We start from the raw sequence: 144,179 nt of genomic DNA on the forward strand, positions 1-144,179 counted from the left end.
TAATTAAATTAATCAATAATTATATTAAATATTCATACAAATTCACAATTCACAATTTTAAAACATTTTTAAAATAATAATCAAATATTATTAAAATATATATAATTTTTATTAAATTGTTTCTAACATCCTCTCAAATGCAATTTAATTTAATTTTTTTAAATCAATTTTAATTAAATTGATATTATTAAATTTTATCAATTATAAAATTTAAATAAAACAAATTCTTAATAAAAAATATAATACTTTATGTGTGTGTGTGTGTGTGTGTGTGTGTGTGTGTGTGTGTATTTGAAAACTTTTTCAATTTTAGTCTGATAGGAAAAATACAATTAATCAATTGAATTTCTAATTTTTTAATTTTTATTTATTTATTTCAAACCCTTCCAGAATCAAATTCTAATTTCTTTAATCTATTAAATGAGGGTCTTTGATTACTTTTCTAATCTCCACATGTACAGAAGGTATTGAGATGCACTCAATAATTACACTATTGAAATGTTCAAAGATTTACCACAAAGAAATTCAAATTCACAATCCACAGTTACAAAGAAGATAGGAAAGGAAATTTTGTAATTAAACTATGTGAATAATCACAAGCATCTAGCTGGGCACTAATGCTAATTGCTATGCCCAAGAGAGTTGAAGAGAAATCTCTCCTCACAGAACCTTCCCTTTTCGAAAACTCCTTCCTCTTCCAAAATTTCACTCTCCATATTCACTTCCCAAAATTTGCATCCAAAATTCGTCTCCCAAAATCCTCCTCCAAAAATTAACTCTTTAATTTGATAAACAGTTCTCTCCTTAAATAGGGGCACTAATTGTGCGTTCACTCGGGAGAACTCCTTGCTCACAACCCTTAACTCGATATTAACTTTTATTTATCTTTCATTTATCTTGCATTAATTTTTTTTATGCACATTAAAAGAATTATTAAATTTTCACTTGACTTCTTTTTAATTTAATTTATTGAATTTAATCCCATGCGCACTTTATGCAATTAGAATATCTTTATTAAATTCACATGTTTTATCTTTTTATTAATCTCTTATATTTTAACCTCATGCATACATCATGCGAACTTGAAACTTTTTAATAATTTAATATCTTTTCACTTTTTAATTTATTTTCAAAACTTAATTGATAAAATGTCTTAACTTAAATAACAATAATATTTAGCATTTATTTAAAAATGAACTCTAAATATATTATTATTAAATGAAATAAATATTATCACGTTCTAAAATTTAAACTTATAACTTTTATCTTCAAATTTAATTCTTTTATTTAATTAATTTCTCAATTAATTAAATATATTTAAATATTAAAATGTCACAATAATTTTCCATTAAATTAAATCATTAATTTAATCTTTTAATTAAACTTAATTAATAGAAAATTCGCCAAGGACTCATAAAACAACATATGAAAACCCATCATAGCAAAACACATACAAAATCAAACTAAAGGGTTATAATCATGAATTAATATCATTCGACGCATTCAGAGGGTACTCAACTCGGATACCTGTCCTAATCTTCAGTTAGGACTAATGGCTTAAAGGGTTGGGATTTGGACTTAAAAATTTATCTCCCCTTTCTTACCATTGAGATAATGCGATAGGGTATGCTCATCCTAGAAATTTAGGGAAGTCGATACCTGATACCTACAACCTACATAAAATCCATGCATGTACAAACACATATTCTAAGCAAAACAAGAAATGGTAGGAAGTGGTGCATCATGTAGATCCTGACTAGTATGTGACTATGACTCCCTTCCTTAACCACATCAGAAACACCATGCATAAAGAAAACAAACATGCACAGCATACACATGCAGTATGGGGTAAGTATCCATAAGAAAACACATATAATAAACAATCTAACTAATCATCATCAATAACTAAAAGCACTAAATAATTGTCATGCATACATGAAATATTGAGTACTAAGTAATATCATCCTATAATAAATGAATGTAAAACAATATCTGATAATCTCAAAAAAATAGTACTAATCATCAAACATAAAACTTGCCTAGAAGAGTTCGGTAATGATAACAGAAATGTGAACTAGGGGCAGGCACTACAATGTCCAAGTTCTATACAAATAAAACATCTCTTTGTAGTATCTCTTTTCCTGATGTGATGTTTCACACAATTTTCTTCAATGTTCCTAAACTCACCATAGTGGTGACATCTACACCATGTTTTGTGATCCCATCCAAATATTGCTTTCACAATTTGTTCTGCTAGGTTCAATTTCTTGGTTTTGCACTCTAAAGATTTGTGTCCTTGTTTCTTGTAATTGTGACATTTTCCTTCAAAATTAGGTTTCTCTATTCATTGACTTGCTTTATGACCATGCTTTTTGCAATTGTAACACTTTCCATTGAATTTCTCTTTACCATTGCTCCAACATTTGTTTGAAGTATGACCTATCTTATGACAATGGTTGCAAGTAGGCCTTTTTTTTCTTTTTAACTCTTTGTTGAGATGATTCACGTTCTTCCATGTATCCTAATCCAACTTTTCCTTTGTGTCTATATTGACTTTTCTCATTTAATAGATTCATGCTTTCCTAAGATTTCATCATTCTTGCATTGGTTATCTTTTAAATGATAATATCATTTTGTAGTCTTTCATTCTTTGGTCTTAGATTCATGAGTTTTATTGGCCTAGTCTTTCATGTATTACAAAATTTTAAAATATTTTAGTTAAAAATTAGTTTACCTTTAGAAATTAGGGTTATGTTCTTTTTAATCATTGTTAGTCCTAGAAAAATCCCTAATTTGGTGTCTTTTTTCCAATATTTAGTTTTTCTCTAAAATCCCTAAGCTAGGTTTACATGGTTTGCATAGAAAAATGTGGGAATTTCCAGAAAGCCTTTTAAAAACTTCTATTTTATAAATTTTCATGTGTGTGTTTCAATTTTGTGTACATTACCTTAGTTTACCCTAGGTCCTATTTGGAAATCATAGCCCAAGCTTTCATGATAAACCTTTAGCCTTACTAGGGTTACATTTTTTGTGCAAAAAAATTACCAAGTCATGATAGCCCTTGATCTTCCTTAAGATCAAGGGTCATCGCTATGTCACCTTAGAAAGTTACAAGGTTTTTATCCTTGAAAAAATAGCAATGAAGTGACATCTATCTATGGGACCTAGTAAATGGCAAGCTTTCAAAATAGGATCATCACCATAGATTAGATGATAGATCAATAAATGTCACTTTGTCACCGAAGAAAGTTGCTCATTCTTTATCCTTGGTGACATAGCAACATGAAGACACATGGAATGTGGTGGGACCAAATCTCATAGGAAGTTTCCATAGGTTTCAGTCATAAATAATTTCTAGCTATTAGAATTTCATTCACCATAGAGAGAAACCTTATGAAGAAAAGGTGTTTTGTCAAGACCATCAAATCCTTTCAAGATCGACAGATGTCACTTTTTCACAAGGAAAGTTGCATGGTTTTTATTCTTTGTGACATAGTGACAATATGGCACATATCTAATGGGCCCATCTTAGTTATAATATGTTTTCTTTGTTCCTATCATCAAATTGAAAGTTAATCAATAGATGTTTCTATCTCATTGTCTAGAGTTGCAAGGTCTTTACTCTTGGCAACATAGTGAAAAGGTGACATGTAGAATGGTGGCCCAATTTCAAAAGAGTTTTGATGTATCATCCTTGATCATTAGATGCATGAAAGATCAAAGGGTATTGTTATTGTTGCTAATGAAAAGAGTTTGACCTTTATCCATAATGACATAGTGATAGATTGATACATGTCCAGTGACATATATGAGTAATACACAAATTGCCAATGAGGTGGAGAAAGATATACATGTCAAGTTTCAATTGGGTTGCCTACCAAGTTAGAAGGTTGAAGCTGAGTCAAATTGCATTTTATTTCCTGATCATCAAATTTTTATGAATTTGAAGCCCATTTTCAAACTCAAAGGGGAATGCCACTCTATTTTTCTATGCAACCCATTTATGGGGATTAAAAGCTTCTTGTGCAAGTTGATACAAGGAATGTAGTTAAGAAGATCAAGAATTTTATTTTGCAAATAAGTTTTCTAAAATCCTATAGCTTGGTACTCATCTAAGAGATCATTTCGCCTTGATGATTCGTGAATTTTTTTATATCAACCATCCATTGTAGCAATCAAAGGAGTGAAAAGGCCAAGTAATTATCTTCCTCTACATATAAATAAGAATTCTAGTATTTTCTCATTGTCATTCATTATACCTCCAAAGAAGGCTTTTTTGGGAAGGTTTATTATGCTAGTAGAAATATTCATGATGATTTCTTAGAATAATTTAATGAATCTAATAATGAGTTTGCCCAAAAAATTAAATGAATCTACTAATGTGTTTGTCCAAATAAAGAAAATAGTCCTCGTAAACCCTAGGTTACAAGTTGTAGACAATTTATATGACAAAGGGAATTGGACTTGGGCTGTGGTGACATCTAAAACTAGATTACAGTTATTCAAAAAGTGGTTTTCAAATAGAATGCTATTCTCCTCCTAGGGATATATTTCAAATTTTAACCTAGGAAAATTGGTAGTTTACAAAATTTTCTTGGATTCAGACCTCCTTACTACTATATCTCAAAATTATGATCCAATAGCTAGGATGGTGAGAGGGATAAATGGAGAATGTTTGGTGAAGATTACTAGTGATGAAATCTAGGATTTTTTTGGGATGGATCGTGTTTTAGAATATGACAAGGTAATCAATTTTTTCAGGGTTTGGAAAAGGAATATCTATCTCGCAAAGATCAGATTAGGCAAGGGGCATTGAGAGGACATTTATCCACAATTGGAAATGTAACATTTGTCACATCCTCAATCAAGGAACCTTTTAAGAAACAATTTTTCAATTCCATATCTATAGACATATGCATCACTTTGTGTAAGGTTTTTGGTGATGATGGGTGGGAGTTTATGCCCATAACATTCATGTATATGATGATACAAATCTCATCCTATAGGGTTGATATTGCTTTTTTCTTTTCTTCATTAATAGTTGAAGAAATTCATATTGGTCTGATAGGGATTGCAAAAGAGAAAATTAAGAAGACCTTTGGTTTTTACTCTTTGTTGATGCACATGTTTTTGTATAAGGGAGTTACATATTTTGAGAGAGAAATAAAGAGAGCATGATTGAGAGTCTCTACTAGTCCAATTATGGAGTGCAGAAATGACTTAGGATGTAGAGGAGGCAATTTTTGTAAGATTTGATAGGTATTTTACATCTAGGTTGAGAAGCCTATTATTGAATGATAATCCTAGGATACCTAAACCATTGTTGGATTTCATTAGGCCTATAGAAAACACTAGAAATCTAGAGGTTTCACACAATTGGGTAGATATTATACCATATCCAATGTCAATAGTCTCTAGGGTGTGTGGATTTCAAGCAACTCAACATGTGCTCCCCTACCAAGTACCTCTTAAGGTAGGGCTAGCTGAGATGTTATGGTAGATAGGTAGTTTAGAGGAGACATAATTAACTGCTAGGTCAAGGGGCTCTATTTTTCCATACTATATTCTGGCTCATCAATTTATAATTATAAAGAGTGGCTAGTTATTCTTGTAAAAAATTTTAAACCCATACAAAATGATAGTCTCCCATTCTAGATTTAATGATAGTGAGGGATTTTTTGAAATATTCAAATAGAGGGCTAGGACTAGTGCTCGAAAGCATCAATTATATTTCCCTAAGGATGTAATAAGGAATGAATTTTCCCTCCAAGAACAAGAAATAAAGAAAGAAAAGTGGAGAGTCTATTCTAGTGTTTTGGAATTCATTAATTATTTTGAGAAGGATTATAGTCCATTACTAGATGCAAAGACATTAGTAGACAGAGTGAAAAAATTAATTATGACCTTCTTAGGGATCATGCATGCAATGAATAAAAAGAAGTCTCTTCTTATTAATAATTATCTTCATAAAGAAAGGGAGGTAATGAAGAGGTTGTCTTTCATTCATATAGGAGGATGAGGATAATTATTTATGCACAAGAAGTTTGGTTATAACATAATCAAGAATAGAGAGAATGCAACTCACAAAGGAAAATAGGTGGTTGGGTCAACCAGTACTACTTTGTCAAGGGGATTCCAATTGGAAGAAAAAATTGAAGAGCCAAGGCCTAAGAGGCAAGAGATAGAAGAGAAGAAGGTGTCACAAATAGAAGATTACACACCTTCTCAATCTCTTTTGCATATACGAGAAGAACAACTCACTAGAGAGAAAATTGGGTCTTAAGGGAGAGTATTCATTACTCATGCTAAGTTAGAAGAAGGGAATCCCCAAGAGCCTCCTATGCCAAACTTTGAATTGACTAAGGAAGATTTCAAAGGAAGAGAGTTAGATCCTATGGTAGAATAGGCTAGCCATGAATTTCTATCATATGATAAATTTGTGAAATCAAGGGTTTTCTATCGATTTTTTTGGAGGACAAATATGCAAGATTTTTAAGAAAGATGTAATAAAAGAAAGATAAAATGATGCAAGAATTCAAAAGTTTGACTCTTGAAGAAGGAAGAAGGATGATCAAATCATATGGAGTTCTACTTTTCCAAATCAAGATATTGCAGATGCAATGGTTTTTAACACTATAACCAAGAAATTGAATGTTGAGGAGAAATAAAAAGGACTCAAAGGTGCCAAGTTTAGTAAAGATCATGTTGCTCTAGGAATCTAGTCTCTAAAAAGAGGATCTAGAGCCAAATTTTCTCAATTTGATGATACTGAATTAAGGGACAACTTGATTGTCAAAAGAGTAGAAGTGACTCCACATGATGAAGCAACATAATTTAATCTTGAAACAACCACCCTTACTTTAGCCAATACCAAGAAAGAGAAAAGACATATGCTAGAATTGCAAGAGAAATATGAGTAGGTCCTAGAGGCTTATAATAGGGAAGTCTAGAAGAGGGTTGAACATGAGAATAAAATGGTAGGACACCAAGGATAGACAAGTAAACCTAAGATTACTTATCCTCCTCATCCTCCAATTGCACCTTTCAATACAACTCACCTTATAGAAATGCCAACTACCCCACAAGAACCCCAATTGTATACAGTTGAAGAGTTTGAGGAAGAAAAGAACAAATTATGGGCCATGTGTATGGAATTGGATGTTTAGTATGAAGATAATATATTAAATATAATTGTATATCTGGTAGACAGGATAGGTTGGCTTGAATTTTATGCACAATTATCAAAACTAATGGATATATGGAATGAGCTGAAAAGTAATGAGGCCACTTTGAAGGAAATTGTGAAAAAATGGAACAACAAGGATAATGATGTCACTATTTTATGGTGTTCAGTCATTAGTCTTTCTTGTGAGCAAGTAGAGAAAACTTTTGATATGACTAATGGCCTCTTTTCTTTTGATAATAAGAGAATTGCGCTCCAGAGAAGAATTATAATTATTTTTCAAAATATCTTGGTGAAAGTTTGGGCTCTTTCCTCATGCACTTAAGGTTGTAGATAAATTGAAAGATAAAGAAGAATGTGCCAAAGAATTGGATGACTTCATATGCATCTGACTAAATAAGGTCATAAATGAAAAGGATCACATATGCTTTGCTAGACAATTGAGGAAATTGTGAATGTAAAAATATTCTTTGATTCTCTTTAAAAGGATTTTTCTAAAATTGAAAAGTTAGGAGAACAAATCCTAAATAAGAAACATAAAGTTTTGAACTTTAATTGGCCAGATGATTCGATTTTCAACAAGTGGATTGCAGATCTTGCTCAAGCCAATCAATTAATATATGAGGGGACTAATGAAGATGGTGTGGACCCTAATTAATTGAAGATAATTGATGCACCAACTCAAATAGAAGAAAGGAAAGAAGAGAAATGAACTGTAGTAACAAATATGGAAGTTCAAACTAGCGACTTAAAGAAAGAGAAACCATTTGTAACTGTTGATTTGGTATTTCAATATGATGGTCTACAGGGATAGCCACAAGTTATGATAAATTTTCATATATTAGAACATGACTTACCACATGTGAATCAAATGGTTCTACAGTCAGAGGAACAAAAATTACATCTAGACCAATCATCAAGTGAAACTCCTTAGCAACAAGAAGCTACAAAAGAAATGGCCCCACAATAAGAAGATTCATGATAGAGACATTTTGTTGCAATAAAGAAAGGGACCACAAAAAAAATTCTTATTATGATAACAACCTTTTTGAAAAATCTTTTTCTCTTAAGAACAATTGTCTTTCTTCTCTAAGCCTGAAGCTTGTTGCATTGCATTCTATATAAATGAGATCCCAAGGCTAGAGAAGGAATTTGAATTCTATATAATTTAAGTCTTAGGATATTTTTGGAGCTAGTCTAGTACTTTACATTTGAATTCTATGATGTATTAACCTTTGCATATCTGAGAATGATTAGAACATGGAAGGATTAGGTATTTAATCTTGAGTTATTTTAAACTTGATGCCAATAATGTATTAATTTCAAGGAAAATAAATACAAAGGAAGGTTCTACAAACATCTATGTCTTTGAATTTTGTCTCCTATTTCATATATTTGAAAATTTGAGAATGAATGAATAACGTTCTTTCATTTTAATATAGCTTGGATGGGTTGTATGTTTGTTCATTGATTTCTCCTAATTCAAGCAATTAAATAAATGCTTTCATTGAATTGATAGGTCTTCTAGGTGTATGGGTAGGATTTTCATAAGAAGAAAATTTAGAGTTAATTGCTGATAGTTTTAGTTGTAAGGCAATTGAACAGATCAAGTTTTATTGGTGTGATTTTCTTTGTACCAATGGATAAGGCACTGATCATTTCTTAGAATGCAAACTATTGAGTTCATGGGATTACATAGAGCACAAATATAAATCAAATGAATCTTTACTTTTTTGTATGAAGAGTTAAATTTCTCGTCAGGACTTATTCACAATAATATCTTGTATGTCATTTTTAGCTATTATTTTTAGGGATTATTTCTAAAGTATAGAAGAATTGTGACCATTTTTTGTTGAAAGGCATACTACTAAAGTAAAAAGATGATGTTAATAAGAATACATTGAATTCAAGAATCATAAAACATTTATATGTCCATATATCCTTAAGGGGCGCCCACCTTAGTTTTATAGAACCTAAAGAGTAGAGAGTCCATGTGATTCTGTTGAATTTGGATTTAGATATGAAGATTTGTTAGTTGAATATAGGATTTTTCTAACCCTTAGACCAAGTTTTATTTTCAAAATCATGGTATCAAGTATTTTTTTGCTTGGTAGTTTTGAAACACCAACAAGTTCTTTATTTGCACCAGTGAGATGATCAATAAAGTATATTTACTAAAGGGATAGTTGTTGAATTCCATTATCCTTTTCTTCTATCACTTCTTTGGCTTTGTATTTTTCTTCCACGACTTCACATAATCTGACTGATTGAATTTCTTTCTCTCTTTTTAGTTTTCTATCTTTTTGAAGATTGGAATTCTTTTCTAATAAGTCTTTGATTGTTGCATCAACTTCATATGAATTTCTTTCTAACTATAGGTATTCAATTCTATTTCCAATGTAGATATTGTCATCCATTTGTATTGCAAGATCATTCCTTCTTTCCAATGATTGAGAGATTTTATACTTTTCTTTCTTCAGTTGACCAATGGCCAGTTCCATATCCAAATTTGTATTTTCAATAGCCTTATCTAGCCTGTATACCTCCATTTGATGTGAGAAGCAAGAGCTCTGATACCAATTTTTGGAAATATAAGGGGGTAAAAGAAAAAACCTGTGTCACCCTTTTGTAAAGGAAAAGGCTAACAAAAGTATAATTGTTCACCATCAATGACATAAAATTGGTATTATTAATTTGAATTTGAAAATGAAGTAAACTAATGAAATGTGTAAAAATGGATGAAGTTTAGGATTATAATTTTTAAAAATTATTTGGAATAAGAATTGATATATTTTCCTAATTTTTATAGAAAAATTTTTAGATGTTGAAAAATGTTGAAAATTAGGGATCTAGTTCCCACCACAAAACTATATAGATATAAACTTATTTCCCTTTGATCTTAGACTATGTTATAGATAACATATATAGCTAGAACAATCAAAAATAAAAATTGGATTTAGACCTATATTTTCTCTTTTATAACGATTCAAATTTCAACTCACCTGAAATCAATAGTTTTCATCTCCCAACACATTTTCCAAAACAAATGTATTATAACAATTAGAAAAATTATACATTTTAGAAGATGAATCTCTCTCTAAAACATCATATAAATTATAAATTTTTTTGATATGATTTAATTATTTTTTTCTTTCTCAAAACTGACATCTTTTTGAGTGTTAAAATACGCGCTTGTAGAATTTTTTAATTACAATACACTATATTTAATGAAAAACACTATAAATTATAAATGAGAATATTCTTGACTCTGAGATTTACAAAATGGTGCTTATGAGTTATTAAAAAAATATCATAAAAAATAATAAGAGTTATTGAAACATCACTTTTTCTAATTTGTTTGCATTTCTTTAGTAATCAGATGCAAACTAGTATAAAACACACATTTAATAGACATTTCCAATTGAAAAAGTGTGAGACCATATATAACTTAGCTAGAATGAATTTATCTAGCTCATATGTTTTTAAAAAAATGATTTTTAGATAAAAATACTCAAATTTGGTCATTTTGATAAGTTATCCTGAAAGATGACACAATTATATACTTTTACCCAAGGTAGGCTAGGTTTCTAAGACGAGAGGGGTTAATCAAGAACCAATAAAACTTTATCTTATTTCACCAATTAATCCTTCATATAATATTCTGATATAATTGCATGCATGAAAGAATGAAAGCAATAAAACATTTACAATACTTTGACACAAGACATGTTGACCCTGAAACCTTGGGATGAAACCCACAACCTTTAACCTTTAGTATTACAATATAAAGTCAACATATTAAGGCTTGCAATTGACCACTTTTGATGATCTACCCTATTAGGAGCAATAAGGACTATGAGGTCCACCTTGTTAAAGTATTTGCAAGCATACAATGAAGTATGCACTCAGTTAAGAGATTTAGCAAAAGACTATTAAGTCTACCCTATTAAAGGATTTGACTGATGTGCCTCTTATGATGAAGTAGTGGTTGATCTTTGATCTATGACTCTGATTTAGTGGTTGAGATTCCTTGTATTTCAATGATCACTTAATTGTGATAGATAAATCTTTGTTGTCCCTTATTTTGGAAAAACAATAGGGAAAGTAAACTCTCAAAGGGTTGGGGGTGAATCAGTCCTTCAAAAATTTAATCATAAAATCATGCAGTAGACATCCATCTCACAATTTTCATATAAACTAAAATAACATGCTAAACATATTCATCCATAGCATGAAAGAAAATAACATTCAACACATATATGGCATACCCTCCAATGAGAAGGTAAAACTAGGGTGGGGATGACACCCACAAATCTTCACTAATGTAGTAATAAAGTGTATCCAATGAAGGCTATAATGTTTGATCAAAAACTACAATCTTGATTGTGAAAGATTTTCCCTGTTAAAGGCTTACAAGATTGTTAGATCTTACCTTGTTAAATGCTTTCAACACCCTATTAGAAGTGTTCCTAATTAAAGGACTTAAAACTTACGATGAAGTAAGTAGCTTGTAAAATAATTTACAACATCTTATTAGGACTACTTTGTTAAGAGATTTAACTAATTCACCTACTAGAATGTCTTAGTAATGATCCCTTGGCTAGCATTCTGCTGCTAGATAACAGATCACCTCTTTCCCAATTTGTACTTAGTCCTCTTTGATCAGATGCATCACTTATGTCCTCTAACTCCTTTCCTCTTTTATCTTCTAATTAATTCTACAATGTATCTCAATTCACAACTCCTTAGCCACCATGAATCCTTAGTTTGTGCATGCAGACCACTCTCTTCTCAAATTCCACACTTACATATTTGAGGTTTTGTCCTCCTTATGAAGACTTAGGTGACTTAGGGTTAGGTATGAATCAACGATTGTAATTCATCAATTTTTTTCCTAAAACATCCATTCAACTTATTGGTTGCATGCACTACATAGGGATCCTCAATATAGATTTGTCCTTATCATCTAGAATTGCAAAACAATCCTTAAGATGGCTAAAAAGTAGTTTACATAGAATTTTTTGCCATTACAAACAACTATGTCCAAAACCTTTTACTTGGAACTTGAAGTGTCTGATGCTGAACATCCACTGCACCTTCAATGTTGTAACTCAACCTCTGAATGACTCAAAATCCATTGATCACTCAGCATCTCAATAACTCAACATATACTATCTGATTGACACTTGAGTGACTCAACACTTACTTGTTACTCAACACATACTGTATATATGGCATCTTATTCTCAACATACATTACTTGTTCAACATGAACTAAGAAAATGACTTAAGTGTATTGTCACTTGTATGTTAAAACTAATATGAGATTAACAATATTCCCCTTTGACATGACTGGGAAAACAATTGGTCATGCATGAATAACCTTAGCCCTTGTGCATAACTCAGTTAATATCTATCCTTTATTGCATAGATACAAAATTTGAGAAATTCAAAATTTCACAAAACTTGTCACTTATCAGTCATACCTCAAAATTTTATAACTCCCCTTGGATTGATTGTTCTATTCTACTTCTAAAACTAAATAATCCTACTAAGTAGATCTTATTTTCTGACTCTATTCTTTAAAGCTTTGTTCTTTAGTCTCCCTCTATGTTTGGTCTCCCCCAAAACTTATGCTCTCCTTTAGTTCATTCTCCCTCTTTCTCATTCTCTCCCCCTTTCCTTTTTTTTTCATTTTCTCCCCATTTTGACACTTATATCATGGGTGGTACATGGATTATGTGTTTTTCCAAGAATGGTTTATGTACCTCCATTATAATTTTCAATACTGCATCCTAGTTGTCACACACTACCTCTAAAGATTTGACCTAAATATCTAACTCGACAGCAAGGGTGAGTAGGCCTTCACGAGTAGAAAGATTGGGATCCTTCTTCATCAATTTCTTTCCATAGGCTAGTTCCTTGTGTAAAAATTCCATGTCAGGGGTTAACATGGACTAGATGTTGATCTGTATAGCCCTAATGTTTGCATCTTGAACTTGTAAAGCTACTAACCAACCTTGTGCTAATAAAAAATTACTGAAATGAGATTGACCTTTACCAGGAGATTGCTATAGAATGTTACCTATTTTCATCAAATCTCCCTCTAAATGGTCAATGTGTCTCTACACTTCTTCTATGAATAGGGGAACATCACATAGCTTGGTGTAAAACTCAATTTTGGTTTCTAACTCAACCTAGTGTAGTACAATAGCACTTGATATCTGTTCATTCATCTTTCTTTAAAATTTATTTTCAAACCACTCCATTAATTTAACATTCTAGTATCTAGGTCTTTGTAATTGATCTTTTCCACAATATTTACCAACTTCTTAATAATTATCTTGGCTTCATTAGGTGTAGGTAGGCTGAAGCATGAAGAAATATGTCCTTGATGTCATGAAGTGCTTGTTTCTACCTATGAGTAGTTCTTGGTGATTCTTCCTAGCCAGAGCATCCTGCAATATGCTCATTTTATCTATTGTGATTAATGTAAGGTAAAAAAAAATTTAATTCAATCCCCTCATCTAAGTTTATATCACCATAGGATGTCACCTCATCAATCTTGGATGTGCTAAGACTATTCTGTGATGCTTGTAATGGTGTGACTTCTTTATTTAGCCTATGAAGTGCTTGACTAGGAGCAGGAGTAGCCAATTGGTAAGGTAACAAATATTTGAATAGTTATTACTTCCTCTAGTTTCATAGTCAAGATTGAATCCTCAACCCTATCCTTCTCCTTTGCTATAGTTTTTTCTTCACCTTGTGCTTATGTTGTAGGTGCAAGACTGGCTTCTTGATCTATTTGGACTGATGTCCTTTCTTTCTCATTTATTATAATTTCTAGTACCGAAACATTTTGTACCTTGGTGCTAATATGTGAGGTCATTATATCCTTCCTTTGGTATACTACAATAGACATTGTAGGTTGCACCTCTATAAATTGGGGGGGGGGGGGGGGGGGGGGCAATGGATAATTCTTGTGTTTTCTCCCTTGCAGATGCTAATTCTACTTTTTCAATCTCAATCAAACTCACCAAAATAGGATGACTACATAATTTTTCCTTTGTGGTGGAATTAGTCAATATTTTCAAAATATCCTCCTCTATTGGGGGATTGATTTTCCAAATGGTGATATCATAGACATCCTTAATCATTACTATATCTGCTAGTGGACTAGCACTTGACATTTGTACTTCTGGTATACTCTAGTCTTGTTGTTGCTCTTCCTTAGTTGTTGCCTTTGCAATGCCTTCCACATGTACTTCCTTTATAGATTTTCCATTAGCTACTTCAACTACCTCTTGTCTTCTTTGTCTTCACCTACTTCCATAGGTGCCTGCTTAATAGCCTTTTGTGTTGTTAGCCCATAGATCACCTTCCATATTTGTGTGCTTTGTTGAACAACAACTTCAATCTTATTCTATAAAATATTAAAGGCTTGGTAATTTGGAGTAAATATCCCATTATACTTGTTAATAGCCTTTGTCATCTTAGATTTGTCCAAATTTGGCATCACTCTAGCAAGTGTAGTCTCTCTAATGTTTCTCTCTGTTGTGAGACTATATTTCCACCTTTGTTCAACTCTATCATATAGGCTCTTGGGTAAAGTGTTAGAAATCTCAATTGGAGTCATCTAAAAAGTTACCATCATGGCATATATAGACTCTTCTACTTTACCCATTTCTAACTTCCCAAGTTTATCAAACTCAATATGTGTAAATCCACTTAAATCAACATTACTCTTGATATTTTCAAACAATTTGTTCAAATTAGAAGAGGGACTATGTCTTACCACTTTAAATTGGATTTTATCATCTAACTCATTCCTCTCCCCATCTGATTCAGCTGGGGCAATATATTTCCTTCTTTTTTTTTTCTCAGGTTTATCTTCTTTTTATATTTGTGTTAGCTCTCTTTCCTTTAGGCTTATGAACTTCTTGAGTCTTTTTGGTAGTATCTCTTGTGCTAGTCTTGGTAACAAGTACTGTGGGATTTTGTTGTGAAGGTTACACAACCTTTTAGGGTTTTCTAGCAATTGGCTTCTTTTCTTTCCTCTTCTTTTCTTCTGTAGAAAAAGGTCCTTCATTGGCTTCTTCTCCCTCAGCCCCTTCATCAACTTTTTCTTCTCCTCCTTGATCCTCACCTTCACCTTGTGTAAGAGCTAGTGGTTCTTGGGTAGGTGTATCTTCATCATCTTCACTATCCTCTTCTTCTTCATCTCCTTCTTTTTCTGAATAAAATTTTTCCTTGAGTTTCTTCACAATCTTATTCTTCTTCCTCGGTATAGAAGCTATCTTTAAATCCATTGTGATCTTTGAATTTTCTACATCATAATTTCTAAAAGTGGTAGAATCATTATCTTCTTCCTCTGCCAATAAAGTAGTGATGATTATAGATGGTTCATCAACATTAATCTCATAAGGAAATAGTCTAAGCCATCTCACCCTTGGAACAACAACTTGTACATATGTGAGATCAACATCATCTATAAAAAAAACATCATCGAAATGGTTCTCTACTAGTGATAGTTGAATCCTCTATCTTTGTTTCATTGACTTCTTAAAGTCTTCAAAATAGTTAGTCATGACAGACTCAAAATTATCCCCAAGTTTCTCTATAAATTCACCAATCTACATTGCAACTAACCTGTTGGTCTTCCAAGATACTTTTCCACATGTGGTAAAAGTGTTCTACACATAGAAAAATATACAAAAAAGTATTTAACTAAATTTGTATTGTGCAGTTTTTGTCTTTCTTATGGCTTCCAAGTTTTTAGATAACTGTTGGAGTTGTAACTTGACATGGTCATAAGAATGGTCTTTTCTTACTATCTTGTAACCCAAATCCACAACCATACATGGTACATTATTCAAACTTCTTGATTGAAAGAATTTATGTGCAACATCTCTCACTACAAATGCAATTAGGGGATCAGTAATTATATCTATGGTCATCCCTCTCTTGTACCATAGTGCCTATGTATTCTTCTCAATCGCCTCTTTTGCATCACTCCTCATAGTATTTGGTTTGTCTAGGTTTGGATACCCTATCACTCTATGAATAATCCTCTTTTTGATTTTGATAGGGCCATCCTCAAACCATATAAAATTGTCATGTATTCTACTAAATACAATCTTAATCCACTCTATCTTGAATATGTTCCAAAAATCTAGGGCACAGGTTAACACTTTTTTCTCCACAACCTTGTTTTCCTCTTTTAATACTCCTTTTTGACACAATTTTCCATATAACTCTCTTATTTCCATGTCTCCAATGCTTCAAAGATTACAAGTGTAGCAACACCTTAAATATTGTATCATTAAAACTTGTGGTGGTATCATAGACAACACACTAGATGGGTCTCCTTTATAAGCAATATCATGAATATCTCTAAAATATGGCTATTTGATCTCATTACTTATCCATTGAACATTCAAAACTTCATTTCCTTCATTTACCATGGCATTAGAAGAGCTAGATTCCATAACTTTACCATATCAATAGAAGAGCTAGATGCCTTAAAAATTAACCGGGGTTTGCATAAATTCAAATAGTGTAGCTCGACACACAATAAATACCTTGAAAAATATGATGTATGGTGTCAAGTAGAAGTTGAATTCAGTTTACAAATGGTTAAATTTATTTATTCAATTTTCCTTCAGCTCTTCGTGCTCTCTTTAATCTCAAATAATTGCAAATGAGTCAAAAATTGACTATATAGCCCTTGAAACTTTGCAGAAATGCTCAATGCTTACATAGTTGTAAGTTTGGGTCCAATAGTAATTTTGAGTCATTTGGCTTCCATGTCATTCCTACTACACTCCCCAACCACAATGAGCTCGACCAAAACTATCACCTTTGATAGCTCAAAAATCACTAATTTTTTGCTTGATAGCAATAGTGAAACTTTTCATGCTTGGCAGCAACATGAAAAATTATAGATTTCTTCTAAATTTCTAACCAATACTTTGCATCTTAATTCATGCATATCTGATCTTTTCATAACTAAATCATTGGAATTGAAGTAATTGAACTTTGAAATATCAGTCCCACACATACCTCTTTATTGCCTAATTGGGGTTGGTGTGATCACTTGATCAATTAGATGAAATGATCCCATTTGAACTTGATGTACTAAAATATTCTTTTTTATTCCATGTCTAGTACATTTGCACTCTGACTTCTTCAACATCAACCTTTCCTTTTCCTTTATTAAATTCACTACTAAGTTCTTTTGAACTTGTTGAACAATTTCTACTTATGTGACTAGTCTTCAAATAGCTAAAACATGTAGTTTGACTCAACTATCTACTGTAGTCACTTCTGAAATGTTTTCTAATGCAACTTTCAGGAACATGTCCATACTCTTGATAATAGTGACAACTATACCTTGTATTATAATCCCAATTGTAGGATCTGTTAGTATGGTTTACCTTGTCTTTCTTGTTTGATGACCAATTAGGCTTTGATCTAAACTCATATGCTCTATGTCCAAACTTCTTAGATTTGTAGTAGTATCCTTAAAAAATTTGTGTGCTTGATGTCTTGCTCTTTCATTCATGTGCCTAATGTCCTTGATTGTTGCACTTATGATAGTTATCCATGAATATCTTCTTAGGGTTCTAATTTGCATTGTTTCTCCTACAAAAATTTGTTGTTTGACCTATATTTCCACAATTATGACAAGTGGTTTTGTAGTTCTTAAATTTGATTCTTCTTTATTCACCAATTTTAGATGATTCTCCTTCTTCAATACTGGTATAGACCAATCCAATAGTATCAATGTTAGATTTAGGAGATCTCATCAATTGCTCAAAATACTTAATGGCTTAACTAGGTCTATTGAAACTTTAAGAAAAATATTTTTCTCTTTTCAAACCATTTCTCAACTGCTCATTCTTCAACTTTAGTGTCATGATCTCAATATTCCTTCCATTCAATTCATGATTGGAAATCATCATTTGATACAATGTTTCCAGTTGTATGTGAGCAATTCTATTCACTTCTGATGTCTTCTCTTCTAGTCTATTGGTCAGTATCTTTTTGTCATCTTCAATCATGAATTTTTCTTCTTCAATTTTTTTTCTTCTCAGTCAAATCACATACCAATACTGACTGGACTTCTTATTTTATCTTAAGATTTCTGACTTGTTTAGTTAGGGCACCATTCTTTTCTATCAAATCTGCAATTGTTGCATCAAACTCACCTAACTTTCCATCTACAAGAAATTTAGTAGTTTCAATCTCTTGGTAATGTCTATCATTCTCTTCAGTAGCTATCTCCTTACTTCTCTTCAATGAGTGCTTCAAGTCATCTCTTGCTTCATTTAGTTGATTTAGAGAAAGCTAGATTTCAATCATGCAATTATCAATAACCTTTCCCAACTTGTAGAATTCCATATTTAAGATCTTTCCTCAAAGTTGCAAAGCTTTCCTTTTTTGGAGAACCAACACTCTAATACCAATTTTTGAAAATACTATAGGGAAAGTAAATGATGAGCAGGGTGGGGTGGGGGAGAGGGGGGGTGGGAGCATGGTGGGGGGGTGTTGAATCAATCCTTCAAAAATTTAACCACAAAATCATTCACCAAACATCCATATCACAATTTATATATAAATTAAAATAGCTAGCTAAATATATTCATCCATAGCATGAAAGAATATAACATTCAACACATATATGACACAAGATATTTGGTTACCTAGAAACCCTCCAATGAGAAGGTAAAACTAGGGTTGGGATGACACCCACAAATATTTACTACTATAGTAATAAAGTGTATCCAATGAAGGCCCTAATGTTTGATCATAAACTATGATCTACCCTATGAAAGGTCTTCCTTATTAAAGGCTTACAAGATTTTTAGATCTTATGCTATTAAAGGATTTCAACACCCTATTAGAAATGTGACTAATTATAAGACTTAAAACTCACAATGGAGTAAGCATCCTATAAAAGGATTTATAACAACCTTCTAGGACTACTTTGTTAAGAGATTTAACTGATTCACCTACTAGAATGTCTCAACAATGATCCTACGGTTAGCACTCTCCCACTAGATAATAGATCACCTCTTTCCCAATGTGTACTTGATCCTCTCTGATCAGATGTATCACTTCTATCCTCAAACTCCTTTCCTCCATTCTCCTCTAACTAATTTTGCAATGTATCTCAATTCACAACTTTTTAGCCACCATGAATGATTTGTTTGTGCATATAGACCTCTCTCTTCTCGCATTCCACACTTACTTCTTTTAGGGTTTTTCCTACTTATGAAGACTTAGGTGACTTAGGGTTAGGTATCAATCAATAATTGTGATTCACCCATTTTTCCTCTTAAAACATCTCTTCAACTGATTGGTTGCATGTACTACATAGGGATCCTCAGTATAGATTCATCCTTATCATCTAGAATCATAAAAAATTCCTTAAGTGAGCTCAAAAATGGTTTACATAGAAGTTTGTGCCATTACAAACAACTATGTCAAAAAATGTTTACTCGACACTTGAAGTGTCTAATGCTCGACATTCATTGTATCTTCAATGTTGTAACTCAACCTTTGAATGACTCAACATCCATTGATCACTCAACATCTAAACAACTCAATATTTACTATCTTCTCGGCACTTGAGTGACTAAACACTTACTAGTTACTTGACACATGTTGTATATTCAACATCTTATGCTTAACAGACATTACTTGTTCAACATGAACTAAGAAAATGACTTAAGTGTATTGTCACTCATATGTCAAAACTAATATGAGATTAACACCTTATACTTCTTTTAGCCTTCTTTAATTTGAATTCATGTACATCATAATATTCTTCGATGATATAATTGGATATGATACGATGCATTACATATATAGCAATCAAAAAAATAAATTACTAGAGTCGACTACAATACCAATTTCATGATAATTCACAAAGTTGTCCCAACTATTGTAACTCGGGTTTAAAAGACAAAATCTATGATGTTTTGATAAAAGGAAAATACTGTCAATACTTGAAAATGTTTGGCACTTGGTTGAACTTGAAGCTCAATCTATACTAATCACTTCCAAGTAGCTCAAACTCAGTCAACATTGTGTGACTTGGTGAACAAAAACAATTGGTAGCTATTAAATCACTCAGTTGATACTACATGACTCGGTCAACACTAGATTCACATCATTAACACTATGAACTCGATAGATATAGTAGAACTTGGGTAACATACCAAAGCTTGGTTAACACTACGATCTTCTTCATTTCCACTGAATAGCTAAATAGCCTCAATTATTCTTTGTTTGCACTATACATAGTCTTTGAAGCTTGGTAAACACTATGAAGCTTGGAAAATACTGTAAACCAACTTAGGTGCTTGGTAGACACTGCATTCTAAATACTTGGCTCAAGAGCATATGAAACACTTGGTTGACACTATTGAGTGAATGATAAGCTCAGTAGAAATTATAGAGCTTGGTAGTAATGTAACAATTTGACTAAATATTGAGTCATTGATAGAAAAATTGACCTTAATGTTAACATATAGAACCATTCAAACCTCTTCCAACTTCTAAAACTCCCCTTAACTACCCAAAACCAATAAATGCAAAAATTTAGCATCAATAATTTTACAATTTTTGGGCAACATTTTCCCATTTTGATATTTTTGTCAATCTACTAACCCCAATTGATTGCATTGCATAAATTTACATTGAATGTGACTTAAAATTCCCAATTCCATCCTTGGGTTTACAATTTTGACCATTTATTCAAATTTGATAGTATTTTGTAATATGACAACTTTTTAAGAGTAATGAACTTAGTGACTTATTTAACTGACTAGTTGGATTTCAATAGACTCATTACATTATATTTTATCATTTTATACCTTATTTACATTCATCGATAATCAAAATAAAACTATTTTGTTTTTGACATCCTAGAGGACCTTGGAGCAATAAGGTGCTCATGCACAAAGTCGTGTCATCTTTTAGGTTAATTTGTAAATGATTGAATTTGAGTATTTCTAACTAAAATTCAATTATGGTCAAAAATATGATCTAGCTAGATTCATTCTAGCAATTTTATATATGTAAATATGTATTAAATACATGTTTTATATTAATTTGTGGCTTATTATTAAAGAACTAAATAATTTCAAAAAAAGTGATGTTTGATTAATTCTTACTCTTTTTTATGATATTTTCTAATAATATAAAGACATCATTTTATAGACCTCAGAGTGAAGAATATGCTCATATAGAATTTATAGTTTTTTAATTAGGCATAATGTATTGTAATTGAAAAATAGTAAAAGGACATATTTTAATACATAAGAAGTTTTTGATTTTGAAAAAGAAAAAATAGTAAATTATGATGTTGGAAAAAAATTAAAAATATTTAGTGTTCTCGAGGAGAGAGTCCTCTTCCAAAATGTATAATTATTGTTTTGGTTGGAATAGATTTGTTATTAGTAATATGGTGGCAGATGAAAAGTGTCAATTTCAGGGGAGTTGGAATTGGAATTGTTATAAAAGAGAAAATATAGATTAAAAACCAAATTTTATTTTATATTTTACTATCTACACATGTCATCTATAATATAGTTTTATATCAAAGGGAAAAAGAAATATTTTAATATTGTTATTTGACCAGAACTAGACCCCTAATTTTCAACATTTTCTAGATGTTAAAAAAACATCATTTAAAATTAGAGATAGATATTAATTCTTATTGCAAATGATCATTAAAATAATTGTCCTAAACATTACCCATTTCTTAATATTTCATTAGTTTACTTCATTTTAAAATTCTAAATAATAATGCCACTTTAATGTCATTGAAGTTGAACAATTTTACTTTTGTTAGCTTTTTCCTTTATAAAAAGGTGATAGAGGTTTGTGATTTTGTATTCCATCTCTACCTATAAACACCTATACACCTTTATTATAAGAAGAAGAAAAAAATATGATGGTGTACTAGTAGGCCAAGAATATTTATATGAAGATCTTGTTTGTGGTAGTTGCACTAAAAGCTTCTCCTTCACTTGTTGATTCATTATTTCCTGTACTTGAACTTGTCCATGTGTATTAACCTACACTAGATGAAACATTATTTTCCCAACCATTACCCCTTCATTTACAACATTATCTTCATCCTTGTCTTTCCTAGGCTTGGCTACAACCTCCTCCTTGATGTTCTTGGAAGTCTACTAGAAAAGTAAAATATTGACGGGGGGGTGTGAATCAAGATGTGTGTAGAAGCAAGAAGTTGAGTCTCAATTCTATGGAAGTTTGTGAATTGAGAGAATTCTCTTTTAGAAATGGGCACTTGTTTTAAAAAGATGGGCACCCATATCAGGCTTGGGTGGCTGACCCTAAATATAAAAATAGGGTACACATTTTTTTAAAAATCGGGTGCCTTTTTTTATTTTCAAAAAATGAGTACCTATATTTGAAAAAATAAAAAAAATGATTTTTTTTAGAATTGGGTACCCAATTTCTACTTTAAAAAAATAGGTACCCATTTCAAAACAATTCAAATTTTTTTTTTGGGGGGGGCTTTTAAATGCATTTTAAATGTCGATTTTAATTTTTTTAAATGGGCACCTATTTCTTGAATTTCAAATAATGGGTGACTATTTCTTACAACATGGGGCAGGATTTTTTTTCCTACCTCTGATTTTTGTTTGGGATAGGCTTGGTCAAACCAAGCCTATGCCTTGACCTCTCAAGATTTGGCTAAGGCATTGAATTAGCAAATTTATACCTTGCCATAATTTTTACGTCTTCTTGATCAATTTTTTTTACAAAACAAAAACCAATTAGAGCTCTCACTATCCTAATTTGAAAAATGTAAATTTTATAGTGTGATGATTTTATTTACTATTTTTGCAATTTTTTTAATCAAAGGTGATACTTAAATGTAAAATAGCGAGGTTCACTAAAACTTTAATAACTTTTTTATTTTATGAGTTTTCTTTAATTGATTTATGTCATCAATTTACATACTGTTCTTTTGAAGATTAAAAAAGAACATTTCAAAAAAGTGAATTTTTGATCAAATTATGTTGTCCGTACATGAGAGGTTTTAAAATATACCATTATATCCAATTAAAAATTAATAATATATTTTTTTGAATGAAAATTAAGGAAAAATACTATCATCAATCTTTGGTGTGTTAGGTAACTTCATTTAAAAGACTTTTTAAAAAATCATTTACTTGTGTCAAATTATGGCATCCGTACACGAGTGTAGTATGGTCCTAAAACAACTTTTTTGAAAAAGTGGATTTTAAAGATCCATACCAAAAAAAAATGTTGTATGGGCACACAAATAAATTACATATTCAAAAACAAGATTCTGAACACTAAATTTTTTATTTTTGATGTTTTTTTATATTCAATCTCTAAATGCATCAAATTTTGACATCAATTGAGAAAAAAATTCAAAAATAGAAAACACACTTCCACAGTTTTCCCAAAAGTGAGACCCAACTTCTTGCACTTACCCATTTATAAAAATTTTGTCCTTTAATTATAAAACTAACACACTAACCCTTGTCTCAACAATATCGTACATCAAATAAGCTAGTACTACAATGATATTTTAGATATAATATATTGATCATAATGATAATCTTGAAATTAAATCATGAACACAAAACAAAAAATATTTGGTTACCCAGAAACCCTTCAAGGTAAAGGTAAAATTGGGGTGGGGATGACACTCACAAATTTTCACTACTGCAGCAATAAAGTGAGCCTATTAAGGCTACAATGTTGAATCTCTTCAGATGATCTACCATATGAGGGGTTCTCCCTACTAAGAGCTAACATGACTTATTTAGTCTACTTTGATTAAAGGATTTAAAATTACAAAAAATTAAGCACTCAATTAAGATATTTGTAGAGGCCTATTAAGACATCTCTATTAAGAGAATTACCCTGATTAACTTTCTAGAATGTATCAGTTCTCGATCCTTTCGTTAGCACACTGATGCTAGATTACATACCTCCTCTTTCCAATTCTTGATCCTCTCTTTGATCTAATAAAATATGTTCCACACTTCACTACTAGGTTTCTCTACCTAATCTTTTCTTATAACATGCAAATATAGCATTTTTTCACATACACATTTCTCTTGTTCACTCACACTTGATTTAGGGTTTGAATCCTCTATAAATAAGAAATTGCTGAAGATTCTAGATAAATATAAATGATGTATATTCAACACTTTTTCCATTTATGTAGTCCCTATTTCTAAATGGTGGCATGTCTTTCCTAGGAATGATAAAGAAAAATGCTTAATTATCTCCTTAAATTACTCCTTGATTGTTAAATCATACATATAAGTCAGCCAAAATGGTTTACCTAAGTTTACTCAACATAAACATTCCTATTGCTTTGCCATAATTGTTATCCATATATTGTCCATTGAGATTCACACTAATCTGTACAAACTATCACTCTGTATACTTGCTTAGCTTGGCACATACTGGAGTGCTTGACAACCATTGATTTTCTTAGTAGTAACTACTACTTGGCCCATATATTATAGTCACACATTTTAAATAGATTTCTTGGCCTTAATAGAATGGCTCAGTTGTAGTGACAACTGACCAACTGTACCTTAAGAATGATTAAGTGTTGGACACTAATTGGAACCACAACTTGGAGATCAACAATCTTCCCCTTTCACATTAGTGTCAAAAATACTTTTTCATGGCTTTAACATCACATTCAAATTATAAAATAGTGCTACCCCTTTGACTATGACGCTGTCTATATAAAGACTTCACAATATACAACATATATACATTAATTTTGATATACTTTGGAGTTATAAATGGAAATTACATTCAAAATTAGGAAAACATTATGGCATGCCTTGTTGATTATCTATTATTCCCCCTTGTTTTTTTCACTCATGGCTACTGGGGTGCTAGGGATCAAATTGTATATTTCGAAAAAGGTTTTGTGAATCTATAGAAGCATGGCTAATGCTATTGACATTATGGTCAAGTTTTCTTATTAGTGACACACACTTAGTCAAATGGGTAGTAGGTATTGAGCTTATCTTGTAGTTTATAGTGTTAACTAAGTAATTTAGGTTCTACTGAATTCTACAGTTGCTACTGAGTTCCAGAATTAGTATTCAATTCACATTGAGTAGTATCTACTGAGTTGATAAGTAATAGTGAAAACTGAGCTTCATAGTATTAATTGAGTTGTAGAGTGTCAATGATGGTCTCTAGTGTCTACCAAGTTTTTAGTGTTAGTGTTGTGAATCTCATGTTGACCAAGCCATAAAGTATCAACCAAGTGAATTAATTTATATGTTGAGTTTCACAGTGTTCAGCAAATCACCATTGGTAACCAAGTTTAGAATACTTGGAATTGATTAGTATAAGTTATGCTTCTATGTCTATCAAGTGCATAACAATGACGAGTATTTACAATGGTTTCTAAGTATCAGATCCTCACTGAGTTTTTCCTTCAAACACAAATGGAAGCAATTGAGCTGACTTTGAGTATTTTGGTGAAACTTGCATTGTAGCCAACTTTGTTAAGTTGTAGTTTGGATTGATATATGTAATGCATTCTATCACATCCAAACAACAAGAAGAAGAAATAATGAAGAGAAGAAGTACCAATTAAGAAGGCTACAAGAATTATAAGAAGTAGCAAAGATTTATCTATCACAACAAGGTGATGGTTACACTTCAAAGGAATCTCAACCAAAAAAGCAGAGTTATAGATCAAAAATCACCCACTAGTTCATCCTAATAGGTGTATTAGTTAAATCCTTTCACAAGGTAGACTTAATAGTATTTTTCAAATCTCTTTCCAAGTGCATACTTCATTTTATGTTTTTTAAATCCTTTATCAAGGTAGACCTAGCAGTCCTTATTGTTTCTAATAGGGTAGATCATCAGAAGTGATCAATTGTAAGCCTTAACCAACAAAATTTATACTGCACTACTAAAGCTTGATGCTATCATCCCCACCCCAATTTTACTTTCTATTTGGAAGGTTTTTGGGTCACCATATCTTGTGTTAAGGTGTTATGAATGTTTTAATTTTTTCAATCTTTCGTGCATGTAATTAGATCAAAATGTATATGATGGATTAGTTGGTGAAATAAGATCAAGTTTTATTGGTTCCTGATTCACCCCTCCCCTCTTAGCAACCTAGCCTATCTATGTTCCAACAATTGGTATCAGACCTTTTTGTTTTTTAGAGAAGAAGTTTAACAACTTGAGTAAAGAGAAAAGGCAATGGAGATATATAGGCTAGATAAGGCTATTGGCAATGAAAAGTTGGATTTGGAATTGGCTATTGGGAAACTAAAGAAAGCAAAGGAGCAACTCTCTTTATCCTTGAAAAAAAGAAAATATCTTATAGTACAAATGAATGAAGATCTCTACACTAAAGAAATAATTGAAGATACCTGTCTAGAAAGAAGCTCAGATGAAGCTGATAAGGCAATCAAAGACCTATTGGAAAATAATTGCAATCTTCAAGAAGATCTAGAAAGCTGAAAATAGAACAAGAAGTTTAGCTAGTAAGATTATGTGAATTCATGGAAGAAAAAAGATGAAACCAAAGAAGAGGTAGAAGTAAAGAACAATAAAATCAACATCTATCCCTTTAGCAAATAGACATAATTGATCCACTTACTAATGAAAATAAAGAATTCATGAATCTAAGATCAGAGAATGAAAGATTAAAAAATGATTTAAACAATGAAAAGAAAACCAATGACAGAAAGTTAAATTAGTTGAATGAGTAAAGTCAACACAGACAGAAAGGAAAAGCAGGAATAGGATATATAGAACAAGGTGAATCATCTGAGCAAGGAGCTCAAAACAATCAAAGGCATACTTGCAATCATTATGCTAAGCTAGGTCACACATCAAAAAAATGTTGGAGAAATGCAAAGAAAAATTCAATAAAAAGTGTTACAATTGCAATAAACATGGTCATAGAGCAAGTGAATGCAAAGAGAAACCTAAATTTGAAGGAAAATGTCACAAGTGCAAGAAGCATGGAAAAAAATCTTCTAAATGCAAAACCAAGATATTAAACCTAGTAGAACAAATTGTGAAAGCTATATTTGATTGGGACTACAACACATGGTGTAGATGCCACTACTATGGAGAATTTGGGCACATTGGAGAAAATTGTGTCAAACATCACATGAGGAAAAGAGACACCACTAGAAGATGTTCTATTCATATAGAACTTAGACATCTTGCCAAAAACTATATGAACACTAGAAGGATTGAAGATGAAAAGAAAGCTAAAGATGACAATATCAAAAAGAAGATGAGGCAGTAACAGATTCTTAAATATTTTGAGAATGCAAGTTCGAGTCATGAAGCACATGCCACTCAAGAATTGGGTGACTCAAGCATTTCAACTTGATCTCCCACAAGAATGATTGGAACTATAACTCTAAAGGAGACATCTTACATCAATTTCATCCAGCTAGAAGGAAAGATCCATATCACCATTCAAGATGCAAAGGGATCACTAAGTGACTAAGGAAAATCAAGACCTTACCAAGCTAGGTTAGGTTGCAAGACCTTGTTGAGCAAGGCCAGGATACACTAAAACATTGTGTAGATATTGAGCTATGAAAGACTCCATTGAGCATTAAGGTTGAACTGAGTGCAAGATAGTTTTTCACTAAATGAGTGATCATACCAAGCATTTATGTCAATAAACAATTATTAAAAGGAAGGAAATCAAATTCATTTATCATAATGAATTTTCAAAGAGCTATTTGCAAAGGGCAATTTCTGTGCTTCCAAGTGATCTATGTGTTTATTGTTGAAGATTTTTGTGTTTACATAAACCCTACTTACCATGGTGTCATCCAACAATAAAACCAAGAAAGGATCTGAGATATTGGTTCATGGAATTGAATGGAAGCCACTAGACTTCAAGTTGAGTCTAGCAATTGTAGAAATTCTTGACCCAACTGGAGCTCAATCACAAATTCCACCCAAGATATTACTTGTTAACGATATTCATTTACATTTTTGTTGTTTGATAAAAGAAATTAGAACCCAAGAGATGGATGAGACTTTGAAAAAATTAAATGTGAATGGTGCATTGAAACCTAAGCATCAACATTTGGAGACCAAGGGTTTGACACACATTCTACATATTCCCCGAGACTTTAAATAAAATAGATAAGGTTTATTCTTAGCCATGTACACAATGGGAAACTATGGTTGGAGCATCCTATTCAAATAAAAAAGAAAATGAATCATTGAATCATACGGCTCCTAATGTTGAACAAAGAAAAGACTACCAAAACCCTAAGTTGGTAGAACTGGAAAGAGAAAATCTTGCCAAGTGGGATGGAAGAGGTATGAAGGTCAGCAATGTGACTAACATAGAGCTGAAATTTTGAATTCATGTGATAGCTCATAAGATCATAGCTTTAATTGTCTCAAGAGTGTGTTGTGTGAGGTAGTTGATCTAGCTCTCAAGGTAGTGAAGAACAAGATGTCCTTTGACCTTGTCGAGCTAATGTTGAATCAATTCAACAAGAACATGGAGAGCATCAAAACTTCAAAGAATAATCTATGTAAGTTCAGTTCACTCTTGACTTATTTATTCTTCTTTATGCAATTTTTTTTCCCTTCAAAAGGTCCAGTCATATGGAGAAAAGATGTACTAGTACTATATCATATTAATGAATAAATAGCTAAGACGGTTGAGAACATTGTCAATATCATGGAAAATTATTTTGATTCATTCAAGGAAAAGATGAATAAAAAATATAGAATTCCAAAGAAACTTGTAGAATATTACAAGGAAGTTATTTTTTTCATGGTGGACTATGAAAAAGTGTACATTCAAGCAATCAAAGCTAGAGTAGTGTGGGTTAAGCTTCTAAGGTATCAGGTTAACATTAATGACACCAAGGAAATTATTGAGGGACTATTGAATGAACTTCTGGATCCCAAGGCCACATATTTTGTACTTTTGATGAAGCTAAAGCTAGAAATAGAACTTGAAATCAAGATTCATCAAGCAGTTAGTAAAGGAAAGAAGAGGATAGGAAAACTAAGGCAAGAAAGTTCTACTCTCCTATTGACAGAAAGAAAAGGAGATGATGCAAAAGAAGAAGAAGAAACAAAGTTTGAAGAGGAACAACCTATAAGGAAGAAGGGTAAGGTTATCATTATCTAACCCACCAAGTCATCTACTACAATATTCACAAGAAGATCATCTAGATCAAGAAAGACATTGAAATTAGGTGAGAAAGATGTTGAGGAAATTATTTTCAAGTAAACTCCACCTAGATTTCAGGAAAAATTAAAGGAAATTGAAGGAGGATCTGGAATGGAAAACTTTAAGTCTCTCAAATATGAGACCAGGAATATAGAGGAGAAGAAGCAAGTTGAAGACATGATGATGTCAAAACTAGGTAAATGGAAATACTCACCTGATTAACTTGTACAAAAAATTCCCAATGAGCTTATGCAAGCAATCAAGACAAGATGGGAAAATGCTAAGAAAAATGCAAAAGATATATTTGAACAAACTCTAAATAAGGTCATGTTGGAAATACAATAAGAAAGGTAAAATTTGGTGGGGAGGGGGGGGGGGGGGGGGGGGTTGAATCAGTGCTTCAAAATTTTACCTATAAAAACATTCACCATACATCCATCTCACAAATTAACAAGTAAATTGAGATACCATATAAAATATATATATCTAAAGTATGCAAACAAGTAAGCACTCACACACGTACGACACAAGATATGATTACCCAAAAACCTTGCAATGAGAAGGTAAAACTGGAGTGGTGATGACACCCACAAATATTTACTACTATAGTAATAAAGTGTATCCAATGAAGGTTACAATATTTGATCATGAAACATGATCTACCCTATGAAAGGTTTTCCCTGTTAAAAGCTTACAAAAAAGACTCAGCACATGAGTGGCTTAGCACTCACTATTTACTCAACATGCTCTAACTTAAATGTTGCACTCAACATATGTTACTTTTTTGGCATGAACTAAATAAATGACTTAAGTGTAGATACTCACTTGTCAAAACCAATTTGAGATTAACAATCTCCCCCTTTGTGTTGAGTGTCAAAAACACTTGGTCATGCATTAATGATCTTATCCTTATGAGCATAATATAGATATCTATTTGGCATCTATAAAAGGTTTTAGAATATCAAAATTTTGCAATACATGTCTTATACCTCAAAATTCCATAACTCCCCCTGAGTTGATAATTATGTTTTGCACTCTCTATCTAACTCAATATTTTCTCCTACTCAATAGATTTGCATAAATTGGTACACTTTATCTGAACTAATTTTTGCATTATGTTCTTATGTTCTCTTACTCCCCCTCTATTCTTCTTCTCTCTCTCCCCTTTTGATTTAAATATCTCTTTTCTCTACTTTCTTTCTCCCCCATTACTCTTACTCCCCCTTTTTGGCACTTATGTCAATAGGTTATACACTAATAGTGTATTTGTCCAAAAATTATTTATGAACCTCAAGTATATTCTTTAGAGGTGCATCCCAATTATCACAAGCTACCTCCAAAGACATGATTTGGATGGCCAACTTGACAACAAGGTGTACTAAGCCATCCAGTGTAGAAATATTAGGGTCTTTCTTCATAAGATTTTTTGTATAGCCTACTTCTTTGTGTAATATCTCTATGTGAGGAGTCAATCTTGACTAGATTTTGATCATTTTAGTCCTAATGTTGGCTTCATCTACTTGTAATGATGCTAACTGACTCTAGGATTGCAAGAGTTATCTGAAATGTTTCTCACTTTGAGCTGGAGACTTGGGCAAAGTAGCATTGGATGACTATATATGGTTCTCCAAACTCAAGATGTGATTTGTTACTTCTTGTGTGAAGAGTGTAGGATTACATAATTTGGTGTACAAAGAGAAAAATTTCTCTAGTTCCTTCTTTACACTCTCTATCTTGGTTTCTAGGTCAACCTGTGTTAGTGTAATAGCACTTGATATCTTCTCATTCACTTTATTTTGAAACTTCCTATTAGGCTATTCTAGTAGTTTTACATTAGTATCCAAGTTTGAGTAACTAACCCTTTCCACTATATTGGTTAGTTTTTTAATGATGGGCTTGTTTTCATATAGAGTTTGCAAACTAAATGCATCTAAGAAAATTTCTTTGATGTCAATCAAAGCTCGCTTCTTCCTATGCTCCCTTCTAAGAAGTTCTTGATTTTTCTTCCTTGCTAGGGCCTCTTGTAATATACCTATTTTCTCAATTTTAATTGTTGCCAAATCAAATTTAGGAAATACAATATCTTCATCTAGGATAACATCACCATAAGTAGTTAAATCTTCTTCCTTAGTTGAGCTAGGACTCAGACTTGAGAATTGCACTGGTGTAGAATCCATGCTCGGCCTCTAAAGAGCTTGACTAGAAGGAATACTAGATTCTAGTAATGTCACTCATATATTTATAGCTAGTAGCTCCTTCGGCTTAGATGTCAAACTTGACTCTTTAATTTTATTCTTTTCTCCATCTACAGTTCCAGTTGCACCTTGATCTTGTGCTAGAGGTGTAGGTGTATCTACCTGACTTGTTTGGCCTTGAGTACCTTCATTCTCTAGTGTCTCTACCTTGTCTTCTCCAAATATCTAAACCTTTTTATTTTTTCAATTTTTTGCACATTCACTAAGATTGGAGTTTCTTGCATAAGTGTACTAATAGTGAAACTTGTTGTCTCCTTCCTTTGGTATACCACTATAGGTTGTAAAGGTTATACACTTGTGAATTGAGGAATGAGTATAGATATGTTTGGTGTTTTCACTTCCTCCCCAGTGGTTATCATTTTTGTCTTCTAAATTTCATCTGCACTCACCAGCATATGGTTGTCACATAGTTTGGCCTATAGAGTGGTCTTGATAAGTATCCTTTTCAAATAATCCTCTATAAGGGGATTGATGTTATGAGTAATAGTCTGGGAAACATCCTTTACTTTGACAATTTCAATATTCGCACTTATCTCCTATGGAGGGCTAGCACTCAGCATTTGTGTATCTTGTACACTCTATTTTGTTTGCTACTCTTCTTCAGCTAATGCCTAGGTGTCAATATTCATATATGTGCCTCCTTCAACTGTTCCTTGTTTAGTGTCATCTTCTTCATCCTCACCTACCTCAATAGGCGTCTTCTGGTTTTCCTAGATGTTGATAGTCCATAAGTTATCTTCCATATTTTCTTGGACTTCTATACAATTTCCTCTATGTTTTTTTGTAATATGTTGAATGCCCTAGATTTTGGCACAAATTTTATAGCATACTTCTTAATGACTTTAGACATGTCATCCTTACTAAGTTCTAGCATAACTTGACCAAGGGCTATCTTCCTAATTTGTTTTTTAGTTTCTAAACAATAATGCCATTTTTTCTCAAATCTATGATATAAAATTCTAGGTATGGAGTTGGTAATTTCTAGAGGATTTTTTTTTAATATAACCATCACGGCATATACTACCTCTTCAAATTCATTATTTTCAATATTCCCAAGATTGTCAAACTCAATGTGAAAGAATCCTGATAAATCAACATTGTTGCTAATATTGTCACATAAATTGTCTAAATCTGAAGAGGAACTATGACTTACCACTTGAAATTGGTTCTTATCATCCAACTTAGTCTTCTCTTCATCAGATTCAACTTGAGCAACACACTTCCTCCTTGGTCTCTTGTATGTTTTAGCTTTCTTCTCCTTAGGCTTGGCTACTTCTTTAGCCTTTTGTTTAGTGACTCTAGTGCTAGCCCTTGTGGTAGGTTATATAGGTTTGGGCTAATTAGGTTTATCATCCTTCTTTGGTTTATTCACTACTTGTGCCTTTACTTTCCTCTTTTTCTCAGTAGTTGTAGGTGCTTCATTGGCTTCTTCTTCCTTGACACCTTTTGCAATTTCTACTTCCTCTTCTTGTTGGTTTTCTCCTTGACCTTGTGTCAATGCCAATGGTTCTTAAGCTTGTGTTTCCTCTTCTTCTTCTTCATCTTCCTCTTCTTGTTTCTCGGCTCCTTCACCAAATCTTTCTTTCAATTTCCTTACCAATTTTTTTTTTTCTTGATCACTGAAGTAGTCTTCAATTCCAATGTAATCTTTTATTTGGCCAAGTCATAATTTCCAAATGTTGTAGTTTCTTTATCCGCTTCTTCTATAAGTAATGTTTTGATTATTGTAGAGGCCTCATCAACATTTATTTCATATCCTAATGACCTTAGCCATCTCGAACTAGAAATTTCTACCTATACATATGTGAAATCAATATCAACTAGGAAGAAAACATCATCAAAATGTTTGTCCACTAGTGAGACTAGTATCCCCAACCTTTCGTTCATAAATTGTTTGAATTCTTCAAAATAACTTGACATGATAGATTCAAAGTTATCACCTAGTTTCTCAATAAATTAATCTATTTGAACTATGATAGGTCTGTTCACCTTCCACGTGACCTTACCAAATGTAGAAAGTGTATTCTACACATAAAAGAAAATACACACAAGAATAGATCTGAATTTACATTGTGCACATTTGGTCTTCCTTATAGCTCCCAAATTCTCAATCAATTGTTGCAACTACAACTCAGCAAGATCATAAGTATGATCCTTCTTCACTATTTTATAACCCATATCAATTGTAATGTAAGGTACAATATTTAATCTACTAGATTGATAAAACATCTATGTTATAACCCTCACTACAAAAGCTATAAGGGGATCTGTACTAGTATCAATTTTCATTCCTCTTTTATTCCAAACAACCCCTATATTCTTTATAATTATTTCCTTAGGTTCATTTCTCATTATCTTGGGTCGATCTAGGGTTGCATTGTCATGTCCCCTTTTCAAATAATTAAAAATAATAATCTTTACTAAGGAAGGCAGGCCCAAAAAGGTGAAGTTTCAGAAAAATGAGATAATCTTTGGAAGCTAATGGACTAATAAATGAAAATTATTATTAAAATATGTTTTATTAAACCCTCTTGGAAGTGAGTTAGGGTTATGCCCTCTTTTAAGGGGTTTGGAGGCATTTTGGGCTCATTCCAGAACTTGATTTTTGCTCATTTCTTTGTTATTCTTCAGAGGCTACCAAACCTATGGAGAATGAGACCCAAGAACGAGAGTTTGTAGGTTTCCAGGGAGACCCAAGAATGGGATTTTTCAGGTTTCCAGGAAGGCTAAGGATGGGAGTTTGAAGCCATTCCATTTGCATGCTCATGCACAGTTTTCCTTTGTGCCGAACAGTGCAGATTTGTGGGTTTTCGGGTGTATATTTTGTAAGAGTTTGGTGTTTCGAATTGAATATTTCATATCAGTTTGGGTTGCTGCTGTATATCAGACTTTTAAATGTTAAAATAGAGCTGAAAATATGTATTTGGATATTATTATACTTCTGTGATAGATTATTAAGTTTTTGTGGTGATTCCTAGCTATTTTGTGTTATTTTTGGGAGCCCGATGAGCATTGTTTTTGTCCTCCGTTTGGGAGCTATTGTGTGCATGTTATAAAGATCTGGAAATGTCATTTTATAGGCTGTTATGCTGCTCAAATTTCTTTAAAAATATCCACTTTCAGATTTATTAATAATAGATGAAGCTGTGAAGCTTTTGGCACTATTTCTGGCATACCCGATTCGGGGTTTATTGAGAAATTGGTGGATCTTTGAAATATTGGTTGTTTGATCTTAAAGATCTGATTAGAGGTTGGAAATATCATAAAAAACTAGTAAAGGGAAAGTTCAGTGGTATTAGAACCATGATCTTGCCAGCCTGAGGGTTTGTAGAAGTTTGCATGTCAGTTTTGACAATTACCCAGATCTTGCATGTCAGTTTTGACAACTACCCAGATCTTGCATGTTAGTTTTGACAATTACCCAAATCTTGCATGTCAGTTTTGACAACTACCCAAATCTTGCATGTCATAATTTATGGTTGCATGTTGCTTCTAATCAGTTTCATGTCAAAATCTATGGTTGCATGCTACTTCTAATCATTTGCATGTTAGTTCTTGGTGAATTTGGTGGTTGCATGTTGCTTCCAATCAGCTGCATGTCAAAATCTATGGTTGCATGCTACTTCTAATCAATTGCATGTTAGTTCTTGGTGTTTGAAGAAGTTATAACCTATTGAGGTTACACTCTACTTTGTCCAGAATGAACAGGTATAGTACAGAGTCTCAGAGGAAATGATCTTAAACAATTGATATCCAGAGTCAGAACAGTAGAAAGGATGGTTATTTAGACATTTGAGATAAACTTAGGAAAATAATCCATAACATGTCTAAATAGTTGGTTGAGCACCACCGTATAATGAATGACATGTTGTCTGACCTAGCTAAGGTGGATAAGTTGACTGGATTTCTATTTGGCAAATTTTCTCACAAGGCAAATGACACAATTACCAAGAACTTGCATGAGGAGTTTGAGAAACTAGCTTGTAGCCAAGCTGAGGTCTTAGATTATACTCCACCACGGGAGGTAGTGAGAAAGGATATTACATAGATTGATAGTAATGGTCAACTTGATACTCAAATTGAGACAATTGTATACAGGTCATCAAAGGATGATGTCTCAGGTATTCAGGATGGTATAGTTACAATAGGTAGTGACTACAGCGTAGTGGGTTTAGATGATGATTATGAGAATGTTGTTGTTCATGATGGTGAAATACTTGGTAGAGATGAGCAGACATTGAGCATTCATGACTTTGCTGAGAAAGAGTACCAAGCATAGTTACATGCTTCAACACATGAGGTTGAGTTTGGTAGTACTTCACATGATTTGTCCAGTCGGCTGAAAGTGGACAAAGATAGTATTGTGACTTTATTATCTCATCATGACAGGTATATGGAGTTAGTTGGTATTGGTCATATTACTTAGGTGAGGATTTTTCTTGAGTTACCAGCTGATTCTAGTTTACAGATATGGACTCGAGATTGTTATATTGGTGTTTGGGATTTAGTTGACTGGAGATCTTTAACACTTTTTGGTAGCAGTGTTTGTTTGGGTGCTATCATGGATTTGATTAGCAGATTGCAAGGTGTTGTCTTTTCTTGTCCCTGTAGCTTGTCTGATGCTAGTATTAGTTTTTATACAACAGTGTTGGGTTTTGTTCATATATCCAATCGACCATACTTGCTAGAATGTGTTGATGATCTTTAATATTTGGCAATGTGTACAGATGAGTCCCAGGATCATATTGGCATTGATGACATCCAAGAGGATGCAGTGGGTAGTTTTGAAGACTTAGTTTACTTGGCAGTTTCTTTTGGTACAGAGGAGTTAGACATCAGTGCTATAGTTTTTGATACTCCATATGTTGATATGAGCTTTGGAGTTGATTCACAGGATATGGATGGTAATACTCTAGAGACTAGTAACTTTGAAGATACTCCTTTAGACAGTGCATCAGAGGAGGTTTGTAGGAGACAGTCTAGCTAGTGCCATCATGTATCTAATCAGTTGAGAGTTAGTGAGCAAGACATTGCTATTGCTTGCCAGCATTTTGATGTTGCTCGTCAGTTGTTAGCAGTTTATGGATGGGGTTCTCCTACTAGTGATGAGCAGGGAGGTAGTTATCTTTCCTTGACAGAGTTCCACTCTTTATGGGAGTCTATCCGGATTCTGAGATAGGATTATATGCAGTTGGTAGCTGATAGAGATTATCTTATGGAGTGGGGCAGTATAGCATACAATGCATTGTTGGCCAAGTAAGATGAGGTGAGTGAGCTTACTCAGCAGCTTGAGGTGACTTCTGAGATTCTTGAGAGTACATAGTTGCCTTTCAAGGAGTCACAATTTCATTTGGCTAAGGTGACCATGGAGTTAGAGCAACTACAGTCTTTACCAGATTCTATACAGTCACAAGCTATGGTGTCTGGTGATTCGAGGATGCCCATGGTCAAGATTGTCAAAGACAGTAGAGATGGGGATGCATCGATCCTTGATACTAACATTGGCATATCAGGTTTGTCCGCACTAGAGTCGTTTTCAATTGAGTTGGGTGCTACAAAAGATTTTTGTAGTATGCCTAACATGGTGGTGACCTCTAGTACTAATGGTACAAAGACTAGAGATGATGTATCAAAGACCATGTGTGATGTTGGTGAGCAGATAGTTGGCATGGTTCCTACTAGTAATACTACTCCCTTGGTGATGTCTTCGGAGGTAGTAGTCAGTACCAACTTGGTTAATGATCAATTGCAATTAGTTACATTTGGATTGTAGTCTGAGCCACTGATTGAGATTGGTGCATTCTATTGACATTACACTGTGAGGTATGCTCATCAATTCACCTTTGATGACCATGTTGATGAGATGATGATACAGAGATGTACTTTGGTTCCTAGTGCTTATCATTAGTTATGGGATAGTTTGATGCCTTGAGATGAGAGTTGTGATGGGCATGACATGGTGATAGGTCCTGCAGTTGACAGCTTGATAATACATGACATAGAGCAGGAGTTTTGGAGTGATGCTTCAATGGGTGTTGTTATTGATTCTACTCCTTTGGCTATGACATCTCCTGACTTAGATGGTGATCAGTCATAGTGGGTTGTATCACTTGTTCATGGTGAGTTGTTGACTAAGGTTGGGTTTTTTTATCAACATTATTTGTAGGGTATGTACATCAGTTAGCATTTGATCCTTGTGCTAAGGAGTTGATGGCAGACAAACTTGGTTTGGGTTCCATTTCTTGCTATTTATCTTGTGATGGCTTTTCACCATCAGGGGTGCATGGGAGTTATGGTTATGAGATAGTGGCCGATGATCTGTAGAGTTGTGTTGATTTCAGGAGTTTTACAGTGTGTGGATTCTCCATACTTGGTACAGTTTCATTCGAGATCATTCACCATTGTTGCAGAGTTGGATTGTACATTCCATATAGGCCAGTGGGATGTGTTGATGGTATTTACTATGTTGGCAATTTGATTTGTCCACTTTACTTGATTTTTGATGTTTTAAGAGTTTGTGTCTCGTGGGTTTCTGACTGTGGAATTTGTGACTTTGGAGTTTGGTTGAGCAGTAATTGTCAGTTTGATTATGGATTCCTCGTGGTTATATTGCAGAGGATATTGCAGGAGCCTGTGTTAATTGACAATAGTATAGTTCATGACTACATTTGGGATCCAGGTGGATTGATTGGTCTATTGTTCAACCATTGCTTGAGGACAAGCAATATTTGGAAGGGGAGGACTTGTCATGTCCCCTTTTCAAATAATTAAAAATAATAATCTTTTCTAAGGTAGGCAGGCCCAAAAAAGTGAAGTTTCAAAAAAAGGGGATAATCTTTGGAAGCTAATGGACTAATAAATGAAAATTATTATTAAAATATGTTTTATTAACCCCTCTTGGACGTGAGTTAGGGTTATTCCCTCTTTTAATGGGTTTGAAGGCATTTTGGGCTCATTCCAGAACTTGATTTTTGCTCATTTCTTTGTTATTCTTCAGAGGCTGCCAAACCTGTGGAGAAGGAGACCCAAGAACGAGAGTTTGAAGGTTTCCAGGGAGACCCAAGAATGGGAGTTTTAGGTTTCTAGGAAGGCTAAGGATAGTAGTTTGAAGCCATTCCATGTGCATGCTCATGTAGAGTTTGCCTTTGTGCTGAACAGTGCAAATTTGTGGGTTTTCGGGTGTATATTTTGTAAGAGTTTGGTGTTTCCAGTTGAGTATTTCATATCAGGTTGGGTTGTGTTGTATATCAGACTTTTAAATTTTAAAATAGAGCTAAAAATATGTATTTGGATATGATTATACTTCTATGATATATTATTAAGTTTTTGCGGTGATTCTAGGCTATTTTGTGCTATTTTTGAGAGCTCGATGAGCATTGTTTTTGTCCTCCGTTTGGGAGCTATTGTGTGCATGTTATAAAGATCTAAAAATTTAATTTTATAGGATGTTATGCTGCTAAAATTTCTATAAAAAATTCCACTTTCAGATTTATTAATAATAGGTGAAGCTATGAAGCTTTTGGCACTATTTTTGGCATACCCGATTTGGGGTTTATTGAGAAATTGGTGGATCTTTGAAATATTGGTTTTTTGATCTTAAAGATCTGATGAGAGGTTGGAAATATCATACAAAACCAGTAAAGGGAAATTTCATGCATACCCTGTCACTCTATGAACAATCTTCTTAGTGATTTTTATTGGCCCATTTTCTAACCATACACAGTTGTTATAAATTCTACTCAAAACATTTTTTATCCACTATGTCTCAAATATGTTAGGGAAACTTAGGGAATGAGTTAACCCTTTCTTCTAAACAATTTTAAAATATTCCTTCAACTCTTTGTTCTCATATAGTTTCCCATATGTTTCCCTAATTTCCATATAACCTATACTTCTAATTTTGTATGTGTAACATTTTTTGACATCTTGAATCATAAAAACTTGCACTGGTATCATGGATAACACACCAGAGGTATCTTGTTTGTAACCTAAAAGTAGGTTGTTTGATTTAATTACTTATTAATTGCACATTTAAAACCTCTTTACCCTCTACACCTTTGGCTACCAAAGAACTAGACACCATTACATGAAACTAGGGTTTGCAAAATTTCAAATTCTGTAGCTTGACACATGATAAATACCTTGTAAGTCATACTGGAATGGTGTCAAGCAACCTTTTAAATATCCTGCAAACACTTAGGGTCAAATTCTCTAGATTTCCTTTATCTCTTTGTGCACTTCTTAAAATTTGAATGATGTTAAATGAGCAAAAATCGTTCATATAGCCCTTAAAATACTACATTTGATGCTAAGTGCTTACACAGCTATAAGCTCAACTTAAACTAAATTTTTGGCTCACTTAGCATCCATGTGATTTTCCATATGCTTGACAATCACTATGATCTCAATCTTTACTAACAATCTTTACTAGCTCAGCACCCACTAACGTTTCACTTAGCAACCATAGTGAAAATTTTCATGCTCAGAAGCAACATGAAAAATGACAAAACTTAAAAGATTTATTCTTGACTTCTAACAACACTTTGGATCTTTATTTATAGATATATAATCTTTTCAAAACTAAATTCTTGGAATTGATGTGTAGTACATCCTTTTAAATATCAATCTCACATGTCTCTTGATTGCTTAATTTGATGAGGTGTGATCACCTAACCTATTGGGTGAAGTGATCCCATCTACACTTGATGTGTTGCAATCTCCCTTTTTCTTCCATGTCTTGTTCATCTTATCTGTAACATTCTCAACATCTACCTTCCATTTTCCTTTGTTGAACTCACAACTTGGTGCCTTTGACCTTGTTGGATAATATCTTCTTATGTGATGAGTCTTTAAACAGCTAAAACATGTGGTTTGACTCAACCATCTTTTGTAATCACTTCTAGTATGTGTTCTAATAGAATTCTCAAGAATATGTCCATACTCTTGACATTAGTGACAACTATACCTTGTATTATAATACCAATTATAAGAGTTCCCATTGTTCTTTACCTTTTTTTCTTTTTTGATGACTAGTTGGATTTAGATCTACATTCAAAAGCTCTATGTCCATACTTTTGATAATTTTAGTACTATCCTTAAAATATTTGAGTGTGCATGGTCTTGGTTCTTCATTCATGTGCCTATTGACCTTATTTTTTACACTTGTGGTAGTGACCCATGTTCTTCTGCTTAAAATTCTAATTTCTAGACTTTGTCCTATATACATTAGCAGTATGACCTATCTTACCACAATTATGACAAATAGGTTTAGAGTTGTTACCTTTTTTATTTCTTTCTTCACCACTTTTGGATAATTATCCTTCTTCAGTACTAGTGTATCCCAATCCAGATGTATCATTGTTAGATCTAGGGAATCTCATCAATTGTTCAACGTACTTGATGACTTCACTAGGTTTATTGAAACATTTAAAAAATTCATTTTCCTTTTTTAGATCATTGCTCAATTGTCCATTCTGCAACTTTAGTGTTGTGATCTCCATGTCTTTACTATTTGTTTCATGATTAGTAATCATCACTTGATTCATTATTTCTAGTTTCATGTGAGAAATCCTATTTATCTCTGATGATTTTTCTTCCAGTCTGTTGGTCAAAATTCTTTTGTCATCTTCAATCATGACTTTGTCTTCCATAGATATCATTTTCTATTTGGTCACCTCACATAGTAATATGGCTTGTGATTTTTTTTCTATCTTTAGATTTTTGATCTCTTTAGCTAGGGTTCTATTCTTTTCCATTGGATTTATAATTGTTGCATCAAATTTATTAGAGTTTCCATTTACAAATAATTTAGTAGTGTTGATCTCTTGGTATTATGTGTCATTCTCCTCAATAGAAATTTCCTTCCTTCTTCTCAATGATTTCTTTAGATCTTCTCTTTCTTCATTCAATTGATGTAGAATGAGTTGTATTTAAATCTACTATTTCTCAATTTAATCTTTCCCAAATTATAGACTTCCATTTCTAAGATCTTTCCTAAAAGTTGCAAACCTTTACTTTCAAAAAACTTAGCTCTGATACCACTTGTTGGAAATACAATAGGAAAGGAAAACTCAGGGGTGGGGGGGCTGTTAACCAATGCTTCAAACTTTTACGCATTAAAACATTCACCATACATCCATCTCACAATTTAACAAGTAAACTGAAATACCATGTAAAGCATATATATCTAAAGTATGTAAACAAGTAAGCATTCACACATGTATGATGCAAGATATGATTACCTAGAAACCCTCCAATGAGAAGGTAAAAATGGGGTGGGACTAACATCCAAAGATCTTCACTAATGTATTAATAAAGTTTATCCAATGAAGGTTACAATGTTTGATCATGAAACATGATCTACCCTGTGAAAGGTTTACCTTGTTAAAAGATTACAAAAAATGTTAGGTCTTACCTTGTTAGAGGTTTTCAACACCCTATTAGAAGTGTTCCTAATTAAAGGACTTTAACTCACAATTGAGTAAGAACCTTGTTAGAGGATTTCAATGCATCCTGTTAGGACTACCCTATTAAGTGATTTAACTAATTCACCTACTAGAATGTATCAACAATGATGCTATAATTAGAAATCTATTTCTTGATGTTAGATCACCTCTATACTAATGTGTACTTGATCCTTTCTGATTAGATGTCTCTTTGATGTCCAATATTTCATTTCCTTTGTTCTTCTTTAACTTGTCTATAATGTAACTCAAATCATAATACTTTGGTCACCATGAATGCAATATTTACATATTCAAACTCTCCTTCCTCCACTCTTCTCTTTCTTGTACATTTAGGGTTTTTCCTCCTTAAGAAGACCTAGCTAACTTAGGATTAGGTAGGAATCAATGACTATTATTAGTTCATATTTCTACTTAACCTTCCCTTTTCTTGACTGGATGCATGTAATATATAGGGATTTGTGCTTAAGATTCATCCTTATCAACAAAAGATTGTAAATCAATCCTTAAGTTGGCTTTAAAATGGTTTACATATTAGTTTGTGCCGATACAAAAAACTATGTCAAAATTATGTTACTTGGCATCTGAATTCCTTGTACTTGACATTGACTTTGACTTCAATGATATTACTCGACATCTAAATGACTCAATATGCATTGCTTGCTTGACACCTGAATCACTTGGCACATACATCTTCTCAGCACTTGAATGACTCAACACATGAATCACTTGACACTCAATATTTACTTGGCATGTTCTAACTTCAATTTTGTGCTTGACATATGTTACTTGTTCGACATGAACTAAGTAAATGAATTAAGTGTAGACACTCACTAGTCAAAACCAATATGAGATTAATAGCTCATGTCAAGTCTTAGTGACAATGAGGTGAAAGAATCCATGAAGAAAAATGAAGAAAAGATCACTTTAAATTTCAACACATGCATGCTATTGGTAAATGACATGGAAGAATATTTATAAACTTCATCAATAAGGTGATTTTGTTATTCATATTAGTGACATATATGATGAATATGAAAAGGAAGAAAATGATAACAATGATGAAGAAGGTATAGATGGTGTAAATCTGGATGATGAGGGGATAGAACAAGAAGCTACAGAGGAGAATCTCCCTAAGATTTAGAATATTGAGGAAACTGACCTTGAGAAGATTAAAACAATAGTTATGGCCTCATTTCCTCATTCTTCAAGAAAAGCTTTAATGCCATCAAGCTCAAAGAAAGATTCTTCTAATTTGATTGTGGTAACCACTACAACACCATGCACTCAACCAATATCTACACCTGTTTAGCTGAGTACTATATTGACTGAAGTGTTCAACACTTCATCTATTGTGCATCTAGTGCCTCCTCCATCATCAAATTTGGCTACACAACAACAAGGTATTTCTATTGTTAGTGTAATATCTACTTTTGTTTCCAGCCTTTCTATTTCTACTATTGTTACAATTCCAAGTGTACAAATAATAAGTACAAGGACACTTGAGAGAAAGCCTCAACTGAGTAATAAAGCTTCAAGCAGGGATAAGGGTAAAGAAAAAGACATTGATCTTGATGAGGATATAGTTATTCTAAATTGGGATATCTCTACTCTAGAATGGATGAACTATTGCAAAAGAGAGCTAAGAAACATAAGCTGAGAGAAGAGAAGAGCAAAGAAAATCAAGTGCTTGAAGATGTGAAGAACATACTTTTAGATGCACTAAGTACTAAGGTTGATAGTACACAATCTATTTTGGTTCAATTAGCATAAGTTGTCCAAAAATTCAATGAAGATGTGAATGGACAAGAAAATTTTCTATAAAGGATAGAGAAGATCAATTTGAGAACAAAGTATTTGAGCAAGTTGCACAAAAAATTGTAATAAATCAAGTAGAATTGTCCACTATTCTCAGCTCATTGGAAACCTCTAAAAATTGATGTAACTTCATTATTCAGAAATTTATATGATACATATATCTTCACTTAGGATATCAAATATAAACTATCTAAGAGAGATGAAGAATTGAAGGCAAGTGCACACCAATTGTCACTTGACCCGAGCTACAATTTTTCTCAATACTCAAAGATCAGATTTTTGACTAATTTGCAAGTAGAATTATTAAGGAAAGAAGTTAGTATTAGGGCTACACTTGTAGACATCCAAGGCATAATTATCTCAAACATTGATGCATTGCAGAAACACATTGGACATGCCAAAACTCTCATCCATGACAAGAACTTCTCTATAGCTGATCACATGATGGAGTTATTAGTAGAAGTATAGATTGCTCTTCATGCAAGTAACATGTTACAAGAAAATTGGGACAATACTGTGGCATTTATTTTGAAGGTACATTCTAACTTCTTGTCACATTTTGGCATTACCATGTAGCATACACCTTTGGCATTTATGCCAAAAAGGGGGAGAAGATGTGATATATAAATGGGAGAAAATAAGATAGGAGATATATTTATATATTGACAAAAGTATAATATGTATATATATGTATGGGGGAGCAACATAATATTATACATATACATGTATAGATAATTAAAAAGAAATCTCTTACAAAAGAAATTTTGAAAAATCACAAAAACAAAGTATGTAACTAAGTTGAAGACACAAGATGGAGATGAACAAATATTTTGGACTTGAAACTTTGAGAATTCAATTTTGGATTGATAAGTATTTTTTTCACTAATGCCAAAGGGGGAGATTGTTGACATTATGGTCAATTTTTTTTATTAGTTACTCACACTTAGTCAAATGGTTAGCAGCTACCAAGCTTACCTTGTAGTTTACAGTGTTAACTAAGTAATCTAGGTTCTACCAAGTTCTACAGTTGCTACTGAGTTTCATAATCAGTATTTAGTTCACACTAAGTAGTATCTACCAGGTTGATAAATAATGGTGCAAACTGAGCTTCATAATATTAACCAAGTTGTATAATGTCAAAAATGGTATCCAATGTCTACTGAGTTTCCAGTGTCAGTGATGTGAATCTAGTGTTGACTTAGCCAGGAAGTATCAACCAAGTGATTCAATTTATATGTCAAGTTTCACAATGTTCACTAAGGCACCAGTGTTGATTGAGTTCAAACTACTTGGAAGTGATTAGTATGACTTGAGATTCTATGTCTACCGAGTGCATGATGATGCTGAGTGTTGATAATGGTTACCGAGTATCAAAACCTCACCAGGTTTGTCTTCAGAATATGAATGCTAATATTTGAGCTAACTTTGTGTATTTTGGTGAAATTTGTATAGTAGCCAATTTTTTAAAGTTGTATTTTGGATTGTTATATATGCAATGCATTGTATCACATCCAACCAAGAAGAAGATAATAATATAAAGAGTAGAAGTGTGAATTAAGAAGGCCACAATTAGTATGATGAGAAAAAAATATTTATCTATCATAGCAAGGTGATTGTTACACTTCAAAGGAATCTCAACCAACAAATTAGAGTTGTAGATTAGAGATCATCCACTAGTTTATCCTAACAGGTATATCAATTAAATTCTTTCACAAGGTAGAATTAATGGTCTTTTCTAAATCTCTTTACTAAAATCATACTTCATTGCATGTTTTCTAAATCCTTTAACAAGGTGGACCTAGTAGTTCGTATTGCTCCTAATAGGGTAGGTCATCAGAAGTGAACAATTATAAGCCTTAAATGACCAACTTTATACTACAATACTAATGCTTGTAGGTATCATCCCCACTCCAATTTTACTTTCTATTTGGAAGGTTTCTAGGTCAATATGTCTTGTGTCAAGATGTTATGAATGTTTTAGGCTTTCATTCTTTCATGCATGCAATTAGATCAGAATATATATGAAGGATTAATTGGTAAAATAAGATTAAGTTTTATTGGTTCCTGATTCATCCCTCCCCTCTTAGTAACCTATCCCATCCTATATTTCCAAAAAATGCATCATCCCAACTAGATCTGACATATTCTAAAAATTGAATTTTGACTTCTAGCTAAGCAACTATATCCGTAGTGCCTCTCGTGTTTGTAGTATGTACCTTATTTATTTTGATTCGAGAGATACTTGACACTCTTATTGTTATTTGTCCCTTGAGATGACCTGAGGGTCGAATGTTATATTTTGATTTAGTACCATAGATGTTATACTACTATGATGTTTAGTTTAATATATTTGCATGTTAATGCTATTTTGAGATGACAGTGGATCTATGATCATATCAAATTATATGGTTTATTCGACATATTGTTGGTTATGTTATGAGATGCATTTTATTCTATGGTTATTTCCTTCATTCTTGTTCTTTATGCTTTCTACGAACATGAGTGATGTAAATGGATTAATTAGTTAATTAATGCTTTAATTGCTTTGGATATTATATTATATGTAGTTGCACTTGTTCATGTGTTTTAGTGTGTAGGAATTATATCCCTAGTAGTGGTACATGTAGTTAGTGATTCAACTATTCCTATTTTACCAATGTTGTCCATGTATGGTCAATGTATCCTTATTTTAAGTTGTTTAAATTAAAACCTTTTAGTGATTAGTAAATCCAAACTCATCTACATTATGTGATTAGACCAGTGAGTGTGTCTGTGCATTTAGAGGTTTGCTCTATCGCGAAAGTATTAAGTGATTTTCTATGATTTTGGGATTTTAGATTTTAAATATTTTTGGATTTAATTTATGACAGCTTTTTCTTAGGTGAATTTATATTATGGATAATAACCTATTTTTGTTCAGGCCAATTTGGAGTTTAGCTACTCCAACTAGCTATTTTCCATAATCGACTATTCACTTGAAAAGTGAATAAGTATTGGAAAAATGAATTCATTATGCACTTCTAACTTTTTGAAATAGAAATTTGAGAGCTCTTTTGTGAATCCTCTTCTGAAGGATTCAATTTATGCTTGTTCTGGGCACTGTGAGCATGGGTTTTTTATGAGGTTAGTCTCGTTGGATCTAGCTTAGGGAGTTCATTCTTTGCCATCACTTTTAGTAGATTTGACAAGTTATTTATTTTATTGCATGGGTTTCGGTTGCTGTTCTTTTTTCTGTCAGGTAGGGTCTTCCTCTTCTATTGCTTTTGCTCAGTTATAGCTTCTATTTCTTGCAACAATATGTTAGGAGGTTAAGAACTAGTGTTCCCCTCTATTTTTGTTTGCTAATTCTGCCCAGTTGGTTAGGTATGAATTTTTTCCCTATTTTTAGGATGGGGGTTTAGGATTTCGAGCTGTTATGCTGGCCATTTTTGCATACGGTGTCCAATTTCATTTATTTTTGGATTTTTGGGGTTTTGCACGCAAAGGACAAATGGGTTTTAATTTATGAATTTTTCCAAAATTTTGGGTGTTTACCCCATTTTGCGTGCCACCCTACCCTATTTTCTCAAGTTTTCTTGACATGAGTTTGGTCGTGGGGTTGGATTATCCATTTGATTTTTGGTCAGACCTTTATTTCATTTTTTTTGATGCATTGGGATGCATGCTACATCGATCATCCTGAATCTATTTTCGGTTGATTGACCTTTTGCTTTGAGTTCTCATCCGTTCCTTGTGCTTTGATCTTCATGATGGTGGTGCACCACACATGAGTACGTGTGCATACATTTACCAAGTGACTTGCGAGTCTTGGTATTTTGTGGTATTTGTGAAATTAAGATCATTGGGGTTGGGTTGGGAATTTGCATGCCTACGAGCACTCATCATTGGATGAGCATGGGTAGGGTAGGGTAGCATATGGAGGGGGCTTCTATCTCATAGCCTAGTGATTATTGTGTCCATAGGGTTGGAAAAGGAAGTTTTAATTAAGTGATAACTAAATGAAAATAATGGGTGGTAATAAAACTTCATATAATAAAATGTGTGAGCACCTAATTAAGTTTGAGGACACGATGTGTGAGCACCCAGTTAAGTTTGAGGACACACAATTTGAGCTTGAGTTTGTTGATGCCAAGTGACTCTCCATGATGTTAGTCCCTACTTAGTAGCCCATTGAGATGTCTAAACAGGACCAATAGTTTATGTATTGTCTATGTCTTGGATTTAGTCATCATATTGCCTGGCATGAGTGTCAGCCATGGATGTTTGTTTTGCATGTGTTTGTGGTTGGATCATTATCTCCTTTAGCATGGCAGGTGTGGACCTATAGCTGCCACATGGTTGGGAGGGATAGCTACCTTCATCACTGCTAGGGATTGGTGTATAGAGATCATCTATTTTCCTAGTGGGACCGTTGATGGATGTGTTCACTTGGTACTTTGGGTTCCAAAGTATGCTTTCTTGTGATTTATGCTTTCATTGGGATGCTTGTATATCATGTTAGATGATTTTAGTTTTGATGCATTTCCTTATTATGTTTATTATGATATGATAGATGATGTTATCTACTTATAGGATTATTTTATACTTTACTTCTAGCATGTTAGATTTCCTTATGCTTGTTGTATCATGTTTAGTAGTGATGTCCCTATTATGATAGTATCGATGATATGATCAGTGGCTTGGGATGTTACGCATGGGGGATGGCTAGGGCCCATGATGGTCTTATGATGCCATTGATGGTTGTGAGGAACTATGTACTTAGTTTGTTTATTTTTCTCATTGTGATGTTAGTTATGTTACTACATTGCTGCTTTTAGTACACTATGATGTTTTCTTCTTTACTTTCCCTTCGCTAATTGTTATATGGTTAGATTGTGTTTACATCTTTTAGAAGTGTGTTTGAGTGTTCACGCCTTGAATTATGGATTTGGTACTCCCTGGTCTAGAGATTTAGAGCTCATTTTTTGTCTGTTGTTTATCCTTAAGTATTTTCTTTCTTTTCCTAGGTGACCATGTGTTAGCATGGTGTGATACATTAAAGTGTCACACATCCATTGGAACTATGTCATGCACTCCCTGAGTCTATCACACACCTCTTGGAGTTTTTTCATGCGATACCTTACATTATTGCACCCACTTCTAAGAATTGTCATATGATACCCTTAAAGTATTGCATGCCCTTGAGAGAAGTATCACCAAATCCCTAAAAATGTTGCCTTCCTTCTTTAGAAATGTCGCGTGATATTGGAAAGTATCACCCAGAGCTATATTAAAGTATTACCTGGGTTTTGTAAAAACATGTATGGGTAGGTAGTGAGCACTTTTCGGTTTGACCCAAAAAATTTGAGAATTGTTTGGGGTACCATCTTAGGTGTTCTTCAATCCTTTAGTGTTGCATTTTAAATTTCTAATTTTTTCAATTCAAATTAAGTTATACATCTTTCATTATCGATCGTTTTGATTAGTAATGGCATTTGGGGATTCGTTGGTTGTCGGGATGGTGGTTAAGTCTTCCATTGTGATCTTTGTGATCTTTGTGATCTTTTTGATTCATGTATGTTTTTGACATGTGCATTTACACTTTCTATATATATATATATATATATATATATATATATATATATATATATATATATTCTAGCTTGTATTTCATCCTTGTTCCAAGGATCTCTAGGCAGGGCATTACAATATCAACCAAATTGACTGCAATGGAGAGATGAGGATATTTTTGTACTAAATATTTTTTAGATATGAGTTCCGTTTGTATTACCTCCAAATGAGGTATTAACGTTGTCTAGATGGAGATCAATTTAGTCCTTATGCTACCATCCTTAAACCAATCAATTTGAATGATCTCCCTTGAGAAAAAGTCAACCTATTAAAATGAATGGAGCTTAGAACTTTTATCCAACCTCAAAGAATTTCTTGTTGACTTTAAATATTAGTAATATTGTTAATGAGTTGTTTCTTATCCTTTGTAAATAATTCTATGTCACAAAAATTTTTATACAAACAATGTATATTTTGTATAAATTCTTCTAAATTGAGAGAGTTCAACCTATTTTATTGCAATCTTAATTGAAACTTTCTCCAACACTTTGGTCTCAAACTTATTTTCAGACCAACTCATCAGTTTCTCATTAGCCCCTGTATCATCATTGTTGACATTTTCAACAATGAACTACCTAATCTATTAGAAGTGTCTCCTCATCAATACCTTGAATCTCAAATGCATCAACATAAATATCTTTGATTTTTCATAATACTTGCCTTTGTTGATCTTCTATTTCCATTTCTTCTTATTTGGGCTTCCTTGTCAATAAATCTTGCAAAATTTTCATTTTATTAAGAGTCATATTATCATGATCAAACTTTGGAATCAATTTTATGTCATCAAGTATCATTATTTTTTCTAGATAACTTGATCTTATTTTTCATAATTTTCACCTTTGATAGGCTAGTTCTAAGAAAGATTATCTCTAGCAATAATACTTCAAAACTCAAATTTTGCATCACTTTACCTTTAATTTAAACACCTACTGATCAGGTATAGTATTTGTCTTTATTTTATTCAATGTAGAGGGTTCTACACTAGGCGTCTAAACCAATGGTTGGACAATTTCTTGGTCTTTTGGCTTGTGAGTCTCCTCAGTCCTTACTAGTATAGTCTCATTTTTTTAATCAACATGAGGTCCTTGGGTATCAATTTCTGACTGATCTACTTTATATTAGATTCTCTCATCTCCTTTTTCTTTCTCAATTACAATTTTGGCCTTAGGTGGTGGATGTAAAAGTGTGATTAGTGTGCTATTCTATCCCTCAACACTATCACCTTGTAAAAATTTCTCTTCAACTATGATTGTAGTTATTGGTGAACTATCAAGTACATAATCCATAGTTCATGTGATTTATATCCTTGGATATTCATGAACTTTGATCAAAACTAGATTTATGCATGGTAGAGGCATGTCTATGATTTCCTTTGTGATTGCTTCATTTTTGATCTATTCATCATTCAAGGGATTGACATTCAACTATGTATCTCCAGTTTCATCCTTAATAGTAAAATCATCTTGATGCTCTCTCTCCTTTACCTTCTTCCTTATTGTCTCTTCCAAAATTTCATGCTCATCAAAATATTCTTTATTATCAAGTTCAAATTGATCGGACATCCCTTCATACTTTTGCTCTTTGTTAGGGTTTAGTCCAAAAATTATTTCACAATCAATTTTTTCAATTGAACTACATTTTCAATTTTATTCTTTAATACATTAAATTATCCATATTTGCGAATGAATATATTCTTGTATTTCTTGATGAATTTGGTAATCTATTTCTTATACAAATCAGACATTATTTGTGCCATTGTAGCCTTCCTGATTTGCCTCTCAATAATGATGCAAAATTGCCATATCTCATCAATTTTAGTTTACAATTATTTAGGTATGCGATTTCCAATCTCAAATGGTGTTATTTTGAATGTACCCATCATTTCTATTACAACATCCTCTATCATTGCTTTATCATTTTTATCCAATTTTTCAAATTTAATGAATTTAAAACCTAACAAACCTACACCACTTTTGATGTTTTGGAAAATTTCATCTATATTGGTTGGATGCTTATCTAAATCTATCTTTAATTGACTAATATAATCAAATTTGGTCTTCTCTTCATCATATTCATCTTTTTTTACAACTAGTCCCCTCCTTGGATGGCTTAGTTCTATCCTGGTTAGCATCAGCTTTCTTTTACCAGATCTCACCCCTTTTCCTTATTCAGATTAATTCTCCATGGTCTTATTTTGTGATCCAAAAAATGCTATTGTGGTAGTGTCCCTTTTTCCTAGCCTATTTATGCTAGGAGGTTTGAGCTTCTTCAAACTATTCTTCATAGAGGGGTTGACAATAACGTATATCTTCCCTTTCCTATACTTTTTCCTAGCTACCATTAACTCTTTACCTTTGTTTTTTGTATCCTCTTCTTCCTCTCCACTATCTCCCTCTTCACTAGATAGGTCCTCCCCCTAACCTTGTTGTGATATGTAGTGGTGCATTATGTTCTCCACCTTGGACTAGTGTCTTCTCAATATTTTTCATCTTTTTCATTTCTCTTTCTTTCCAAGGTTGCAGTTCTCAAGACAATGGTTATCTTCATTTGGGTTCCTCATACTTCCCAAATATTTGTGCATTATTGTTAACATTCTCTATGAATAGTCTTGTTATAGCTATAGAAGTTTCACCAATATTTACATCATAGGGAAATGGTGTTAACTATGCTACCCTTAGTATAAAAACTTATACATAAGTGTAATCAGTATCCACAAGAAAACAAACATCATCGTAATACTATTCAACTAGGGATATAGGGGTTCTACTTCTCTTTCTCATCTTTTGTCTGAATACATCAAAATACCTATTCAATACATTATCGCAATTTTCTCTAAGTTGCCAAAATAAAATTGCTTATTTGTTGCATCATTTGTCAGTCTTGACTCTACACAATATTTCCCAAAGTAGGAAAATTATTTTGAACATAAAAGAAGATGCAAATAATTAGGGAACCGAACTTACACACTGTGTTTTTGGCCTACCTAATTGATGAAATTTTTTATTCCAACTAAGTCAATTGTAACTTGGCCAAATCATATGTATAATCCTTCTTTAATATCTTCCATGCCTGATCAACCACAATATAGGGTACACTATCTAATCTACTTGATTGATAAAATTTGTGTGTAATTACACTTACTTTAAACTCAATTTATGGATTAGTGATGGTAGAGACAATCATTCCACATTTTTTCCACATGGCCATTGTGTTTTCCATAATTACCTCCTTTCTATAGCATCACATAGTCTTTTTCCCTTTAAGAGTAGGGTACCTTATGACTTAGTGGATGATCTCTTTGGTAATTTTTGATGGCCAATCCTCTAACCATAAATGCACTTCATGAAATTGACTCAATACTATCTTGATCCATTTAATTTTGAAGTCACGAGGGAATTCTAGGGCTTAGATTGACCCTTCTTCAGTAAAATGTTTGTGCTCAGGATCCAATGCTCTATATTTGGACAATTTATTGTATGCCTCCCTCAACTCATAGTCTTTAATCTCACTAATTTTGGTCATAAATCATGACCTTACATCATGAATCATTCTAACTTTAGGTGATATCGATGATAGATCCTTCATCAAAATCTCTAGCACAACTTACAAATTTGAAGGTGGACATGTGTCATTTCTAACTAATTGAAAATTCCTTACCTCCTTGTCTTGCTTCTTCATTTCCACAGTTTCTCTTGTTTCCATTTCTTTAGATTAGGTTTTGAAAATACAAGTTCTGAGTAGCTCAATAACTAACAAGTCTTTCAACTCTTCATTATATTCATTGATGGTATGCTATCAAATCTTCATGAATTTTTCACAAATCTCTCATTCAATCACCTTGAGATGCTTTACAAGTTATCCAATTACTTTTGAATGAAAATGAATGATAAATTTTTTTTTATCCATTGGATTGGTTGATCTCAATTTTACTGATTCCACTATTGCATGCTTCTACCTTCTTTCTCTAAGTTTGATTCATCTAGTTCCTTGTCATCTAGACAGTCTTTTCACCTTTGTTTTGTTCATTTCTAGGTGTTGGTTATATAGTTTTATAGTTCCTACTCAAGTGATCAATCTTATAACAACTATAGAAAACCAAACTTCCATTCATCCAACTTTTGGATTTGCTTCTAAAGTATTTTGTAATAATTTTTGTTTTCAATATGTCCATATTCACCACAATAATGACAACTATACCATGTGTTTTAATTCTAATTGTAGGAGTTACCTTGTTTGGATGCATTTCCTTGTCTTTTTGATGTAGGGAGGAAGAGAAAAACTAGGGCCAAAGGCTCACCTAGCTATCCAAACCAACCTGTAAGAGTTAACACAATGGAAGAAAACACAAAGGACAACCACCAAAGGAGGAAGATGAACAAAATACTTTTATTGATTTATGAAAATATCAACATGCATGCCCAGTTGTAAGGCCTTTTGGGTTATAGCCAAATATAAATATATTCACATTCAAAGATCCAAAAGAAAATTTGTACCCTTTAGTTCTGCTCAACACTTCTCCTACTTGCTAACTTACTACTAAACTCAAACCTAGACCTCTTTAAATACTAGCCAAAATGGCTTATAAAAGATTCTAGAACAAGGAAAGCCACAAGTTGACCCATAATAGATATTAACTTCCTATACCAAATTAAATCAAGCAAAGTTAGCCCAAATTGAAACCATACACAGATAACTCAGCAAATGAAGACTTTGTAGAAATTGGTACTTGGCACCAATAGGAACTTGACACCTAAAGTATCACTTGGCACCAATAGGTCAGCACCCAAAAAGATCACTCAACACCAATAGAAACTCAACACCCAAAGGATCAATTGGCACCAACAGGAACTCAACACCCAAAGTTTCACTCAGCAACAACAGGAACTCGACATCCAAAGGATCAGTTAGCACAATCAGGCAAAAAGAACAAAAGTGCAAGTTTGCAAGGAAACTTAGGATGCTCCTGCATCAAACAACCAGGGTTGGATAAATGATTCTCCTAAATCATGCAAGTGTCACAACCTAAGCTAAATCCAACTCAAATTGATAAATCCATGTAGCATCTTCAATTGGTCTATTCTTTCATTTCACCAACTACTCATAGTAATCTTTTCCTCTTGTACTCTTGCCAACTCTTTGATCCAAAATCTATTCAACTCTTCAATTTGCTTCTTATGATAGTCATCATGTACAACCACTTCATCATCTGACTCATGATACTTATATAAATCAGCAACATTAAATATAGGAGATATATCCATGTCATTAGGTAACTCAACTTCATATGCATTACTAATACCAAACTTCTTCAAGATCTTACAAGGTCCAAATTTCTTCATCTTTAGCTTAATATATGTTTCAACAAGAAATCTTCCTTTCTTCAAATGAACCATCACCTCATCACCAACTTCAAAATCATGATGTCTTCTAGAGTTATTAGCATTCTCTTTATATTTCTAATTACTTTGTTCCAACCTCAACTTCACTTCCTTATGCGAAGACTCCATAAAATTAGAAAATTCTTCTCCTACAATGGTTACTATCTTTGTCAGAAATAATACTTCTTGGTAATCTATGCAATCTCACAATCTCTTTAAAGAAAAGTTCAGCAACATGCTCGGCATCTGATGTCTTCTTACATGGTATGAAATGAGCCATTTTAGAAAATCTGTCCACTACAACAAATATGGAATCATACCCTTTCATTGTCTAAGGAAATCCAAGAACAAAATCCATACTAATGTCAGTCCAAGGTTTCTCAGGAATAGTGATAGGTGTATACAAACTAGTATTTTGACTCACCCCATTTGCAACTTGACAAATTCCACAACTCTTTACAAACTTTTGAACATCCTTATACATTTGTGGCCAATAATGCTTCTCTTTCAGCAAACTCAATGTCTTATCAATTCCAAAATGTTCAACCAATCCACCACTATGCTTTTCCTTAATCAAATTCAACCTCATAGAACTTCTAGGAATGTACAACTAAATACCTTTGAACAACATACCTTCTAGAATGAAATAATCATTATACTTATGTGATCTGTCAGATTTTGTACTTTGCACTCTATCCATGCCTCAGAACAAATAGGATCAGCATCATACAACTCTTTCATTTCATCAAAATCAAGAAGTTCAACTTTCATTTCAGTTAACAATGAATGTCTTCTACTCAATGTATCAACAACTCTATTAGTAACTCCACTCTTATCCTTAATAACAAATGTGAAATTCTGCAAGTACTCAACGTACTTCATATGTCTCTAATTCAATTTATGTTGACTTCCCAAGTATTGTAAAGCTTTATGATGAGTATACAACACAAACTCCTTAGGAATCGAATAATTTCTCCACTTCTTCAATGTTTGAACAATGGCATGTAATTCTTGATCATACATAGAGTACTTCCTTTTAGCATCATTCAAATTCTCACTAAAGAAAGCAACAAGTTTACCTTCTTGACTTAATAAAACTCCTATTGCATTACCACTTGCATTACATTCAACTTGAAATACTTTGTTGAAATTAGGTAAAACCAATATAGGTAATTTAACAACCTTTTGTTTCAAAGTCTCAAAACTCTTATCATCTCCATGTGTCTACTTGAAGTCCTTTTTATCTCCCCTCATTGTCTTAGTCATAGCATTACAAACAGAACTGAAATTATTTATAAACTTTTTGTAAAAACTATCCAAACCATGAAATGATCTTACGTCACCCACATTCTTAGGTCTAGGCCATTCCAAAATTGATTTAACCTTCTTAGGATCCATCTTCAAACCATCAGCTAAAATTACAAATCCTAAATACACAATTTTCTCTTGCATGAAAGAACACTTTTTCAGATTAATTAGCAACTTTTCCTCTTTCAACCTCTACAATACTTGTCTAATAGGCTCAAGATTTTCTTCTTTAGTCTTGTTGAATATCAGAATATCATCCAAATAAAAAATCACAAACTTACCCAAGAATCTTTTGAAAACTTCATTCATCAACCTCATCAAAATACTAGGAGCATTAGTCAAACCAAAAGGCATAACCAACCATTCATACAAACCATCTTTTGTCTTGAAAGAATTCTTCCATTCATCACCTTATCTATTTATGATCTAATGATAGCCACTCCAAATCAATCTTGGTAAAATACTTTGCTCCACTCAAACAATCCATTATGTCATCCATCCTTGGCATAGGAAACCCATATTTCATTGTGATCTTGTTAATAGCTCTAGAATCAGTACACATTCTCCATTCTCTATTCTTTTTAGGTGCTAATACAGTAGGTACAACATATGGACTCAAGCTTTCTCTGATCAAACCTTTCTGCAACAACTCATGCACTTTTCTATTAAGTTCTTCATTCTCTATAGGTGTCAATTTATATGGTGCTTTGTTTGGCAAACTAGCTCTAGGAATCAGATCCATACAATGACTTATACTTCTTATTGGAGGAAAACCATCTAGAATATCATTAGCAATGATGTCTTTATACTCATTCAACAATTCTACAATTTCTACTAGTACTTGGCTATCACTATCTATTGTCACTCAGTCATTATCAGCTTCTGCTACTCATTCATTACTACCAACACTTGGTCCTCTAGGAACTATAGCAAAATAAACTTGATTCTTCTTTACTTCCTTTTCAAATTGTTTCCCATTAACCATACAAATTTTCATAGAAGTACAATTAATTTCATTTGGATTTTCAATCAAAGGCAACAATATTTGCTTCTTTCCATTTACCCAAAGAGTATATTGATTCAATCTTCCATCATGTACAACATATCTATCATATTTCCAAGGTCTACCCAATAGAATATGACAACAATCCATAGGCATAATATCACACAAAACTTCATCAAATTAATGTCCAATTTTGAATTTCACAAGGAATTTTTCACTTGCCAATATCTTGTGCTCATATTTGATTCATGAAACATGATAGGGTTTACAATGTTTTAGCCTCTATAATTGCAACTTTCTAACTAGCTCTTTTGATGCCAAATTTGTAGAACTTCCACTATCAATGATCACTTTGTAGCATTTTCCAGCCATTTTACATCTTGTCTTGAAAAGACTCCTCCTTAAAATAGGTTCCTCATCACTTCCCTTATTACATAATATTCTTCTCACCATTAGATTTTCTCTAGACTCAGGTCCACTTGGTGAACCCTCATCATCTCCTTGAATCACAATATTTCTATTACCTTGCACATTTTTAAAGGATCCGCACTCAAGTGATCTATGCCCCTCTTTAGCACATCTGAAACAATTACACTAAAAACCACCTGTAGAATAAGAATTACCTCTTCCTCGGTAAGAACCAACACCTTCTCAGAAAGAATTAGCACCTTTCCACTCAATCTTTCCTATCTCATCATTTTTCCATTCAAATTTTCCCTTATCTTGCATAAAATTTTTAGATCTGCCACCTTTGCCATAAGATCTACCTCTACCTCTCTGGAATCTACCACCTCTACCTCTTTGTCTTTGTGTATGCTTCTTTTTCAAGATCTCCTCAGCTTTTAAGGCATATTGATATGCTTCTTCCACACTTTCCAATTTCACAAAACTTATTTCATCTTGAATTCTAGATCTCAATCCATTTAAGTACCTTGCAATTTTCTCAACATTGTCATCCACATGTCCAAATTTGATGTCCAATCTATAGAATTCCTTAGTATACTCTTTCACAGTCATGCCCTTTTGTCTCAAATTTTGCATCTTTCTCAGCAAGCTAACTTGGTAATCAATAGGAAGGAATTTTTTCTTTATCTTGTTCACCATTTTCAACCAAGTCCTAATATTTTCCTTTCCTCTCCTTTGTCTATCAGTTTGCAAATGCTCCCACCACAGTCAGGCATGACTTTTCAAACTAGTAACTACAATTTTCACCTTCCTATTATTAGGAGTTTTTTCATACTCAAAGAATTTCTCCATATCCGAGATCCAATCCAACATAGCATTGGTATCCAATTTTCCATCATAAGGAACAACTTCTACAATAGGCTTTGAATTCGCTCTAGACAACACTCTCAACAATCTAGCTTCATCTTGATCCTCCTCAAGTTGTAGATTAGGGTTTGGTGATGTTGCTTCATCATCACTTACATCATCAAGATGTGCTCCTCTCCTCTCAGCTATCTCCACAACATCTAATCTAGCTGCAATTTGTCTCAATTGATCCAATATAGCATTATCAACATTTCCTCTACCTCAAACCATCTTTACAAATCAGGTTCCTACAAGATCATAACCCTCTACAAGTTATAGGTCAAATCTATAGATCTTCCAACCTACAACTGAATCCCAATTAGGGTTCCACATGATCCAATCTTCACAAGGATGAACCTCAAGCTTTGATACCACCTAACGTAGGGAGGAAGAGAACAACTAAGGCCAAAGGCTCACCCAACTATCCAAACCAACATGTAAGAGTTAACACAATAGAAGTAAACACAAAGGACAGCCACCAAAGGAGGAAGATGAACAAAATAATTTTATTGATTCATGAAAATATCAACATGCATACCTAGTTGTAAGGCCTTCTGGGTTATAGCCAAATATAAATATATTCACATTCAAAGATCCAACAACAAATTAACACCTTTTAGTTCTACTCCACACTTCTCCTACTCACTAACTTACTCCTAAACTCAAAACTAGACCTCTTTAAATACTAGCCAAAATGGCTTACAGAAGATTCTAGAGCAAGGAAAGCCACGAGTCAGCCCATAACAAATATTAACTAACTATACCAAAATTAAATGCAAGAAAAGTCAGCCCAAATTGTAACCAGACATAGATATCTCAGTAAATGAAGACTTCATAGAAACTGGCACTCAACACCAATGGGAACTCAACACCCAAAGGATCACTCAGCACTAATAGGAACTCGGTACCCAAAGGATCACTCAGCACCAATAGGAACTCAAGACCCAAAGGATCACTTGGCACCAATAGGAACTTGGAATCCAAAGGATCACTCAGCACCAATAGGCAAAAAGAACAAAAGTGTATGTTTGCAAAGAAACCTAGGATGCTCCTACATCACTTTTGGTTGTCCAATTAGTTTTTTTCCTTAACTTTGCATTCTTTAGTTTTATGACCATACTTATGATAATTGTGACAATATCCTTCAAATCCAGGTGCAATAGATATGTTACCAGCCTTTGATCTATACTCATGTTCCTAATGTCCATTCTATTTACAATTAAAGCAATGTCCATTGAACTTAGGCTTGGGATTGGACTTACAAGTTTCGCTTTTGCAGATATTTGTTGTATGTCATAGTTCCCCACAATGATAACATGTAGATTTTTTGTTCTTTGGTTTTGCATTCCTCTATTCTCCACTCTTTGATGGTTTCCTTCTTTAGTAGATGATAGGTGTTTGATATAGCCTAGTCCATAGGTGTGAGAAAATATCTATAGTGTTCTCATAAATTCCTCAAAGTATCTAGCAAATTCATTAGGGTTATTCATCCTTTGAATGAGTTTTTTCTTATATCTTAAATCATTCCTCGATTGATCATTTAGTGGTCTCAAGTTTTCAATTTCCATGTCTTTCTTAGTCAAATCTTTATTTGTAAGTACCAATTGATTTACCATATCAAACTAATTGTTTGTGATCTTCTGCACATCAAAAGTCCTTTCATCAAGACTAGTGCCTATTTATCTCTTGTCCTATTCTACCATTATCTTGTGTTCCCCAACTTTCCTTTTTAGTTTAATCACTTCACATAGTCTTACTGATTGAATTTCATGCTATCTTTTTAGTCCTATAATTTATTCATTCAACATGTTTTTCCTCTCTAATAGGTCTATTATTGTTGCATTACTTTCACTAGAATTTCCATTCTCAAGTAGTCCTTCATTGTGTTCTTCTTGATATTGAGTGTCATTCTACTAAATATCCAACTCTTTCTTTCTCTTTAATTATTTCTTCAATTATGGTCTTGTTGATTCTAGCCACTTCAGTACAATCTATATGTCAAGATTCTAATTCTCAATGATCTTTCCCAACTTGTAGGCCTCCACCTCCAAGATCTTAACTCTCAAGTGATTAGAGTTCTTCTAAGATAAAAAAAAAGATCTGATACAATTTTTTAAGATACTGGGGGGAGGAGGGGGCTGAATCAGGTTCTATAAAACTTTTACTCTTTGAAACAAATATAAAACCATTGCACTAACCCTTGTCTCTACAATATCACACATCACATAAGAAAGTACTGCAATGATATCTTAGATCTAATCTATTGATCAAAATGATAAGCTTGAAAGTAAATAATGAAAACATAACACAAGAGATTTGGTTACCTCGAAACCCTCCACGGTGAAGGTAAAACTAGGGTGGGGATGATACCCACAAATCTTCACTATTGTAGCAATAAAGTGTACATATTATGGCTATACTGCTTGGTCACTTTGGTTGATCTACCTTGTGAGGGTTTTTCCCTACTAAGAGCATACAAGATTTATTCAATATACATTGATTAAAGGATTTAAACTTACAACAAAGTAAGCACTCTACTAAGAGATTTACAAAGGCTTGCTAAGACCACTCGATTATGAGATTTACCCTAATTCACTTGATATACTTTATTAGTGCCTAATCCTTTAGTTAGCACTCTAATTCTAGATTAAAAATTTAATCTCTCCAATTCATCCTCTCTTTGATATGATAAATTATACTTCACAATTAGAAGATGAAACATCCAACATATCATTTTTCACATACACACTTCTCTCCTTTCCTCAAACTTGATTTAGGGTTTTCATAATCCCCAAATAGGTAATTAGTGAAGCTTCTAGATCAAGATCAATGATCTATATTCAACACCTTTTCTATTTATGCATTACCTTTTTTTGATTGGTTGAATGCCTTTCCTATGGATTAATGATCAAAACAAAATTCTTAATTATCTCCTTAAATTACTCCTTGATTGTTAAATCATGCATAGAAATTGGCCAAAATGGTTTAGCTAAGTTTTTGTGCCATTTCAAACTCATATACCCAAACTAGCTTACTTGGCATAAACATTCCTATGAATTGACCATAACTATTATCCATATGTTGTCACTTGGCATTCACACTACTCTATATAAAATATCACTTGGTATACTTTCTTAGATTGGCATATACTAGAGTACTCGACAACCACTAATTTTCTCGATAGTAACTACTCACCAATCCATATATGATATTCACACAATTCAAATACATTTCTTGGCCTTAGTAGAATGGCCTTGTCATAGCGATGACTAACCAAATTTGGCTTAAGAATTACTAATTGGTTGACTCTAATTGGTAGAATGACTTGGATATTAACACATGTCTAATTCTATTTCCAAAAAATGACCATCTATGTGTCATGCTTTGTTGTATAATCTTTCCACATACAAGTGAGTTTGAACCTTTGACCAACTTTATGAATAATATGTGTGTTCCTCTTCCCATCATAGATAATATTCCTATCAAATTTTCATGGCCTTCCCAAGAGAAAATTACAACATTCCTTGGGAATTACATCACATAAAAAATTGTTCCAATATTCACCAATCTAAAAATCCACATAAGCATGTTGCTTTACCATGTTTGATTGGTTAGTTGTGACCTGGCATCCTATATAGGGTCTTGGGTGATGCATCCTAACCAAATTTAATTTATCCACCATCTCATTAGACACTATATTGTCTTCAAACCCTATATAAATAACACCCTTGCATACTTTAGGATAATGATCCATGAAAATGTTTGGTTGCTAAAAAACTTGTCTTCTTACAATTAATGCTTCTTCATGATCAAGATGTTTGGTAAGGTGTGCTATATCTGATGCAAGAGCATCTTGCATTAGAAAATGAAGAGAGAGAAACAAATTTTAAAAAGAAACAAATAGAGGAGACAAAAAGTGACGAAAATTAGAGGAAAAATATATATATATATTTAAAAAATGGAGAAAAAAGGAATTTATATTTTCAAGGTGCATAGGTGGCATAAATAGAGCAATAAATTTAAATGGTTTTCATTCCATTTACTGAGGTGTGTAGGTGGAATTCTAGAAGTTTGTGGACATTTCCTTAAATCATGCATTTAATATTTGTTGGGCCAACGGTGTTGCTTAGTTGTATTTGGGTGGGAATTTAATATTTTTTATAAAGTAGTTGTATTTACCTTTTATCCCACATTGGTTGTGTTTGTAACATCTTGGGTGGCAAGTGCCTATTTAAGCAAGGCATATGAGCATTTTTAATGAAGCTTCAAGGTGTGATATTTTCTTAGTAGAAGCTTGGAGAGAAGGAGAAAGTAGAGGAGCAAGTTTTCCTGGGTCTATGGATAGAGTGTCGAATGTGAGGTAGTCTACAATAGGATTATGGTGGAGTTATGAGTTTGTGAGAAGGGCTAGTTTCTGTGGTTTAGAATCAAGGAGATTGTTTGGTGGGCTTGCGAATACTAGTTACATCTTCCTTGGAGGTTTCTACCAGAGAGTGGATCTGGACTAGGTAGTGTTTGGGTTGGATCTTGAGGGATCTTACATAACCATTATTGTAATTTATTTGTATTTTGTCATTACTAGGAAGGCCTTAGAACCTGACACATTGCATGTAAGAGTTATTTTATGAATAAAGAGTTGTGATTTGGTACCAGATATTGCATTGTTATTGTATGGTTATTTGCTGGGGGCTAGGACATCTCCTTTGGGGATTCTAATGCCTTGCACTACATCAAGTGGTATCAGAGAAAAGGTTATTTCTAAGTGTGTAGATAGATTGCCAAAGTTGAGACAATTTGCACTAGGACCTTGGGAAGACATGAAAATGAATCTATGGTTGCAAAGATGGAAGGTTGATCTTGTTCAGGAAGATTGATCAATTGATGATTTGTTGTAGAGGGTTTGCAAATATCTTGGAAGATGGCTCTGAGAGGATTGGACCCTAGGATGATTATAAATCTATGTGATATAGTGTCCAGAGGAGGATTAATGAGATAATAGCTTGGGTGGATGTTTTTTTTCTAAAAGAGTTGAGAAATAGAAGAAGGTATTTCTATGCTATTGGAGTTGGAGTCTACCGATCTAGAAGAGAATTTTCTAGCTGGTTAGAAGAATTTTTTAAGAGAGATGATGGCATCAAAAGGTCAAGGTGGAAGAGGTTGGTTTTGTTGATTAGTTTATGTAACCTAATATAGAAATTGTAGAGCAACTGGAGGTTGTTGCTGAGGATATTCCTAACCTTGTTGATGTTGGTATGGATATTGGTTTTCATGATTAGTTGGTTGAGTCTAACATGGAGATTGTAGAGCACTTAATCATGGATGATCTGGTTGTTGTTGGTGGTGGTTTATATGTTATAGAGAATCTCATTGAGACCAATGAGATTGCTAGTATTGTGAGTTTTGCATATGTTGTTAAGGGGTTAGATATTGTTGTTGATATGGAGTTTGTTGTTGCTAGTGTGGATTCATTAGTTGATGATGTGGATGAGGATTTTTTGATGAAGCATTATGTTTAATTTATTCTTGAGCATGAGCATGCTAATTGAATGGTTGAGATTCTGGTGTTTGATAGAGTGATGTGGATGTGGATGATGTGTAGATTGGTTTTCTTGTCCCTAATGGAGTGAAAACCTTTGATGAAGATGAACATGGTTGTAGATCTTTCTATTGGCATCAAAGTGTGGGACACACTTTTCTATCTACCTAGGCAGTTTGATGCAAGAGCATCTTACATTAGAAAATAAAGTGAGAAAATTTGTTTTAAAAAAAATGGAGAGAGAAAGTGACAAAAATTAGAGGAGAAATTATAAAAAATAAGAAATAGTAAAAAGGGGAAAAAAAGGAATTTCTATTGTCAAGGTGCATAGGTGGCATAAATATAAAAATAAATTAAAACAGTTGTCATTCCATTTATTGAGGTGTGTAGGTGAAATTCTAGAAGTTTGTGGACATTTCCTTAAATCGTGCATTTAATATTTTTTGGGAAACATGGTGGTACTTAGTTGTATTTGGGTGGGAGTTTAATATTTTTTATATGGTAGTTGTATTTACCTTTTATCCCACATTGGTTGTGTTTGTAAAATCTTGGGTGGTAAGTGCCTATTTAAGCAAGGCATATGAGCATTTTTTATGATCCTCCAAGGTGTGATCTCTTCTTAGTAGAAGGTTGGAGAGAAGGGGGAACTAGAGGAGTGATTTTTCCTAATTTTATGGATAGAGCACTAAATGTGAGGTAATTTACAATAAGATTTTTGTGGAGTTACGAGTTTGTGACAAGGGTTAGTGGTTGTGGTTTAGAAACAAGAAGATTATTTGGTGGGCTTGTGAGTACCAGTTGGATCTTCCTTCGAGATTTCTACCAAAGAGTGGATCTGGACTAGGTAGTGTTTGGGTTGGATCTTGAGGGATCTTGTAGAACTATTATTGTAATTTCTTTGTATTTGGCCATAACTAGGAAGGCCTTACAACCTTACACATTTCATGTAATTGTTATTTTATGAATAAAGAGTTGTGATTTGGTATTAGATATTGCATTTTTATTCTATGGTTATTTTCTAGGGGCTAGGACATCTCCTTTGGGGATTCTCCTTCCTTGCACTACATCAATATCATATCCTTGAATACTTTGCACTTGTGCCAAGTGATTTCTCCTCTTTCCTCCTTCCAAATTATTTGTTTTCTTCTAAGGTCACCTACTTGATGAATTTCCTACTTGCTTAGAATTATAAAATCTTCACTTGAACACAAATCTTACCATAAATAAATCTTCCTCCTATTTTTCCTCTAAAAAAAGATCCTTTCCCTTATACCTCTTATGTTTCACTAATTTTTTTAGGAGGTATAGTTTCTTTCTCTTCAAAAATAATGCCTCCACACCTTAATGTTTTTTTATTGTCTCCTTTTCAACTTCTCTGCAATCCTAATGGCTAGTTGATAATGTGCCCTTACTATCTTTGGATCAGCCACATCAAGTACATCTTGCATATTAAATCTCAAGTCACATAGATACCTAGTAGCTTTTGAAACTTCATATTCCTTTCTACCATACCTTACTTTATAGAACTCATTAGTGTATGTTTTGACATATAATTCCTTCTATAACTATCTTTGTAGTTGGATCTTATACATCTAGACTTGATAATCATTGAAAATATAATAACCTATTAGTTTAGTCACCATCCTTTTCAAAGAGGTGTTCTCTATCATCTCTCTCTTCCTTCTATTTGCTTCTTCATGTTCCCACCATATAATTTCACTCCATTTAATATTTTGTGCATGAAAATGGAAAATTTTTCAACATCTGCATGCAATTTTCCAAAGTTAGTGCCTATTCTAAGACCTCAAGGGAATCTTAGAGAATTTTGGAGCCTTGCATCAAGGATGAATTACATTAGTACCCTAGGTTAGGGATGTAGTGTATCCCTACCCTGATCAAAGATGTAGCATATCCATACGTGTTAGATAATGGAGAGGGAGGGGGGTGAATTAGTTATAACTAGTTATCCTACAAGCCTTAAAATCACTTTTCACAAACTCAAAATCTTTATATTTTCATATCATTAGCTTAATAATCATATCACACATCATAAGATACACTACTATAAACTTTGGATGAAATTTTCAACTTCATACTTCTTCATCTACTAAATAACAGAATAATTTTATTTTTTTTTGCATATCAAGTTGAAGCAATAAAAAATATAAACATGAAATATCATGCAAAACAATAATCATCTACATAATTTAGATGCAAGTATTTAATTTAGAAACCCTATAAAGGGAAAAACCACCTAGGAGCTGGCAACCCAAAGATTTTAGTCTTTTGATGTGAGCTCTATTAGGAGCATACTTTGTTAAATGTTATATACACATGACCTTGTTAGAGGATTTTCACCAAAAATCATATAGTCCTTATCACTCCATGAAACATCTATAGAGTTAATTTATCTAAAGTACTTATAAAACACTGAACTCAATGTTACCATATAGGATTTCAATAGGAATATTAGGTAGACTTGATTAAGATATTTTTAGCTACCATGGAACTTAGATTACAACAATGAAATGATCTTTCAGGTTTAGCACTACATTTCTTGTTTAGATCTCTATTTCACTCTATGACATTCCTTGTTTTCTTCCTCCTGATCCCTTCTAGATGATCCACTCAAGAACTCATCCACTTAACACTTTTCTTTCTTGATTTTCATAATGAAGTCCAACTCATTTATCCTCTAGCTATAAAATTCTTCTACAAATTGATTAGCAATAATGATCATCATGCTTAATCCTTAAATATAATTTGTTTCCTATGCCATTTTATCAAATCCATCAATTTTTCTACTTAGTCACAACTATCATATCTTCATTTAGCTCGGGTCCATTGAATCTAGACACTCAAGTTACACACCTTTAACTTAAAATTTATGTTTCTATTCAAATCATAAAATCTCCTTCATCAAACCTCTCTTTAATTTATCCATCCATTGATCTCATAATTAAATTCATCCTTAAACTTGAATATTCTCAAACAATCTTTAATTTCATCAAATGTCGACCTTTGATTACATATTTTCTATACTATTCTTTCTTCATGCTCAGTTAATACTATGTGTTGATCAATCAATACTAGGCTTGATTAAACCTAAGTTTTCTCATTTTAAACTATACTTTCATTATGCTTCATTAGGTTCTTGTTGATAACTAAGATTTGTCCTTCAATGAATGAATTGGCTTGTTTATACATGATCTCAATATTTAATTAGATCATGCCAAAAAATCAAACCAATATTATACTATGAGAGTATTAGTCATTCAAGTTCTCATTGAACACCATACACTTATCATCACTTTTCTCATTATTTCTTTAAATCCTATTCATCAATGAAATGATATGACACTCTACTAAATTATCATAATCTCTTACCAATTAAGGCTTAATGATATCAATGACAACATAATGACTAATATGACACTATCACATATATTAACAAAATTATCAATTGGGGCTAACACATACCTATTTTTAGTGTCCTTACTAGCCCTTGTGTTGGTATTGATTTTTGGCATTATTTCTTTTCTCCATACAATCAAAGGGAGAAAGTATTTTCTAAAACCTTTATAAGAACACTCATTTTCTTTTTTTGGCATCCCATCTCTATACACACCCACATAAATCACACTAAGATTTTAAGTTTCCATGCAATAAAGCATTCTTCAATCATCCTAGGTGTTCAATAATGTTCTCTATTAAGATTAAGGATTCAAGCATTCAAGATATTGAAGGAGTTAATAAAGATCTAGAATTTTCAACATTCAAGATCTCCATTCAATCATTTTAAATCCTTGTTTAATCTTCTATGTTCATCTCCCCAAGATTCAAATTCATTCCTAAGGTAGATTTCAAGAACATTCATTACTAGATTATTTGATTTACTTTGATTTCCTTCCTAGGGTTTTTGAGGTTAAGTTAATGCTATTGCATCAACACATTTGATTACATTCTAAATGCAAGAGCATATTCATTTATTAACATTACTTCATGATAGATCTATATCTACTACTTTATAGAATTAGCACAAATTTGTATCAATAAAATGAAAAACCCTTGTTCTTATAGGTTACAAATCGCAAAAGGAAGAATAGAGAACAGATTCAGATACCTTTTTTTGTAAAACTTTAGAGATATGGAATTAGTTTGGCAATTGGTCACAAAAGGTCAAGGATTCATTTTATACCCCATCCCTTTAGATTGACCATTTCCTATATTTACACCACATTGGAAGATTGGACCTGGCCTGGAGCCAAAGAATTTCAGAGCTCTTTAGATCTCATAGTTTTAGGTCTATAATCTGAGCTTCAATAGATTTTAACAACATCTGAGAGCATATCTATATGTATTCTTTAAGGTGATTTTTCTTACCCTTTCTATTTCAATACATATTCCCATTTCTTTACATTTAGATTTTGCATTTTATGTTTACTTACATTAAACCCTCTCTATATAGAGGTGAGGGAGAGATAATTCCAAGAAATTCACCCACTTGAATTAGATCATGAATTGACATCTCATCTTGTGTTGATTGGGCCTATATTAGGAGGTGAATCTTAGTTTTCACCTTTCATCTTTGCATAGGGTGGTGGATTCATTGCCCCCCTACATAGTATCTTTCTTATCATATACCCATGCAATTTCTCACCCAATGCCATATAAATTCCTTATATAACTTTCATATCATAGTCATGGGAGTACCAACAAGTTTAGAATCTTCCAATCCAAATGTTTTCAATATTTCCTTTATATACTTAGTTTGAGTGATGTATATTCCATCTTTGAGCCGGTAGATATGAAAACCTATGAATAATTTGATCTCACCAATTATAAAAATTTCAAATTCCTTCTTTATTTCTTCTAAAAATGAAATAATAATGACATAATTGCCTCTAAAGATAATATTATCAATAGAAATTTCTGCATTCATCAAATTGGACCTTCAATTTCTATCTTTAGGAATACATTTTTGTTATCACTTGTCCTTGTAAATCCAATCTTGATTAGGTAAAAATTAAACCTCTCATACCATGCTTTGGGAACTTTTTCCAATCTATATATGACCTTCTATAATCTACAAACTATATTTGTTTCTTTTGAATCTATAAACCCTTCAAAATTTTCTTTGTAGACCTCTTCTTTTAATATATCTTTCATGAATGTTGACTTGACATTTATATGATAGACCTTGAATTCTTTGTAAGAGTAAAATGAAATTAATCTTTTGACACCTTACAATCTAGCTATAGGTACAAAGGGTTCTTCATAATCTAGTACTTCCTCTTATGCATAGCCTTTGCAAACTAGTATTTCTTTTCTTCTAACTAATTTACCTATTTCATCTATCTTATTTCTAAAAAACCCATTTTGCTACTATCATAATCTTGTCCACTAGTCTAGATACTAGAGTCTATGTTTGGTTCATTTCTATCTAATCCAATTGCCCGCTTATGGCCTTTACAAAGTCTTCTTCCTTCAAAGCATCTTTTACTATTTTGGGTTCAAACTAAGATAACAGAAGTCATTTTTTTGATGTAACATCTAAGTCCAAATTCTTTGAAATAAATCACACATGGTGATATTCTATAACATAACTTATAGGGTGTTTTTTTTGTACCTTATTTCAGTTGTACCCAGTTCAATGTATACACTACAGTGGTCACCACTTCTCTCCAAAAGGTTTGAGCTACGCCTTCCTGCAACAGTAAATTTATTGCACAATTAATGATTGTACTATTAATTTAATAAACATATCCATTCTATTGTAGTGTTTTGGAGGTAACTAAATTGTAGTGAATTCATGTAAAGCGAACTCACCTCCTCTATCTGATTTAAAGCATTTTAGCTTCTTACCAATTCCTTTGCATCTTAGGCTTCAAATATTTCTAACATGTGGAATGCATCTAATTTGTAGTTCAAAAAGAGAACCCACATTATTATGGCATAATCATCAATGAATAACATGAAATACTCATCTTTTTGATAATTTTGAGTTCCTGTGGGACCAGATAGACCTATATGAATTATGTCCAAAATACCTTTATAAGTATAACCTTTACTAATAAATTTGGAACTAGTTAAATTTCCAAGATCACATTGTTTACACATTAAACTGTCTTGTTTTCCTAGATTAGGAAATCCTCCTACTACTTTCATCTTCCTTAGTTTGACCAAGTTATAAAAGTTTACATGATAGAACCTTTTATGCGAAAAGCAATAGTCTTCAACCTTAGCAATCACACATCTATTAATTGTAGACCTTGGTTGGAATAAGTTACCTCTTATTTATTTACAAGTATTGAAAACATCTCCTAATTTTAAAATGATTATACAATGTCCTTTCTTGAACTCTATTCTATAACCCGTTTTGTTTAGTTGAGCCACCCTTAGCATGTTGTTCTTTGGTAATTAAAAAAAGTATACATCTTTACATTGCGTTTTATCATTTATAAAAATTGTACCTTTACCTTTCACAACATATGGACTAAAGTTACCAAAATTTTGTACACCTCCATTGCATTATTTCATTTCAATGAATTTTCTCTTATCACCAATCATATGATGTGAACAAAAAATGATGATTATCCACTCATCATTACTATTCATTCATGAAATCAAAACCTTTTTATCATTTTTTGTAAGGTCCTCCTTGTCAGCAATGAAAAAAATCTCATCTTTATCTTTTGGATTGGACTCATCATTAGTAGCATTTTTTTCTACAAACTAGAATGCCTTCTTGTTCTCATTGTACTTCTTTTCTTTATCCTTATTTCTTTTTTTAGAAAAATTGACAGGGATAATTGAAGAACTTCAAAGGTTGGATAACTTTTTCCATTCATTTTCCTCTAGGCAACATTTTTACAAGTAGGAACTCTAGTTCTTCCTATTCTCTTTCTTGATTTAAATTAGAAACTAAGTCATAAGAAGATGATGCATAACCATAAATTTAGCTTCCCTTTCTTGTAGAAGAAATATTCATATATGCATTGAAAGAAACATCCATCTTAGGCATTATAAAATCAAAGTTACTAATCTCAAAAGATGTGAGCTTTCCTTTCAATGAATGTAATATAATGATACAAGTTCTTAAAAATCTAACCTTCTGAATAGAAGAGACTCTAATAGAATACTTGGGTATCAAAGTTCATAAAGTTTTTCTTACCACATTGTCTTTAATAAGTATTCCACCAACACCATTCATACCAATAACTACATCCTTGAATGTTTGATTGTATTTCTCAATTTTATCATTCTCCATCATATGCATCTCATCATATTTACCTCTTAGTCTATCTTACTTTCATTTTTTAGTATGTGCATCTCCTCCATATATTGTCTTTAGTTTCTTCCACATGTAATTATCTATGTATCGGTCTTTGACATCAACATGTTCAACATTCAGAAGAGTATTAGCAATGATATCCATTAAAGTTATATGTTATTATTGTGTCTTCAATTGATCTACATCAAGAATTCCTATAGGGATGACATATCATGTGACAACATAATTCTAGTACTACTCTTCCATACCACTGAGGTACAACTTCATCCTTTGACACCATAGTGGATAGTTTTCTCTTGAGATTTTAAGAGTCTCTTGTTTCATCATCTTTGATCATTACTTCAAGCTATTAAGATATCACCATAGCTATGGACTAGAGCTTTGATACCATTTATTAATCCTAAGTTATTAGGTTGTTGAGGGGGAATCAACAAGTAAAAATAATGTTTTTATCTTTCAAACAAATAAACAATAATCCAACTTGAAATATCACATGAAGCACCCAACACATAAAATAATCGACACATTTGGTATAGATGTTTTGGTTATACAGTGTTTCCTTTAGAATAATTGAGAGGGGGGTGAATTAGTTATTCAAGTTTCAGATGTACCAATAAAACTTTTTACTTAGCTTAGTGAACTTATTAAACATTCATATCTATGCATGTATCAAAGCTTGTCACTAAAACTTGCAAGTTGTTCTTAAATCAACATGAATTAGTAAAAACATGAAATATGAAAATTCCTCCACACACTTGACACAGTGATTTAATGTGGAAACCCAATTTGGGAAAAACCACCTGTAACATGCTACTCCTTTTCTACCCTTCTAAAGTGATGCAATGTAAAAGGCCAACCCTATTAAAGGGTACCACATACACTATTAAATGTGACCTAGTTAAGGGATTTCAATCACCCTATTAGAAGTGATCCTGGTTAAAGGACTTTAGGCCATTCACTTGGAATGCCACTCTATTAAAGGATTTTCTAATGACTATTAAGTCAACCTTAGTCAAAAGGATTTTACCCTAATTGATACAATTGTTAGAGAGTAATAGTAGAGCTTTGATTTGGTACAACTTGCAACTTTAGCTTGCAGATTTTAGATCACAATTTAGTCCTCAATTTTCTTGCCTTCCATTCTTTTTAGTTCTAACAGCTTGGTCACCCTTCAAGCCTATATCTCCTTAAGACTTCTTGCTTGGTACACCAATGTAATCACTCCTATGGTCACTTGACGAAGTAGAGTCCTTGACTCTATGTCAATATTCTTCATTGGTCTTCTCTGACCTTGTCAATATCTTCCCCTTTATTCCACACTCTTTGCTTCATGACCAGACATTCCTAAAATAGGAAATTAGAATACTTTGTCTTGTTTTTTCTCCATCATCCATTTTAGGGTTTGGACGAATTAGGTAGGATAAAACATATCTACCCCATATCTTATCTCTTCTAGAAACTTCTCCTAGAATCCATTTGAATTCACCTAAAAATCATTTACCTCAAAGTCTGTACCACCAACTCACCATCCTTATCTTCCACCTAGTTCACAGACTTCAAGAAAATAAACTTATTGACTCAAATTTGGAAAATCTTTGAATTTTCCAATAATTCAATAGCTTGACATTATTAATCTTCTGATGCCTAACACATACTACATTTCTCAGCATCAACTGTGAGTTCACTTGGCATCAACTACAATTTACTGATGCTCAACACTTATTGTGTTTTCTCAGCATCAACTATTTTACTTGGCATAGACTAGAATTTTCTTTTACTTAGCACCAACTAATTCTCTACTTGGCTTGAACTAACTTTTCTTGACACCTACTATCAACTTGGTCAAACTTTGCAAACAATCTTAGTATTACTTTTTCTTGTAAAGTTTCTAGTGTAGCCAACTTTTGTAACTTCAAGTAGATTATCAATACGTCATTTAACCATTGTCTTAACCAATCCTTGTACTTCATTACATAACCATAACTCAACCTTTCCTCTAGGTGTTATTGTTACATCTTATTAATTAAATCCTCTTCATCAATCAACTAGGAATTTGATCTCCCCAACATTGACATTTCAAATTCAAGTTTCATCTTATTAGCAAAATCCTTGCATAAAGCATCTTGTCCTCCCAATATTATATCATCAACAAAAATTTTAGATAACATAATGTCTTTTCCTTTTTCTATTTTTATGTATAGATTGTTGTTATCATCAGTTCTTTCAAATCCAATTTTCACAAGATACTTATGAAGTCTTTTATACCAAGCTCTTGGTGCTTATTTGAAACAATAAAGACCTTTGTTTAGTTTACATACCATATCCTTGTTGTTGTCATCAACAAATCCTTCTAGTTGTTCTATGTAGACTTCCTCTAATAGTATGCCATTCAAAAAAGAAGACTTAACATCCATCTAATAAACTCTGAACCCTTTGTAGGCAGCATATGCAAGTAGAGTTCTTACTCCTTACATTCTTGCAATAGGAGAAAATGTCTCTCCATAGTCTATTCCTTCCTCTTGTGCATATCCTTTGCAAACTAGTCTTGCTTTCTTCCTTGTGATTTTACCATTTTCATGTAACTTATTCCTAAATACCCACTTAGTCCCAATCACATTTTTGTGTTGGTCTCAAATTGGTTTTGACAATTGAGTGTCAACACACTTAACCAATTCTCAAAGATGATGTCGATATAATACAGATGTCGAGCTATAGTATGTGCCAAGCTAGAGATTCAATAGGTGTCGAGTGAACTTCAGGTGCTAAGCAAGATTCAAGTGTCGAGTGATAAGTGATACTGAGTCACTATAGGTGCCAAGCAAATTATAGATGTTGAGTGAAAAAAAATTACTATAGGAGCCAAGTGAGATAGAATTCCTATATGTGTTGAGCATCAACAACTAGTAAGTGTCGAGTACACAGAATAAACATATGAGTTTGTACCCTCAAAGACTCAAATGTAAACCATTTTTTAAGTTGACTTAAGATGAATCTCAAAGGATCTTGAAGATAAGAATGAATCTTTTGCATTACATATCTAATCAACATGCAGCCAATAATAAAAATGGAGAAGACATGCAAGTGAAAGAATTGAACAAGAAATGAAGAATAAATATGGATCATAGATTCATACCTATCCCTAAGTCTTTGAAGCCTTCAAAAGGAGGATGAAACCCCATTGTGTGTGTGTGCATGTGTGCATGCATGCACGCGCGTGTGTGTGCGTGTGCGTGCATGCATGTGTGTATGTGAGAAGTGTATGAGTGAATTATAGAGAAGTTCAAAGGGGTTTTTTAAGACTTAGATAGAGTAGAATAGAATTGAAAAATTTAGTTGATGAAAATAAAGCAATTAGAATTTTGAGGAGAGATATATCAGATCAAGCAAGGATCAGAGAAGATAGAGCAAAACAAGGATCTAGAATCAACAATTGAGGATTGCAAGTCATTAGGTCAAGATTTTCTAATACTCTCTAGCCATTATATTAGGAATGAAAATTCTATCATCGCATTGGTTTAATAGCCATGTTGTAAGCCTTTAAACAAGATGGTAAATCCTTTAACAAGGTAACATTCCAAGTAAGTGTTTGTAAATCCTTTAACCGGGTCACTTTAAATAGGGTGTAAAGTCTTTAACAGGATAGGCCTTTCATAGGGCAGACTATTGAAAGTAGTCAAACTTTGTAACCTTAATCAGTTACATATTGTTGCAGTGATACTTTGTGGGTGTCATCCCCACCCCAATTTTACCTTCTCATTTTGGAGGGTTTTTGGGTTACCAAATTCTTGTGTTATCTATTTTCATGCATGTCTTTATTTTCATGTTTATTAGATGAATTAGATGCATGTGAATGATCTTAGCTTAAATGTTTTAAAAGGTTAAATTTAGTTACTTCTAATTCACCCCCTTCTCAAAAGTAAATCTTCCCACTTGTAAATTCCAACAATTGGTATCAGAGCCAAATTCTCACAAGGATGAGCCTTACACTATAAAGAAAATATCTAGAAATGGAAGTCTACAAACTTGGGAAGATCATAGAGAATCAGATAATTGATATACAACTTGTTGTACACACTTTGGAAGAAGCAAGAGAAGAACTAAAGAAATCTTTAAAGAGAAGAAGAGAGATTGCCATAGCTAAGAATGATACACAATAAAAGGAAATTAACACCTCAAAATTGTTTGCAAATGGAGATTCCAAAGAGTTTGATGTAGCAATAGTAGACCTAATGGAGAAGAATAGAGCTCAAGTAGAAGAAATTAGAACACTCAAGCTTGAACAAGAATCACAAGCCATGATGCTCTTTGAAGTGACTAAATAGAAGAAAAGGGCCATTGAAGATAAGGCTATGCTAGAAGAAGATAGGAGAAACCTTGCCAATAGATTGGAAGAAAAGTCAATTGAGCTTGCAAGAATTTCAAACATGTAGCTAAACACCCTAAACCAGATGATGAATGCACATCGTGAATTGAATGTCAAAGACATTGAGATCTCTACATTGAAGATGCAAAATGAACAACTAAAAAGTGACCTAAAAAGAGAGAAGGAAATTGCAGAGAGCTTCAAAAAACCAAATGAGGCCATCAAGTACTTTGAGCAACTACTAAAATCACCAAGGGCTAGCAATGATACTTTAGGACTAGGATACACTAGCACTAAAATAGGAGAGTCATCCAAGACTACAGAAGAAAGAAGTAACAAAGGTAAGAAAACTAAACCTACTTGTCATTACTATGGTAAAAAAGGACATACCTCTAATGTATGCAGGAGTAAGAATGCCCATCAACATGAAAAACCTAAGAATGTAGGTTACTATCATAAGTGTAAAAAGTAAGGACATCAAGCACATGACTACAGGACTAGGACTATTAGAACACTAAGATTTGAAGGTCACTACTACAATTGCAAGAAGTATGGACATAGAGATTTTGAGTGCATATCAAAGCCTATGTGGACACCTAATCAACCAACAACGAGAAATAACCATGGACATCACTACAATCGTGACTACAACACCAGGTATAGTTGTCATTACTATCAAGAATATGGATACATTCCTAAAAATTGCATAAGAACACATTTTAGTGGAAACTACAATAGATTGTTAAGTCAAACCACATGTTTTAGTTGATTGAAGACTAGGCATATCAACAGGAATTGCCCAACAAGGTTAAAGGCACCCAACTTAGAGGTCAACAAAGGAAAAGAAAAGGTATATGTTGAACACATCAAAGGAGAAATGAATAAGACTTGGAAGAAGAAAGATGGGAGTAGCACATAAAATGAAGGGATCACTTCACCTAAAAGATCAAGTGATAACACTTCATCAAACTAAGCACAAGAAGACATGTGGAACTGATTTACAAGGCTTTATCATACATCAATTCCTAAAAGGGAAAGTAATGAAAGAAGAGATAAGCATGACTAGAGATGCAAAGTTAAAATTTCAAGATTTCATAAGTGTTACTAAGTTTCCCTTAGATGTTGAGTAAAATTTCAATACATGCCAAGTTGATTGCCAAAGAAAGTAGAAGATGAATGACTAGTTATAGAGGAGTTCATAGTGGAAGCTAAGTGAAGAGAAATTTCAGTTGAAGCTAAGTGATGGATACTTCTATGGATGTTGAGTGGTGGAAAGACAATGGAAGTCGAGTAATGCAAAAATTCTTAAGAAGCTAAGTGGATAGCTATAAATGTACTAAGCATTAAATGCAATGAAAATAGGGTATATTATCGCATTTTGAATCATTTTTCTTCATCGCAAATGAAGAGAAAAGAAAAAAAAGAGTGCAGAACAACTTCAAAGTAGAGAATCCAACATTTGAGCCAATTTCAATAGTGATTTAGCACAATTTCATTGAATTCGAGGTATTTACATCGATGTCAAGTTATGTAGTTTCACGTTTTATTTGTGTTCAAACCCTAGACCGCATAAATGGATTCTAGCTCTAGGAAAACACATGAGAAAGAGTTGTTTGAGCTCTAGCAAAACAACTAGATTTTTGGCCAATACCAAAAGTGGCATACAAAAATGACCTAGTTGGAGCCCTATCTATTATACCCCCTAAGGTAGTTATGGTCCAAGATGCTAGAAGATGTTACAACTACAAAATTGGAGCCATATGAGATATGGAGATGAGGGAAGCCTATAAGAAATTGTGTGAAAATGGAGTTTTAAAAGAAGAATACCAAATTGTTGAGAAGAAGTATTTGACGTGTGCCCTAGAATTCCCTACAATTTTCAAAACTGAATGGATCATAATAGTATTAAGCAAAATTCATGATGGAAGCTTATGGCTAGGGGATGGCCCATTGAAAATAACCAAAAGGGTTGTACATAGAGTAATAGGGTACCCAACCCTAGATCAGCCAAAGACCCTTAGGAGTGATTCTAAGGAAGTAATTGAAAAGAGCATTGGTGCCAAGTGGAACAAGAGAGGAATGAAAATATACACTATACAAGACCCTCTTGTTGAATTTGTTGTTAGGGTTATTGCATAAAAATCTTATCAATTGAGCAGGCTTAATAGTGTGCCATGCATTGCAATGGATGTGGGCTACAAACTAGTGAAGAAGGATCATACGTATGATCTTGCAGAACTACAATTGTAACAAATTAATGAAAATTTAGTAGCAACAAGGAGAACCAAGGAAGCACAGTGCAAGTTTGATGCTATTTTGATTTTCATATTCTTTTATGTAGAGAATGAGTTTCGTTCCTTTGGGAAAGTTGTGTGGAAAGAAAATAGGTCTATCATAGCTCAAGTTAATGAATATATAGAACAAATGGGAGCTAATTTTGAGATCCTTATGACTAGCTATTTTGAATACTTCAAGAAGACCATGAAGTAGAAGCTAAGAATACCAATTTCATTAGTAGAACAACATGTAAATATGTATTCTTTCTTGTAAATATTGATTATACTTATACACAAGAAAGCACAACAAGAGTTAAATAGATAAGACCTCTTGGCTATGAAATAAATATAGATGAGGCATCTGTGGCTATAACTGCATTATTAGTTGAGGAAGTAGACAAAAGTGAACCACATTTTGGAACATTTGATGTGGTGAGATCAAAAGTGGATATGGAGATGAAGACTACCTCCACACTAAAGAAGAAGGACAAACTTGTTAAGAAGTTAAAGGCCAAATTTGGTGAGGGTATTGCAGAAGGAGAAGAAGAAGATGAAGAATCTGAACATGATGAAGAAGAAAAAGAAACACTTGCTTTGACCCAAGGAATGGGTGAAGATCTAGAAGAAGAGGAAGGTTTTGAGTAGGAAGCACCCAAGGCTAAACCTAAGAAGAGAAAGGAACAAAAAAAATCAATTGCATAGCTGAAGGGGAAGAAGAAAGCAATAAATCCAAGCCTACTCAAGCCAACTACAAGGGTAGAACAAGCAAAGAAAAATTCCATAGAGCAAGGAGGTCCAATAGAACAAAAGAAAAGAAGAAAATATGTTGCACCCGTAGAATTAGATAGAGAAAAGACTGAATCTAACAATGATCAATTAAGATTGGTAAGACATTCTACTGAGTCTAAATTGGAAAATGTTTGTAATAAGATTAGAGATAATGCAGATCTAATTGGTTTAAAGACCATTTATTTCAATAAATTGTCAAGAGAAGAACAAAACATAGTGGAAGAGTCCATCTATACTATGATGGCTAAGTTCAAGACTACCCCACTTGAACTTGACAATTCTATGCCTAAGGAGCTAAGCTCCATTGCAGAGAATAAATGGCATTATTGTTTAAAAATAGAAAAGGAAATAAGGGAGTCAACATTGGCTGATGTAATGCCTAACCTAACTAAAGGTCAAATAAGAAAGGCTAACAAGAAACATGGGAGCAAATTTGCACCTAAACACAGAGCTTTTAGAATTTTACAAAACCAAATTGAAGATGTTGTGCAAAAGTCCACACAAATATGGAAATTAATTTATGGATTCACTACTATCAAGGAAGGTTAGGAAGATCCCTTTGTGGGAAGAAATGATGAAGAGTTAGAGGAAAATGAAAAAAAGGAAGAAGGAGAGAAATAGAAAGAAGAGGTAATAGTGGAGAAGACACAGCAAGGTGAAAAGGCAACAACCAGAGGAGAGTATCCAAGACACCCATTTGCCACTACCAAGTCCTTTACATACAACATTTTCAAAAACTATAATTGTAAAGGATGTTCCTAAAACCTTAGATCAGAACATCAATCCATTGACTACAGAGGATCTCAAAAAGATCGCTCAAAAAACCACATTCCAATCACAATTGTGCACAAATCCTTTTTTGGTGAGTGTAGAAGAGTTGTAGAAATTACTAAGGAGAAGGTGAAAACACAAGAGCCACCTTCACAACCTCCCATAGCTATAGATGATCAATCAAAAGAGCACGTAGCACAAGACACAACTACTAAGGTTGATCAACCAATAATAGCAACAACAATTTTCGAGGAGCCAACAAAGGAGCAAACAGAACAAGATGTTCCTATAGAAAAAACTAAAGGTGCAACTCCTTAAATAATTTTTATTGATCAAGGAAGAAGTAGAGAAGACAAGGAAGAGGAAAAAACCCCCAAGGAAAGAGAGCAAGAGGCAATATAGACACTGGTAAATTTTCCTACCTCGGGGACTCCTGCCAAGTAGCCAAGCATTGATGTAGTACCACTGCAAATCTTAACACCAGGCTCGAGCTCCACCAAGGTAGCAAGGGTACTTCACTATGGAGACCCTATACTTGATGATGAAATAGCCATACCAAGTTATGACTATAAGATAATGAACCTAGCAAGATAAATGAAGTGCAAGAGACACTAGAGAGGAAGAAGAAGTAGGAGATACTCAAAAATGATTATAGATAGAGGCAAGCATTAATAGAGATCAAAGACATATTCCTTGATGCATTTAGCTTGCTAATACCTGATGAAACAAAGCCCATCATGGAGCAACTGTCCAACATAGTGGACTAGAAAAAATGAAGACTTTGATACTAATTTCAAATTATTATAATGGTCTAAAAAGAAATTTCAAATGAAGGTTAATGAGAATATATCTAGTGAGATAGGACTATCACAAGTTGAGCTGGCTACAAAAATAGAACTGGTGAAAATAGTACTTGAGAACATCTTCTCATTGTACTCCAAATTGTGTGACTCATCATATTTCACACAAGAAACTAGCTAGAGAATACTGAGCTTGGAGAGAAATCTTAAGATATCTAGCATACAGTGACATAAAGATCCAGCTCAAAGTGAGAACCATTTTGCAACAACACTTCACACTCAGAAGGAATTAGTTGTATTGATAGTAGAGGTGGCCAATGCCAAGGCCAAATTAATACAGATTCAATCTACTATTACCCCACATCTGGAAGTACTACATAAGGAAGTGGCCTATGTAGAAAATGTTTTAAAGAAAGACCCTAATCTTTCTACCATAGAAGGCCTAGTACATCCTGCAGCAGAGATAGCCATCTAGCTCAAAGCACTGGAAATAGCATTGGACAAATGAAATTCTTCTTTGAAGATGATAATAGAGGTAAATAAAACATTTTTGGCCAAATATCTAATTTTTTCTTAGGACCATTTGACATAAGTGTCAAAAAGGGGGAGATATAATATTTTGGGGGAGAAATTCCATTTTTGGTCTTTGATGGAGGCAATAAAGCATACCCAAAGGGGGAGATACATTATGTAGATATGGGGGAGAAATAAGAAGATACAACCAAAAGGATAAACTACAAGGAGATTTATGAGAGGGAGAGTAGAAAAAAGGGGGAGTACAAATAGATTAGACATAGAAGAAGACAATGCAAAGAGTATCAGACATATCAGCATGAGACAAATTCAGCACAAGAGATTTTGGATATAGAAATGGCACATCAGCTCAGGGGGAGTTACAAATTTTTCAAGGTATATAGTCTTCTATAAAATTTTGAACAAGTTTTTGGAGTTTTGTACATATGCCAAACAAAATGTGTATCGTACTCACAGAGATGAGATCCATAATGTTTATTTAAGTTTTTTTTTCACTCATGTCAAAGGGGTAGATTGTTGGTCTTAGATTGGTTTTGACAATTGAGTGTCAACACAATTAACCAATTCTCAAAGATGATGCTGAGTATAATATAGATGCCAAGCTATAGCATGTGTCAAGCCAAAGATTCAATAGGCATCGAGTGAACTTCACGTGTCAAGAAAGATTTAAGTGCCAAGTGATAAGTGATGTCGAGTCACTATAGGTGACGAGAAAAGTATAGATGCCAAGTGAAATAGAATTAATATAGGAGCCGAGTGAGACAGAATTCTTAAATGTGTCGAGCATTAATAACTAGTAAGTGTCGACTAGCACAGAATCAACATATGATTTTGTGCCTTCACAGGCTCAGATGTAAACCATTTTTGAAGCTAACTTAAGATGAATCTTAAAGGATCTTGAAGATAAGAATGAATCTTTTACATTACCTATGTAATTAACATGAAACCAATAAGAAAAATGGAGAAGACATGCAACCAATAGAAAAAGTGAAAGAATTGAGTAGGAAATGAAGAATGAATATGGATTGTAGATTCATACCTAACCCTAAGTCTTTGAAGCCTTTAAAAGGAGGGTGAAACCCCATTGTGTATGTGTGTATATAAGAAGTGTATGGGTGAATTATAGCAAAGTTCATAGGGGTGTTTTAAGACTTAGACAGAGCAAAACAACATTGTAGAATTTAGTTGATCAGAACAGAGCAATCAAAATTTTGAGGAAAGATATATTATATCAAGCAAGGATCAGAGAAGATAGAGTAGAACAAGGATCTAGAATCAACAATTGAAGATTGCAAGTCATCAGGTCAAGATTTTCTAATACCCTCTAGCCATTGTATTAGGAATGAAAATCCTACCATCAGATTGGTTTAATAGCCATGTTGTAAGCCTTTAAACAAGGTGGTAAATCCTTTAATAGAGTAACATTCCAAGTGAGTGTTTGTAAATCCTTTAACCAGGTCATTTTTAATAGGGTGTAAAGTATTTAATAGGATAGGCCTTTCATAGGGTAGATCATTTGAAGTGGTCAAAATTTGTAACCTTAATTAGTTACATATTGCTACAGTGATACTTTGTGGGTTTCATCCCCACCCCAGTTTTACCTTCTCATTTTGGGGGGTTTCTAGGTTACCAAATTCTTGTGTTATCTATTTTCATGCATGTTTTTATTTTCATGTTTATTAGATGAATTAGATGCATGTGAATGATCTTAGCTAAAATGTTTTAAAAGGTTAGAATTAGTTACTTCTGATTCACCCCCCTCCCCCCCCCCCCCTCTCAGAAGTAAATCTTTCCACTTGTAAGTTCCATCATTTTGTCATCTAGTCATGGAAGTAAACTCCAAGTTTTGTTTTTCTCCATCTACTCAATTTCTTCTTCCATGGCTTTGCACCACTCATCATCTTCTAGTGCATCTTTTATTGTCTTCGCTTCTTTCTTGCTTAGGAAGCATGATTCATTCCTTAGTCTATTCCTTTTCATTGGTATAACATCTTTGTTTCTAATGATTTGATGATCAAGGATGATGTCTTTTAACATATTTGGATAGTCTTGGCTCAGCTCTTGTTTCTTCATTTTGTCTTTTAGCTTTAGAGTCACTATGTACATTTCTGTCAAGTATCTCAACATCTCTTTCATGTATACTAACTTCAGAATCAAAATGTGCAATTTTTTCATTCTAGAACTCAACATCTGAATTTAACTTAGTTCCTAAATTCAATTCAACATTTAGTGGTTGTGACTCAATAATCACTAAAACTTATTGTTGGTTCCCAACTTGATTGGAAGCTTCTTGTTTAGCAGGCATTCCTTCATAAAAGTATACAAATGATTTGTATTCTTCTAGTCTTTTGATGGGTTCAACATCATGAACTTCTGCGTATTCATCAAAATTTACATTTGCACTTTACACAATTTTTTTGGTGTTAATATTTAAACACTTGTATGGTTTACTTCTTGTGGAGTAGCCAAAAAATATACCTTCACCACTTTCTGCATCAAACTTACCATTCCTAACATCTTTAAGAATGTAACCTTTTCTCCCAAATACCTTAGACTATTTTGCATTGGGTGAGTAAACATACCATAATTCAAAAGGTGTTGCATTAGTACCTTTCTTGATTTGCACTCGGTTCAGGGTATAGACAGTCATACTTATAGCTTCTCTCTAGTATTTTAGAGCAACATTCTTCTCCATCATAAGTGTCCTAGTATAGTCCATTATTGACCTATTTATTCTTTCACCAATTCCATTCTGTGGAGGGGTCCTAGGTGTAGAAGTTTGTCTTTTGATTCCTCTATCATTATAGAAAATTTGAAACTCTTTTGATGTGAATTCTCCTCCTCCGTCTAATCTCAACCATTTCATATTTTTACCTATTTCTTTTTCAACTCTTTCCAAGAACCACTTAAACATTTTAAAGACATCAAATTTTTTCTTTAGAAACATGTCTATCATCATCCTAGAGTAATCATCTACAAATAACATTATGTACCGGTCTCCCTTATAACTTTATACTTCTATAGGTCTACACAAGTTAGTATGAACAATCTATGGCATTTCTTTAGAGGTATAAGTTTTTCTTTTGAAACTTGACTTAGTCATTTTACCTAGCTGACATTGTTTACATATCACATTATCAGGCTTTTTTAGCTTAGGCAAACCTCTAACTTTCTTCATGTTTCTAATACTAATCAATTTATCAAAGTTAACATGGCATAGCCTTTAATGCCATAACCACACATCATCAAATTGCACAACAAGACAAGTAGCATCCTCTATTTCAAGGTAACATAGATTGCTTCTAGTTTGATCTCCTTTTCCTAATAATTTCCCGTTCATGTCACATATCTTGGCAATCTTGTTTCCAAATTCAAATTTTCATCCCACATTGCTTAGTTTTGACACACTCAACAGATTATAATTCAATCCTTCAACATAGTAAGCATTGTCACATGAGATCTTTTCTATGAGTTTAATGGAACCTTTTCCTTTTATCGGACATGGAACATCATTACCAAATCTAACACTATTTCCATCATAATGATTTAAGGTAATGAAATTACTTTTATCTCTAGTCATGTGATGTGAGCATCGACTATCAATGATCCATCATTCATTTTCGTTTACACTGGTCACAAGTGTAGTTGCCTCATCTTCATTAGATTCATCCTTCGTTGCAACATAAACTACTTCATCATCATGTTCATTAGAATCATCTCCTTCAACAATGTAGTACTTCTTGCCTTTGTCTTCATAATCTTTTCTGTCTTCATTTCTTCTACCTTTGTATTTTTCATTTCCTTTGTATTTTTTCTTCTCTAGACACCTAGCAGCAATATGGCCAATCTCATTGCAATTAAGTCAAATGATGGGTAACTTACCTTTGAATTTTCCTTTTCCTATGTGGAATCTTCTTGCCAATAGTGCTTCCAATTGATGAAATGTCCCTTTTCTGATTTTACATGATATTTCAAGCCTCAAATCAGATCCTTAAAATCAAACAGCTAATATCCCAAAGATCCACCAAATTCCTCAAGAAACCCCAAATCGGGTATGCTGAAAATAGTGCTAAAAGCTTCACACTTCACAAATTATTAATAAATCTGAAAATGGAAATTTTTACAGAACTTTCAGCAGCATAACATCCTACAAATTGACATTTCCAAATCCGTATAGCCTTTACACAACAGCTCGAAAATGTAGGACCAAAACTATGCTCATCGGGCTCCCGAAATAGCACAAAATATGCCCGGAAACACCACAAAAACACTAATAATCTATCTCAGAAGTTTAATCACGTTCCAATATATATATTCAGCTCTATTTTAACATTTAAAAGTATGATATACAGCAGCAACCCAAAATGATATGAAATACTCAACTGTAAACACCAAACTCCTACAAAAACACACCCGAAAACTCACAAATCTGCACTATTCAGCACAAAGGAAAACTCTGTATGAGCATGCACATGGAATGGCTTCAAAATCCCATCCTTAGCCTTCCTAGAAACCTGTAAACTCCCGTTCTTGGGTCTCCCTGGAAACCTGCAAACTCTCGTTCTTGGGTCTCCTTCTCCACAGGTTTGGCAGCCTCTGAAGAATAACAAAGAATGAGCAAAAATCAAGTTCTCCTCCCTGCCCAAAATGCCTCCAAACCCCTTAAAAGAGGCCATAACCGTAACTCACGTCCAAGAGAGGTTAATGAAACATATTTTAATAATAATTTCATTTATTAGTCCAACGGTTTCCAAAGATTAACCCCCCTTTTTCCGAAACTTCACTTTCTTGGGCCTGCCTGTCTTAGCAAAGATTATTATTTTTTTTTTATTTGAAAAGGGGACATGACAATTGATCAACATCTTCTTCATCGGTATCACTATCACTATACGCATGTTTTATCTTTATTTTCTTCTTTTGCTTCTTCTCTTCAGAATCTTTCAATAGCAACTTAGCCTTGAAAGCAATTTCAAGACTCTCTGGCTTGTAATTGTCAAAGTTGGATAACTCAAAAGAAATGAGTCTAGCTACCAGACCTTCAAGAGTTAGATTGTTTCTTGGAATACATATCAATTCTTGGATTGTGGATACTCTAATAGCATAAATAGGTAGTAATTTTCTTAAGACTTTTCTTAGAACAATATCATCTTCTATTTGACTAGTAGCACCTCTTATTGCACTAACTACTTCTTTTATTCTAGCAACATATTGATCAATGTTCTCACCTTCCTCCATTCTCATGTCATCAAATTTACCTCTACAGCTCTTTGACTTGGCTCTTTGAACATTTTTATCTCCTCCATAGATGGTATGCAAGGCATCCCACATCTTCTTTATAGTGTCACATCCCTCAATGTCATCAAATTTTGGATAGCTGAGGGCAGAGGCAATCTCCAACATTGCCTGATTGTGTTCTTTCTTCTTTTTCATATCTTTGGTAGTAGGAACTCTAGTAGGATCAATATTTTCTACTAAGATGGTTGAGTGTGCATTATCTCCTATTCCTCCAAGATGCAATCACATTAGACTTTTCCATGCAGGGAAGTTGTCTCTGTTAAGCTTGGATACTTCTCTTTTGGACATCTTGATCTTTGTGCTTCTAGTGCCTTCAAACTAGTTCTATCAATGGATGGTTCTGATACCAATTGTTAGAATTCTTTAGAATAATTGAGAGGGGGTGGGGGTGAATCAATTATTCAAGGTCTAGATGTACCAATAAAACTTTTCACTTAGCTTAGTGAACTCATTAAACATTCGTAGCTATGCATGTATCCAAGCTTGTCACTAAAACTTGCAAGTTACTATTAAATCAACATGAAATGTGAAAATTCATCCACACACTTGACATAGTGATTTAACATGGAAACCTAATTTTGGAAAAACCACCAGTAACATGCTACTCCTTTTTCATTCTTTTGAAGTGATGTCCCATGAAAGGCCAACCATGTTAAAGGTTACAACACACACTGTTAAACATGATTTGGTTAAGGGATTTCAATCATCCTATTAGAAGTGAGCCCAATTAAAGGACTTTAGGCCATTCACTTGGAATACCACCCTATTAAAGGATTTTCTAATGACTATTAAGTCAACCTTAGTCCAAAGGATTTTACCCTAACTGATACAATTGTTAGAGTGTAATAGTAGAGCTTTGATTTGATACAACTTACAACTTTATCTTGTAGATTTCAGATCACAATTAAGTACAGAATTTGCTTGGCTTTCATTCTTTTTTGTTTTGACAACTTTTTCACCCTTCAAGCATATATCTCCTTAAGCCTTCATGCTTGGTATGCCAATATAGTCACTTGACGTAGGAGAGTCCTTAACTCTCTATCTATGTTCTTCCTTGGTCTTCTCTAACCTTCTCAATATCTTCCCTTTTATTCCACACTCTTTGCTTCATGACTAGACATTCCTTAAATAGGAAATTAGAATACTTTTTCCACTTTGTTCTCCATCATCCATTTTAAGGTTTGGACGGATTAGGTAGGATACAATGCATCTACCCCATATCTTATCTCTTCTAGAAACTTCTCCTAGAATCCATTTGAAGTCACCTAAAAATGGTTTACCTAAAATTCTGTACCACCAACTCATCATCCTTATCTTCCACCTAGTTCATAGACTTCAAGAAAATAAACTTGTTAGCTTAGATTTGGAAAATTCTTGACTTTTCTAATAATGCAACAGCTTGCCATGATTAGTCTTTTGATGCTTGGCACATACTCCATTACTTAACATCAACTATGACTTCACTCAGCATCAATTATGATTTACTAATGCTCGACACCTTCTTTTTTTTTCTTGACATCAACTATTTTACTTGACATACACTAGAATTTTCTTTTACTTGGCACCAACTAATTTTCTACTTGGCTTGAACTAACTTTTCTTAGCACCTACTATCAACTCAATCAAGCTTTCTAGACAGTCTTAGTATTACTTGTTCTTCTAAGGTTTCTAAGTGTAGCCAACCTTTGTAACTTCAAGTAGATTATCAATACATCATTTCACCATTGTTTTAACTAATCCTTGTACTTCATTAAATAACCATTACTCAACCTTTCCACTAGGTGCTATTGTTACATCTTATTGATTAAATCCTCTTCATCAATCAACTAGGTGATAGTGCTTGGATATTATAAGCAATTGTCTTACCAACAAATAGCAGATTTGACATTAGTGACAAAACAATGATTGAAACATATGTTCTACTTCAACAATCTCCCTTCTTTAGCAATGATCTTTTCAATTATATCTCAACATACAGAAACCCAACTTGGATCAAAATTGTTGAGGGGATTAGTACCCACAAATGATTTTTAGTATTCTATAGTACACCTTGTCAGGACTTTACAAAGATATAATTAAGTGTCACCCTATTATTGGATGCACCTCTAGCCTTGATAAGAGATTTACTTTGTTAATGGTAGCCTAGTTAAATAACTTTAAACACTTATTAAAGTGCTAATTTGTTAAAGGATCTAAAATTAGGACCTATTAGGATCCACCCCATTAAGTGATTTTACATGTTGTAATTGTTAGAGAACAACAAAAATAATGATCTATGAAATAAAACTATATATTCCTATTTAGATTCACTTCAACTCTTTTTATATTCTCTCTTATTCTCTAGATGGACCACTCTTTCTACTTCTTTGCCCACTACTAGAACATGACCAAAAAAAAACTAAACTTGTCCTTTTTAAACTTGTTATACTCACTTTTTCCACTTTTGTTAGCTTGGAAAAATCCCTAAGTTTATTACCATTGGGAAATTCAAATATCCTACTTAGATCCAACTTACATAAGATGCTAACTTATTTCATAAGTCACATTTCATGATGGAACCACTAATTTTGTAGTATTGTGTTAGAGAGGTCAAATAGATTTTGATCTTTAATGAGCTTCCTCTAGAATCTGCTACATTATACTTGATCTTGATCTTGATCACTATGATATCTAACATCACCTCCACACATATAGTCATGTCATACAATTATATACTACTCATTAAAAGTCAATCCAATTGTGACACCTTTCACGGGTTCTTGCTCAACTAGACTTTACTCAAGAACCCATTCTTTGTGAACCTATCTATCACATCTTCATCAATCACCATCCTTAACCTAAAATTGTCACACATGTCATCTTTCCATCCAGTAAATTTTTACCCATAATGATTATGAGTTTCTATTTTAACTCAGTCATCTTCATTAACTAGTTAATATCCTCCTATGATTGATTCACTCAATTCATCATGGATTTGTTAAACCAGTCAAATCAACTATAAATTTTCACTAGTTACTCATAGTAGTTTCACCTACTACTTCACCAATCGTCTAATTCTTATCTAGGCCAACAACATGCTCAAGGTTCATCCATTCAATTATAATTGGCAACATACTAAGAGAACTAGGTCAATATGTGACATTGATAAAAACATAATGAATGATCTTCGTGTAATTAAATACTTATTTTTTCTTCATATCACCGCTTATTTTTATCAATTTCATCAGTGATGCCAAGACATTGTGTCCACAACATCTTGGAAACATAATATTTTTTTAGGCTCTTTGAATTATCAACACAACTTCCACTCCCCTAATCAAATCCTTGACTTTCTAGGAATTCGTAATTACCTAAGGCATTAGACAAAATTCTCAAAATTCTCATGAAATATTACATAATCATTACATTATGACGACCTCATTCTCATTGACCATTCAATAGATATTCTCCTCAATGTTTAATTCTTCCCTATCCCTTCGCGAAGAGCTTACCATATACCTCACAACATTACACACATTTTTTTGGTTCTTTAAACCAACTATAAGACCCCACAATATAAGTTAGACTCATTGTTGACATTCTTTATCCAATCATCCTTCTAAGACTATCCACATTCAATGATTTTGGCATGGTTTTTAGATATATTTTTTATTGGCACCCTTTACATCAAAACTAGTCTTACTAGAAATAAAAAAAAAGTTGTTGGAAACTTCAATACCTAACATCTCACAAAATCTTAGGGTCTTATGACTTAATTTGATCTCTTAACCATAGTTTTCTTAGGCTACTAATTGTCTAAAACTTTAATAATAATAGTAACATTAAAACTCTAAGACATGCATTTTCTTAGTCACTCACTAAATAGTTGAATATTTGCACCTACTATTAGCCAGTGTTTACTTATTTCATCCCTTATACACTTGAAAATGCACATGTAACTCTAACAATCTCCTCTCTGTCTCAGAATTTTCACTGATAGTCTATGTCAGGATGCATGATATGCAGAAAATACCTTGAAAGTCTCGCTCCTGATTTTATGATAGGTGTTATTTTTAAAAATTATTGATTTTAATTAAGTTGCACCTATGTTCGAATTAATAAAAAAGTTATGATTAGCAAAATGTAGAATTAAAATATACTTTTAAGAAATATATTTATATGCAAGAAATTATTATTTCATAATTTCTTTTAAAAGTTTTTTATTATTTTATATCCATTGATGAAAAATAAATTATTTAAATTACAAATTTTAAAACATAGATATTTATTTTTCATATATTTATTATAAATTAGTTTAAATATTAAATTTATTAATCAAACAATATTTTTAATATTATTTCTATCTTTAATTGTTTCTTTGTCTATGTATTTATATAATTTAAACTTTAATTATTCTATTATTATCTAAAACTAATCATTTATCTCCTCTAGCTCTTCACATTTTGATGATGGATCATGATCCAAAAAATGACACACAATGGAATACAAAATATGCATCTCTCAACTAATTTAAACTTTAAAAAATAATTTCCAAAGTTTTTCTGTTGATAATTTAAAATTAGAATTTTGGCAAAGTTATGTTGATGAATTATTTTGTTTATATGTATGTTGATAAATGACTTTAATAAACTTTGTATTTATTAAAGATTTTATCTATATTATTTAAATTAATAAATTTTATTTTAAATTAATTTATAAAAAATGTTTAAAATATAAACACGTATTTATTTTTTAATTTGAAAATTTAATTGAGATATTATATTTAAAAATTTAAACTTAACTATTACTTTACATTTTTTCATTAATGTAAATTTAATAAAAATTAAAAATTAAAAATAATAACAAAGTTTTCAAAAATTATAATTTATTATGTACAAATATATTTCTTAAAATATATTTTCTATTTAAAACATTTATTAAATTTCTATAACTTATAAATTAAATGAATTATATTTGACTTCATATCCATTAAGTTTCCTTCTAATAAATCCCTTCATTATTATTAAGTAAAATGAATCTACTCTGTCATTACATGAATTCTAAGAGTGTGCATTCCAAGATGGAGACCAAAGCTGCCAGACGTCCAAGTATATTTTATTGCAAATATATCAAACAGAGTAGGTAAATTATATTTTATTGCAAATATATTAGACGAAGTAAGTAACAGCACTGGCTAATAGCCGATGCATATATTCGGCTATTTATCCTTAGCCCTTGATTGATTGACCATTGGGTTCCACTCAATGAAATGCATTAAGAATCTAATTCTACCTATCCCTCAACCCATTATTCTCCTCCAAGCATCATTTTATTGCCATTATTTGTCGCTATTCTCATTTTACCATCATAGTCATAGTTTAAGATAGTGTAATCAACCCGCTATAGATTGGATCCACATGGGAAAATGTGCATTATTCTCTAAAATATTTTTGAAAACCAAATACATGTTGAATACAAGCATTCCCCATAGATTAGGGTTTATTGCATTGAAAAGAAAATAGTTTTCAGATTTTAATGAAGCCACTAGTTTCTTTAGCAAGGGTTTTACTAGTTTCTAAAAAAAGTATAATAACTTCCGCTACATAGAATGTAAATACATAATTCAAATGATAAAATTAATATACTTTAATGCTTCATAAACTGAATACAGTATTAAGAGTATTCAAATAATGTTTCACCATGAAATATGTATGTGATGAGTCTGTTTATATAGAAAACCCATGAGTGTTTGCGAATAACTTTGATCTATATTGCCAAAAAATTTAACCATAACTATTGCATAATTTTGAGATAATTTACAACACATAAAACCATTCAAACATGTTCAATTGTCAAAACTTCCCTTGACTACCCAAAACCAATAAATGCAAAAAATTGTTTGACTTTTTTTTTTGCAACTTTTTCTTATTTTGTTCTTTTTGTAATTATAATGAACCAAATTGATTACATTGAATTCATTTACATAAATGACTTCAAATTTTCAATTTCACCCTTGGTCTTGCAGTTTTTATCATTTACCCAAATTTGATAGATTTTTGGAATATGATAGCTTTTTAGGACCTATGAGCTTAATGACTTTATTAACTTACTAGATGGCCTTCAATAGCCTAATAGAATCCTATTTGGTCCTTTGAGACCTTAAGTTTACATTTGTAGTCCATTAGAAAAAAAAAGCCTTTTAAATTTGACCTCCTAAAGGTCCTTGGAGCAACATGGTGCTCTTGTGCCATAAAGTATAGAAGAGGTTGAATTAGCCATTGCCATTGATGAAGAGGAAGCACCCGACCCCTACTTACAAGATCAAGTTCTCCCCTAGTAAAGAGATACATCCAAGGGTGAGAGCTCAACTATAAAAGTACTTATGTCAAAAGTAAAGCTACCCATTCTAAAAGGAATATGGGTCCTTTTAGGAGGAAATTTCAAGTTCTCATCAGAAAGACTTTTCACTTTATATTGTAGGGAATAAAACTTTACAAACTCTTGATGTTAGTAGATTACGATTCCCTAAGTGATTAGGAGGCCCATTCTTTTTTCGTGGGTTCTAAGCATCACCTTCATACTTTGAATGTTGTTGATCTCGAGCATGCAACTATTGTTGAGCTAAGCCTTGAGGGTTTTGAACTTAAGGTTAAAGGGGATTCTAGTATTCTTCAAATAGCTAAGCTCCCTCTATTCATTGAGGGTTGTTAGTTGGGAATTTTAGGAAATAAAAAATTGCCATTTGAAGTTCATGACCATTTTCTCTAAATTTGAAGAGATGTAGACTAAGGGTGGTGATCTTGAAAATTCTAAAAGGGTCACTATTATTACCCATGACACTGATCCCAAAGATAAAACTAGTTTTTTTCCTATTCCTTCTCTTTGGATCAAGAAAAAGAAAAATGGGTTTGTAGGTTGTCTCTCCGAGAATATTGAAACTATTGAGCTAGCTAGGAAAAAATAATGAGATGAGTGGTAAAATTGATAAATGTGATGCTTCAACAAGAAAAAATTTGTTGTGGACATGGATTAAGACAAAGATTTTGGTACAATGAATATTGAAGATCCTAGCAAAAGAAACAAAGACAACACTAGAAGGAAGAATTATGTTTTTTTTTCCATGGTATTGTTGTTTTGAATAAATTCTTGCAACAGGTGAATGTGGTTGAGGAGGAAGCAATTGAGATCTTGAAGAGTCTTGGATAATCTCTCCCTTGTTTATTTGTGTTCTATATTTTGTGTTGATTGTATGCTGGTTTTTATTTTCTCTTAGTTAGTTGTCACTTTGGGATTCATGCTTAGTTTCCGCTATTGACCTATTTTGAAAATATTTTGTTAATCATTATAAAGAATTGAAGAACCTGTTGGTGTTTGAAAATGTTACCCATTTCCAATTACCTTGATGAGAACAAAATGCATCTAGGGGCAACTAACTCCCATTATTAACACATCCATTCAGACACCAGGCCAACTATAAGGCTATACTCCTTCTGCACTTCAGGCTCTGCAAAACCTAGGCAGGTGAACCTCTTTAGATCTGACTATGTGACTAGTGCAATAACCAGATTCAGGATCTATAAAAGTAGATGAAACCCCTAATATCTCCTAGTGGTTTATGAAACAACATAGATTCTAGAATAGCTAGGTGCAAAACCGATATTATTCATAAACTGAGTGAGGGTTTAAAACTTTTGTGTCCACTTCAACATGAAGGGAAAAAGATTGATTTATATTGAGAAAAGACAGCATGTTCAATATGCAGCAAAACTTTAATGATCCTACAAATGACCAGTGCCTTATCCATTAGGGCAATCCTACACTCTAGAATTATGCATCCTTGAACATCAATCAACATATGGCATACATTAAGACATTCATGTTCAATCTATTCACCTTATGAATTAGACAACAATATCCAATATAACCCCATACTTTCTCACATCCTTCTTAGTTGAATTTGCAACTTTGTCTAAAACCACAAGAAATTATATGACTCCTTGAGTTAAAGGCAAGCAAACTTCAAACATACAACCGGGCAATTGCAAATAGGTTCAAGATCTTTGTTCTTGAACATATAACATTACAAACTCAACAAGGAAGGAGACAGAATTATATTGAAATTCAAAACCTTCTGCACACTGTATTTATCTCCTTGAAATAAGTACATTAGGAATGCATAAAACAAGATACAAGATCACACTACTATATCAGAACTATCTATGAAATCCATATGTTGTTCATACAAGACATGCTGGGTATGTGGCTTTCACAGCCTGAGTAGAGCTCTAGGAACTGGAAAAATAGAAAACCTGACCAAACCCCCCTCCTCTCTCTAGCCTTGGGATCTCACTTAAATACTGTGAGATGCAACAAGCTTTAGCCATAGAGAACTGACAAGTGTCCCTTACAAAAGATATCACAAATTTGTAACGGAAGAAAGAAGAAAAATGATTAACAGAACATCACGTAGATCAAAAATTCTCCTATAAGCTCCTTTTCTATTACCACTTTTAACTAATTCGGCTCTACCACTGATTTTTTGTGCGCGCAATTTCTAAGACCGCCCTATCAATGACAAAATCAACTCTGAAAAATACGCACCAACCTAGGCCCGTGGGTTTTGTCAAGATGACTACTAAATGAGAATCATCTTTACTTCCCACTCTTTATTGATCATGCTAGGCTTTAGAAATAACAGAATCATTACTTAGCATGCAGTACAGAAGCCGAAAAACAATGTGGTTATTAAAAATAACAAAATAGGGATGCTCTGATCCCCAACTACGTCTACTTCCTTAACCAACTTCTTGCCAAAATTTTCCATCTACTGACACAAAAAGGGGGAACACACACAAAAAGTGAAAAAGACTATACCCCAGGGTATAAAATCTTCCTCACCCTCTTCCAAAACTATGCACAGGGTCTCCAATATTTCTGCTACCCTGGCATCAAACTAAGATGCTTTGAAAATTTGTTTAAAAGATGATGTTTCTGCTGAAAAGGTTGTTAGCTTACAAAGTCTATTCTTTGTTCTTCTTACCACCTTGGTGACTTGACTATGACACCTGATTCCTAACTTTCCTCTATCAAAAATCCATACATAGGCATACGAAGCTAACCATTTTCCTTTTCTGAACCATCCTCTGAAAATAAATAAATCATTTTTCAAAGTATTAGTGTCCCAGAACCAACTACTCTTAACGAGCAATCCTTCTGCTATCCATACCCTCAAACTTAGTGAAATCTTTAGAAACATCTTTTGAATAAATCACCAGGACTGAAAAATGCAGAGACTTTGGTATACAAACTTACCTGAAGCCTTTTCTTTTATCTCTGTAACTTTTTCATTTTATCCTTGAGCCAACTACTTGACACTCGTGCCAAATTTATCTCAATCCCAGTAGTGATTTTTTTCATTCAGAGATGACTCACGAATTTCTACTCACACAAGTTGATATTGGGAAAATCTCACTCGTTACACCCTATTCTTTACTTCCACACGTGAAGGTTTTCATGTCTCATTAATATGCATAATGATACCACCTTCAATAGTAAAATATGCATTGTTGATCTTGCAGATCTTATAAGTTGAAACAGTGAGCATGACGGCTTCGAAATCCACTAGGCAAGTTGGTCCGGAATAACCCAATCAAAAATAGCCATGTGTGCAATTTATCTTTTAGTGGTCACTTCTTGCTTCTAAGAAATGCAAACGCACCAAAACCATAGATCTAAATTGAATCAACGACCTGAGTCCGTCCCACATGTCAGGCTTGCGCATTCTCGCATTTCTTATCTTGCGAGCATGTTGATATAGCGGGCCAGTGTTTTCCGTCGATCTAAAGAAGATCAACGGTTGATGAAGAAATTCTTGAATAACCATTGCACTATTCCTTTATCACAAAACACGTGACACTTCAAAATGGCATGATTTGGTTAATTGCGACACGGGTCCACAATCCTTTTACCCGCATTATAAAATCATATGGAGATAAAACAATGCGGGAAAACGCTAGCCCTTGATGCTGACTTAGATCAACAGTGATTCAGAATTTCAATAATAGGCGGCCCATCACAATGATCCTGACTAATGAGAAAAAACCTTTTATTGCACGTGTTCTGACAAACTTGACCGCGACATTCAAAACTTCAGTGCCCATGACATCGTTACTTCCTCGCATTTTCGTCCCACTGTGCCACACGTCGCAAAGTGGCATGCCCGCAATAGTTATCTACCTCTCATCTTGAAAATGCGGGTATGCCTCATTCTCGATCTCACACAAATCGACGATGTTCATAACTTGTCCTCTTCGCTCGTATGAACATCTCTATGTGTCTTCGTAAGGGACAAATGTCACTTATGCGCTTGCTCGCATTTTGTAACTTATGCTCATCTTCATCTTGCGGGCAAGCGGCATCCGGTGATCTTAACCAAGATCAACTGTGAGTCAATCTTTTGAAAAATCTTGGACCCACGTAATCAGACTGTGCTACGTGCCCTCTTCGCGCTTCCTCGCATTTTGTAATGGCCTCACATTTTGAAAATGTGGGAATGCATGGTCCGTCGATCTAAACAAGATCTACGATCGCCAAGACTTGCATGGTAAGTTTGAAAAGCAACTTTTTGGATTTAAAAATGTGTAAACCCTTATTACCTCAAACTTAAAATAGATTTAATCAAAACATTATTTCAAGTTTGCCTAAGGTTTTAAAAGGCATGCCCTGAGCAAGAAAATGAGAAGGGGCTAAAGGATTTCAAAGGACGTGGTGGATTTGTATAAAGTAATGGGTTCTTGACTAAATTCTGCATATTAAATGGGGTAGAAAGCAGATTTAGGATTTGTTCAAAATAAGAGTTTGTCATATAACTCAGAATGACAAATTATCATCATGGAAGGCTTAGGAAAATGGAAAGAAAAGTGTCAGAGACATTGAACACCTTAAGGATCTTAAATGGACAGTCGAGTGCACATTCAATTATGGGCATTCATAGGGCTTGACTTTCTCAAAATTTAAAAAGGATGCTCAAAATGGGAATGCAATTTTGAGCGCCAACAGAGCCTCCCCAAAATCTATCTTTATAATAATAAAAATATTTTATTAACATGATATTCTCTCTCTCTCTCTCACACACACACACATAGATAGAGATGAAAATTATTGTGGACATGGATTAGGATAAGGATTTGCAAATAATACTAAAGGTCTTAGCAAAAGCACCTGAGCCAACACTAGAAAGAAGAATTTCATTTTGTTGCACAATATTGTTGTTTTGAAAAAATTCTTGTAGTGGACGAATGTGCTTAAAGAGGAAACAACATAAACCTTGAAGAGTCTTGGATAATATCTCTCTTGTTTCTATGTGTTCTTTGTTTTATTGATTGTCTACTAATTTTTATTTTCTCTTAGTTAATTGTTACTTTGTGTTTCATACTTACTTTCTACTCTTAATTTTTTTTTAAATCTTTAGTTAATCATTATAAAGAATTTAAGAACCTTTTCAAAATCTATTTTTATGATAATAAAAATATTGTTAACCTAATATCATCAAAAATTTATTAGCTAATAGGCTATTATAGGTGAGACTTTCATCTAAACCTTTCTGTCACCTAGAACCACTAGTTGTTTTAGTTAATGGTTTGCATTGATCACGTATATTTCATTAATTGCGATATCTACTCTTATATTATCCTCCAAACATTTCACCCATAAGATGCCTAGATGATGGGGACACAACCCAAGCACATAATGGACACAACAGGAAAAGGGAAATTGTATTAACTGTGAAAATAAGCTAGTACATTCAGTACAAAGAAAATAGACTTCATAACATGCCCTATGGGCTTACAATAACATAAATCTGGAGATAATTTCTTCTTTAAGTACCTCCTCTCAAACTCCACTCTGAACTGCCTTTTACAATGCCTGAAATGTCCTTAAATAGACCCGAGAGGGTTAAGGACTAGGAATACATTCTAGAAAGTGCTAGTAGGCATCCACCGACCAAATAGAAGGCTCCAAAAGCCATGTTAGAAGTTGGTGAAAATCTAGAAGAATCCAAAAATGGTAACCGAACTTCTGGGAGGCATAACTTTTGAACTGTAGCTCTGATTGACAAACCGTTTACATTTCCAGAAAGCTCTCAAAGTGCTCTATAGCCCTATGGACCAGCTCTACTCATCCCCCATTTTTCAGCCCTTTTTGAGGTCATTTAATGCCCCTAACCTGACTTTGAAGCATTCTTAGGAGGTCTCCAAAACCTGAAAAATTGCAATAACTTTCAAACCGTGGGGCCTTTTGACCTGATTCTTTTTCTGGAATGCTCTAAATTACAATTACATTCATCTGGCCAATTTACACCTCCTAGTTCACCAAAATGATGGCTCAATTACATACTCCTTTTTTTTTGGCATTTACACGTATCTCAAGGTGTTCAAATACTCTATCCCAGAACACTGATAGTGGAATTGTGAGAGTTGGAACCTTTATTTGACCCAAATGGATATCCAAAAATGAAAACACATGAAATAGAAACTAAGTCTAAGTACATTTTTTGGGTGACACAGGATTGCCCTTATACCTCTGGACGCTCCTGCATCAGACACCCAAGGTAGATTGAAAGGTGACCCTGTCACTTTATGAATGGTAGAGGAAATCCCAAATGGGAAACCTCAGCTACTGAAATCCAGGTTGAGTCCTCTATTAGCCATCCTTTCCACTTGACCAAATACTCTTCATACTGCCTATTTCTGGTGCTCCTACCCACACGATGATCTAGAATGTCTTCTATCTCCTTCTTCTTAGAAGCAGGAATTGGAAATTGCTCTAACACCAGCTCCTCATCTACACCATCATCATGATACTCTGTTAAGTCTGCAATGTTGAAAATAGGAGAAATGTGAACATCATCTGGCAGCTCCACCTCATATGCATTTCCTGAGTCATGTTTCTTCAAAATTTTGCAGGGGCCAAATTTCTTCATTTTCAGCTTGTTGTAAGTACCGGCTGGAAATATTTCTTTTCGTAAGTGCACCATGACTAGATCCCCTACTTGGAATTCCTTATGTCTTCTCCTTTGATCAGCCCTAGCTTTATACTCTTGATTCATCTTGGTAATGTGTGCTTGAACCTCCTCATGTAGATGCTTGATATGTTCAGCAAATTCTTCAGCTTCAGCACTTGTCCTTTCCCCTTGCTCTGTCTTTCTCAATTTTGGTGCAGTCCTTGGGCTACTTCCATATACAATTTGGAATGGTGATTTTCTAGCACTCCTATTTATAGAGTTATTGTAAGCAAACTTTGCTTGTGGTAGAATCAAATCCCACCCCTTGGGCTTATCCCCAACTAAACATCTCAGCAAACTACCCAGACTTCTGTTTACCACTTCTGTTTGGCCGTCAGTCTGTGGATGATGTGTGGAACTAAATTTCAAGTTTGTTCTCAAGTTTTTCCACAATGTTCTCCAAAAATACCCACAAATTTAGTGTCTCTGTCAGAAACTATACTTCTTGGAAGACCATGTAGTCTTACCACTTCTCTGAAAAACAAATTTGCAATGTGGACAACATCATGAGTTTTGTGGCATGGAATGAAATGTGCCATTTTGGAGAACCTATCAACCACCATAAATAATGAGTCATTACCGCTTTCTGTCCTTGGCAATCGAAGAACAAAATTCATACTTATGTCCTCCCATGGCCTTGATGGAATAGGCAATCGCTGATATAGTCCAGTATTGTGGCTAAATCCCTTGGCAACTTGACAAACCTGGCAAATCTGTACAAACTTCTTCACATCCTATGAAATCTGAGGCCAAAAATAATGTTCTCTAAGAATGGCAATGGTCTTATCTTGACCAAAATGTCCTGCCATCCCTCCACTATGTTTCTCTTTAATCAACTTTTCCCTCATGGAACTCCTTGGAATGCACAATTGGCTACCCTTGAATAACATACCATCCTAAATCAAATAGTCTAACCACCTAGTTCTATCTATAGCAACAGGCTCTTTACAAGCTTTCCACGCTTTAGAAAAATCAGGATCTTCTAGGTACAGATTTTTGAGTTCATCAAACCCAACTACTTCAACCTACATTACTCTAAGAAACAACTATCTCTTACTTAGTGCATCTGCAACCCTGTTAGATTTTCCACTTCTATGTTTCAACACAAATGTATAGCTCTGCAAGAACTCTACCCACTTCATATGCCTCTGATTCAATTTACCTTGGCTATTTAGGTATTGTAATGCCTAGTGATCAGTATACAAAACAAATTCTTTTGGCAATAAATAATGCCTCCATTTCTTTAAGGCCTGAACTATTACATAGAACTCTTGATCATAAACAGAATACTTCTTCTTTGTATCATTCAATTTTTCACTAAAATATGCAATAGGCTTACCTTCTTGGCTCAATACAGCCCCAATAGCACTAGCCCTAGCATCACAATCCACCTGGAACACGTTTCTAAAATCTAAATTTGCCAACACAGGTTGTTCTGTCACCTTCTTTTTCAGTAATTCAAAACTTCTTGCAGTTGTTGCAATCCATTTGAACTCTTTTCTATCCCCTCTTATTGTGTTAGTTAGGGGTGCACATATGCCACTAAAATTCTTAATAAACTTCCTGTAAAAACTAACCAGACCATGAAATGATCTTACCTCAGTAGCAGACCTTGGAGTAGGCCATTCCAAGATGGCTTTTACCTTCTCTGGATCCATTTTGAGACCTTCAGGTGATCTAACAAACCCCAAATAGACTAACTCCCTTTTTGCAAAGATACACTTCTTCAAATTAATTAACAGTTTCTCTTCCCTTAACCTTTCAAGGACACTACGAATATGCAATAAATGTTCTTCCAAAGTCTTGATGAAAATTAAAATATTATCCAAATAGACAATAACAAATTTTCCCAAGAACTTCTTAAGTATCTCATTCATAAGCCGCATGAAGGTGCTTGGGGCATTTGTCAATCCAAAGGGCATGACTAACCACTCATAAAGACCTGCCTTGGTCTTGAAGGCTATTTTCCAATCATCTCCTTCTTGAATCTATATCTGGTGATAACCACTCTTGAGATCTATCTTTGTGAAGTACTGAGCTCCACTCAAGCAGTCCATAAGATCATCCATTCTTGGCAAAGGAAACCGATATTTGATGGTTATCCTATTTATAGCTCGAGAGTCTATACACATCCTCCACTCTCCATCCTTCTTTGATGCTAATAATGTAGGTACTGCACATGGACTTAGGCTCTCCCGAATCAAGCCCTTCCTTAATAGCTCCTGAACCTGTCTGTTTAGCTCCTCTGTTTCAGTAGGAGTCATCCTATGAGCAGCCTTGTTAGGCAAACTTGCTCCTGGAATTAGATCTATCTAATGACTAATTTGCCTTACTGGTGGCAATCCTTCTGGAACATTATCAGAGATAATATCTCCAAACTCAACTAGTAAATTTGAGACTTCAAGTTGTATTTCACTACTACCTTCTTCTTCTTTTCTAGGAATCAAAGCATAGCACATACACTGATGTTTCATTCCATCTAAAAACTTTCTTCCATCAACAAGACAAATCCTAGCACTGCTACATACCTTTTCACCTTCCTTTTTGATGGGCTTCAATTTGTGGTGAACTCCATCCTTTGTTAGAGAGTATGTGTTTGCATGAGCATCATGTACTGCATGTCTATCAAACTGCCATGGTCTACCCAATAATAGATGGCAAACATCCATTGGAATAACATCATAGAGAACTTCATCATGGTAACTACCAATTTTGAATTTCACGAGACATTGTTCACTTACCAGGACCTTATGATCATCTTTTACCCAAGCAATCCGATAGAGCTGGGGATGTCTCTCATTCTTGAGCTTTAGCTTAGAGACCATATCTTCTGATACCAAGTTATCAGTGCTACCACAATCAATGATCACGTCACAACATTTATCCTCACACTTGCATCTAGTACAGAACAAACTCCTTCATTGTCCTAGTTCAATCTCACCACTTAGTAGGACCCTTTCATTCATCAAGGTCTCTCCTCTTTCTGCATCCTCTAAATGTGATGATTATGCATCCTCATCCACATGAGCAACCCTAGCTTGACCCTCAGCTCTCCTATTTGTCCTTCCTTGTTGTTGAGGGCATTCAAAGGCACAATGAACTTATTCATTGCAATGGAAATAGGTACCAAAAAAGCCTCCTCTTCCTTGTCCACGTCCTCTACCTCTTCCTCACTGATTTCCAAAGTCTTGATCACGGGAGCGGTTGAAACCCTCATTCCTCTGGTTCCTGCTAGTACCCACATCTTCATTTTTTTTTTAGGTTTCATTTTGACCTCTAGATGACCTATCGCTTCCCCTTCCTCCTTGACCATGCCCTTTTTGTCTCCCTTCAATCTTTTATTCAGATTCTCTTCAACTTGTAGGGAAAACTGGTATGCCTCTTCAACGCTGATCATTCTTACCAGACTTAATTCCTCCTGGATGCTAGGTCGCAACCCACTGATATAACGAGCAACCTTCTCCTTATTTACTTTTGCATGCCTTACTCTAATCAAAAGTCGATAAAACTCTTCTATATATTCTTGGATTGATCTTCCTGCTTGCTTTAGCTCATGCATCTTCTTAAAAAAATCAAGCTCGTAGTCCACAAGAATGAACTGCTTCTTCAATTTGTCCACCATGCGATCCCACCTTGTGATCTTCTCCTTTCCTCTTCTATTTCTTTCCAATTGAACCTCTTGCCACCAAATTTTGGCATGGCCTTTCAGTTTGGCCTTTGCAAAATTAACCCTATCTGGGTCCTTGATATCCTCATACTCAAAGTATTCTTCCAGTTCATTGATCCAGTGGATCAACTCATCTGGTTTCAAATTTCTTGAAAATACACCCACATCAATTATAGGTCTTTTCCCAAATTTAGTAATGGCCCTAAAAAGTCTTTCCTCTGCCTGATTCAGAACTTCCCCATCAAATTCCCCTTCTAGTCCAATTGCTTCTTCTTCATTGTCATCCTCACTGTCGTCACCTGCGACAACATTTGTTCCTCTACGGAGCTCCTCTTGCAATGTTTGTACTTGCCTTTGGAGAGCTCTAACCCCCTTAGGATTAATAGCTCTGACCCTTCCACAACGCTCCCTTCATGGAGACATCTTCTTAACTCAAGCCCACAACCACACAGTCCTAGTGCAAACTGCCTCACAGTCGGTGCTCTGTCTACACACTCAGGAAAACCAGCTCTAATACCACTTGATGGGGACACAACCCAAGCACAGAATGGACACAACAGGAAAAGGGAAATTGTATTAACTATGAAAATAAGCTAGTACGTTCAGTATAGAGAAAATAGACTTCATAACATGTCCTATGGGCTTACAATAACATAAATCTGGAGATAATTTCTCCTTTCAGTACCTCCTCTCAAACTCCACTCCGAACTGCCTTTTATAATGCCTAAAATGTCCTTAAATAGACCCCAGAGGGTTAAGGACTAGGAATACATTCTAGAAAGTGCTAGTAGGCATCCATCGACCATATAGAAGGCTCCAAAAGCCACATTAGAAGTTAGTGCAAATCTAGAAGAATCCAAAAATGGTAACCGAACTTTCGAGAGGCATAACTTTTAAACCGTAGCTCCGATTGACGAACTGTTTACATTTTCGAAAATCTCTTGAAGTGCTCTATAGCCCTATGGACCAGCTCCCGTCCCCCATTTTTTAGCCCTTTTCAAGGGCATTTAATGCCCCTAACCTGACTTTGAAGCATTCTTAGGAGGTCTCCAAAACTTGAAAAACTGCGATAACTTTCAAACCGTGGGGCCTTTTGACCTGATTCTTTTTTTGGAATGCTCTAAATTACAATTACATTCATTTGGCCAATTTACACCTCCTAATTCACCAAAATGATGCCTCAATTACATACTCCTATTTTTTTGGCATTTACATGTATTCCAAGGTTTTCAAATACTCTATCCTAGAACACTGATAGTGGAACTGTGAGAGTTGAAACTTTTATTTGACCCAAATGGGTATCCAGAAATGAAAAAACATGAAATAGAAACTAAGTCTAAGTACATTTTTTGGGTGACCTCTGGATGCTCCTGCATCACTGGAGCTGACTAGAAATCAAAATCAGGATGAAGGTATAATGGCTAGATGGGAAGAAGGGATCAGAGCCCAGAGAAATGCCAAAACTAGGATGAAGGTATAACGGTAGGATGGGAAAAGGGGATCACAACCCAGAGAAATGCCAAAAAAGCCCTAATAATTGAAATTGAATCATCCTATTTATCCCTCCTCATCTTCTCCGAAATCTCTCACAAACCTCATTTGGTCGATTCTTGATGCAAGAGCATCACCTCCACCATCAAATTTCATATAGTGAAATCGGGTCAAGACATGGTGATTTATTATTTTTATTGTAATGTATTGGACAAGGAATGGTATGATATTTGTAACTAGAATCATGAATAGACATAAGATAGGGGAACGGTTTGTAACCACCAAGATGGTCTTTAAATAGGCATCTTTTGTAATCAAAGGGGAGGTCAATTAAAAGCAGTTGTGGAATATAGTTAAAGTTAGAAAAATATTTGAGCTCTCTGGTTTCAAACCAGAGAGCCATTCTTAGTTGTAGTCATTTGAATCACGTGTGTATTCATATTTGAATTTAATAGAAATGTATTTTTCTGAAGTTTTATGTGTTCCCTTTTGTTTTCTCTATCATGAATAGTAGAACGGTGATAAATGAATATATCAGGTTTGATGGATGATTCAATTGTTCTTGTGGTGGAAATATGTTCAAGGTTTGAGTGTTTTACATCAATTCTGCTCTGTCTTAGGGGGAAGAAAATGGCAAACTCCAAATGGCAGGGCTTTATAGAACCAAAGATCATAGCTCCTCTAGAGGAAGTGTGGAAGATGGTGAGTGAATTTTATGAGGCCAAGAATATTTTTTCGGGCATGAAATCGTGTGAAAGAGTGGAAGGACCATCGAAAAAGGGTGTGGGATCTATTCGACACTGTATAATATAGTTGTCGTTCGATTAGAAGATCGTCATTTGTTTAGAAGTAGTAGAACTCATCAATCAGGATGATATAAAGCATTGTTTTACTTATCAAATCAAGGAAACCAACATGGAGGGATTTCAGGGCTACAAGGGTACCGTTGAATTGTGTGAAATAGGGGAGCATGAAAACTGTTTGCTGAAATGGTCGTTCCAGATGAACCTGATCGCTAGCCTTTCCAAAGAGGACATTGAGGTGCTTATAAGATTTGTTCTTGCTGACATTGTCAAGAATCTAGAACAACTCATTTCTTCATGTTGAGGTGCTTATAAGCTCTGTTTATTTTGTGGATGGCTTGTGTTTAGCTGATGCTAAAATCTTACTAAAGGAAACATGTAGTAGTGCCCATGTGCTAATTGATTTAAGTTGTGATATGTCTATTTTTGTCTTAATTTCCAGAAGTAGTTTGTAGTATTTTTACTTTTGTTTGGAGAATGATAAATTGTGTTCAAAATAGGATGCTTGGGATATGGTTTGCAAATCTGAATGTTTTTTTTTAGACATTGTTAAAGACAAACAAATTTCTAAAATGCAAAGTTCGTTTGAATCGAACACAAGATCTTTCTATTACAAAGAAAAGCAATAGTCGTTGCACTGCAAGCCAGTGCCTATAATTTGACTTGTTGTAGAAAATATCTCTTACTTATTAGAAAGAAGCTATTTTGAAACTGTAAAATCTCCAATTAAAATCAATAACTATTTCAAAACCTTCAAATATTCATCTAAAAATCTAAAATATTTTAAAATATTCAATTGAAAACTTAAAAAATAAATCTCCCTTAAATATCTAACTCAGAACCCTGAAATCATCAATTGTAAGATCATACATGTATATTTGATTTATGTGATGTCTTGTTTATAGATCTATTTTTCCTCCTACAACTAAAAATGGCTTCCTTAATTGAATTTGCAAGTACAGTGATTAATGATCAGAACCTACAATTACAACCGCACCTCCAAGTTGTAGACATTTTTGAGTTGGGGCCAAATTGTAAGGCAACATGCTTCGACTAGTCAAGTTGGCGATCTATGCCAATTTGGGGTGCCAAATTTTCATAAAATTTGGATGTATTTTTATGGCATAAACTTCTAGTAAATTGTGATTTTTTTGTGATTAGAGATCACAAAGTTTTCAGGTATTGTGATTTAATCACAAATCTGTTAGAAGTAATTCTTTTTCCCATTTTTTTCCATTTAGTGGCTTACTTCTTCCTTTGATCACTGGAAAGTCACCTAAGGCATCGGGTTTTTAGTCCAATACTTGTCACGATTCTTGAGCTCAGGTTGTTCAATTTGCCCATAAAAAATTTTTTTTTTTAAAGGTTGATTATTGTGTTTTTTAATTTTTAGTTTTTACTATATGGCCTGAACACCTACATTATTTGAAGGGTCTATGATTAATAAAATATTATGAAATTATAAAAATGGTGTGCTCTATAAAATTTTACGAATCCCCAAAAGGTCAAAACCTCAATTTGTTTTGGGCAAAATGGTCTCTGCCTCCTAATTCGGCCCTATATTATGGGCTAGGTGCTTTGTCTGTGAACTCCCGATCAAGCTGAGGGCTACTAGTTGCAAACTTCGTGATATTTTAAGTTAAAAATTGATTTTAGCTGCAAAGGCTACTTAAGTGTTTTATATATGCACAATAAAGGTATACACAATAGAGCAAGAGTAAGAATAGAACAAATAGAGTCAATTAGGAAAATACATAGAACCCACTTAATAAATATATTAATTCTTCTTATTATTCTATCACCAGCATCGCATTTTCAAGATTATATATATTGGAAGTATGAAGTAGAAGAGTAATAAAAACAAGGTGCCAAAAAATTAGTTACTGATTTGTGAAATGAATCCAATTCAGGTATGTGAATTATATTTTTTTTCCAATTATGATTTGTGGAGGGTGTATATCTATATATATTTCTATATTATATATACTAAAAAATGAGAGAAATATACATAATTCTAAAACTAAATCATTTCAAAGTATGAATCTATGATTCTAAATCATTTCATAATATGAATCTATAGATCAAATCCATTATAATTATAAGAAAATAATATAAAAAAATTAATTTTTTTGGAAGAATCTAGACGAATCCCACCACAGATCTAGATCCGACCTCTAGGGCATGAATCTGGTAACTAAGAAAAAATCTAATTTGAATGTCCAAACTAGAGGCATCAACATCTGCAAGCTTCATAAAATCAAAATCTTGTGATAATTGCTTCAACTACTAGCTCACAATTCTCACACCTGTAGTCAACACGATGTTTATTGATAGGCATAACATGAAGTTAGTTGGATGAATCAACAAACTACGACTTCATTTGCTTCACATGTCATATGTATAACATTCTCCCACTTCAAGCTAATGAAGAGGGGTCAAACAAAACTATAGTCAACAAATCACCATAGGTACTAAATCTCTACATAGCTCATCATTTTCTATTGGCAAATTTTTTGAGAGCATATCAGTAGGGTTTTCATCTATACGAATATTTTCAAAGTGTAATTTTCTTTCCTCTAATGCCTACCTAGTCCAATGGTAACTCGGGTCAATGTGCTTGGTTCATAAATGGAATGTGGGTTTTTTGCCAAATGAATGACACTTTGATTGTTACAGTACAACACACAATTTAACTTGCAAAAATATCTCCTACTTACTAACAAAAGAATTTAATAGCTACCATGTTTGTAGCATATGAATAAAACAATCCGTGCTAAATGTAAATGTATAGACAATGCATATGAATTGCTTACAAAGTGTCTAAAAGAAATGCCCTCCAATGGAATGCAATGATTGGAAAAATGCACAAATGGCTTTGTTAAGGAGAGCATGCATTTTATAAGGTATGCGCCTGAAACAAGAGATATCTTGTAATGTAAAAAAGTTGCAAAATTATAATGGAATGCAATGATTGGAAAAATGCACAAAATAACTTTGTTTAAGAAGGGCATGCATTTTTAAAGTATGCAACTCAAACAAGATATATATTGTACAATGCAATAAAGTTTGCAAATTATCTAAAAGAAATGCATTCCAATAGAATGCAATGAATAGAAAAATGCCCAAAATGACTTCATTAAGAAGGGCATGCATTTTTTAAGGTATGCAACTGAAACAAGAGATGTATTAAAATACAAAAAGCTTCCAAATTTTTGAAACAAATGCAATTGGACAAATTGAAATTTAGTTTCTAAAAACCAATTGCAGAGTCTCAAGCTATGGTATCAAGGAGAGCTTCTCTTTGTTTGTATCTTCTAAAATTTATTTCTTGTAAATTCTAAGGTTTATGAAAAGATTGTTTGGACTCATATGTATTTTCTTTATAATTTTCCTTATGCTCAATCTCTTCATATTCGAGAGGGACAAAAATAAATTCAAGACATGTAACATGTATTGTCAAATTTGAGAGTTTTCCATATTAGGTACAACTCATGGGTTCCTAAAAAATGTATAATAGAGTAAAATTTTTTCCTTTTTTTCCTAGGGGATTTGGTAAAGAATGGGGATTTTGAAGAGGGACCTCTAGTATTTCGCAACTCTTCCTGTGGAGTTCTTCGGCTTGCCAATGTAGAGGATCAAAACTCTGCCTTACCCAAGTGGATGGTAGACTCTCTGAAATCTGTCAAATTTATTAATGCAATGCACTATGTTGTACCACAAGGAAGAAGAGAAATGGAGCTCATGGCAGGCAAAGAGAGCTCTATTTCACAGATAGTGAGAATAGAGGCAGGGAAGACATATTTTCTAAGCTTCACAGTTGGAGATGGAAGCAATGCTTGCAATGGCTCCATGATCATGGAGACCTTCGTAGGGAAAGATATTGCGAAAGTACCTTATGAATCAAAAGGCTTTCTCGGCAATGTCCATGGTAGCCCTTGCTTCTACACATGCTCGTAATAGGCAATGTTCATGGCAGCACTCTGATCAAGAAGCAATTCAATAAGGCTGAGACTGTCTTGCCTCGATGGCTTTCATTTTTTTGCTTCCATGCAATTGCAGTGAGTATTTTGAGAGTAATAGCTCCAACAGCCCTTCATTCAACTCACCGTTTTAGGCCTTTCCTTGACACTGAGTGTAAGAGCAAGGTGGAATAGAAGAGTGCGTTGGAGGTGCCTCTCTTAAGAATGGTAGCCAGGGAGGCCAGCCACTTCTCTGTGGTGATGGAATCAAGTGTTTCAATTTATGTTGGCTTCAACTTTACTTTCCCATTTCAATTCATGATTAATAAACAAATATTGTACAATGTTTTGCAAGTGAAAGCTCTAGATTGTACAAATAATGAACGAGTACCCAATTAGTCCTTGCAATAATCTTTACTCCCATGTCTGGTTCCTTTACATGTTTGTTCTGATTAAGTAAAAACGGATTTTGAAAGGACCTAAAACCTTGTACATCAAATCTAAAAATATGACAAAATAAGGCCCAAATACAACAATGTAAGTCACTAAACAAAGATAGGGAACAACTAACAAATTCCTTTACATGTTTGTAAATCATATGTGTTGTGCCCAATTTTGATTGTTGCCTTCGCTACCTGCTACCAATTTCATCAAAAATGGGAGAAATGAGTTGTTACATGAAATCTTGGGTTGACTCCTAGAATATATATTTTGGCTTGTGAGCAATTAACTTCTTTAGAGGAGCTGATCTTAACAGGTTGTGAGCAATTGGAACAACTACTCACAAGTTTTGGAGACCTAGGTTCTCTGAAAGATTTAAATCTTGCAGAGTGTGTTAAATTAAAAGAACTTCCCTCGAGCTTTGGGAAAATAAAATCTTTGCAGGTTTTTAATTTAAAAAGCTGCTAGAAATTGGGAGCATTGCCTTCTAACTTTGGGCAACTCCATCAGTTAAGAACTTGAGCCTGTAGTCATATGTTTTGAAAGATTTGCCTTCAAGCTTTGGGAAGCTTAGTGCTTTAGAAGAGTTGCAATTGTTCGATTGTCTGGAACTGAAGGAACTGCCTAATAGCTTTGGGAAGCTTACAAATTTTACATATTTAGATTTAAGTTGTTGCACAAACTTGAAGACCTTGCCTCCTAGTGTAAAAGAACTTTTGTCACCAAAAGATTTCAACTTGTTGGCTTGTTTTAAATTAGAAAATTTTCCTTGAAATATTAGGGAATTTCCATGTTTAGTGCAATTGGATTTAAGATGATGCAACAATTTAAAATAAGGTCCAAAATCTTTTGCTCCGAGACTAACAATTTGGCTTCTAGACCACTTAAGGCACATACAATTATCTTCTAATCAAGAGTCTTAATTGTTCAAGTGTTGATGTTATCTTTATCCTTTGTCATCAAGGCAGAAATGTGGATGCATATAATGTCAGGTGTGTCTTGAACATATATTTGAAAGTTCCTCAAAGGCGTTGGTGGGGGTTCCTTTTGTTTCTTGATATATTTTTTGGTTGAGAATTGACCACTTGATGATTTTGAAGGAACTATTTATTGATAGAATTTGTGCATGATATTATAGTTGGGAAAGTATTCAATTATTATTAGGAGGTTTAATAATTGTGATCATTTTTTAAGTATTATCATTAATTAAAATTTAATAAATTAATTTAAATTATTTATCAACTTTAGAAGTTTGATATTTATTTGATTTTTTCAAAAATTTATTTCTAATAACATGTGTATTTTGATATATTTTGATTTTGTATTATATTTGTTCTATTTAAGTACAAAAAGACAGAGAGGTAGAGATGAGAGAGATAGATCTAAAAAGATATGGAAACATAAAGATCTAATATAAGACAGTGATCCATGACCACAAAGTATTAGGCACACGAAGGGGAGTCCAAGTGATTTTTGTGCATATTATGCAGTTATGATATTTTATGAGAACACGTTTATCTATTGATTAGTCAATATACATTTAAACTCTTGCCTCCATCAACAATAATAACTTAGTAATAATAGAAATAATATATATTACAAGTTTAATATATATTGTATCTAGAGCGCGATCTATAATAATAAATAGAGTTCATATATGAATGGTACATATAAGAGATACTAATACATATGAATTCATAAGAGAAAATAGAAGACAATACATAATATACCATAATATATATAATATAAAGCTATTCTATTGCATATAATTATCTGATAGGCTATTATAGATGGGCATTTCATGTAACCCTGTCCTGTCCGACACCTTCAAACAACTAGTTGGTTTTAAAACCCGGTGTGCTGAAGTTTGTGCACGTTTTGACAGCCACAACATCACAGCCGTTGATGCCATGCAAGCCGCGCTCGGGAAAACTGATAGCATCTGCTTTTCTAGCCCCGTGCACAGATATAGCCCCCGCCGCTTCATACAGCCTCAATGTGACCGACCGCGAGGGGTAGTCCTTACGGCTTTTCCACCAGATCCTCCGCCTTAAGTTCGATCCCGATCCGCCGCCAAACGGGATGCATACCCCAGCTGATAAAAGCGGCGCCAAATGTAGAGAAAGCGATAGAAGCTGTGCCAAACTTAGCGGCAGATCTGCCCGCCCACCATTGCACAAAGTCTACTATGATGCAGTCTGTACAAATCTCCACCAAAAGCTTTTCAACAGGGGCTTCCAATCCATCCACTGCTTTGCTAAAGAGAGGGAGCAAATGCATCGGAAGATCTGCGGTGCTCTCTATCTCTGGCGGAAGCCCCGCTACTTTTGGCAGAGGTAGCTCCAGCAGCTGAATGCTTTGGATCTGCCGGCTTTCAAAGAGGGGTTTGATCCTCGCTATATTTAGTGGTGTAGAAAAGAATGAAACTTTGATGCCCTCCTGATCGAGCCCGATGGAGAGCTCTGCGTAAGAGGAGATGTGACCGCGGGCTAACTAGGGGAACATTAGGACGTGCTGAGGTAATTTTCATTCATTTATTTTAATTGTTTATGAGGGGGGTTTTGATTTCAACTAACTAAACTGGAATGCCCACGTGCATTCCAGTCAATCTTCAACCATATTGTACTATTGAAAAAATATGAAGCACCCAAAAAATACATTCGTGCCTTTAGAGGCCGTTATCACGAAAAAGACTTTTCCCTAGATCAATGTACATTAATATGTATTTGAGACTCTCTAAGATATGTTAAATGGCTCTAATCATTTAACAGACCATTTAGTTTACATATTTATTAGTTCCTCTCATAGAATTATAGTGGAGAGGGTTAACCTTAAAGTATGATCAACCCATCTTGATGTATCTAATCAAATTTTACCTTTTTCAAATATTTGTTATACGTCTTTGTGTATGTTTTTTTAAAGATCTATAATAATATTTTGTGGCATATTATTAAGTGTTGAATTAACGGTTACAAGATGTTTGAGAAGCTTTATACATTCCCGATGCAAGAGATCATGCTTCTTCCAAGGCATTGATCTGAACTCTGCATAATAGCATAGGTCTTGGGGAATTGCTTTTTGAAGATCACTATGTTTCCAAAGATTGCATCAAGAATGATTAAGATGAACATTTGGCAATTGAGGTTTTAGTTTTCTTCATGCAAGAAAAGAGGTGGCAATATTCTATGAATAGAAAAGGTGCCTAGGCTATCTTCATATCTTACAGAATTGACGCACATTGAAATAATCGACCCAAGATTTGATGGAGAAGTGTTTTTGCAAGAAATAGTATATTTGCTTACATGCCTTGAGGAGGAGAGTAAGGAATGTATGTGCATCACTTCTTTAGATTTTATTAATGGTATATTGGAATACTTTGACAAGAGCACAACTATGCATGAAACTGAGAAATGTTGTAATGAGTTTTCAGAGAATGTTTCCAAAATTTACTAGGGTTCTCTTGGGCAAAATGTTACTAAGATATTTTGTGGCTTTCATTGTGGCTTCTTTTTTCCTTCCTATTGTCAAAATATTTTGACATCGATAGATTAGTAATTAGTACATGTTAGATTCATCTTTTGTGGATCTTCCTATGGACCTTTTGGCTAAAAGCCAATTTCAACCTTGTGGTTTTAGAGAGTAGTGTTTATTATTTTTAAAATTTCCTTTTCTTTCAACAAAAAAAACCCATCTTGACCTCAATGAATCAGAGAGTTGGGCTCTTCACTAGATGATCACCCATGTCAATATTTTAAGAGTCATTTGAAAATATTAGTACACTTTTACAATAGTCCACTGCAAAGAGATCTTTATGTTCTTTTTGAGAGTTTGATCTACAATTTTAGAAATGATCTTTGAATTCAACAAATATCCATCTAGCTCTTTTAATTAATTCAGGATTTGGGCTCTTGAGAGAAGATTTTAATGAATTGAAGAGTTGAGTTCTTGAGAATAGATTGTTTCTTAGTGCACATATTAGATCCATCTTTTGTGGATCTTCATGTGGACCGTTTGGCTAAAAGCCAATTTCAACCTTGTGGTTTTAGAGAGCAGTGTCTAGGATTTTTGAAATGCTCTTTTCTTTCAACAAAAAAAACTCATCTTGATCTCAATGAATCAAAGAGTTGGGCTCTTCATTAGAGGATTGCCCATATCAATATTTTAAGAGTCATTTGAAAGTATTAGTACACTTTTACAATAGTCCACTGCAAATAGATTTTTATGTTCTTTATGAGAGTTTGGCCTACAATTTTAGAAATGATCTTTGACTTCAACAAATATCGATCTAGATTTTAATGGATTCAAGATTTGGACTCTTGAGAGAAGATTTTAATGAATTGAAGAGTTGAATTCTTGAGAATAGATTGTTTCTTAGTGCACATGTTAGATCCATCTTTTGTGGATCTTCATATGGACCTTTTACCTAAAAGCCAATTTCAACCTTGTGGTTTTAGAGAGCAATGTTTAGGATTTTTGAAATGACATTTTCTTTCAACAAAAAAAACCCATCTTGATCTCAATGAATCAAAGAGTTGGGCTCTTCACTAGATGATCACCCATATCAATATTTTAAGAGCCATTTGAAAATATTAGTACACTTTTACAATAGTCCACTACAAATAGATCTTTATGTTCTTTTTGAGAGTTTGACCTACAATTTTAGAAATGATCTTTGAAATGAACAAATATCCATCTAGATTTTAATGAATTCAAGAGTTGGGCTCTTGAGAGAAGATTTTAATGAATTGAAGAGCTGAGTTCTTGAGAATAGATTATTTCTTAGTGCACATGTTAGATCCATCTTTTATGGATCTTTATATGGACCTTTTTGGTAAAAGCCAATTTCAACCTTGTGGTTTTAGAGAACAATATTTAGTGTTTTTGAAATGGCCTTTTCTTTCAAAAAAAAAAAAAACCCCATCTTGATTTCAATGGACTAGAGAGTTGGGTTCTTCACTAGATGATCATCCATATCAAGCACTCGGTATATGATTTCAAAATAACAGACATCCTTCATCATCCAACACATTTTGTCTAGACTAGGGAAAAAGAAATGTTGATGCCTCTTTTGACCTTCAAAACATATAACAGAGTTGGTACTACATGCACAAGTCACAGAGAAAAATAATAATGACTGCATCAACCTGGCCATTCTCAAATGCCTCCACTCTTCATGGGTATGGCTCTCATTGATATCATCTTATAGATTTTTCAATTGCCATGTTTTTGGATCTAATTATGTTCGCATTATAATTATAAATTATATACAATCAATGAATTGTAATGATCTGATGTCTCTAATTTACTTATCGATTCATTTCAAATGTTTATCTAATGGGACACTTTGTTTATTCAGGTTGCAGTTTTTGTAGTACAGAGAGTAGTTGAAGATGAATCAGGCACTATAAATCTACCTCATAAGTTAATATATTTATTATTTCAAGGAGATTTTTGGTTCTTCCTTTTGTTATGGTTGTATTGTTATAGATTGATCAGACTATAAAGAATGATGTGAAGATGTTTTGGTGGGATAGTGCAGGCCGTTGCTTTTACCAGGGGACTAAGATGTCCAGTTAGATTAGTTGAATTGGGTTTGTTTAACCAAACTTCCCAGCAAACAAGAAAAGACATTCCCTTTGTAGAAATCTCGTTGGGAAACATTGTGAGTGTGCGCACAATAAATTACAACAGCTAGGAGAAATAGGACACACTTTCTTACTTATGCCTCGCTATTCTCAGAGCCTATTTTGATCTGTACAAAGGTTTATATTCCTACAAATTCTATGATTCCATGGATGGCAGGCAGATTATCTGGTTAGCAGTATGGGACAACTTTGAATCTGCAATACCCAACATACTTTTAAGAATATAAAATGTATATATCTGAATAAGGTTTTAGTTTTGAACATGATAATGATGGAGTGAACTTGATGGGAGTCATGTTGAAGGATTCAATTTGATATTTTTTGTTCTTGAGAATTGTATAATTTTAATAGTTTATAAGATAGTTTTGTGATTAAACTTTATTTGAAAGTTATGAGATTTTGGTAAGTGAATTTTGTTTTTATATTAAAGTTGTCAAAATGAAGGGATTGTCTCAAAATTATAGGGCATAGATAAATATTACAACATGAACAATAAGAAACAATAAGAATTTACAAATAATATACTGACAACAGACTATCAATCAATCCCCCCCTTCCCTTTTAATATCAAAAGCTCATCCCAAGAGCTAATAGAAAATAAAATTAGCATAATCTCATCTTGTCCCATGACATCCATAACTAGACAGTAAAATATGAAGTGATCATAATAAATCATCTACATAATTCTTGTTTAGGTTAATAAACATAAACCTAAAGCCATAAGGTTGGTCATAGAGAAATCAATCCAAAAACTAATAACTAAGCTATATATAGTATAACAAAAGGTAAATCTATAAAAGAGATCTTTAAGGATCCACCAAAGTCTACTAAAGACGAGAAAATGAAACCTAAAACTAGAGAAAGCCTAAAAACTTGGAACACCAAGCCACAAAATGCCCTACACAAAAACATGTAACCTTAAATTGTTAATTTTTATTTTCATCCTCCTTCAACTTTGACAACACCAATAGTGTCCAATCATCTAAAAATTTTAAACAAATCCATCGTGACATCTTCAATAATGGCCCTCATTTTTCTCCTTGACCTATTGCAAAAGGCACAAGGTTGTAGCCGAAGAGTGCATAACTTTATAACTTTAGGACAAAGTTGGCCATCGTGGACAAGCTTTTATCCAAAATATCCAACTCATTTTCTATTTTCATGATTTCCTTGCCATCAACATAACAACCCCATAACTACTAGCATTGGCCTTCTTACCACTAACATCTTCAGTAATCTTACCACCAATAGAAACTAGTTTCCTTCCATCAAAGGTATTAGGCAAGGAAGTAGCAGTCATAGGAGAAATATGTTTTCTTTCCTCCACATATTTGTTAATGGTGAGATATAGGATTTCTATCATTATGCTTGCAGTGACATGTGCAGAGTTGGTGTTGTTATTTGTGGTATCTTTGTCAAATAGAGACTTATTGCTACCCTCAGAATTAGTCAAGTCCTTATCCTCCACGAGAACTCCCTCTCTCACCATCATCTCCTTCATTTCTTAGTTTAGCCAAAATCCTACAAAATTAGTAATGGATTTCACTAGCCTCAATTTCAAAATCCACCATATGGACTTTGGGCTCAATTTTAGGTTTCTTAAGAGTCTTGAACTTGGAGGGCCCTGCAAGAACATTTTATTAAAATTTGTATGGAGTTAAGTGTAGGAAAGCCTCTTCTCCTTTTCTAATAATTTTGTATATAATAAGATTCAAATCAAAATATTTGAACCTTGAATAACTTGCCAACCTATTATCATGAAATCTCATCAAGTACAAAACATATTCATATATCTCAATTTGTTTACATCGAGGTTTCAAGTGTAATGCAGTACCATTCGAGAAGAGTTTGGGAAAAGCCATGTCTTGAAGACTCTCAATGTTATATTCATTTATTGGAGAAGTGTCAAATTATGGCGAGTGAGAAGGGGTGTCATGTTTATTTTTTATTTTTAAGGTTTCTTTGATGATTTCTATGTGTTTCTTAAGAAAAATCTAGATGATTGCATCCCAACCACAACGAAAACCTTGCATTGACATACAACAATTTCTCAAAACTCAATTGGTTGGAGAATAGATGCATTTTGGATCTTCCTTGTGGGGAACTTGAGCATACTAGAGAAAATATTGTGGTGAGATTTCAAATACATATGATTAACTAACTAGAATCCCTTACTCTATTCTTCACCTTTATGTCGTGGATACTAAATGGCTAGAATTTCAATAATTATTTTCAAGTGGCATTCCATCTATCCGTAAAAGTAACAAATAACACACAAATAATATTATTAATAACTTGCATATCACATCCATATTCTTGCATCAAAGGTTCACAATTTTCTGTAAAGAAGTGATAGAGAAATTATTTTCTACGACAAACTAGTGGTATAGATAAGAATGACAAATGAATTAAAGAACAAAGTATGTATGCGACCCACTATTTATTATTTAACTATGTTTATTTTGTTTTCCTCTTTTAAATTTCCTTTCATATTATAACAAAAATAATCCGTCCATATTATACCAAAAATAGTATATGTGAAACCATCGTATATAAGAATCCACTTTTTGTCACTATAGGCTACCCCTTGCTCCTCTGGGTGCAAGTGCTAGTATATGATAAATGAATTATATATAGAGATTTACCTCATACCAAAAAAAAACTTTTGTTAGTCATATCTTTTAAATATTGATTTTTGTTGACAACATTACCCTTTCTATTATAGCGAATATTCGCGCCATACAAAATATTTTAACACATTTACCACGATACAAACAGGGCAATCAATAATGTGGAAAGTTAAGAGAAGAACGCAAATTATAAATTCCTTAATTACAAACAACATCCAAATTGGATTTCGATGAATCGTCTATTGAAAGTACGACGAGGTAACCGTTTTGAGGATAAGCACGAATCGAGTTATCTTATTCCTCAAGATTCATTGAAAGAAGTCGTTATGTCAGAAATTTCTCAGGAAGTTTCTTTGACACTACTCGGAAATTCAGTAGCACCTTCAACTATGTTACCTCCGCCGTGCTGCTAACGTAGCTGTCTGTGTTTATTCTCCTATATAATTAAGTACATCGCAATTATTGCATCAATCGTCAATCTGAATGATATTCATCGATCCATTAGATTTCAATTCTAGTTTAAGTTGCGACGTAAGGTAGCAGTTGAGAAGCTCAAACAGATTTATTGAGCCATTACAGTACGTATCTCAGTTTCTCTTCCAACGGGTGATCTGAAAATATAATGGGGAGCTCGGGACTCATGAAACTGGCTGTACTTCTCCTTCTCATCTCTGCCATTTGTATCGTCGGTGAGTGTGGGAGGCACAATGAGTATACAAATATTGCAAGGGAGAGTACTTTCCGTGCTAAGCTGACAGGGTCACCATGTCCTTCAGCTCCGAGCTGTCAAGGACAGTTTCCAGACAAAAGATGTTGCAGCCCACAAGAGAAGAAACCCTGATTCAGTTGCGCGTACATGGTCTCCATAATCCTGCCATGGACAAGATTCTTTAGCTTAGCTACCCCTTATCTCCTCAGAAGCTTTGATTTGAATTTTATATGTGTTTTTACTATTGATGTTTTAGATTATATTCTATGATTCAATCTTAAGGCGTATAAAAGAGTAAGAGATCTTGTATTTTGCATCTCTTTCTTTTTCGTATGTTCTTATAATAGATCATATATAGAGTATGATCTGAAACATAGATACTTAAAAACATATATACAATCTAGACGAAAAGCCTTTCAATTTATTTTTAAAGAATTGTAAGATTCTGAATAACACTGAAACTTTATCTTCCTTTCCTTTATATTACATAAAGATTAGTGGTTAATATCTATTGTTCCTGTTCTATTATTTAAAAATCTGTGCAATGATAAACTTTCTCCATTTTAGCACTGAAATCTTATCCCATTCTTCAAAGTGTAGTGGTTAATATGTATTCTTCCTGTTCTATCAATGAAAATCTGTGCACCGGTAAACTTTATCCTTTTTAGCGATGCGCATTAATATATGTCATTCCCTCTTGTTAAAAATATAATTATTTCTGGCCAAAGTTGGAGTAAATATATTAAATATGTTACAGACAAAGAATGAACACGAGTAACAAATAATTTCTGAATTTTGATGTAAATCTCTTTTAGTGAAAGAGGAAATCCTTCATCAAAGAAAGATCGGTCTCAAGAAGCAGGGGAGATGTTTAGAAGAATATAATTAATGGCAAAAATTACGCTAAACTAGCGATTGATATCATCTTCAAGGTGCTGAGACTCCGAGATATGGAAAAGTTTGCAAACGTGCTGAAACTCAAGTTCATCCTCTTGACCTATGTTTAGACATAAATTTAAGGAGATCAAATAATATGGATTTCCTTACTAAGAGAAAACCATTCAAAGAAGATAACATTATCTCTCTATTTCTAAGAAATAATATAATTTCTAAAAATAGTTTTACTAATTGATAACCAATGAAGGTCATAAGGTTATATTTTTAATATAATAGTTTAACAAGAAAAACAATTAGATGTGAAAAGAATAATAAATATTGTGAATTTAGTTCTAAGCACTTTAAGCCAATGACTAAGTGAATAATTGTTTATGATTTTAAGTTTGTTACATAAAGATATTCAGAAATGAAAAATTATATTATAAAAATCCTTTCTCCTAAATGAAAACATTTGTGAACAACATGAAATACAAAATTCTTATCTTGAGGTTGACTTAGAAATTATCAAAAGCACATAAAAGGAGGTTTGGTAGGATAAAATATGACTTTAATTGAGATCAGGCTTACCAAAATAAAATATGACTTCAACTGAGATAAGGATTACCAAGAGTAAATGAGAAGGGATGAAAGAGAAATTTATCCATCATGCCAAGTGTATAATCTTTATAGAAATATTACAATCGCCTTGCTAGTATTTTCACCTAATAAGAGATAAATTCAAATTTAATTTATCAAACATCATGCTAAATGAAACCTTTCATTAGCTAAAATCTCCAACAAATTTGCATTGGAGAGTTTAAAATTTAATGAAGGAATGACTAAGGATTTGTTTCTTTAGAAGATAGAATGCAATTATAGTACAAATATATGAATACCATCTTACAATAAAGTTAGGAAATCCTTAATAATATATATTTCAATAAGGAAATAATGAATATATTGATAGCAAAGGATCACTAAAAGTTTTGTTTATTACTAGAAATAAATCAATTTCAAAATAATTACCAAATCACTTTAGTAACAACTTTATGTTAGTGTGGGGATATTCATTCCCCAGAAGTTGTGGTTGGTTTGGTCATTTCCTATGCTGATGTGTTCGCCTATGAGGCTGGTCTTGGTGGTCAAGTTGTGCATCATGGGCCCCGTGCTATTATGCCTATTGCAGTAAATAACCCTCTGATCAATCTAGAGTCTGATCTTGTCAATGAGATTTCTACTCAAGCGGAAGACTTCTCCTCCACTACTTACATTTTTTGTTTTAGGGGTTTTTGCCCTCTCTCTATTAGATTTGCATGCCTAGATTTCTAAATTTGGGAGCCTATAGTTTTAGATATTGCCTAGAGTTTCCATGTGGCAAGGGGTTTTTTCATTGTGAAATTTGCTTCTAAAGAAGATTAAAATGCCATCCTTAGACATGGTTTCTCTTGGGAGGAGAGGTTCCCCCGGTTGAATATATTCAAGACTATGCTAAGTTATTGAGAGGTGAGAGTTGAATTAGTAACTTCTAAAACTTGAACAATTTCAACTCTTAATCCAACAATTCATTTAGCATTTAATCCATCACATATAATCTGATCTAATTGCATGCATAAGAAACTAAAAATGTGAAAGCATTCATAACATTGTGACACAAAGATTTGGTAACCCAGAAACCTTCCAAATAGAAAGTAAAACTGGAGTGGGGATGATATCCACAAAATTTAGTACTACAATATAAATTTAGCCTGTTAAAGCTTACAATTATCACTTCTAATGATCTACCCTGTTAGGAGCAATAAGAACTGGTAGGTCCACCTTGTGAAAGGATTTACAAACATATAATTAAGTATGCACTCAGTAAAGAGATTTATAAATGATTGTTAGGTCTACCTTGTTAATGAATTTGATTGATCCACTTGTTAGGATGAAATAGTAGACGATCTCTAATCTACAACTTGGTTTGCTGAATGAGATTCCTTTATGTACTAATCACCTTGCTATGATAGATATGACTTTGCTACTCCTTATACTGCTATAGCCTTTGTAATTTGCTCTTTTTTCTTTTCTCTAATTGCATTTACATTCACATCTTTTTCATACTCACTTGGATATGATGCAATTTATTACATATATAAAAATCTAATTATACAAATTGCAAAGTCAGCCTAAATGAAGACACTCAAGTTCTGAAGACTGACTCAGTGAGGTTCTAATACTCAGCATCCACTATCAATGCTCAGCATCATCATACACTTTGTAGATGTAGAAGCTCAGTCCATACTGATCACTTCCAAGTAGTCTTGAACTCGATCTACATTGGTGACCTGGTAGATACTATGAAACCCATCATATAAACTAAGTCTCTTCATTTACATTGTATGACTTGGTAAACACTATCACTTCGAGCTTAGTATAAACTGAGTCTCTTGGTTAACACTAAGTAGCTCAGTTAACACTGGACTCACATCATATACACTACGAACTTGGTGAACACTGCACAACTCGTCTTGCATTGGTAAACTTGATATGTATTGAGATGCATGGTTTACACTATTGGTCTTCACTGTAATTGTGATTGCTCGGTAACCACTGAGATTTGTCCAAAGGACTTGGTAGTAACTGTAGAACTCGATGAAAACTAAAATACTTGGCAAAAATTGATAGTTGTACAAAGAACTCGGTAGCTATATACAATATGAATAAGTGTGTTTCACTAATAACAAACTTGACTAATATGTCAACACCCCTTGATGGCCAAACCATGGTATGTGGATTTTGGTCTGTCTATTGAATCCTTTAACAATAGTCCTCTATGGGTAAGGTTGCCTAATCTTCCCCTTCACTTATGGTTGGATTCAGTCCTAGAGGCTGTTGGGGGGGGGTGGGGTGGCTAGGGGATTTTTTGCTCACATCTTCTAATGTGTTTCAGATGATGTATGCTCACATTCTTGTGGAGATAGACATCTGTAAGGGGCTTCAAGAAATGATTAAATTGGCCTCTCCTATTGGCTCTTGTATTCAACTTCTTGATTATGAGGGAATTCCATTCAAATGTCAGAAATGCCATAAGACTGGCCACCTTGCAGTGTGATGCTCCTCTAGAAAGGTTAGATTGAAAAAGTCAACTTCTTGGTGGAAGGGGGTTTTGGATGATCACTATACTATTTAGAAAGCTCCCTCTATCAAGGGTGGGTTGGATGATTTTTCTCAAGATTCTTTGGAAGTGGATTTTTGTTTTTCTCTACATGATTTAAATGTTTCCCCTATGGTGATGGACAATTCTATTGTCCCTCCTTCGAATGTTATTATTATTTTTTTGGCTAATGCTCCTCATGTGGCTTTGGCTTCGAGGGGAGCTATGGCCCCTCTTTCATGTGGTGTTGGTATTTCTTCCTTGGCTAGAAGGGATTTGGGGAATGCTTGTGGTTTGGATGACTTTTCTTGGCAGAAGGCTTCTAGGATGGTGGAGGATGGATGGACAAAAGTAAAAGGAAAAAACTGTCAAGCCCTCTTTTCCATCATTTGATATGTCTTTACATTCTCAAAAGACATGATCTTTTAAGTAAATCTTGATGCTCAAATTTCTTTTCTAGTTGCTTGCCTAGTCTTTTTTGAGACTATTCCTTTTTGTTATGGTTATTCTGTTCACTTTGGCCTTTTTTGTAGTTTGACATGGTTTGTGATTACATGTCTTCTTTTGTAACCATGGGGTTCCAGGATCCTATTTAAAACCTGTTTAGGTGGTGGTAAAGCACTATGTTATTTGTGAGGCCACCTTAGTCACCTTGTTTTGTCAGGTGACCTATTTTATCTAAGGTTTTTTGTTTATAAGTTTGGGCTTCATTGAAAATCATAAGATTTGTAAAGGGTTATAGGCACCCTTCAAAACCTATTTTCCTTAATCAAAAACAACTTTATGTTAGTGTTATCATGTTGTGGCTAATAATTACTCATTTGATTATTATCTAATGTCTTGCCCAAAGATCCTTGGAACAAGGATAAATAAAGACTAATATATTTTGCAAAAAGTTATGATGCAACAAGATCAATAATGTACACACGAATGCAAAGGAAGACTAACAAAACAATTCACCAAAGATTCCCAAGAGTCACTACCTACTAACATGTTCATTAACCAACAACATAAATTAAGCATGCAATCTTCATTCTAGGCTTAATAACCAACATTCAATTACGATATTCATTTTCTATTCAACATCCAAGATTCCTAAGTGTTTAATCCATACAAGCCAATTTGCCATTTTAAGACAATGCAACAAAGGTTAAGAACAATACCCAAACTCTAAAATGTCTTGTAACTGAATTGTCAAGACACGATGAGAAAGAAATCCATAAAGGATATCCAAACCACCTTCTAGAATATACAGGGCAAGTCATGAAGTACTTGTTGTTTGGCTGAATAGGTTTTCCAAAAGACCCTAGGAAATACTTCCCAATATTGCCAGATGATAAATCATTTCAAGGCCATACAATAGACTACATAAGTGTGGTATAATACTCATTCAACATCAAATGATAAAATATATAGTACTAGTATGACACTTGACCAATATTATATAATACTCTCCAAAACTATAGTACGATACTCGACAAATATCATAATTTTTTGTCCCACCATCAAACATAAGGCTAATCAACTAACTTAAAAGAAAAGTAGGGTTAGAACCTCTACACTAGGGAGTACTAGAACCACCAAAGTTGAGGAGTAATCAATTGAACACATTATAGAAGATAAAATAATCCTAACTTAATAGAAGTAGAAACAATAACATCTATCCATCTAAACCATATCATCATAAGAAAAACATGAACATAAGGAACATCATAGTGAAAAGGAGTGAGGAGCCATAAGATACAATCTTGAAACATGATATCAAATGGACATAAATCAAAAGGAAATATACTATGGAAACCATAGAGAAATTCAATGAAGTATCAAGTTCTAGATCTAACTCGAAGAAGACACTCTATGCCCTAGTCCCTAGTTCTGGTATAGGTAGCCATGCCTCCCAACTACATGGAACTGATAGACCCACTCTCATCATACTGATGGAGATAGTGATCTGACTTGAAACACAAAGAATAATCATCCAAGGCTGACACTCATATTAAGAAGAAGAAGAAGGGATTGAAAACAAGATCATGAGATAATGCAATATAATAGGTCCTGGTTAGATACTCTATGGGATAACTATTTAGGGACTCTAGTCAATTGTAGGTCACTTGGCATGGGAAAGTCAAAGCTATATCTAGTGTTGAAACACTCTTCTAGGAGGCCATCATATCATGCTATTGTACTAACTTCTTTAGAAGATGAGTAACCATACATGCACCACACCCTTGTATTGGCTCCCTTGAGATGTTTGATAATTGTACACGTGTTTACTTATCTTCTTTATTTATTTACCCATTATTTATTTTGGTTTTCACTTATTAGAACCTCTTCACATTACCTTGTTAGTTGCTTCTAGGACAAGGTACACGAGAGAATTCACTCCACACATCTACCCCACATACACATCCTTATCCAAAGATGAGTGCCTATAGGGAATGCATTTTCCCAACCCAACCCCAAATGAATAGTCTCTAAACTGTCCTAAATTTGGAAGTTCAGGATTTGCAAGATCTTTTCATATGTGCATGCACATGCCCATGTGTAGAAATAACTATCCACACTAAATCAGTGCTAAACAATAGTTGGATGAGAAAATTAGAAACATCAAGTGTAAAAGTACACTCCAGCGAATATAGTGCCAAGAATATGGATTCAACATGAATCCCAATTAGGAAAAAGTGAACAAATGGTCAGATTGGAAACCTAGCATACATTCTAAATTCTTGACCAAAATTAGAGCTAAGAAATAATTGGTAAAATTGCATGGCATGCAAAATGAGGTGATGCAAAAATCTAAAAAATGAAGGTTGTCAAAAACCAACAATTTTAAAACCCATTATCCAAATAGTAGCCAAAGTCCCAAAAAAAATAATTTTGAGTTCCAAGATCGTTTGAAAAAAGAGCGAGCATAATGACCTAAAACTTAAAATTTTTAAAGCTACAAATCCCCATATGCTCACACATGCCTAACCAGGGCAAATAAACATGATAAAACAAAGGGGAACACTAGTTCTTAGCCCCAAAGTCTAATGCAATAAAAAATAGAATCTTAGAAGGGCCCAAATTATTAAAATAGAAAAGCCCTACCTCATATTCAAAAGGGATGAAACAAAAATGGATGCCAAAAAATAATAAAGGCACCAATGTGGACAAAAAAACTCTGCAAATGAGGAGTTTCCCATTCAAATGCAATCAACCTATTCTCGCAATGATCCTATAAGCATAACTCACCCAATGAAAAAAAGACTAAAAATTTCACATGGAATTTTGGAGGACTTTCTCTAGATTCTCAATTTTAAAAGTGAGAATAAACCAACTTTTAGCAAATATATGCACATTTACAAAGTGACCTATAAATTAGATTATTTAAATTCAATAATCTAATTAGCTCTCTTATCTCAAATAAATATGAGAACCCCAATTGCTTGGAATTTAAAAATGACAAATTAGCTAGTAATATAAATTAATTTAAATTAAATATAAAATTTTGTTTAAATAATTAAATCACAATAATTTAATAATTTTTGTAGCCAGTGTAGATTCCTAAATGCATAGAAAGGCACACAGGTCTAATAAAAAATGTATAATAATCCAAGATTTTACCAATTAATAGGAGGGTTTATTATTTTGATTAATATAGATACTTTGCCCATACATGGATGGCATTGACTCAGTATGAACAACATAATTACTAACTCTATGTGTAACAATCGAGAATATAAGTCCTTTAGAGTATACAACCTAATCAAGTGTAGATGCACCATAATAATATACTCAAAGTAATAGTGCACAAAATCATGTAAATAATCATTTAATTCATTTTGTTAAAATAATTTATTTAAATAATTCATTTGCACCATAATAAAATTTTACTACAAGAATGATATAAATATCCGTAATGGATAAGTGCAAGAAGTTGGGTCTCACTTTTGAGCAAAAAGTGGAAGTGTTTTTCCTATTTTTAAAATTTCTTGTCAATTGATGTCAAAATTGGATGCATTCAGAAACTGAACATAAAAAAATTCATGAATAAAAGTTGTAGTGTTCAAAATCTACTTTTTGAATATGTAATTTATTTGTGTACCCATATGATGGATTTTTATTTCTTTTATGGATCTTTAAAAACCACTTTTTCAAAATACCTACTTTAGGACCATACCACACTCCTATATGGATATCATAATTTAACACAAATAAATGAATTTTTGTAAATCCTTTTGAACAAAGTTACCTAAGACACCAAAAATTGATGCTAATATTTTTCCTTAATTTTTCATTAAATAATTTTATTAATATTAAATTTTAGTTGGCTATAAAGGTATATTTTAAAACCTCTCATGTACGGACACCATAATTTGATCAAAATTTCACTTTTTCAAAAAATTCTATTTTTTTAAACTTCAAGATAATTGCATGTAGATTGATGAGATATAAATTAATTTTTAAAAAATCATAAAATAAAAAATTTATTAAAGTTTTAGTGAACCTCGCTATTTTATATTTAGGTAACACCTTTGATTAAAATTTAGTCAAAAAATAGGAAATAAAATCATAACACTATAAAAAAATTATTTGTGAAATCAGGACAGTGAGAGCTCTAATGGATTTTTGTTTCATAAAAGAATTTAACCAGGAAAACCCTCTAAAAATTATAGCAAGGCATTAATTTGTTATTTCAATGCCTTAGCCAAATCTTGAGAGGCAAATGCATAGGCTTGGTCTAACCAAGCCTATCTCGAACCAAGATCTGAGGTAGGAAAAAAAATCTTGCCCCATGCTTGTAAGAGACAGGCACCCATTATTTGATATTCAAAAAATAGGTGCTCATTTTTAAAAATTAAAATTGGCATTAAAAATCCCCCAAAAAATTAAAAACTTGAATTTTTGGAAACGGGCACTCATTTTTTAAAAGTAAAAATTGGGTACCCAATTTTTGAAAAATGGGTACCTATTTTTTACTTTTAAAAATTGGGTACCCATTTCTACAAACTTCAAAAAAATTTTTTTTTCAAAAATGAGTACATGTTTTTTGAAAATAAAAAATGTGTGCCCATTTTTTAAATTTAGGTTCAAGCACCTGAGCCTAATATGAGTCTCTATTTTAAAAAAAATGAGTAACCATTTCTAAAAGAACATTATCTCAATCTGTGAACTTCTGCGGAATTGAGACCCAACTTCTTGCTTCTACCCAACACAAACACATCAACAATAATATGATAAGGTCCAACATATATGCATATATAAAGTTTATATTCAAATGTAAAACAACTAAATATCATCATAAAGCATCATGTCACATCACAAGAATCATAATGTAGATATGATCAAACTAAATGGTGTAACATCTAACTTCTATTAGCCATGATACTAGCAATAAAAGTAATGTGAAATCATCGAAGCATATCAATGCACATAAACATGATTATCATATAATATCTCTTGAATAAAAAAAATCCATGACACATAATACAAATACGAGAGACACTACATCCATCCCACTAGGAATAGACTTACTCTTAGAAGTCTACATAAAGATATGGGTACATCTCTCTCAACCATGTGGTGTCCTCCCATGTAGCTGAAGTCTCATTGTTCAGGTCCCATTGGACCCTTACCTACTATACATCTCGACCTCTGAGGGTCATCCTCTAATGTTGAAGGATGTGAATGGGCTTAGAAGAAAGTTGTCCTTCCTTGACCTATAAAGTATCCCAATCAAGTAAATGAATCACATTTGGAATATACTATCTCAAAAAAAAAACATGAAAAACATCATGGATGTTCATTAGGCTAGGTGGAAATGCTAGGTGATAAGAAATATGACTGATCTACTCTAGGATCTTAAAGGGTCCAATAAAATGTGGTACCAACTTAGAACCTTTTCCATAACAAATGGGGCTCTTCTACGGACACAGTCTCAAAAATACTTGATCACAAATTAAAAAGTGATGATCTAACCCATGGGCATCTACATACTTCTTTTGCCTATCCTAGGTAGTAACCAAATTCTCTTCAATGTGAAAAACCTACTACTCCATATCTTAAAGCATCTCTAGACCCAAAACTACTTGATCCTCCAACCAATCCTAACTCAATGGGGTATGGCATGATCTATCATACAAGGCCTAAAAAGATGTCCTTCTAAGAGAACTATGGTACCTTTTGTTATAAGAAAACACCAAAAGTACAAATTTTCCTTTGAATTTTCCTATCTCTCCATCACATACATGCAAAGCATATCTCATAGAACATGATTCACCCTCTTCATTTTTCCATTAGTCTCTAGGTGATAAGACAAACTAAAATTGATTTGTGCACCCAAAGCATGTTGGAGAGATGCCTATAGTGCTAAGGTAAACTCTAGGTCTCTATCTAAAATGATCTTATGAGGGATCCCATGCAATTGAACAATATCCTCCAAGAAAACATGAGGCACCTAAGAAGTTGATTTGATTTAGGATCTATAAGATTATGACTTAATCCCAACAATTAGATATAATTTTCTGATCCATGCAGTAAATGTGTGGCTATGTATTTAAAACTGTTGAATTTACAAAGAAGAAGAATCTAGGATTGATATAGAGGAATTCTAACCAATTACATAAAGTTAGTTTAATGCTTTTACTGAAACAAACTAACGTAATTTAAATGCAAAAAGAACAACACATAACAAGCTAGTAGAAAGTAAAATGAGAGATAAGAGGCACAACACAATTTGATCTCAGAGTTCACCCTGTTAGTACTGCGTCTCTGGGTCCTGCTCCAACTGGTGGACTGATCTGATTAACTCCAAAAATCAAGTACAAAGTGTTACAATATCAACCCCTTCAAGTACAATACCATTACTCTGCTCTAATGTATGGGATTAAAAAATGTCCTCTAACAAATTTTCTCTCTCCTTCTTAGCACTTGATCATCCTTGACTGATTCCTGAATAACCCCTCTGAATATTTATAATGACTGAATTCAAAATTTCAATGTTCAATTTTCAATTCCTTGAAAAAGCCTTCTATCCCCCTTTTATTCATAAAATTAGCCTAAAATAGGCTAAAACAAAAAAAATAGATAAATATGCCCTATAACCATTTACATCTCGTCTAACTCCTTTTTTCCATTTTATAGTTTTGTCCCTTAGCAAGTTTGAGGTTAAAAGTAATAACAAATTATCAATAAACCTAATTTAAATAAGGTTGGGCAGATTTGTTATGGGTATATAACAACTCTTCCTCTAATATCAAATATACCATAAATAGCCCATTAGTTGGCCTTATTTTCAAGAGGGCAATGGTTGGGAGTTTAGTTCTCATCATCTAATTCCTTTAATTCAAATTAAATAAGAATTTTAATTTGAATTTGAATTTTTTCCCTCTCTTTAAGATTTTATGATGTCATGGTAACGTCATCAGAATCCACACTTTAACCTGAACTTCAAACCATCATAACTTTCACATTTGATCTCCATTTTTGACGAAATGAATGCCATTGGAAAGCTTTTGATGAGCTCTTTCATTTGAAATCCATTGTTGACCACTTTTGAGATGTTTTTTTCCACCTTTTTATGGCCTTTGGTCCTGATTTGACCAAACTTCGACTGGTCATAACTTTGTCATCTAAACTCCAATTTTGCCTGTTCAAGTTGCGTTAGAGTCAGAATTGTAAGGACTTTAACATGGTGCTGATTATTGGAGTTTTGGAAATACTTCAAATTTTAGTGAAAATATCCTCTAGATCAAGCCTCCTCACTAAAAAAGAGCTTTCGAACCTCTGAAAGTTTATTTTTACATAAAATGAAAATGAGGGCATGTTTGCCTCACTTGTCCAGTAATACCTATACTAACTACTAGAATTTTGAATATCTAAACCATCACACACATTATGAAAAATGAGATAGTACTATTAATACCATCAACCATACATCCATTAGTGTTCATTGTTACATCAATCATCCACATAGTACCAACTAGTAGAAATAGAATCAACAAAATTGAAATTACAGATGCAATGGAAAAAGTATCAACATTTTGGACCTCTCATACAGAAACATCATTAGAAAATGAACCTTTCAAATCCTCTTTTACCATCACTAGTTGAAGATTTGATTCTTCTTGCACTTGATCCTCAGTAGCTATTACATACATGAGAGTCAGTTTACTGCTTGCATTTACTATCATTTTCAAATGTCCTATGTTTACAATTGATCCTTCATTCTTCATGCGATGAGCTCTTATAATGTATTCAATTCCATTTTCAAACAACTGATACCTATTATGTTCCCAATAGAAGATAGCTTCCCTATCATATAAATATGGGCTACCCAACACAATCCCATAGATATCAAGTGGAACCACATCAAATTCAACTTCATCTATGAACTTAGATGTTATTGCAAATCTTAACTTACATTGCTTAGTGACTCGCAATCTGTTATCATTGCACACCCAACCTAATGGATAAGGTCTCTTATGTCGCTTGATTTCCAATCCCAACTATTTAGCAACTTCTTCTCAAATAAAATTAATTTAGGACACACTATCTATCAATGTGTCAATTTTAGTGTTCTTAGAAATCACCCTTATATGAAAAAGTTCACACCTTTTACTATCTTAAGGAACAACATGACTTTTGGAAGTGGAAGCATATGAAACATCAATAGTAGAATCAACAAAAGATTTACCTTTCAAACCCATAGTTGATATTGTTGTCTCATCACCAGAATCTGATCCACGATCCTGAACAATGGCTGTAGACTTTTTGTTTCCTTTTTTATCCTTCTTAAACAACTTTGGTTTCAACTTTGGATGCAATTTCCAACACTTTTCTTCTACATGCCCTTTCTTCTAACAATGTGAACAAGTAGGCTTGTCACCTTCCTCTTTCTTCATTGTGGCTATTTTCTTGCCCTTCTTGTGTCCTTCAAGAGGAACAAATTCCTTCTTTGAACTAAAACTTGTGTATCCTCCACCTACTTCAATATGAGTTTCTTGAACACACACTTCATCAAAGTTAGAAGGACTAGACATCAGTATTGTATGCTTCAAATATGAATGCATTCCACCTATATACTTTAATAAAGTATCTTGCATGTAAAGAGGAATTCCAAGAGTTAAAGCCTTCTTACTAAACACCTATGTATAATCTTGCACAGATTGCCCTTTACCTTGTTTTAGATTTTGCCAGTCCATAATGGTTTGTTGCATATAACCCAAAGGATAAAATTGTTTCTTCAAAGAAGAAGTAAATTTATACCAAAATGTAATGATTTTATTGTGTGTAGCAACATCATCCTAGATCTTCATCTCCCACCAGACTAATGTAGTGCCTCCCATTCTAAGAGTAGCAAGTTGGATTTTGGAAGAATCATCCAAAATATTTTGAACCCTATAGTACACTTCAATTTTCTTAAGCCAGTTATCTAGTTTTTCTATATCCAATTCACCAATATATATAGGAAAATCAAACTTTACATCAAGCTTTAACAAGGGTGTCTTCACATGTTTCTTTTTAGAAGAAGTAGATAGAGAAGAAGAAGATGATGAAGAAGATGGTGATGGAGGTTTAGGAGGTTCACTACCACCTCCTACTCCTTTTCCTTTGTCATCTTTTGATGAAGATTGAGCTTCTTTCTTCTTCCTAGCCTTTTCCACCTTCCTCAATTGTCATTCATGCCTTTCTTGAAGAAGAATGTCCACCAAAGCTTTCAACTCCACAAAAGCTCTCTAGAAGGCTTCCGCATCAAACTCAAAAAGATTTTGTTTAGATGCCATGACTCGTGAAAAGGTTCTTCTTTTTCCAATTTCTGGATTGAACTCTTCAAGTTCACCTTCTCCTTATTTCAACTTCAACCTAGTTAACATTCACCACCTACAATTTCACTGCAAAAATAGGCTCTAATACCAAACTTGATCTAATTTAGGATCTAAAAGATTATGACTTAATCCCAACAATCAGATATAATTTCCTGATCCATGTAGTAAATGTGTGGCTATTTATTTAAAACCGTTGAATTTACAAAGAAGAAGAATCTAGGACTGATATAGAGGAATTCTAACCAATTACATAAAGTTAATTTAATGCTTTTACTGAAGAAAATTAATGTAATTGAAATGTACAAAGAACAACACATAACATGCTAACAGAAAGTAAAATGAGAGATAAGAGGCACAACATAATTTGATCTTGGAGTTTTCCTTGTTAGGACTACGTCTTCGAGTCCTACTCCAACAGGTGGACCAATCTAATTAACTCCAAAAATCAAGTACAAAGTGTTACAATATCAACCCCTTCAAGTACAACAACATTACTTTACTTCGATGTACGAGACTGAAAAATGTCCTCTAACAAATTTTCTCTCTCCTTCTCAACACTTGGTCATCCTTGACTGATTCCTAAATAACCCCTCTAAATATTCATAATAACTGAATTCAAATTTTCAATCTTCAATTTTCAATGCCTTGAAAAAGCCTTCTATCCCCCTTTTATACATAAAATTAGCCTAAAATAGGCTCTAAAAAATATACATAAATAGGTCCTATAACCATTTACATCGCGTCTAACCCCTTTTTTCCATTTTATAATTTTGTTCCTTAGCAAGTTTGAGGTTAAAAATAATAAAAAATTAACAACAAACCTTATTTAAATAAGGTTGGGTAGATTTGTTATGGGTATATAACAACTCTTCCTCTAGTATCAAATATACCATAAATAGCCCATTGGTTTACCCTATTTTTAGGAGGGCAATGGTTGGGAGTTCAACTCCCATCAACTAATTCATTTAATTTGAATTAAATAATCATTTTAATTTGAATTGGAATTTTTTCCCTCTCTTTACGATTTTATGATGTCATGCTAATGTCATCAGAATCCACACTTTTACCTGAACTTCAAATTGTCATAACTTTCACATTCGATCTCCATTTTTGACAAAATGAATGCCATTGAAAAGCTTTTGATGAGCTCTTTCATTTGAAATCCATTGTTGACCACTTTTGAGATGATTACTTTTTTCACCTTTTTCTAGCATTTTGTCCCAATTTGACCAAAATTTAACTACTCATAACTTTATCATCTAAACTCCAATTTTGCCCATTAAAGTTGCATTGGAGTCAGAATTGTGAGGACTTCAACATGGTACTAGTTATTGGAGTTTTGGAGATGCTTCAAATTTTAATGAAAATATCCTTCAAATCAGAAGTTGTGTAGGATTCTCTCATGGGTGAAAAGTGTCCTACCTTAGACTACTTGTCTATTTTCACCACAATAGCATCGTGATGAAATAATGACATAGGTAACCCTATGAAAAAATCAATAGATGCAAGATTTGCTTGTAGACTCGATTGTGTATGTTATTTTTAGCATCAATAAATGTTTGGATCATACTCTATGATCCATCATTAAGAATAGAGAATGCAAGAATATAATGGATATTTTACCATTCTATTCATGGATTCTTTCATCCTGATGATGGACCATAGAGCATGATCCAAAAAATTGATGCTAAAAATAACATACAAATCAATAGATATCATGTCCCACTTCTACTCTAGAATAGAATGTGGCTATAAAAGACTCATAGGATGTTGATGCTTTTCCTTCACCCTCTAGTACTCAACGTGTTGAGAAACAAAATCAACAACATTGCACCTCATCTCTACCCAAAAGTACAATTTTTTAAGGTCAGCATGCATCTTCTTGACATCAGGATATACAAAATATGGTGCATGATGTTCCTATAACAAAACTATACAAAAAGGATCTCCTAGTGTTGACACACAAATGTGCTTCATGTGTCATTATAGCACATTAGCCTTTAAAGAATAGCCAAAAAGTGCATCTCAAGGGTATATCTAGACTCATCCTTTGCTCTATCCTCTTGATACCATGTGTCACTAGGTAAAGCCTCTATGATAAAAATACACAAGTCCACTCCCAAGGATAAAAATGATATCTCATGCCTTCTCCTATTCAAGGCATTAATGCCAATACTCTCTTTATCTTTTATGTAATGAACATCAAAATTATACTCACATAAAAAATCCATCTACTAACACTACCATGCATTTACATTTCACTAAGTAAAGATATACCACAAGCTATGATGATCATTGTGCAACTAAAACTTGAGTCCCAAAAATAAATATCTCTAGTGCCCAAGAGCATGCACAACTACTACAAATTCAAAATCATGACTAGGGTAGTTCAGCTCATGGTCCTTGAGCTTTGTAGAATTATAGGAAATTAATTGACCATACTACATCAACATTGTCCCTATGCCCTCTAATGACACATCAATGCACACCATGAAATCTCTTAGTAGATTAGGCATTAAAATACTAGTGCACTAGTCAAACACTCCTTAAGAACCTCAAGTGTTGACTAATAATAATGAGTCCAAATGTACTTCTTCCCTTTCTACTAAAGAGAAGTGATAGGGTGAGCCACACATGAGAAATCCTCCACGAATCAATGTTAGCAGCTCACCAACCCCATGAAACTATGTACCTTAGGAACACTAGTGGGTGCTAGCTAATCAATGATAGATTGGATTTTAGCTCAATCCACAGTGATATATTCACTAGTAAGGATGTGCCCCAAATGCTTCAACTTAGAGTGGAAGAACTTACACTTGCCCATGTTTCCATACAACTAATGGTCATGTAAGTGCTATAATACCTAGCACAAGTGGACCTCATGTTCCTCTAAAGTCTTAGAGTAGATCAATATGTCATCCAAAAAAACAAAAGAAAACTCATGTTGGTAGTTGTGAAACATTCCATTCATCAAACTTATGAACATCGATGGTGCATTTGCCAACCCAAAGGGTACAACTGTGAACACATAATGCCAATAGCATCTACAAAAAGTTGTCAAATTAATATCAACCTCATAGATCCAAAGCTGATGTTATCCAAAAATTAAGGTCAATATTCAAGAATATTCTCACTCCCTTCATCTGATCAAACAAATCATCTATCCTCGATAAGGGATATTGATTCTTTATGATCATGTTATTCAACTATCAGTAGTAAATGCATAATTACAAAGATCCATCCATATTCTTAACAAATATTACTACTGCAACCCATAGGGTTACACTAAGACAAAAATAACCCTAATCTAATAAATCCACTAACTACAAATAGAGCTCACTCAACTTTTGAGCATTCATCTAGTAAGGTTCCCAAGAAATAACATCCACTCCAGAGATGAGATCAATGTGAAATTCAATGTGACATTGCATCAACATAGTGCACTCTCTCAATTATCTTGGTAGACTTTACTTTTTAACAATTGGCATTAGAGCATCAAGTCCTTGAAGGAAAATAACAACAACTTAAGGAGATATATGGCATATTTTACGAAATAAAATCTTAAGTTTGATGGAGTTAGCTATGAAAATTGGAAGGAGAAGATGAAGAGACATTTTCTATGCATGGGTTCGAGTTATTAGTTGATTACAAAATTTCAAGAGGTTGTGATTGAAGAAGGCAATCTTGAAGGTTGTAAGGAAACTCAAAACGTTGTATTCATGTTCAATATGCTTGATAGAGAAGCATTAACATCATCTCTTCTGAAACTAAATTTTTTCAAGTAAAATATCTAATATTGGCTCATGAAATTTTGAAATCTTTGCAAAGTACATTTGAAGGTGACACTACAACATTTGGAGTCAAATTGTGATGGCAATTTGCAATGATAGTGTAATTTGTGGTTTTTTTTTTTGTTTTTTTTACAATTGTCCTCAATGCCATCATATTATTGATGTTGGAATCATAATTGTGATGCCTTCATGAGTATAAACAAGAAAAACAAAACATGACATAAATCATTCCTCATTTGTTTTGATTGTGGAGAGCTACATTTGATAAAGGGTGGAGAGCTCCAAATGAGGGTTGATAGCTCTGAACATTGTCGTCCCCTTGTGATCAGTGTATTTCATTGCTATGATCTCTATATTTCATTTCCATGCCCTTTCTCTATGATTTCATTACTATGATCTCTACATTTTGTTGTCATGCCTTTGCTCTATGATTATGTTGTCATGCCCTTGTGATCTTTGCATTTCCTTGTGGTGCCCTTGCTCTACAATTTTGTTGTCATGTTGTGCCCTTGTTATCTTCATGCCCTTGCTCTATAATTTTTTTTCTATGTCATACCCTGGCTCTATAATTGCCCTTGCTCAACAATTTTCTTTTAGGGCTATGTAAATGTTTGTTTCTTTTCCTTCTAAACATGTATATTTAGAGATTTTTTTAATGTGCTTATTACATCACATCACAATAGAAAAATTGATCTAGCTGCATAAATATTCCATAATCCAAATAATAAAATAATTAATCTCACTCAACTTGTGCTAACCTCAAGATCCTCCACAAAAATAATGTAGACCAAGAAAAATGGGCTAAGTTCTCAAGGAATTAAACAAAAACATATCATAGCAGATATTTTTAGAAAGAAACTAGCCATAACCTGTTGATTAGCTAGGTTGATTACACATTCCTATGGAATTGTCATTAGATTACCTATACAATAAAATGAAAAATCAATTGATCCCATCTAGTAGGATCAAATACAGTTTTCCAAGCTAATAAAATTGCATATGGAAGGAATTGAAGAATAACTTCAGTGAAGAGTTAAGTGTAAGGAGTTGAAGAAGCAAGTTTTGCTTCCATGTAAATGTCACAATCATGAGGCTCATTTCCTTGTAGAAGCCTCTTCTACAATGACATTACCTCTAAACCATGAAAAGGATGTTGAAGTGGTTTCCAACCTTGAAACATTGTTATAAACATTTGATAGATGGGATCATTGCAAGGAGATTGTGTCAATACTTGAAACACCCTTATAAGAAAATGTAGATGAAATACATGACAAATTGTACAACCTGTATTCCTCTTGAAATTTGGACTATAAATTATCAAAGACACTTGTAAGTGATTCCAATGTCATAGTACCTACCACAACACTTTCTTGGATTCTATCTAGTGCCTCCCATAATATCCTCTATGTTGTCTAGCTATTTTTTTTGTCATGTAGTCTCTTTCTAAAGCTATTCCTTTTCCTTTGCTCTTAGGCTTTAAATTTTGATTATCAAAATTCTGATCATCTTCCTCTACCTTATCTAAAATTAACTTCAGATTGTGTTGTAACTCTAGCATAGGTGTTTGATCATTGATAGCTTTCATTTCACAATTCAATTTTTCAAGATTGGTCAACACCCTTACTTGCAAACCTCTCATGTGAAACACTTTCTGTACTATTTCAACAACATGTTCTTCCTTCTAAGCTAACAGTTCTTCTAGTGCATCTTCTTGTAAAAAATTAATTTTGTTGAACAATTGTTAACTCTTAGAAAGTGCATTGGTGTTTTCATGTAAATATGTATATATGTATAAATGTATCTATGCATATATATGTATTTATCTATATATGTATGTGTGTGTGTGTGTGTGTGTGTGTGTGTGTGTGTGTGTGTGTGTGTGTGTATGTATATACATACATACACAAACATATATATGTGTCTATGTGTGTGTATACGTATATATATACAAAGAGATCTTATGGATTATGGATTATGGATTATAAACAAAAAAAGAAAAGAAAATATGAAATTATCATTACCCATTTTTTTTGATTGATAGTGGAGAGCTGGATGTGAAAGAGGGTGGAGAGCTCCCAACGAGGGTGGAGAGCTTTGAATGTTAGTGGAGATCAATGAAGATCTATGATTTTTTTGTCGTTCCCTTATGATCGCTGCATTTTATTTCCATGTCATGAACTTGTGATCTTCATGTCCTTGCTCTATGGTTTTCTTCAAGGGGAGAAGAGGCACCTATGTAAATATTATTTTTTCCCCCTTCTAAACATGTATCTATTGTTCATATACTATAGCTTTGGTCAGATTCAAGTATAACTGATTATGATGATTGTATGCATATATGCACGTATGTATGTATATTAGTTCACTATGTGAACTACGTGTTGGGTGTTCATTTTGCACGAGGTCAATGAAAGGAATCCATAGTGTAGTTCCTCTCTTGAAAAGAAAATCTTTTTAAGGATCCACTCCAAGGTTTAGTGTTTGTCTTGCGACGTACCAAAATTCGCTCAGTAGAAGATAAATGTGAATGTTCATAAGGAGGCCTTTGCTGGTTCTAAAAAAACTCTTTTGTCTTGCTATCAAAGTAAAATCTGTTTGCTGTCTCAAAATATCACACAAAAGAACAATATTTTTTGTATTTTTTTGTTTTTCAATGTATGCAATTCTAATAATGCAGCTAGTATGAGGTCCTACTCTAATAGGGGGGGTTAGCAAAGAAAATAACATGAAATCAAATAACTTGAAATTGAAATTCCTAAATGGACATAAGCTACAGAACACAACACACTGCGAGTTAAACCTTCGAAGAAATCAGTAGGAATCTAATAAAAATAGGAGCAACACTTCCTAGAATCCACTGATGTAATCGTCGATGAGAATCTTTAACAAATCGAATGATATTTCACTCTTCATCAAATCGCAAGGCCATGGAAAGTGCGCTCATGCAAGACAAAAAGCTATGTAGAAGCAATCAGGTGATCTCTTCTCAAGCTCGTTACGTCAACGAAATTCATATATCTGTAGCAAACACCAGAACTAAAAGATCACACAACCAGAAACAATGCAATAAAACTTTGGCTCAACCACAATCTCATGAATAAAATTCACAAAATAATGACACATTTACGCAAGAATAACTACACTCCGAATGTTAGCACCAAAAGCATAACTTTATTGCATAATAATAGCATCCCTTCTTACATTTTACAATGGGGTATTTATAAGAAATTGTCTCCTCAAATTTGTGTTGAGAGTGAGAGATATCTTAATGCAATAAAATGCTTTTAAAACATTTAAACAAACTAATATATACAAACTGACAATCTAACTGGTGCTTAGAGGGACTCCATCCATATTTTTTTCATTAATTGGATGCATGATCCCTTTACATGTCAAAAACAATGAAAGCATGAGAGAGAAAGTAGGAGGAAGCCATCAGTCAAAGTAGAAGTACATGGAGATACCAAAAATAGAAGTTGGTCCTTCGCTAGGCATGTGTCAGAGTTAACTTGCCATCAGAATGCGCTCTCGATGCATGGAAAGTGTTATTTTTGAAACTGGCAGTTAACTGTCGGTGCACCTCTGAATTGTGGAGATACATGAAAATGCAGAGATGCGGACCTATGTACCTGCGGAGCTACGTAGTTGCAGACTTGTGGAGTTGCATACTTGCAGAGCTCAATTCGCCAAAAAAAAAAAAGTTCTCAATTTTGAAAACGAGTTTTGGGTTCTGCCCAAATGAAGTTTTAGATCAATTTTTGTATATGCTCCACACCCCTTTTTGATGATTTACATCCTCTTTATAGCCAATTAATTTCATAAACTTGCACTGCCTCTGCTTCTTCGATCAAAAATCTCAAGGCACTTGCATTGAATCTTGTCGCCAATAGCTGCATAAGATGAGGAGCCTAATTTTCTTTATGTGTCCAACCTCTGTATCTTTGACCTTTGTCTTCTCTCCACTTGTACAATCCTTCCTGGCGAGAAACCAAGTGATCTAGATTATCCAAGATAATCAAATGTTTGCAACTTTTTCATATCTTTTCACAAATTTTTCTAGGCATGTTTAAATGACCTTTTTGGAGGTCTTTTGCTAAAAATTTCAAGTCGGAACCTTCGTCGGTCCCTGAAATTGGCCAATCGAAGGCTCACTATTTTAGAGACTGAAATTAAATCTTTAATTCTTCTTTCCAACAGTGTAAGCGGTTTTGAATTTTGAGGCCCGAGTCAAAAATTATGACCTCGACAAGTTGAGGATGCCATTTTTACCTACAAAAGAAGCAAACATTAGTCCATAGAGTTAACAATGCATAGTAAAGACACACTAGCTACTCAAACAAAACTGGAGGTGAATCCTGAAATCTAGCTAAGTTTGAAATCCTGAAGCACTGAAATTTGGCTAAGTCTGGATTCTTGAAGCCCCGAAATTTGGCTAAGTCTAGATTTCTGAAGCCCTAAAATTTCCTAGAATCTTTACCTTATCTCGGGGAGGTCTAAAACCTATCTCAAAAGATTCATCGCATATATTAAAATATATCTTACGTATAAGGAATTAAATATACATCAACTTGCACTTTGGGTGCACAACCCTTGGAGTGTGCGTGCGACCATTTGTGGCAGTGCACGAGCGCTTTGAGCGCGTAGCCCTTGACAGCAGAGCGCACGCGCGAGCCCCGCCTATGTGTGGCGCGAATGGGCGCGTGTGCACAATGTGAGCCGCACCTGTGCACAAGCACATCGTCGCATGAGCGTGTGGCGGCGTAAACGCACTTGGTGATGCAAATGTGTGTGGCACTTTTTTTTTCAAGTTATTTTTTATTTATTTTTATTTTTTTATTTTTTATATTATTTTTTGATTTTTTGATTTTTTGTGTTTTTCAAATTATTTAATTTTTTTGTGTTTTTCAATTTTTCGATTTTTTTTTTTTTTTTTTCAAATATTTGACTCTAAAATTCCAAGGTCTAATAAAACTCTTCTTCTCCTGACTCCCAAACTATGAGTTCAGGAGTTGAAAAAAGTAGGGGGTCCCCATTCCTACTAAGGAATGGGGCGTGTGTTGTGGACGCCACAACACTACTTTATATGCATATATACACTCTTGCATAGTACTTATGATAAATTAAATTAATCATTCATATCTTGAATTAACACAAGCAAATATCCTTGTATTTAATTGAAATGATTTATACCAAACTAAGCATGCAAAAATATGTACTTATAGATTATATTTTCTCTTGATGATTGAGTAAAGATCTCATGCATAAAATCATCCAAGTAATGATCAGATGCATTCACATTAAGTCATAATAGGATTGACAAGATGATCCATTTATTTTACTTCATACTTGTTTTATTGAACATTTTTTTAAACATAATTAGTAATACTAGAATTATATAGCTATAACTAGTACTCTTGTTTATTTTATTTTATCATATACATTTAAGACTATTTTAAAAAAAAAAATAGACTATATATTTGTAATAGGCCATATGGAGGATTGCATAAAATAAAAGACCATATGTAGGTCATAAAATAATTCCTATGTATAATGTCAATATTTGACCATATGCATGTTAGAGAACAAAGGTTGCATGCAACTCTAGTCCCTACCTATGGTGGGGTAGAAGGAAGGTGAGTATGGATATATTTGGGAAATTAAAGATGACAATAATGTCTAGAGTAAAGAAATGATAGAGGGTAATATCTTGAAACAAATGAAAGAAATTTGAATCAGTCACTATTCATATCTTTGAACAAAAATGCAGACTTGAATTTTACTAATTTTACTAACATAGAATGTGCTCCATGTTAGTGGTGCAAGAGAATAACTAGGAGACCTCCATTGTTTGTCTTGGACTTGACTCTAGCAAAGTCATGAGCTTAGGTTAGGTTGTTTTTAGACCTTAGAAGGTATGTTGCAATGTTGTCTAGGTGAGTTAGTCATTAGGACTAAAGTCACACCAATAGCCTTTGTTAGTTGTTTTTACATTTCATAGTGTTAGGAGTTTAGGAGATTAACTCTTTAAGATGTCTTAGAGGTTAGAGTAGTTAATGGTTGTGGAGATGATATTATGGATGTGTTTGGATCCTCAAGACATGGAGGTTAGAGGTCCTTGAAATAAGGGTAGAGGCATAAGTGCAAAGATGCCAAATGTTGTTAAAAACTTGTCATAACAACATTTGCAATTATTGCAAATGTTACATGCAACATGGAAACTTTAGATTCCATAAGTTATGGGAAGTTATGCTTGACTAACAAGCCCTAGAATGGTGGATATAGCATATATATGAGCCAAGTCTTAAATATAAGTAGGAGAGATTGGAGATATTGCAATTTTGGTATGTGGAATAGAAGACTAGACTGTGTTACAACAACTTTTCTAGTTTTGTGTGAATAGTACTACCCTAAACTATTAGGGGTATGGATAAAATATTTGTATTGTGTTCTATAGTGTATTAGAAGACTTTTTTATTTTATTTTTTAAGGGTCTAGAGTAAATTTGGTGTGTTTAATAAATTGTTTTAGTTAAGAACAATTTATTGATCTCACCTAGGTAGATTTAGGGAAAATGGCTCCCACACGAGTTTCAACCATGCGAACTCAAAATAAGTCATTGAATCTTCAAGTCAGACCTCTATGCATGTTTCATATAAAGGTAGGAGTCTAGCAGAGTTGTCTTACTATTTTAAGTGTCAAGCCCTGGGCGAGCTAGGAAGGTCTGGTTAAGGGTTTAATAGTGCTAAAACAATGATATCATATAGGGAATGGAAGTGTTGTATGGAAAAAGTATAATGCTAGAGAAGGAATAATCATACCTTGACATATCCTAGAGATTGAGGCCTTACCAATCCATTTAGGTAAGTTTTTAAAAAAGTTTGTGGCCTAGTCCTGGGAAATAGCGTTTTTAGTACTATTTGACCTATATAATAGGAAGCACCTCTACGAAAAAATTAGGTTTTTGAGACCTAAAAAATATTTTAGAGAATCCAAAAGGGTGTTAGAATATGGATTTTATTTACTAGAGTGTTTGGAGAGTTTTATCAAGAAGGTGGAATTAGTGGATTTCAAGGGCTAATTGAATTAGGCCTAAATAGGCTTCTTTGAGACAAAATCTTAAAATTAGTAAGGAAGAGTTATAAAGATCTTTCCAAATGGACACAAATGGGAGAAAAAATAATAATCTTAGGATGACGGATGGCCCTATATTGAATGGTGAATTTAGTGAACAAGTTGCACAAGATCACTCTAGGTGAGGTGTAGAAAAAAGTACTAAAACAAAGTATTAGTCTTCTGAGGGTAAGCATAAGGGATCAAACTCTTGAAGAGGAGTATGGATTGGTGTTATTAAATCATCTAAACCAATCAAGGACCTAGGTGAATAGGTAATAGAAGAGAAAAGCTAGGTATCTTAAGGAGAAGTTCAAGTGACCCTTGGAACACTCACACAATATTTTTATCAGAGCCTGTTTGATTAGGCTTTTGGTTCATGTTTTGACCTATAAAATTAGTGGGAGATAATACACCAAGTTTAATAATAGAAGACACAAACATGGTGACTAATTTTGAGTTAGCCAAGAAGGTTTAAGAACAATAAGAAGACAACAAGTCACTAAGGAAGAGAATAGCTCAAATGGAGCAACTCTTAGGTGAAGTCCAAGACAAAGCTAATAGGGTCAAAGAGAAAGTTGACCTAAAGGAAGAAAAAGAAGAAAAGGAGAAGGAACTAGAGTTGGAAGAAGAAGCACCAACCCCTGACCCTATTCTTCTTGAATATTTTTTCTTAAAGGCATTAAAAGCATTGAAAAGCTTTAGAAGGATTACCACTATTTAGTGAAGAAATGGATCTAGATTTAGTAGTGGACTAGATTGACAGAATTGAGAACCATTTTGAATGTGATGGTATCTCAAAGGAACAAAAATTTGTGGTGGCCAAGTCTAGACTAAG

Source organism: Cupressus sempervirens, chromosome 1 (assembly GCF_028749045.1).
Source record: "Cupressus sempervirens isolate cs-2001-9-10 chromosome 1, ASM2874904v1, whole genome shotgun sequence".
NCBI classification, from domain to species: domain Eukaryota; kingdom Viridiplantae; phylum Streptophyta; class Pinopsida; order Cupressales; family Cupressaceae; genus Cupressus; species Cupressus sempervirens.